At 44.2% G+C, this 144,179-nt stretch overlaps 4 protein-coding genes across 4 annotated transcripts; 3 read left to right on the plus strand and 1 right to left on the minus strand.

The window, feature by feature from the left end:
• The first annotated feature begins 6,802 nt into the window (after positions 1 to 6,802).
• Positions 6,803 to 7,714, plus strand: LOC142198619 (olfactory receptor 5AR1-like). Its single transcript, XM_075269649.1, has one exon. The coding sequence runs from the start codon at positions 6,803 to 6,805 to the stop codon at positions 7,712 to 7,714; it is 912 nt and encodes a 303-aa protein (XP_075125750.1).
• A 21,490-nt stretch (positions 7,715 to 29,204) lies between these two features.
• On the plus strand, positions 29,205 to 33,612 carry LOC142198620 (olfactory receptor 5AR1-like). Its single transcript, XM_075269650.1, has 5 exons — positions 29,205 to 30,137; positions 31,558 to 31,842; positions 32,173 to 32,296; positions 32,879 to 32,962; positions 33,518 to 33,612. Exons 1-5 carry the CDS (start codon positions 29,205 to 29,207, stop codon positions 33,610 to 33,612), a joined length of 1,521 nt encoding a protein of 506 aa, XP_075125751.1.
• A 4,552-nt stretch (positions 33,613 to 38,164) lies between these two features.
• LOC142198621 (olfactory receptor 5AR1-like) lies at positions 38,165 to 39,112 on the plus strand. Its single transcript, XM_075269651.1, has one exon. The coding sequence runs from the start codon at positions 38,165 to 38,167 to the stop codon at positions 39,110 to 39,112; it is 948 nt and encodes a 315-aa protein (XP_075125752.1).
• Positions 39,113 to 52,036: 12,924 nt separating this feature from the next.
• Positions 52,037 to 91,076, minus strand: LOC142198622 (guanylate-binding protein 3-like). The gene is made up of 17 exons (XM_075269652.1): positions 90,885 to 91,076; positions 90,608 to 90,732; positions 87,666 to 87,668; positions 87,376 to 87,485; positions 84,391 to 84,523; positions 82,380 to 82,454; positions 80,018 to 80,084; positions 79,872 to 79,917; positions 79,607 to 79,736; positions 76,116 to 76,368; positions 73,968 to 74,248; positions 68,668 to 68,880; positions 68,460 to 68,562; positions 66,120 to 66,313; positions 54,582 to 54,732; positions 53,428 to 53,544; positions 52,037 to 52,239 (listed from the first exon to the last, which is right to left on the minus strand). Exons 1-17 carry the CDS (start codon positions 91,057 to 91,059, stop codon positions 52,037 to 52,039), a joined length of 2,379 nt encoding a protein of 792 aa, XP_075125753.1. The 5' UTR covers positions 91,060 to 91,076.
• Positions 91,077 to 144,179: the final 53,103 nt, after the last annotated feature.

The following is a 144,179-nucleotide window of genomic DNA, read 5'->3' on the forward strand; positions in this document are numbered from 1 at the left end:
ATTCTCCAGCCCAGAACGTGGCATCTCTGGTATAGGACTATAGCTAGAATGGAGCCATCTTCTCAGTACTTGTAGTTGTGTAATATCTCCAGTGGATGTCATGTTTGATGACTTGGCATACGGACATAGAATAACAAATCTGCTTTCTTTGGAACACAGCGCCACCCTTATCCATAGGTTCTCTGTGGTACTGCACTTTAGCTCAACTGAAGTGTATGCAGCTGAGATGTAATACCACACAAAACCTGTGGCCATGTGTGATACTGACAAAGGTGTAAAGTTTTTGTTGTTTCAATATTAAAAAAAAAAAAAAAAATTGCAAAAATATTAAAGTTTGCATGTTTTTTTTTTTTTTTTTGCTGAGCTAATTGTTGTTTTTATTGATACCATTTAGGGAAATGTGAGACGTTTTAATCACTTTTTATTAAAATTTTTGGGAGGCAAAGAATCAAAAAAAAATGACACCTCCGGTATGAATGTGTCTCAGCGTATGGGATAAATACTGTTCCGTATATTCTAATAGTTGCGGCATTCTCAGATGTAGGGATAGGTCGGCTCGCCGAGTAGCTGCCGTCCATCAAGACTAATGAGATATTTAATCTGTTTTTCAGAATTAGAGCCAATGTAAAGCATCGGCTGGAGGAAGCGTCCCCTGTGCGGAAATGGAAGATCCCAGAGCAAGGACATAAAGCTGGTCCTGGAGAATCTATATCTTTGTATCTGAGGAGTTGGAGTATACCTTTATGTATGCAGGCACATATAATTGTGGCTAGTGTTTCATTTGCTATTTGCACATGCTAGTCTTGGACTCTATCTATTGATTCATTCATGAAGCTAGATACATCTTAAGTAAAATGCTCCACTTAGTGGATAATGTATCCTGACTAGAGATGAGTGAACACTGTTCGGAACAGCACGCTCCCATAGAAATGAATGGAAGCGGCCGGCACGTGGTGCTTCCATTTGTTTCTATGGGAGCGTGCTGTTCAGATAGGCTGATCCGAACAGTGTTCGCTCATCTCTAATCCTGACCAGTGGTGAACCTGTTGAATCCCTGGGGGGGGGGGTGTCATCTTTTGATCATCCGCCTCAGACAGCGGGGGGATGGGGGTGCTAGTGGTAACATTACATTGAATACAATGCAGTAATATGTTGTGCAATAATACTTACAGGATGATGTTTTCCCACATTTCCCGTCACTTCCCTTTGGACCACCATGTGGCTCCTCTTCCTTTGGGACATACATGCAGGGCTGGTTTTAGACAAAGTGGGGCCATGGGCAAAATTAAAAGTGGGGCCCCAAATGTTTAAATATTGTCCCTACTACATAATCCTATTGTTAAGCTGATATACTGCGCTGCCTATCACTGCTGTTTACTAGAGTGTTCCTAAGGTCTTTATAGAGGACCTGTCACCTCCTGGGGCACATGCAGTGTAATACACCGCTAGAAAGCCGACAGTGCCCTGAATTCAGCGCACTATCTGCTTTCCCATTCTGTGCCCCCGGTGATGAGTTATCGGTGCCGGTACTGTAGCTCTTCACCGTCAGAATGGCGTTTCTCACAGTCAGTCAGGAACGTCCTTCCTCGCAGTAGCATCTATAGCGCTGTACTGTGAGAGGGGGTGATGCTTACCGCCCAGCCGTGACGCTGAGCACACAATACATCAAACAGAAGAGACACACCCCAAAATATATCACCCCACTTATCCCGTGTTAAAAAAATGTACACTTTGTGGCCTTAGTCCTATGTACCCACATACAGTAGGGCCCAAGAGATAGGGATTGCAAAACACAAATTTTTCTTGCAGATGTTTTAGGCCCATTGCACATTCGAACAAGATTTGAGTTGCCAAAGAAATTGAAAACGGCAATTGCCCTTCTTCACATCAGCGCCTATAGTGCTGTACTATGAGAGCGGGGAGGAACGCCCCCCCGTTACATGTCTATGGATGAGTACTATCAGGGGGGAGGAGGTGTTCCTCACTGCTCTCACAGTACAGCGCTATAGGCTCTGCTGTGAAGAAGGGCGTTCCTGACTGACTGTGTTTCGTCAATACCGTCGGAATCCTTGGGAGGGGAGGGAAAACGTAAGTCAGTTTGAACCTCCAAGGTATTGACAGGCTATCCAGTGCCAAGGGGTGATGCACTGTCGTAAGGCTGACTGTGTAGATTCTGACTACCTTCTTCCGTGGAAGCGGAACCAACGTCCGAGGATTCCCGTGAACTGCAATAAGCTCTTGCCAGCTGGATGAGCGCGTTCTCTCCAGGTAATTCCAGGTGCCTTGTACCTGGGTCTCCCCCAGATGAGCTCCCCATCCTGTGAGGGAGGCATCTGTTGTCAACAGGGTCCAGGTGAACCTGGCCGAGGACATCCCATCACGCAGACGGGCTTACCGGGCAAGAGATTGCCGGGTGCTGATGGTTATCTGGATAGGCTTGGGTAGTCCCAAAGGACCGTGATTCCAGACTCTCTGGATCTCGCTGTCTGGTAGGCGCATATGCCACAGAGCCCCAGGGATGTTTCCTGTAGAGCAGGGGTGCCCAATACGTCGATCATGATCTACTGGTAGATCGCAAAGGACGTATGGGTCGATCGCGGGATGCAGGGATCCCCGGTGTCTGCTTGCTCACAGTGCAGGCTGAATCATCTCCTGACACTGGCAGGCGGGGCTGCCGCAGCCCCAGCCTGCCAGTGTCCAGAGATAACTCACAGCCTGCGCTGTGAACAGACACCGGGGATCCCTGGGCGGCCACAGAACGCCGTCTCCTGCTCTCACGATCCGTTTGACCCCACCCACATGTCCGGTCCCGCCCACAGAAACGACCGGCCCCACCCATAGGTCCGCCTCTGCCCCACCCACAGGCCCGCCCCGGCCCCACCCTAGTAGATCTTTTATCTTGGTCAGCTAACAAAGTGGCTCACACTGAAAAAGTGTGAGCACCCCTGCTGTAGAGGGAGATGTTACGCCTAGGACTCTCCTGTCCGTTCTGAACGTGACCCTCCTGTGAGGTAAGAGAGTCTATGGTGAATCCCCGGAACTGGATTCGTGTTGATGGAATCACAATTGACCTTGGTAGGTCTATCAACCAGGTCTGCCGGCTTGAACTGGCTACTACGGTGTGAACCTGCATGGAAGGGACATCCTTGATGTGGGCTCTGAGAAGCCCGATGTCCAGTTAGGGGACTTTGAAGCCTTTTTGAAGGCGCAGGGTGACAACCAGAGCCACTGCCTACTTGAAGGCATGAGGGGCTGAAGCTTTGCCGTGTGGGAGAGTGGAGATCTGAGGATATCGTAGTGCTCTGTCTAGATGTCCCATCTCTGTTAGAGGGAGCCTGTGCGCAGAAAAGGTAGGATCCTGAGGATATTCGTCTCTTCGGTCCGGGGAACTGAACTGAGGTTCGGGCCGTCATGAGAGTATCCCCGATCTGAAAAACTTCCAGCGGAACCGAACTCTGCGGATGAACTGGTTCAGGACTCAGAGATCGAGGAACATGCGTCCTCTGCCCGCTGTGTTGGGTACCAAGAACACTGGAGAGGAGACCTCCTGGTCGGGTACCTTTAGATGAAGTTGTTTGGGGCCCTGAAAAGGGCGAGATGTTAATCCAAGGTACCGGAGGAGGGATGGAGTATGTTCTGTAGCCGTCCTGGGTAGCTTGAGAGACTCAAGGAAGATGAATATCCTGGTGCCGGGCATCTAGATGGAGAGCAGGCCCATCTACTTCTAGAGGACTTGGGACATGGGAGGGCTAGTCAGAGGCCCCTCTTCTGCTCACGGGAACCACCACGTCCCCTACCCCTGAACTTGGGGGGCAGAATGCCTTTGTCCTCTAGAGCCTCTAGCGGAGGAACCTCGGCCACGAAAGGACGTCCTCCTCCTTTCAGGCGGTTGAGGGAGATTTCTCATCTTCGTATCCGCCAGATTCTCTATAATTATATCCAATTCATTGCCGAAGAGCCTTCCCGGCTCGACGGCAGCGCACAAAGTCCGAACTTGGAGGTGTTGTCCACCCTCCACGGCTTTAGCCACAAAGGACGCCTGGCCACGGTGGTGAGGGCCATAGATTTGGAGGCTAGTCTTGCCTGCATCCTAGAAGCTTCAGTTAGGTGGACCACCATTAAATTGATGTCGGACATGGCCGACAGAAGGTCGTCCCGGTGGACCCCTGTGTCTATGTCCCTAGCAAGGGATGCTAACTTGGCCCGCAGGCCTTAGACCACCTCATTGGTCGATATGGCCACAGAGGCCTGAGCGGAGGCCGTGGAATATGCCCACCTTAAGGACCCCTCCACTCGGCGGTCCAATGGGTCGCGCAAACTCGAACCATCCTCAGGCGGAAGCACAGTGCGGCGGGACAATTTTGCCACCGCGATATCGACCTTAGGCGCTGGACCCCAGACGCCCTGTAGGGATTCCGTCACAGGGAAGAGAGCTCTGAATCTGGATGATGGCGTAAAAGCTCTCTCTGGGCGCCTCCATTCTCCCGCCATTATGTGGACCAAGTCTGAGCTGGCCCTAAAGGATTTTACCTTCCGGCTAGGACCTTCGCCAGCTTCCCGGTCTCTGGGCCGGACGGCCCTAAGGAGTCTCCCCATCTTGTCCAGGGGAAAGATCTCCTTCTCCGATTCCTGAATGTCCTCCTCTGAGGACTCCACCTCCCCAATATGCAATCGTTCCAGGAAAGGGAGGGAGGGCTCGTTCACCTCTAGCCGGGGTCTTTTAGCAAGATGGGAGATGGTATTATCCATCTTCCTCATGGAATGGGAGACGAAGTCCCTCACCCATGAGACTACTTCTGATGGGGGTAGCCTCGGAGGGGGAGCCCTGCATCCCTGACAGAACCTGTATTCGCAGGCGTCTGGGAGGGGGATCCTGCACTTAGCGCAAGCTAAATACTTCCTCTTAGAAGAAGTCTTCCTTCAAGGGAGGGTAGATGAGGATGAGGAAGACATTCTGTAAGAGGAAAAAGAGAGAGAGAGAGAAAGAAAAAAACAATACAGCATGAGGAACCTTACTCTCCTAAAGCTGCAAGTCCCAACCCCTCCCCCTCCAACAAACCTTAATGAAAGGAATCCAAACTTTGTATGCACTTGAATCCACTTCTGAGGCAGGAGCTCTCAGATGTAATGCCTGTAACCGGAGCGACAAGCAAAGTTGAGTGGTGGAGGAGGGTTTATGTAGGGACTCATGGGGAAAGGGGGCGGAAACCATGCCCCCCGCAGCCAATTATGGAACACATAGTCAGGTTTTTTTTTTTTTTGTTTTGTTTTTCTCCTCTTTTTTCTTTCTTTTTTTTTTCTTTTTTTGATAATACCTTTTCCCCCTCCACTTCCATAGGAGGGGGATATAGGTACATTTGCTCACCTGAGCTCTTTCCTTCCAATCGGCGCTGCCGCGGACCTCCCAACGGGTCGTGCGGTCTGCGCATGCGTGGCTTACCCGAAAGTGGTCCCCGGCTCCGGCTGAAACTGAGAACCGCGAACAGGTTCCCCCGCTTGCTGGGGAAAGGAAGGTTCCCCTGCTACAGGAGCTTGCGTCCGGCCAGGAGGCTGTCGGCTCTGCATGCCGGGGAGGAAGCGTTACCCCGATCTACAGCTGCACCTGCAGGGAGAGAACGAAAAAGAAACCGGGGACTCCACGCTCACTTAAGGTAACTAGAGGGGAGAGGGGCCCCTATGAGAGGCCGGAACACCTCTCCCCTACCACCTGTCCTGTCCCACAGGACAGAAAAAAACACAAGGGAGGAGTTGGTCTTCCGGCCTCTTATAGAGGTCAAAGCTGTTAGGTAATTAAAAATTCCACCTGTCCTAACAGCTCATAGGGGCAGGAATACCCCAGTTGTGCTGCTGTTGGGCGTAGGGGGAATGGAGATTGTGAACCTGGCCCTCTCCTCCAACCTCATTGTCTAATCTCACAAATGTTCTTCAAAAATGAAAGGTAAAAAAAATTCCCAAATCTTGTAGAAAGCCTTGCCTGAAGAATGGAAGACATTTTAGCTGGAAAGGACGGTTGGGTGGGGAGGATCGACAACTCCATTTTAATACCAATGGATTTAGAATGGAACATCCTTTATGTATAATGTGGAGGTGTCCATATATTTTTGGCCATATATTTTTTCTTAAAAAATAAAAAAAAATAATCTTAGAAAGAAAAATAATAATTGATCCCTGACTGTAATTATCCATAGAAGTCACCTACATCTCATAAACACAATAATTAATCTCCAGAGTAGTGATGTCTCTATAAATAAGGATGTGTTATAGATCTGCAGGCTACGTTAAGAAGGCATCATCACTGTGATGAGAAATTCATTTTATTTTGCTGACGAAGGAAATATAAATTCAATTCGATACAAAAATCTGAAAGTCTTTTTGATCGTCTAAACCAGGGGTCCTCTAACTTTTTAAACAGTGGGCCGGAGGCAGAGCAGGTCGCACAGACATCGGGAGCGGTGCCCTCCAATAGGTAAAGTGAAGTGCGCTCCATGGCCTGGCCCGAGCTCCCCAGGAGCTTCATTATAAATGCACGCCTGCCGGCGTTGTCGGCGGGGCCAGACAGAAGTGCTTGGCGGGCCGCATGTGGCCCTCGGGCCGCAGTTTGAGGACCCCTGGTCTAAACCTTGCTCGAACTAGATACACATGGAAAATTCTTCTCTATCAAACATAGTCTTACATGGAGCGTCACAACCATAACCCATTGTATTTAGTCGATAGCCTGGGACACAAATTTGTTAGAATTTTTGTAAACCTTTGGATGGAAGACCAATATAATAATCCGCTATAGATGTCTTAAGGAGACAGCATGGATGGAAGGAACCGGACCGTCGCCACTGAATTCATTCTAGTAGGGTTTACCAAGGACCTTAGGATAAATGCCATCCTTTTCCTTATCTTCTCAGCCATCTACTTGACAACAGTTATTGGAAATATTCTCATAATTTGCATCGTCCTGGTCCGGGCACGACTCCATACACCAATGTATTATTTTCTGTGCAATCTAGCCTTTCCCGATTTTTGTTATTCGTCCACGACCTTGCCCAGGTTGCTGTGGGACTTGTTTTCTATCGACAGAAGAATTTCCCTAAAAGCTTGTCTTACCCAAGTCTATGTCAGCCTGTTCTTAGGAGAGACGGAGTGTTTTCTTTTGGCGGTCATGGCTTTTGATCGCTATGCAGCCATCTGTCGCCCCCTCCACTACCACGCTCTCATGCACTGGGGTATGTGCCATCGCTTGACAGCTTTTAGCTGGGGAGGAAGCTTCATGTTGTCGGTGGTTCCAACACTCTTGAATTCTGCAGTGTTATGTAACCCCAATGTGGTCAATCACTTTATGTGTGAGATCATCGCCATGTTAAAGCTGGCATGTAAAGACATGCATGACAGTGAACTCATGATCTTTTTGTTCAGTTTTCTCTCCCTTCTCCTTCCATTTTTGTTTATTATGGTGTCGTATGCTTGTATTATAGTCTCCATATTAAAAATACACTCCACACAAAGATCTAAGGCCTTCTCCACGTGCACCTCCCATATCACTGTGGTGGTCTTATTCTACGGGACGGCCATGTATATGTACTTTGGTCCCTCGTCACAGTACTCATCCAATCAAGCCAAATATATCTCAATTTTTTATGTCGCTGTCATTCCAATGTTAAATCCTATCATTTACAGCCTTAAGAACAAAGAGATTGTCACTGTTGTTTTATCTAAGAAATAGTAAGAAAACCATGATACATGAAGAATAAGACAAAGGTGAGAAAAGCAGTGTTTTATCTACCTCTACACTAGGGTGGAGACGATCTTGAGATTTCAGGATCGTTTTTAAAATCTGATTTTCGATCATTTTCCAGCCGATCCTGATTGTGAAATTTGCTTGATCGCCGATCGGGATCTGATATTTCACGATTTCACGATCTTTCACGATTCCGATCGCCTCCGATCGATTCTGTTTGGGATCTGATCTTTCTTGATCCCGATCGCTCAACCCTACTCTACATTCTTCTCCACATTGGATTGGATTTTTTCTTCTTTTTTTAATAAAAAAAAGAAATGTCCTCCAAATTTAGTGGTCATCTTTGTTTTAAAGGGATGCTACTCAGTCTGACACCATATTTTTTCAATGTATGTACAGTAGATTTACGATATCCTAATCATTTGGACCGGGTCTGAATAACAGCTGAAAAACTTCCACGAACAATTCAACCAGTTCCATCCCACCATCAACCTGACTTTCAATCACTCCTTCTCAGAAATAAACTTCCTAGACTCCGTCATCAAGATACAGGACAACAAAATTGAGACATCGCTGTATCGGAAGCCGATTGACCGCCCTACCTACCTAAGATGGGATAGCTTTCATCCTAAACACATAAAGAACTCCATTGTCTACAGCCAGGCCATCAGATATCATCGCATATGTTCAAACCCTGTAGATAGAGACAAACACCTTGGAGGCCTCAAAAACACATTCTTGAAGCAGGGTTACCATCCAAGAACAATTGATAACCAAATCACCAGAGCCACCAGAATACCAAAATCAGAGTTATTAAAATACAATACCAAACAAGAAAATAATTGGGTGCCCCTGGTCATCACACGCAAATTACATCCACTACTACAAAAAGACAACCGTCTAACATTCATATTTCCAAATCCCCATCTCCTGTGCTATAGACAGCCACCAAACCTCAGGAATATGATTATTAGCAGCTCACTGTCACCTCCAACTAACACAGGAACATTCCCATGCGGACAGAAAAGGTGCAAAACCTGCCCCCACATACTGACCACTGACAGGATAGAGATACCAAACACTAGCAGAGAATATAAAATCCCAGGTGTGTTCACCTGTAACACACCTAATGTAGTGTATTTAATAATGTGCACCAAATGTCCCACTGAAAATCTGTATGTTGGAGAGACCGGACAGCAGCTTAGAATGCGCATGCATTCACATCGCCATACAATTAGAGAACAAAGAATGGACCTTCCCGTATCAAAACATTTCTGCAATGAGTATCATAATATCACCGATCACATGAAAATTTGGGTTTTAAGGGGTAAATTTAAATCAAGGAAAGAGCGACGGATTTATGAGTATAAACTTATGACCCTGCTTCAAACACTGGAGAAAGGGTTAAATCTGTCACATGGGTTTATGGCAACTTACAGAAATCACTGACCTGAGACCCTGAGAACTGATAAAGACCTGGAATGCTAACATTGTTTCTACCAATAACTAATAACCCTCTCCCCCCATCCTCCTAGAATTCTATCCCTATGTTTCCTTTTGTATATAAATATGCATCCTTCAGAAATGGTTTTTAAATTTACTTGAGAAAGGAGCCGAGAGTTTCCTAAACGTTGTAATCTCTCATCATTATTAGTTAGCCATTAAAAAGGTATCACCTACTGAAGACTATCAAGTTTTTTTTTTTTTTTTTTAATATTTCCTACACACTGGCTAACACGGTACGAGAACAAACATTTTCCTTACAGTAGATTTACATGAATTAGTATATCTCTAACACACAACACGTCACAGGCAAGCCTTTGAAAGCTCAACTGTTAGAGCGACGGACTGTAGGCAAGAATTAGCAATTCTTAGGTCACCAGTTCAGTTCCAACTCGAAGGACCTTTTTGCTATCCCATCACATTGGACCTTTCAATCTGCCTGCAAAAACTTTCTTCACCGGACTCTTCTTTTGCCTCCTGAAGGAAAGATTTTTTTTGAGAGGTCCCCTGTTGGAGCTGATTTTCAGGCAATATCTGCCTCAAAATGTCTGTCAACCCGCCCGTTAGCAGTTTGACAGTGGTCAGTGGAGAATTAGCACTTCTCTTCGCCCCCCAGCTCATGGCAGCAGCAGAGAGGTGCAGTAGAAACATGCTGGGCCCAAGACCCAGAGGTCAATGGATCAAAACCTTCCTCTGCTAAGTGCTGGTGTTTCCCTTTCTTTAAAGGGGTTGTCCCATCACAAGGATCCTATCTATACTGCTTGTTAATGTGGATGTAAGACTTTTCCTAAATACACTGCTTCAGCAAAACTGCTTTGTTTGTCCACTATCTTACTTTATTCAATTCATTGTTGACACAGTCCTTGACTTATCTGGTCAAAAGTCAAGTGATGTAGCTGCCTGCTGCCAGGGGGTAGGGAGGAGGAGGAGGGGCTAAGTGCATGGGAGCGAGCCTGTGTCTGTAGCTATTCCTGTGTAGGGGGGTAGTTTACACTTTGGGGGGAAGGGGCCGCCAATACAGACCACTGAAATAGAAAGGCGGATGCCGGGGAGGGTTAGACGCCAGCACAGGTGCCGGGGCCTGCGACATCGCTACACTCCTGCCCTGCATGAAGCCAGCAGTGGCAGGAGCGATGCTGCTATTCCAGAGGGGGGATGGGGGGGGGCGGAGGAGCGGAATAACAGCATCGCTCCTGCCGCTGCTGGCTTCATGCAGGGCAGGAGCGTAGCGATGTCGCAGGCCCCGGCACCTGTGCTGGCGTCTAACCCTCCCTGGCATCCGCCTTTCTATTACAGCGGATGCCGGGTATATATTGGCATTGTGAAGGCTGGGGAACTGACTGGTCTCACCATCTATTCGCTGTACGTCCGATGCCTAGCTGCATCGGGAGCGCGCACGCAGGGCCAGCGGCATAGAAGCAACGTCATCTTGCCCCTGGCTTTGCATATGTAACCCCGCCCACCAATGACGCAACAAAGCAGGAAGAAAGAAGATTTTACAGCAGCGAAGACTGGTGAGTATGTGACGTGGGAATACCCCTTTAATCAGTTCAGCAGTTCTCTTCTATTGAAATCCTTCTAGAGGTGTGAGTCGACATTGTAACCCTACCTGTCTCGTCTGTGATGTAAATGAGGTGACTGCTGCAAAGTAAATCCCCCTACAGAATGGGCAATGTCAGTCTGTTCTTAGGTTTAGTGGCTGCCTTAAAAAAGTGATGAAAGTAATGGTGGAAATAGAGTGGGCTTACAGTATGTTTAGAAGTAGGAGACGTAGTTTAGCACCTGACTCCTTCTAAATTTGAGTTTCTACTGGCAGCTCTGGTTCTGTACTGACACCTCCAACTTGCTGCTCTTCCTCATCTAGCAGCTCCAGCACTGTATTGACTCCTCCATCTCACTGGTCTTCTTCTTCCAGCAGCTCCACCACTGTACTGACACCTCTAACCTGCTGCCGCTCCTCTCCAACCAACTCCATGCTGTACTGACTCCTCCAACCCACTGGTCTTCCTCTTCCAGAATCTCCAGCACTTTACTGACACCTCCAACCTGCTACTGTTCCTGTCCTAACAGCTCCAGTGCTATTCTGATGCCTTCCACCTGTCGTACTCCTATGGCTCTGGGATGTGCTGGTTCTGATTTACAGTGATTGGGGACCTGTCAATTTAACTTGACTGCTGGAGAAAGGCATCCAACTTCTCTGGTTTATCTCCCTTTTTGTAGCTTTGCCCATTCTGCTGCTGTCCTAGTTGACCACACTCCTGAATGCACTGATAGGACTGTCATTGCCACTCAACTGTAACTGACTGAACTGACTTTGTTATGGTGACCCTTATATCTATCACTTAACGGTGTCTGTGAGTGATGAGGCCATAAACCTTTATATCCCCACAAAACTGATGCTCAGGAGTCTTGAGTTGAACTACAATATTGTGAAGATGAACTATACCCCACCCTAAAATCTTTCTCTGCAGTTAATCTGTAGAGATGGGAGAACCTCCCAGGACTCGTTTAGTTTTGGTTGCAGTGATTCAGGACCAATATTGCCTTCAGAATGAACAAGTTTGGTAAAAACTGGACTTAAATTGGCTTTAAACATAGAGTATAACACTGTCAGGGCTCCTAGGAACCTATCTATAAAACATAGTGTAGAATACACTTAGGGCTCCTAGGAACCTATCTATAAAACATAGTGTAGAATACTCTTAGGGCTCCTAGGAATCTATCTATAAAACATAGTGTAGAATACTCTTAGGGCTCCTAGGAACCTATCTATAAAACATAGTGTAGAATACTCTTAGGACTCCTAGGAACCTATCTATAAATCATAGTGTAGAATACTCTTAGGGCTCCTAGGAACCTATCTATAAAACATAGTGTAGAACACTGTCAGGGCTCCTAGGAACCTATCTATAAAACATAGTGTATAATACTGTCAGGACTCCTAGGAACCTATCTATAAAACATAGTGTAGAATACTCTTAGGGCTCCTAGGAACCTATCTATAAAACATAGTGTAGAATACTCTTAGAGACATAATTCACTGGAAAACACATGACAACTAGTATTGGGCAAACCTCTTGAGATATGTCTTGCAAATATACATAAGGTTTGCTAAGCAGTTTGAAATCGGAGCGGTTATCATTAGAGATGAGCAAATACTATTCGGAACAGCCGTTCCGAATTTCTATGGGAACGTGCTATTCGAAACGGCTGTTTCGAATAGTGTTTGCTCATCTCTAGTTATCGTCATACCCTAGGATCTGTCTTGAGGCCAGAGTATAATAAAGGGGGTTCAGGGAAGATGGATAAACATAAGTCATGCTCACCTCTTCTGGACTCCATTGTGGCATTTGGTGCAGGCCTCTCTGGGCGTCTTCATAAGACTGGCACGCCCCACGTGAGTGACCCCTTACACGAGTATCACTGTTATATTTAGGCACCTCCCCTGGGCCTCTGCTAGAGTCTGAAGATAGTGGGTGACAAAACACAGAAATTTCAGGTTCATCCCAACCCAATATTTTAGGAAAATTCATTACAAACCTATTTGATCATCTCTAGAGACAATGCTAGCAATGTTGCGGGGCTAGCTCTTCTGAATAAGAGAGCAGCCCTAGCGAAAGACACATCTACATCCTTCATGAAAGCCAAGGGTGGGAAGTAAAGGTGGTGAATTTGATGAAACTTCTTCTTGGTGACCAGTCCCATTGGTGACACTTTCAATCCGAGTTTAAGGTCTCATTGTTTTTCTCGCCAAGTTGTAATCTTACTCTGGAGGAGGCACTGGATGGCGACCACAGGCAAAAAAGGGATCCTGAGCAGGACATATGTCCATGAAAAAGGGCCATGTGTGCAGAGAATAATGGCCATGGCACGACTGTTTTTGAAACAGCCATCACATGGCCATTATAGAACCCATGATTTTCAATAGGTCTATTCACATGGAACTGTCCATATCCGTTTCTTGGACAAAGTTTCTACATGTCAGATTTTCTGACGGCCGTGAAAAATTGGATGTCAATAAAAGTCCATTTGGATGTACAAATTGAAAAAAGTATGTTGTCAAAAACAGCCAGGAAACTTTTCACAGTCTTACGAATAAGACCTTGTTTTCTAATTTTTCCTTGCCTCTTAATGTTTACAGTCATATCTCTCTATTCCCAATGCATTGGCTATTAACAGTAATAATCCTAGACATCCTCAGGGGTCGCTCTCCAGGGATATTATAGACAATCTCTTGGAATTATTTGTCATCTTTCGCCAATAACAGACACATTATATATAGACGTATTGTGTTGTCTGTAGGCTGTCATACGGCCGGCCAGTATGACATCTTTGCTGGAGACCCTCCCTCTATTATTACGCTTTCTGTTTGTGATCTCGGCGAAGGCGAATAGGACTATGCAAATATACGATGTATAAAATACAATAGAATTTCAAAAATATGTTGAATTTTCACATTTTTGTTCCTGAAATCTATATTTTTTTAAAATACATAGCTGTCATCTTTCACTTCAGAAAGGAATGAAGGAATGAAGTTTCAGTATTGGTACGGCCACGGTACATTTGCCTTCTCTCACGACATCCCTGTTGGCTTTTTAACCCCCTCCCGCCGCCGCCGCCATTTTTAATTTTTGTTTTTTACTCCCTATCTTTTTTATTTTTCCATTCATAGAGCCTTATGAGGACTTCATTTTTGCAGGACCAATTGAACTTTATAAAGGTACTGTGTAATAAAATGGGGGATGTACTGGGAAGCTAAAATACATTCGTGATGGGGTGGAATTAGAGAAAAAACTGCAATTTATTATGGAATTCACTGTGTAGCCAGCATGGGGTTTATCAGGGCTGCCATATAAGAAAGGATGCTCCAAACCCCCAAACTGAACTCAACTCCCGACTCCCAAATGGTGGGGGAAAGCTCCTTATGTAGGCAGATTTTCCCACCCCAACATAACAGAAACCTTTAAGCTGCAGAGTGAATAGGCTACACTTATTACTGTATATTTCTCAGAAATTTTTGAGATGTGATTGATATTTTAATTTGAGCAGGGTGTGCTCAATGGTTTACTGGAGGATGGTATTGCTTTGTAGAGGTTTTTAATTTTTGTATAATATTCCATTAAATTTATTATTATTATTTTTTATTTATTTTTATTTATTTTTTTTGTGGGGGGGGGGCACATTTTTTATGTGTGTTGTGAGAAGGTGACAGGCAGAGTACTGGAGTCCAGATATATCAGCCCCAGGTTTCTGACATATGTGGTCCAGGGTGGATCTGGAGTAGGCCTCAGCCCATGTGTAGAGCCCGGGCTCATTACTGACTCACGACAGGCTGCAGAGCCTGCAGTTCATGGCAGTTCCATGAGGTGAAGGAGGTGTGTGGTTCTGTCCTGTAACCCTGAGTCCATTGAGACAATATTGAGCCTGTTTTGTTAGTGTAGCTGGTAGTAAGCCCCATGTATAGTTAGGTTATCCGTTCTTTTAGCTAGTGACTCAGACGAGCAGGGTTTTTTTTTTTTCTCGCTGGATTTTGTTTTGCTCATTTTGTGCCTCAAGTTAAGATTTATTTATTTTCCTTTTTTTTTCTAAATAAACTGGTTTGCTCCAGTTTGTGTCCCTGTCTTGACTGTTTGGGTCCGCGCCACTGCTTGTAGCGAGCTAACTTCCCCACCATGTCCTTTTTCTTGTTTTCAGTAGCATACACAATCACACCCTACAATCACAAGTCATCAGTACAGTACGAGCAAAGCAATGCAAAGAAAAGAATGCATTATAATGGTAACATGCCTATCTAGAATGGAGATTTTTAGTTCTATCCATAGTGAGGTTGTCCAGACAAAAATTAAATTTTTGAAATAGACCGGGGTTGGGGATGAAAAAAAACATATCATAGTCACTTGTCCCTGGTGCTCCAGTGTCCTCCCAGCAAGGTCCAGTCCTGCTCTTCAGCTGTCTTCTTGAAATGAAATACCTCGCTGGCTGAGACCTCTCATGTTCCCTTCGCTGGAGCCACTGATTGAGTGATATCCAGTGTCCTTGGATTGGCCTCATCAGTCATGTGCAGCCGGGACTTCTCCTGAAAGACAACAAATGACAGGCAGGACCTGGGAGGCAGTGAGGACATGTGAGTATGATTTTTTCAGCCTATTTCAAAAATAAAAAATTTGTCTGGACAATCCCTTTAAGTTCCATCTATGGAATAGGATGGTTCCACCACTTTACGTCCATGTGGCATTATTGAAACCCTGCTACCATTAAAGTAAATATTACCTGTGCTATAATATCGCAGTTCGGCCAATATACAAAGTAAGGAGTCATCTGCTTCTGGCTAAGGGCATTCTGTAGTATTGGGCAGTCCACCCCACCAATCCGTAATGATCACTGCGTTTATGTCCCGTAGGAGCCCGACCTTAAGTACAGAAATAGTAGAAACAAGGAGTATAGACATTTTTTTTTGTAATTTTTATCTCCAAAAAACAGTTACTTTTCCACCCAAGATCCATAGAGAAAACATCTAGAATTACGGTGATTTGGGTACACCGCTGGTTTTGGTCAGTACTAGTTATTTCCCTGAAAATACAATATTATTCCTGTAAATACTAAAAACTTCCTTATCCTGAATTTCTTGCAGGATACTTAAAGATGAATTCACGGAACCGGACACTGGCCACTGAATTCATTCTATTGGGATTTTCCAAGGACCTTAAGACCAACATTGTGTTATTTGTGATATTTTTGCTCGTATATTTAGTATCTATTTTTGCCAATTGTCTCATTTTGTGTCTGATCCTTCTCAATACCAATTTACATATTCCAATGTACTTTTTCCTTTCCATTTTATCTTTTATGGACATGTGTGTTACATCATCAGTTATACCAAGATTACTTGTAGACCTGGTGTCCGGTCAGAGAGTCATCTCCCTGGCCGCCTGCACAGCCCAATTGTACATTATTCTTCTGATGGGAGGAACTAAGTGTCTTCTCCTTGGCCTGATGTCTTATGATCGATATGTTGCCATCTGTCGTCCCCTCCACTATCCGGTCCTAATGAGGTGGAGCAATTGTTATCGAATGACGGCTCTTGTGTGGGTCTCCAGCTTTGTCATATTCATTCTTCCATCCTTTGGAAATTCTATCACATTGTGCAATCCAAACCAGATAAACCACTTCATGTGTGAGGTTATAGCGGTCACGAAATTGGCTTGTGAGGACGCCCATTATAATGAGGTTTTAACACCCATCACTTGTTTTATTGCACTTTTTCTCCCCTTTTTGTTCATTATAATATCATATATCCGGATTCTATACTCAGTGTTGAAAATTAAGTCTGCAGGACAGGCTAAAGCCTTCTCCACCTGCACGTCCCATGTCACGGTGGTGGTTCTGTTTTTTGGTACAGCGGTAGTCATGTATTTTGGGCCATCGTCCGAGTACTCAAAAAACTATGGGAAATATTTCTCTCTATTTTCTAATGTCATTTGCCCAACATTGAACCCACTTATCTACTCTCTTAATAATAAAGATGTTAAAGCCGCCCAAAGAAAATTTTTCTTGAAGCTTGGACATACATTTTCGGTAGGTAAATAGGCATATTATAGTATATAGCCAAAATTAACTGATTAATTGAGTTACATTCATAAACTTAAGCACACAGCCATGTGATCTTTATAGAAAAAAAGTTGCTGTAAGAATACTTTCAAAAATAAGTGTTAAAGGGATTGTCCAGGATAAACTGATCTTTCTACATTAAGCAATCTACTCTGCATACCGCCCAGAACAAGTGTGGTCCCATGCCCAGAAGGTCCTGCTCTAAAGACAAGTATGATGGGGTGGGGTGGTGAGTTAGTTAGGACTGGTAGTGGGAAGGTTAGCTAGGGAAATAGGGAAGGGGTGTGAGTGAGAAAGGGAGGGGGAGGAAGTGAGAGAGGGAGTCAGCTCTGAGTGAAGTGCAATGCATCATGGAGGTCATAGGAACAGAAGCTTAACTGTGTCTGTGGGTGATGAGGCCATAAACTTTTATATCCCCACAAAACTAAAGCTCAGTAGTTTTGGGTTGAACTACAATAGTGTGAAGATGAACTATACCCCATCCTAAAATCTTTCTCTCCATTTCATCTGTAGAGGTGGAAGAATTTATCAGGACTCATTTAGTTTTGGTTGGGGTGTTTCGGGACCAAGATTAGCTTTGGAATGAACTTTTGGTAGAAACTGTACTTTAAATTGGCTTAAAACATAGTGTATGACACTGTCAGGGCTCCGAGGAACCTATCTATAGAACATAGTGTAGAACACTCTTAGGGCCCCTTCACACGGAGTAAACGCGCCACGCATTGTGGCGCGTTTACGGCGCGTGTACGCCGCATTTTTTTACGGTGCGTGAAGGGGCCCTTAGGGTTCCTAGGAACCAGTCACTATAATGAAACCCTTAAAAATGCATTTGATGAGGTGGCTCCCTCCTCCACTCATAAAGTCCCATATAGGAGGCAGCAACCCTGGCACATGCCACAGACACGATTTCTTCAGCGGTGCTCTAGGTGTGCCGAACGTCTCTGGAGAAAATCACGCTCACCTGCAGATTTCTTCCACTTCAAATTTATGCTTAAAACATATAGTTCTTCCCTTTACCTCGCCAAACAAGACTATTTCACTGCCCTCATCTCTTCTCTCTCTAGCAACCCTAAAAGGCTTTTTGAAACTTTTCCCTCCTTACCCAAGGTGCAGACGCCATTCACAGACCTTAATGCCGATGACCTGGCCACGTATTTCCATGATAAAATTGATAAGATCCATCAGGAAATTACTGCCCAAGCCCCAGGTGGCATTGATCCCACCACCTACCATAGTAATGATCCCCTCACCAACTGCACTTCAGACTGTCCATTCTCATCTTTTGAACCTGTTACAGAAGAGGAAGTCTCACAGCTACTTTCTTCATCTCGCCCTACAACCTGCAGTAGTGACCCCTTCCCCTCACACCTTCTCCAATCTCTGTCGCCTGCTGTCACGACTTACCTTACTAAAATATTTAACCTCTCTCTCTCTTCTGGAATCTTCCCATCCTCCTTCAAGCATGCTGTTATAACCCCGCTACTGAAAAAACCCTCCCTGGACCCGTCCTGTGCTGCTAACTATCGACCCGTCTCTAACCTCCCCTTCATCTTTAAACTTTTGGAACGCCTGGTCTATTCTCGTTTAATCCGCTATCTCTCTGCTAACTCTCTGCTTGACCCCTTACAATCTGGTTTCCGTGCTCTGCACTCTACTGAAACGGCTCTCACAAAAGTCTCTAATGATCTACTAAAGGCTAAATCCAATGGTGACTTCTCTCTTCTTATTCTTCTGGACCTCTCTGCAGCTTTTGACACTGTTGACCATCAACTTCTCCTCACTATGCTCTGCTCAGTCGGCCTCAATGACACTGCGCTCTCCTGGTTCTCCTCTTATCTCTCAGACCGCACTTTCAGCGTATCATTTGCGGGCTCTGTTTCCTCCCCTCTTTCCCTTGCTGTTGGGGTTCCTCAGGGCTCGGTTCTAGGCCCCCTACTCTTTTCTCTCTACACAGCCCCCATTGGACAAACCATCCCCAGATTTGGCTTCAGGTACCATCTTTATGCTGATGACACCCAATTATACACATCTTCCCGTGACATCACCCCTGCACTCATACAGAACACCAGTGACTGTCTCTCTGCTGTCTCTAATATCATGTCCTCACTCTATCTAAAACTAAATCTCTCCAAGACTGAACTACTAGAGATGAGCAAACACTAAAATGTTCGGGGTTCGAAATCCGATTCGAACAGCTGCACACTGTTTGACTGTTCGAACCCCATTATAGTCTATGGGGGGAAATGCTCATTTCAGGGGTACACAACATTCGATCAAATTCTACTTACCAAGTCCACGAGTGAGGGTCGGGCTGGATTCTTCTCCCTGCGCAGCATCCCCGCGTCCTCTTCTGGCCTTGAATTCACTCTGCTAGGCATCGGGCCTGGGCAGAGCCGACTGTGCATGCCCGCACTACAAGCGGGCATGCGCAGTCGGCTCTGTCCAGGCCCAATGTCTGGCAGAGTAAATTCAGAGCTGGAAGAGGATGCGGGGACGCTGTGCAGGGAGAAGACTTCTAAAGGTAAGAGAAGAACCAGTGTTGATTGGCAATGTATAGCATTCTGCCAATCAACGCTGGTTCTGCATTGAATCTTAACTTCGAAGAGCTAGTACTACTCGCTCATCTCTATGAACTACTACTTTTTCACCATCTAATAGATCTGTCCCTGATATATCCATTGCAGTCTCAGGCCTTACTGTAACTCCTAGGCAGCAGGCCCGCTGCTTCAGGGTCATGTTTGACGCAGACCTTTCCTTCACCCCTCATGTTGAATCGCTCGCACGTTCATGTCACCTCCATCTCAAAAATATCTCCAGAATACGCCCTTTCCTCACCAGAGATACACTAAAGACACTTATTGTCTCTCTGATTCATTCTCGCCTTGACTACTGTAACTCCTTACTAATCGGTCTTCCCCTCACTAAACTCTCCCCTCTACAATCTATTCTGAATGCAGCGGCCAGGCTCATCTATCAGGCTAGACGCTACAGCGAGGCCTCTGGTCTGTGCCAGTCACTACATTGGCTGCCTATTCAATATAGAATACAATATAAAGTTCTCCCCCTCATCCACAAGGCTCTCCATAATGCCGCACCTCCCTACATTTCCTCCCTCATCTCTGTCTACCGCCCAACCCGTGCTCTCCGCTCACTCAATGACCTAACACTTACATTCTCTATTATCAGAACCTCCCACACTTGTATACAAGACTTCTCCCGAGCTGCACCACTTCTCTGGAATGCTCTACCCCGGACAATCAGATTAACTCCCAATTTCTACAGCTTCAAGCGCAAACTAAAGACACATCTTATCAGACCGGCCTATCACAATGTCTAACGTAAACCCTTCCGTACTATAATTAGAATCCCCAAAATTTAACCCTCCTCTGTCCACGCTCCCACATTACCCCACATGATATGATGTCATCTCAGGATAACTTTATAGGTCCAAGCTTCATCCACATGTTACAGGACAACACTAGTGATGGCTCATAAAGTTTTATGTTTGTGTAATGACAGTCACCTCTATTACAAAAGTGTCTGACCCCTGTATAAGCAATGCCGCCCCTGCTACCTCTTGTGTCACCCCCTCTACCTTATAGATTGTAAGCTCTTGCGAGCAGGGCCCTCAGTCCCATTGTGTAAAATGACTTTCTTTGTAATGTATCTTTCTGTCTGTATTTGAACCCTATGAATTGTACAGCGCTGCGGAATATGTTGGCGCTATAGAAATAAAATGTATTATTATTTATTATCATATCTATAAAACATAGTGTAGAATACTGTCAGGACTCCTAGGAACCTATTTATAAAACATAGTGTAGAACACTCCACTAGCGGACGGATTGACGTGGACTGGGAGCAGGCAAAGGCCACTTGGGTATACGTGTGACTGACATTTACAGTGCTCTCCCTAGGGTTCGGGGGATATTGTCACTCCTTAGGGAGAGACCACCATATAGGTGTGTGGAGACTTGTTAAGCCTTTAGCACTCCACTTTGCAAGGAACTATGGGAAGAATATGCAAATCCGCCTTCCATGATGTAATTAGGAAGACAGTTGCTGCCTCATTGTTGCAAACCAATAGAGGGCGCTCACTGGAATGTGCAAGCCTGTCTGAGTGCTAAAGGCTTAACAAGTCTCCACACACCTATATGGTGGTCTCTCCCTAAGGAGTGACAATATCCCCCGAACCCTGTCTAAGCCTCTCACCTCTACCAGGTTATAGTCCTCTCTGCATCGGGCTGATGAGATCCAACCAGATTGAAACAGCTGTCCTCGATTGAGAGACTATAACCTGGTAATAATCCCAGTGTCATTGCTAAACAAAGGCCTCTTGGAAGGTCGGGCATGAGGCTAAAGGGAGCAGCCATTATTGGGTTATTTCACTGGAATCCTGTCTTAAGACAGGCTTGCACATTCCAGTGAGCGCCCTCTATTGGTTTGCAACAATGAGGCAGCAACTGTCTTCCTAATTACATCATGGAAGGCGGATTTGCATATTCTTCCCATAGTGCTCTCCCTAAACACTATGACAAGCTGGCCATACAATCTATACAGATAATATTCTATTTTTTCTTCCCTTTTGTGAAGCAGGGAAAAATTCCCCATTTTGTCTTTATAACAAGGGAATAAGAGCAGAGTTATCCAGTACTCATGTGGTATTCCAGAGGATGCAGGTGTTATAGTAGGACCTAATGGGGGTAGTAGTCCCTCTGATAGCTGAGCTATTGGAATGGTCACAGTAGTGGTAGTGTTGGTCCTGACTGTGGGGCACCTCTCATAGGACACACAGCAAGTCAATTGTCAAAAGTGGAATAGCAAAAGGCACAGACATTTGTTAACCAAAAGTTTCTTTACTGAGGACTCTGATAAAGTGCAGCAATACCTCACAGTGATACAGTCTCATGTACAATATGGCGGGTGCATGTGAGGAGGACTACCATATAGTGCAGCAATACCTCACAGTGATACAGTCTCATGTACGATACAGTGGGTGCATGTGAGGAGGACTACCATATAGTGCCGCCATACCTCACAGTGATACAGTCTCATGTACAATACAGCGGGTGCATGTGAGGAGGATTCCCATATAGTGCAGCAATACCTCACAGTGATACAGTCTCATGTACAATACAGCGGGTGCATGTGATGCAGGATTCCCTTGTACACTGACAGGTAATGGCTGATGCTGACACACGACTTCTCAGATTTTGTAGTCTACAAGTTTGAGGAGACACAATCCAGATTATAGCTACAAAAAAGGGATCTTCAGTGCTTCGCTGATGCTGGGTGACTAATTTGGGGGTCTATGTAATTACTCAAAGTTACTGGGCCGCGGTATCCAATAGCCAGATGCGGACCTAAGAGACACATGGCCTGGAAACCACGGAGCACTGGACTTGACCGGAGGCCTTCTTTAGGTCCAGGAATGTAGACAGGCTCCTCTCTAGCTGCTCCTTTCTGTCAGGTTCTCTCCTTCTTGGAGGCAGTAGCAGTATGGCTGTTATCCCCTCTGTATGGACTGGTGAAGGATCCTAGGAGACTCTGTATCTTACATGGCCTGTGAGATTCACCATGTGACTTCTAGGTTTGACGGGAATACACTGTAAATCCTGCTTGATGTTGGCCTACAAGGCCTCGCTGTTACCTTACACACCAGACTCTCCAGAACATGGCTGCACTGGTTTCCTGTCCCCTGGAAGGCCGGGCTAAAATCCTACACCTACAGATTGCTAGAAGCTTCTCTGCAGAAGCTCATGCTGTGTATGGAGTGATTGGGATCCTGTATCACATGCACCTACATAAAGTGAACCATAGGTGGCAGCAGAATAGTACATCGCAATGAACATAATGTATGCACATAGGAAACACAGATTATACAATATACAGTTAGGGCCAGAAATATTTGGACAGTGACACAATTTTCGCGAGTTGGGCTCTGCATGCCACCACATTGGATTTGAAATGAAACCTCTACAACAGAATTCAAGTGCAGATTGTAACGTTTAATTTGAAGGGTTGAACAAAAATATCTGATAGAAAATGTAGGAATTGTACACATTTCTTTACAAACACTCCACATTTTAGGAGCTCAAAAGTAATTGGACAAATAAACAGAACCCAAACAAAATATTTTTATTTTCAATATTTTGTTGCGAATCCTTTGGAGGCAATCACTGCCTTAAGTCTGGAACCCATGGACATCACCAAACACTGGGTTTCCTCCTTCTTAATGCTTTGCCAGGCCTTTACAGCCGCAGCCTTCAGGTCTTTCTTGTTTGTGGGTCTTTCCGCCTTTAAGTCTGGATTTGAGCAAGTGAAATGCATGCTCAATTGGGTTAAGATCTGGTGATTGACTTGGCCATTGCAGAATGTTCCACTTTTTTGCACTCATGAACTCCTGGGTAGCTTTGGCTGTATGCTTGGGGTCATTGTCCATCTGTACTATGAAGCGCCGTTCGATCAACTTGGCAGCATTTGGCTGAATCTGGGCTGAAAGTATATCCCGGTACACTTCAGAATTCATCCGGCTACTCTTGTCTGCTGTTATGTCATCAATAAACACAAGTGACCCAGTGCCATTGAAAGCCATGCATGCCCATGCCATCACGTTGCCTCCACCATGTGTTACAGAGGATGTGGTGTGCCTTGGATCATGTGCCGTTCCCTTTCTTCTCCAAACTTTTTTCTTCCCATCATTCTGGTACAGGTTGATCTTTGTCTCATCTGTCCATAGAATACTTTTCCAGAACTGAGCTGGCTTCTTGAGGTGTTTTTCAGCAAATGGAACTCTGGCCTGTCTATTTTTGGAATTGATGAATGGTTTGCATCTAGATGTGAACCCTTTGTATTTACTTTCATGGAGTCTTCTCTTTACTGTTGACTTAGAGACAGATACACCTACTTCACTAAGAGTGTTCTGGACTTCAGTTGATGTTGTGAACGGGTTCTTCTTGACCAAAGAAAGTATGCGGCGATCATCCACCACTGTTGTTATCCGTGGACGCCCAGGCCTTTTTGAGTTCCCAAGCTCACCAGTCAATTCCTTTTTTCTTAGAATGTACCCGACTGTTGATTTTGCTACTCCAAGCATGTCTGCTATCTCTCTGATGGATTTTTTCTTTTTTTTCAGCCTCAGGATGTTCTGCTTCACCTCAATTGAGAGTTCCTTTGACCGCATGTTGTCTGGTCACAGCAACAGCTTCCAAATGCAAAACCACACACCTGGAATCAACCCCAGACCTTTTAACTACTTCATTGATTACAGGTTTACGAGGGAGACGCCTTCAGAGTTAATTGCAGCCCTTAGAGTCCATTGTCCAATTACTTTTGGTCCCTTGAAAAAGAGGAGGCTATGCATTACAGAGCTATGATTCCTAAACCCTTTCTCCAATTTGGATGTGAAAACTCTCATATTGCAGCTGGGAGTGTGCACTTTCAGCCCATATAATATATATAATTGTATTTCTGAACATGTTTTAATAACAAAAATAACAAAAAACAGCTAAATAGCTAAAATAACAAAACTTGTGTCACTGTCCAAATATTTCTGGCCCTAACTGTATATTATAGTGATACCCAGTATTGGTGCATTGTGAGAAACATTCTTCCATACGACAACTTCTCCTATCATGGCAGGCAGGAGTCTACTGGGGCACCACACTCATCCCTCCGCTTGATTCTAATAATACACTTTTAGCTATGTAAGTAGTGTGGCGCACAGTCTGCCATGCTTTCTAGCAGATGCATTGGAACCAAGGGCCTGCCATGGTTGGTGTTCTTGTTGAGCGTGGTCGTTTAAGGTGGAGTTCTATCGAGTTGCAACGTCACAGATAAGGCAGTGCAAAGGCAGAACATTTTGTCGCTACAAATCAAGCAGGGTGTTTTTTACAATGCAAGACCTACTAAAATGCACAGAGATTTTTCTAGCCATGAGGAGAACCTCTTTTCAATCACTTTACGGGTTATTAAAGCGGCGACCCATCAGATTAAGGAAATGAGCCATACAGGGAAAATCTGCTGGCAATGCTGCTAAATTGGAGTTGGCGAGGAGTAGAGGTGGACGAACCTCTCAACTTCTGTTTTGGGTTCGATGTCTAAGGTCCTCAGTTTGTTTAAGGATGAACAAGTTCGGCATGAATTACACTTTAAATGATCTTAAACCACAGTGTAGAACCCTCTTAGGACTCTCTCCAATTTCTAGCTCTCTAAGGCAGTGGTTCTCAACCTTTCTAATTCCGTGACCCCACAATACAGTTCCTCATGTTGTGGTAACCCCATTCAGTTTGGAACATGCGTCCATAACGACGTGCGTTCCAGATGAATAGCGCTGCTGCAGACAGTAGTGCGGCTTCTCAGTGGCTAAAGCCATCAGAAATATGTATTTTCTGGTGGCTTTAGGCATACCTTGCAACTTTTGAAGATTAGAAAGAGGGAGAAAATATGCGTCGCGCGCAGCGCGTCATGGCAAATTTAGCTCTGCCCACTTTTATGTTGACTCCGCCCATTCTCATTCATTTTTCATGTGCTCCCACACAGTATAATCCTCCTACAGTCACCCGTACATTATATGTCCCCCCACCATCTCTCCCACAGTTTCATATAACCCCTTCTTCTGCCCACAGTTTCATGTCCCCCCATCTCTTCCCCCAGTTTCATGTCCCCATCTGCTCCCCAGTTTCATGTTCCCCCATCTCTGCCCCCAGATTCATGTCCCCCCTCCATCTCTGCCTCCAGCGTCAAGCTGTACCCCCCTTCATCTGCCCACAGTTTCATGTCCCCCCATCTCTTCCCCCAGTTTCATATCCCCATCTGCTCCCCAGTTTCATGTCCCCCCATCTCTGCCCAGAGCTTCATGTCCCTCCATCTCTGCCCCTAGTGTCATGCCGTCCCCCCCTTCATCTGCCCACAGTTTCAAGTCCCTCCATCTCTGCCCCCAGTGTCATGCCGTCCCCCCCTTCATCTGCACAGAGCTTCATGTCCCTCGATCTCTGCCCCCAGTGTCATACCGTCCCCCCCTTAATCTGCCCACAGTTTCATGTCCCTCCATCTCTGCCCCCAGTGTCATGCCGTCCCCCCCTTCATCTGCCCACAGTTTCAAGTCCCTCCATCTCTGCCCCCAGTGTCATGCCGTCCCCTCCTTAATCTGCCCACAGTTTCATGTCCCTCCATCTCTGCCCCCAGTGGCATGCCGTCCCCCCTTCATCTGCCCCTTCATTAAGTTCCACCTTAATGTGTAAAAAAAAAAAAAAAACACTTACACTCACCTTCCAACGCTCCCTCGCTGCCCGCTCAGTCTCGCTCACTCATATAGTTGTAGCCGCGATGTGACGTCATTACATCGCGGCTACACATACAGAAGCCGCAGCGCAGCGTTAAAGCAGGAGCTGGCTGTGTCAGCTCCTGCTTTAATCGCCTGTGTTTTCAACTCGTCGGCATCCTCCAGGCGCCGATGAGTTGAAACCGGAACATACCTCCCACCGACCGGGACGGTTGGGAGGTATGTGGCGACCCCTGTGTTTTGGTCGTTCGACACCCACCGAGGTCGTGACCCACAGGTTGAGAACTGCTGCTCTAAGGCAAACACAGCTCTCTTGGGCCTGTCACTTTTCTTGTGACATCTGACGTTCTTCTGTGATGTCATCAGCCCGAGTGGGTCATAGCTGAAGTCTGTGATTCGGTCACTAGTGATCACATGGGCACGTCAAGCTTAATCATGGGCCTCGGTGCTGAACCCGGGCCAATGACATCACAGAAGAGCGCAGGAAAATTTGATGAAACTTTTACTTCTTGGTTACCAGGCCCATTGGTGACACTTTCAATCCGAGTTTAAGGACTTATTGTTTTTGCTCGCCAAGTTGTAATTTTCTGTTGGAGGATGGCACTGGATGGTGACCACAGACAAAAAGGGTATTCATATCCATGAAAAAGGGCCATGTCTGCAGAGAATAATGGCCATGGCATGACCGTTTTTGGGCCATTATAGAACCCATGATTTTCAATGGATCTATTCACATGGCATTGTCTAAATCCAGTTGGAAAAAGATAGCACATGTCATATCTTGACGGCCATGAAAAATGGGCTGTCAAAAAAGTGGCCATTTGGATGTACAAATGGAAACCAATGTGTTGTCAAAAACAGGCAGGACATTTTTCATGGTCTTACGAATATCACCTTGTTTTCAATGTTTCTCCCTTCTTCTTAATGTTTACAGTCATATTCCTCTATTCCCAATGCGTTGGCTACTAATAGTAATAATCCTAGACATCCTCAGGGGTTGCTCTCCAGGGACATTATAGACAATCTCTTGGAATTATTTGTCATCTTTCGCCAATAACAGACACATTATATATAGACGTATTGCGTTGTCTGTAGGCTGAGGTCCACCATTCCCATTCAGCTCGGCCGCCCAGTGTGACATCTTTGCTGGAGACCCTCCCTTTATCTTTACTCTTCCTGTTTGTGATCTCGGTGATGCCAGATAGGACTATGCAAATATACGATGTATGAAATGAAATATCATTTCAAAGATTTATTAAATTTTCTAATTTTTGTTTGTGAAATCTGTATTTTATTAAATACATTTCTGACATCTCTCACAGCAGAAATTAGTTCTATAACGTAATTTTTTCAATAGAATTTCAAAAATATGTAGAATTTTCAAATTTTCACATTTTTTTTAAAATACTTATCTGTCATCTTTCACTTCAGAAAGGAATGAAGGAATGAAGTTTCAGTATTGGTACGGCCACGGACAAACATTTGCCTTCTCCCACTTCATCCCGCTTGGCTTTTTATCCCCTTCTCGTCTCCACCATATTTCATTTTTGTTTTTTTCCTCCCCATCTTTTTAATTTTTCCATTCATACAGCCTTATGAGGACTTCATTTTTGCAGCACAAATTGAACTTTATAAAGGTCTTACGATCTTACGATGGCAGCACCCATGCACCACTTGTGATCAGATTCAATTACATTTCACCGAGACATTGGAAGGGTCAATGTTTGTGATCCGAGAGGACTCCGATTGTGAGCAGTGCCACATAGTCTCAACTCTTCCACTTGCAGGACTCCCAGGTATTCTGGACACTTTTTTTGAAGTAGTTGCTGGTACAGAAGAACTTTGTAACTGGTTTCACCACCATTTTCACCACATCATTGCAGGTACTGCCTTTCACTGTCAGTATTAGAGTCACAAGCCCACCGAAACACGGCAGCATTTTACTGCACTTTGATCTACTGATTTTGGTCTAACTTCAGGACGGCCGCATAAGCCAGGAAGCTCTGAGCCCCCAAACTGCACTCAATTCCCAACTCCCAAATGGTGGGGGAAAGCTCTTTATACAGTGAGGAAGAAAAGTATTTAGTCGGCCACCAATTGTGTAAGTTCTCCCATTCTTGTGATCATTTTGACCCCACGGGGTGAGGTCTTACATGGAGCCCCAAATCAAGGTAGACTATCAGTGGTCTTGTATGTCTTCCATCTTCTAATTATGGCTTTCACAGTTGATTTCTTCACACCATGCTGCTGCCTATTGTAGATTCAGTCTTTCCAGCCTTGTGCAGGACTACAATTTTGTTTCTGGTGTCCTTCGATAACTCTTTGGTCTTTACCATAGTGGGCAGTTGAGGTTGTGATTGTGGACAGGTGTCTTTTATAAACAGGAGCCATTACTGCAGGTAAGGAGTGGAGGATGGAGCAGCCTCTTAAAGAAGAAGTTACAGGTCTGTGAGAGCCATACATCTCGCTTGTTTGTAGGTGACCAAATGCTTATCTTCCACCATAATTTGCAAATAAATTCTTTCCATATCAGACAATGTGATTTTCTGGATTTGTTTTCTCATTTTGTCTCTCATAGCTGAGGTCACCTATGATGTCAATTACAGGCCGGCCTCATCTTTGTAAGTGGGAGAATTTGCAAAATTTGTGGCTGACTAAATACTTTTTTCCCCATTGTATACAGATTTAGATTTTAAATTACATTTTTAGGTTAAACATATTTTTAAGAAATTTTGGTGGTGATGTTCTTAATTTTCCAAATTGCCATGTATAATAAAAACATCCTAAAAAACTTGCAATTCCAACATTTTCCACTAAGGGTAACCACGTGGGACCCCGGTCTTAAGTATAGCAATAGAAGAACCAAGGAGTACAATTTTTTTTTCTTGGTAATTTTGATCCACAATCCACAAAGTTACTTTTTCCATCATGATTTATAAAGAAGGGAAAACATCTAGAATTACGGTGATTTGGGTACACCGCTGGTTTCGGTCATTACTAGTTATTTCCCAGAAAATACAATATTATTCCTGTAAATACTAAAAACTTCCTTATCCTGAATTTCTTACATGATACTTAAAGATGAATTCAAGGAACCGGACACTGGCCACTGAATTCATTCTATTGGGATTTTCCAAGGACCTTAAGACCAACATTGTGTTATTTGTGGTATTTTTGCTCGTATATTTAGTATCTATTTTTGCCAATTGTCTCATTTTGTGTCTGATCCTTCTCAATACCAATTTACATATTCCAATGTACTTTTTCCTTTGCATTTTATCTTTTATGGACTTGTGTGTTTCATCATCAATTTTACCAAGATTACTCGTAGATCTGGTGTCGGGTCAGAGAGTCATCTCCCTGGCCGCCTGCACAGTCCAATTCTACATTATTCTTCTGATGGGAGGAACTGAGTGTCTTCTCCTTGCCCTGATGTCTTATGATCGATATGTTGCCATCTGTCGTCCCCTCCACTATCCGGTCCTGATGAGGTGGAGCAATTGTTATCGAATGACGGCTCTTGTGTGGGTCTCCAGCTTTGTCATATTCATTCTTCCATCCTTTGGAACTTCTGTCACATTTTGCAATCCAAACCAGATAAACCACTTCATGTGTGAGGTTATAGCGGTCATGAAATTGGCTTGTGAGGACGCCCATTATAATGAGGTTTTGACACCCATCGCTTGTTTTATTGCACTTTTTCTCCCCTTTTTGTTCATTATAATATCATATATCCGGATTCTATACTCAGTGTTGAAAATTAAGTCCGCGGGACGGGCTAAAGCCTTCTCCACCTGCACGTCCCATGTTACGGTGGTGGTTCTGTTTTTTGGTACAGCGGTAGTCATGTATTTTGGGCCATCATCCGAGTACTCAGAAAACTATGGGAAATATTTATCCCTGTTTTATAATGTCATTTGCCCAACATTGAACCCAATTATCTACTCTCTTAATAATAAAGATGTTAAAGCCGCCCAGAGAAAATTTTTCTTGAAGCTTGCACATAAATTTTCGGTAGGTAAATAGGTATATTACTGTTGTGAGAAGGTGACAGGCAAAGTACTGGAGTCCATATATATCAGTATTAGCAGGATATATTAAAAAAAACTAAATAATAATCCTGTGGAGCCCCCTGGGCTCTGAACTGCAGAGCGCACTGGTGGGAACAAGGCCCAACAGTTAGCCTCACTGCCGGGCTACACCACAACTAGGTGCTTCACTGTTAGCTACACAAGGATGCTACCACTGCAGAACAAAGCAGCCAGTAAAATGAATACTAAAGTCTTAATGGTTACTTCACCACTAGATAACACAACTAACAATGACCGTGTGCTCCCAGTAGCTTCCTGGGCCCCAACCACTACACACACCTGCTGTAGTAGCACCACAGGTCTCAGACTAGCTAAGGCAAGAGTTCCCTGGGCAATTACTAGGGACAATTCTAACTAAAGACCTACCTAGCTTAGGCAGCTTACTGCCAAAATAATGTTCGCCTTGACGTGCACGATTCAGGTTTTTGGTTTGAGGCTAGAGCACCCGGCGTCCAAACCAGCCTCCTTAAATAGAGGGAAGGCGAGACTGATCAACCAGCCTAGGTGCTTCAAGCCAGATCCCGATAGGCCGACACCAGTGTCAGTCAGCAGACTGACCACACCTATCGGCTGCAAGAGGATTAACCCCATGAATGCTGGACTGAACAGAACCAGCGGAACAGGCTGCAACCCTAACACCATGGCCTAACAGGTCCTAACAATCAGTCCCAGGTTTCTGACTTATGTGTGGTCCAAGGCGGATCTGGAGTAGGCCTCAGCTCAGGTGTAGATCCTCAGCTCATTACTGGGCCAGAAAAGACTGCAGCTCTTGCACTGCAGAGCGGTTCCATGAGGTGTGTGGTTCTGTCCTGTAACCCTGAGTCCGGTGAGACTATATTGCTCCTGTTTTGTTCATGTGGCTGGAAGTAAGTCACATATATAGTTAGGTGAACCTACTGTTTTAGTTAGCGCTGAGATGAGGGCGGGTTCACATCAGCGCCCCAGCCTCCATTATGCAGGTTTCCATTTCCTGCCGGAAACTGGGCAGGAGACAGAAATCGGACAGAAATGTTTGTATTTTGTTTTAGCCTGAAGTTAAGGCTGTATTCTGTTTTGCTCATTTTTTGCCTGAGGTGAAGGTTTATTTATTTTCCTGTTTTTTTCTAAATAAACCAGTTTGCTGCAAATTTTGTGTCCTTGTCTTGACTGTTTGGGCCCGCACCACTGCTTCTACTGAGCTAACTTCTCCACATATAGTGCTTTGGCTGCAGGCAAACCCAAGTTAAACAGTCTTAAAGAGACATAGACTTTTTTTTCCCTCTCCTATGTCCAGGGTGAAAACTGCAGGGGAGATTAAAAAGGAGACCGCCAGCATGGAGGACTTTGTAAAACAGTTTGGGCAGGACATCCTACAACAGCAGACTCAAGCACAGCAGCAAAACGCCCTGATGGAAGCTGAGAGGCGACAGCAACAAGCACAAGCCCAGCAGCAGGAGATAAACTTGAGGCTTATGAAGACGCTGACACAGCTCTGCAAGGCTCTGGTGGACCAGAAGATGGCAGGAGAGCGTGCTGGTGCAAGAGAGACCCGGAGGATACAGACCACTACCCAAGCTGCTGTGCAGAGTTCCCTGCAAAAGATGACATCCACAGACGATGCAGAGGCATATCTTTGGGTTTTTGAGCGAGTATCCGAGTGAGAGAAATTGCCAAAGGATGAGTGGGCTGATGTTGTGGCACCCTTTCTCACCGGGGAACCTCAGAAGGCCTACTATGACCTTGTGAACAGGAGGCTAAGGACTACTCCAATCTAAGGGGTGAGATCCTTGCATGTCTTGGTATGAACATACATGTACATGCTGGGAGAGTGCACCACTGGACTTTCCCTGAGAGTCTCCCACGTTGACCCCAGATGCATATGGTGTATCTGGTGAAGAAATGGCTTCAGTCTGAGGAGGTCACTCCGGCACAGATGGTTTATAGAGTGGTTCTGGAAAAATACAGTGCTTCTACCTAAGGTTCAGCACTGGGTTGGACAAGAGGGACCTACAACGGCTGATGAGCTGGTGGGTTTAGTGGAATGGTACCGAGTTACTGAGGAGCTCCTGGAGATGTCTCCCAGACCTGTTACCCCCAAGATGGGTAAGACTGTACTGACTACTGTAGGGGTAAGGAAGGTTGTGGTGGGAGAATGCTCAGAGGGGAAATAAGCAGCTGGGAATGTGAACTTTAAACCCAGGTCTCAGAATGGAGACCCACATACCATCTCAGATGCTGGTGGTGCCATGAATTGGGTCACATTTCTGCCTACTGTCCCCTGACGACTGAGCTCATGGACTGCAGAATTTCTAGGTGGGTGTTCCTGTTTGCTCAACCCAGCAGAAACTGCATCTGAACTGCAAATGTGTACTGTAGCAGGGTGTGCTGTACTCGCTCTCCTGGAGCGAGTATCCTAATAGTATCCTATTGCAGAGGTCTCCATAACAACTACCTCTGGCCCCGCCTCTCACAAAGTGGGTGTGGTTAAGTCCTTGTTCCATAGTGGGATTATAGGGAGGGATTTTCCTCTGTTCTGGGACATGTGGAAAAAGCAGAAGCCACGATGTCCTAAAGATGTTAATAATATCTTGCCTAAGGTTAACCCTGAACCCTTCTATACTGACATGGAAACACCAGCTTGGGTGACCCAAGATGGTAATGATTTTCCCCTGTCTGTGTTTTCAGGTAATGCTGAAGGTCAGGAGGGAGTTCCTGAGATCCTGGAGCTTGAGGTGTCCTGGGACAATTTTGGGACTGCTCAAATGAGAGGTCCTAATCTGTCTCTTTGCTAGAGAAAACGTAAAAGTGGTAAACGGTGAAACCCAGTATCCAGGAGCTCATAAGGAGTTTCCCTATATGTCCATGAACCAAGACTTACTGAATAGGGTGAAGTAAATACGGGGAGAAATTGTTGATCAATTGGTGGTGCCCCGGCCCTATCAGAGGGTAGTGTTAGATCTGGCACATAAGCCTGTGTTAGGAGGTCACCTGGGGTATGAAAATATCAAAGAGCATATTATACAGCATTTCTATTGGCCAGGAATTGATAAACATATCCAAGATTATTGTAAATACTCCCAGATTGTCAACTAACCGCTACTGTGTCACACTTCAGAAGTGCTTTAGTACCCCTACCCATTTTAGAGGTCCCCTTTGAAAGAGTGGCCATAGACTTGGTAGGTTCTGTTGTGAAGTCAGCTAGGGGGCATCAGTATATACTAGTGGTGCTAGATTATGCTACACGATACCCCGAGGCCGGAAACTTGAGAAATACTTCAAGTAACTTATTTGCCAAGGAGCTCTTTTATATGCTCTCTCGGACAGGTCTACCCAAAGAGATCCTGATTGACCAAGGGACTCCTTTTATGTCCAAAATAATGAAAGAAGTGTGTAAGCTCCTGAAAATTAAACACCTGTGAACCTCTGTATATCCCCCCCAGATGGACGGCCTAGTGGAGAGGTTCAATAAAACCCTTAAGAGCATATATAGGGGAGCTGACGTCACCAGGTGGGAGTGGTAACATCTGGAGGTCATTGGTACCTCTCCACGGGGAGTGGAGAAGGGAGGGCCACCAACTGTGGAGGTGGGGAAGGGAGCCAAGGAACCGCCTATGTTGGAGGGCTCCCTGGGACTACACGGGCAGTGGTAGGAAGGTTGGAGCACCAGCCTTTGGGGCACAGAAAGCAGTAGAGGTCCCACCTTCACAAGATCACTCCCTGATCAGTGTCAAAACGCATAGCCTATCACTGTCTTTTGAATCAATAAGGTTATGTTTCCTCTGGCAATCTGTCATTATTTTCCTTTAGCGCTCTACCATTCTCCCGTTTTTCTCTTATCTCATTGGTATCTTTCACTTAAATGGATGCACCAGAATGCATTACTCCAGCCATCTCCAATCCTCCCATTCAAGTGAGTGGAAGCGCCATCTATCAAGGGACACACCTGCATTCAGCCAGACTGGGGTAATGGGAAAACATCCTCCATTCACAGGATCATTGGGGTCTCAGGGGTCAGGGAGCCATCAGTCAGCTATGTATCTTCTATCCTCTGGATAAATGGTTTTTGGGTCATAAACCCGTTAACTTGTGATACATATATATGGACATGTCTGACCAGGTATGTGAGGACACATCAGTCTATAGCCATAAACAATAATGTATCGACTCTCCTGAATAAAGCAAGGCATGAAACAGTCATATCAATAATGGTGGGTGGATAATTCGACCCGGTGGGACAACATCCAGCGTGACAACAACTCCTCCTAAATCCCACAGGTCTTGTTATTATAGGTTGTGTAGCCATAATTAATCTCAAGAGCTCACCTAGACATATATATATAATTACGATAGTTCTGTCGGGTTACGTATGTCACCGAAGACTGCAGTTTACAATAAGTCGGGAGGATTTATCTAGACACAATGACCTGCGACCAGTCATCCTACAGAAGAGTTGTCACCATCGCAAGTTATTGGAGCCTTCTTTAAGTAATTCAACCTTAGATTTACAGCTTTGCAGATCTGCCGTGATCCTGATCTCCGGAGTTTCTTTACTCCTCTTCTATTCAACCTGACCCATTCTTAAGAACTTTAAATAACATCACTATAAGCATAACAGTGTTCGACAGAAGATCTAAAAGTTTGGTGAAGAGTCCCCATGTGAAGTTACAGTATACCAGATGGTTCTCATGCCTATAATATCTAATTATTCTGAAATAAGAAGCAATTTTACCAATAGTCTACAGTAGAGATGGCAAACTATGAAGAGTAGCTTGGATTTGGGTTCAGGCAAGTCAACCATTTGGTTCTTTTCAGTCCAAACTTGTTTGGATTGGAACAGAAGTGAAATTACTATACTCTGGGGTGGAAACCCAAGGTAAGAGTAAAACAATACTGGTCCTCCTTGTGGTGACTGGTGCTCTCAATCTTAGTGATGTCATGGGTCCAGGGACAAGTTCTGTGATGGGGCATCAGCCAGTGGCGCAACTACCGCCATAGCAGCAGAGGCAGCTGCAACAGGGCCAGGAAACAATGGGGGCCCGGTGACAGCTGCTACCGCTGCAACCATTATACTCGGGAGTCTTTTCGGACCCCCGAGTATAATGATTGGCGGACCGGGAGAGGTAAGAAACATAAAAATCACTGTAACTTACCTCTCCACGATCCTGCCAGGCATCCTTCCTTGTTGTCTGACATCTTTGACGTCACATGAACCCGGCCTGCGTCCCGGGTCATTTGACGTCCGACATCATTGCAGAAGGACCGCAGCGGAGGCCGACAGCGTAGGAGCCGGGGGACAGGTAAGAAACAGTAGTTTTTTATGTTTTTATTCCCCCGGGTTTCTGATTATTATACTGTGGGGTCTGAAAAGACCCCAGAGTATGATTGTTTATGGGTGTCCACAAAGGGACATAATACTGTGTGCAGGGGCCACTATGGGGCATAATACTGTGTGCAGGGGTCACTATGGGGCATAATACTGTGTGCAGGGGCCACTATGGGGGATAATACTGTGTGCAGGGGACACTATGGGGCATAATACTGTGTGCAGGGGCCACTATGGGGCATAATACTGTGTGCAGGGGCCACTATGGGGCATAATACTGTGTGCAGGGGCCACTATGGGACATAATACTGTGTGCAGGGGCCACTATGGGGGATAATACTGTGTGCAGGGCCCACTATTAGGGATAATACTGTGTGCAGGGGCCACTATGGGGGATAATACTGTGTGCAGGGACCACTATGGGGATAATACTGTGTGCAGGGGCCACTATAGGAAATAATACTGTGTGCAGGGGCCACTATGATTCTTCAGAGGCATCGGAAAGTTGAGGATTGCAGAAGGTAATAGGAGAGTATTATTACCTAGGAGCGTTACTTCTAATGGGGAATAGGGACTGTCAGGTTCTATAGAGGGTCCGTACTCACAGCCTTTGGAGGACCTAGTAGAAAATGCTAAATGACAAGCCTCATTTGACTGACGCTGTGTCCCTGAACAATTTTCCATTTTTTTCATCCATTCTCCGATTCCAATGATTGGATGAAGTCTATATAACACTTCATTCCTGTATTCATTAAAAATTGACAACTGTTTGGCATCAGGACCAATCCAATCCAATTGTTGAGTTGCAATACCAACCATCGATAGAAGAGTGTTGTCTACTTATTGTATGTGGTCAGTGAAATGGTCACTATGAAAATCTGCTGAGCTATGATGTTCTCCATGCTTGGTACCAGGTGTAGTTTATAGGTTAGCCTTCTATGAGAGAAGAAGTAGGACTTATGGGGCACTATCAGGGGTCAGCTGGAGGAGACCTGATACAACCTGCTTGTTATTACACATTCTGTCCTTATTGTCTCCTTTCCACAGATTGGTAATTTTAGCCATCAGAAAGAAAGAAGATAAGTTTTACAATATTCACAACTCTCAAAATAAGTAGAGGAACCAACGATGGCAAACATTTGCCCTCTCCTAGTTCATCCAAAAAGAACGCCTAAGTACTCTTTTTTTTTTTATAGATTTCTATTTTCTTAAGATTGTTTCAGCCACAACTATGACTTTATTTAGGGAGGACATCAATTTACTAACCATCTAGGCCAGTTGTCTGGTAAAAGTGGGTGTAGTTGTGGTGTATCTTTGATGCATGGCCTTTCATGCCAAAGATGTGCCAAATTGTTGGTTCTGTGCCACGGTCCATCTTGGTCTCCCCCCTGCTCTGCTCGCTTTTCTAAAAAGTGGCCATTTTTTTTTGCTTCTATTGCCCATGTGTCATGCACTATGTTTGCACCAGATAACTGGCAGGACTTTACTGTGTATTCCCCCCATTATGTACTGTATTATACCTAGTGTTGAACTAAGATTTCCTTTGGTCCACCCGATAAAATAATTCTTGGAGCCCACCCTGCAACAAACCCTAGGAAGTAGACTATAATACTAGTTTTCTGTTGGGCCATTATCGTGTTGGAGTTTGGGCCTTCATCCTCTGGGTCTCAACTGGGAAAGTTCAACACCAGTGGCATGACTAGGAATGGCGGGGCCCCGTAGCCAACTTTTGACATGGCTCCCCCCCCCCCGACCGACACCGACGCCAAAGACCTCGACCGACCCCCTCCTACGCATTCCTGCATGCTCTATTATGTCTCTTAGTGGCCCCTGCACACAGTATTATGCCCCATAGTGGCCCCTGCACACAGTATTATGTCCCTATAGTGGCCCCTGCACACAGTATTATGCCCCATAGTGGCCCCTGCACACAGTATTATGCCCCATAGTGTCCCCTGCACACAGTATTATGTCCCATAGTGGCCCCTGCACACAGTATTATGTCCCTATAGTGGCCCCTGCACACAGTATTATGCCCCATAGTGGCCCCTGCTCACAGTATTATGTCTCATAGTGGCCCCTGCACAAAGTATTATGTCCCACTGTGGACACCCATAAACAATTATTATACTCTGGGGTCTGGGCTCCCCTGCAGTCCTCCACTGATGGCCTTCTTCGATTATGTCGGATGTCACAAGACCCGGGACACAGGCCGGGTTCATGTGATGTCAGAGAGGTCAGACAACTAGGCTGAAGCCTGCCTGGAGCCTGGAGAGGTAAGTAACACAGTTTTTTTTATGTTTCTTACGTCTCCCGGGCCTTCGATCATTATACTCGGGGGTCTACAAAGATAGTCTTATAATAATAGTGTTTGTGGGACCCGTGGTGTCACTTACCGATCCCGGCCCAGCCAGGATCGGTAAGTAAATAGGGTCCGTTACCGTCTGGAATAACTCCAGCCAGTAACGGCCTATTAAGAAAAAAGAAAAAAACGCGACTGTCACCGGGCCCCCTAATGTCCCGGGCCCTGTGGCAGCTGCCTCTGCTGCTTCCGCGGTAGTTACACCACTGTTCAACACCAATTTTACTTATGGATAGAAAAAAATCTTTAACTTTCTTACCCCGAATGTCTTACAGGATTCTACAAGATGGATACAAGTAACCAGACTCTGGCCACTGAGTTCATTCTACTGGGATTTTCCAAGGATCTGATGACAAACCTTGTGTTATTTGTGGTGTTTCTTCTCATTTACTTAGTGTGTCTTAATGCCAATGGTCTAATTTTGTATCTGGTTCTTACTAACACCAAGTTACAGACCCCAATGTACTTCTTTCTCTGCATTTTATCCTTTATGGACTTAAGTATCACATCATCGATTATGCCAAAATTACTGGTAGACCTCGTATCTCCTTCGAGACTAATCTCACTCGCTGCTTGCAGAGCCCAGTTATATATTATTCTTCTGATGGGAGGAGCCGAGTGTCTTCTCCTTGCCCTGATGTCTTATGACCGATATGTTGCCATCTGTCGTCCCCTCCACTACCAGGTTCTGATGAGATGGAGCAATTGCTATCGAATGACGGCTCTTGTGTGGGTCTTCTGCTTCATGATATTCATTATTCCACTCATTCAAAGGCCTCTCAGGTTGTGCTATCCTAACCAGATAAACCACTTCATGTGTGAGGTTCTCGCCGTCACCCAGTTGCATTGTGCAGATGTTAATTCCAGTGAAGTTTTGATTGTCATTATTTGCTTTATTGCCCTTTTTATCCCCTTTTTGTTCATTATTGCATCTTATATTTGTATCTTAACCACGGCAGTGAAAATGAGATCTACAAAAAGAGCCAAAGCCTTCTCCACCTGCACGTCCCATGTTACAGTGGTGGTCTTATTTTACGGGACCTCAGCTGTCATGTACTTTGGGCCATCGTCTAGGTACTCTACAAACTATGGGAAATATTTCTCAGTTTTGACTAACATTATATGTCCAACATTGAACCCTCTTATCTACTGTCTCCATAATAAAGATGTTAAAGAAGCTCAGAAAAAACTTGTCTCCAAATTTGCCCCTCAATGTTCTACCAAGAGCAGGTGATTGGATTCTAGAAATATTTTTTATTTATTATTAGAGATGAGCGAGTAGTATTCGATCAAGTAGGTATTCGATCGAATACTATGGTATTTGAAATACTCGTACTCGATCGAATACTACTCGCTATTCGAATGGAAAAATTTGATGAAGAACCAGCATTGATTGGCCGAATGCTATACAGTCGGCCAATCAACGCTGGTTCTTCTCCTACCTTTAGAAGTCTTCTCCGTGCAGTGTACTCGCGGCATCTTCCAGCTCTGAATTCACTCTGCCAGGCATCGGGCCTGGGCAGAGCCGACTGCGCATGCCTGCACTACAAGAAAATGGCCGCTTTGACTGTAAGCAGTCATTTTCTTGTAGTGCGGGCATGCGCAGTCGGCTCTGCCCAGGCCCGATGCCTGGCAGAGTGAATTCAGAGCCGGAAGATGCTGCGGGGACGCTGCACGGAGAAGACATCTCGGAGAATCCAGCCCGACCCTCACTCGTGGACTTGGTGAGTATAATTTGATCGAATGTTGCCTACCCCTGAAATGAGCATTTTTCCCCCATAGACTATAATAGGGTTCGATATTCGATTCGAGTAGTCGAATATTGTGGGGCTACTGGAAACGAATATCGAATATCGAACATTTTTCTGTTCACTCATCTCATTTTTATTACTGACGGTCACCTCGGGTTGGACATTGGGCACTGGGTTAAGAAAGGCGGCAGCGACCTTGAGCTAGACCTTGTCACCATGAAACCAGATTGGTAGGGTTGAGCCGATCTTGAGATTTCAGGATCGATTTTAAAATCTGATTTCCAACCATTTTCCGGCCAATCCTGATCGTGAAATTTGCTCGATCGCCAATCGGAATTTGATCTTTTCCGATCCCGATCGCTCAACCCTAGCCAATCCTTCTCTATGGGAAAATTCACTTTTAGGGTTGAGCCGATCTTGAGATTTCAAAATCCGATTTCTGATCATTTTCCAGCCGATCGCGATCGTGACATTTGCTCAATCGCTGATCGTGATTCGATCTTTTCCAAGCCCGATCGCTCACCCTGCAGATTGTTCATCATGCAGAGGATGAGTTATCACAGTCTCAAGGAGACCGACCAGAGAAGGGTAGGTGAGTAGAAGAGTTGATGGAAGAGTAGTAAAATGGTCTACTGAATGTTATTCGAATATAGTTTATAATGGGATACCAAACACCCTCAAATAGGTGTGATGGGCAGGTGTCTTCACACTACTAGTTGTCTTGTTTTTGTTTTTTGCCAAAATTGTGAATAATGCCATTGCAGCTGCATTTATTTAGCCAGTTTTTGGTTATTTCCTGGATGAGATAGTGCTCTTTGGTATGGGTGTCCTTTGATAAGACCCTCTATGTTCCCTGTACTGATTTTGAATAGGATTGACTGTATTGTGGTCGCTCTTTTGTGGTCATTATTCTTTGGTATGAGCCCCGTTTTGTGAACCGTTTTGGGGATATTCCCAGGGATGTTTGTGCACTATAGGTTTTCTGTCCACCTAGTCTGTTGGTCGCACCGCCTATACTTTATCCCCATCGAGATTTTGTACATGTTTAGATGATCTTGCACTCGTATATGTTCTCCCCCAGCTACATAGGTTCGTATGTTCATTGGGATGCAGTACTCATAGTGGTTTTCCATCCTAGATCCTCTACAAGTTCTCTTTGGTTTCAAGACTTGGTCCTCTTCTATTTTATACCTTTTATTGTAAAGGTTCGTTGTACCTGATTTGATTTGTTATCTGTACCCCCCTATGCTATGTATCATGGGTTGAGATTTTTATCCGATGGTTGGGGCTTGAGGATCCCATTAGGATCATGCATCACTGACTATGGTACTTCGCCATTGGTTGCGACTAGAGATGAGCGAGTAGTTAAATACTCGATATTCGATATTCGTTTCAGGTAGCCCTCAATATTCTACTACTCGAATTGAATATCAAACCCTATTATAGTCTATGGGGGAAAAATACTCGTTTCAGGGGTAGGCAACATTTGATCAAATTGAACTTACCAAGTCCACGAGTGAGGGTCGGGCTGGATTCTCCGAGCAGTCTTCTCCACGCAGCGCATCCGCGGCGTCTTCCGGCTCTGAATTGACTCTGCCGGGCATCAGGCCTGGGCAGAGCCGACTATGCATGCCCGCTCTACAAGAAAATGGCCGCTTACAGTCAAAGCGGCCATTTTCTTGTAGCGCGGGCATGCGCAGTTGGCTCTGCCAAGGCCCGATGCCTGGCAGAGTGAATTCAGAGCCGGAAGACGCCACGGGGAAGCTGCACGGAGAAGACTTCTAAAGGTAGGAGAAGAACCAGCGTTGATTGGCCGACTGTATAGCATTCGGCCAATCAAAGCTGGATCTGCATCAAATTTTTCCATTCGAATAGCGAGTGGTGCTCGATCGAGTACGAATATTTCGAATACCGTAGTATTTGATCGAATACCTACTCGCTCATCTCTAGTTGCGACCATTATGTGATCGGTATGTGATCGGTAATGGGTAAGATTCTACAGAAGGCTGACTACTCTTGATATTGATTCTTATGTGGCTACTCCGACCACCCAAAGGTGGCAGTTTTTAGTGAGGTGTAACCCTTTAGTGACATATCATTAAAGGGTTGTCTCATTCCTATAGGAGAGAAGGAAAGATCCTCTTTATAAAGGCGGTGGAGCTCAGTAAGTGTATATCCATCCATGTAACGGCGGACACAATTCTCCGTAACCCTAAACAATGACTGAAGATTCTGTAATTTCTCCTGAATAAAACAAGGCACGAAACCACCACATCAATGATGTTAAGTGTTAATGTGACCCCATGGGAAACCATTCAGTCTGACAACAACGGCTTGTAAATCCCTCGGGTCTTGTTGTTGTAGCTTGTATATTTGATATTGTATAGCTATAATTGATCCCATGAGTTTATGGACACATGTATATAATTATGAGTGATCTGTCAGGTTAGATTAAGGAGGGAGGATTTACCGAGACGCAATGACCTGCGACCTGTCATCATAGACGGGGGTTTATTTATGTAATTCTATATTAGATTTACAGCTTTGCAGATGATCTCCGGAGCTTCTGTTCTCCTCTTCTAATCAATCCGACCCATTTTTAACAACTTTAGCAAAGCCATTTCGTCTTAATTTGTTCCCGTGCTAATATCCAATTAACATCCTGATCTCTTCAGCTCCGAGGCGCTCTCTTCTCATGACACCTCATGTCCTTTGTTCTACATTTCCATATGCATCACAATCCATGCCAATGTCCATATTCGAAGCCTCGGCCATATTATGGGCACCTGATGGTAAAGTGTTTGACAGAAGATCCAATATTTTGGGAAGAACTGCAGCAGATCAATTCTGTGCTCATGTTTATAATGGCCCAATGCATCTAACATAACATTTTCCGAATAGTTTACGGGGGGTTCTTAACCCGATCTCCACCTCGCTCCTTACTTTGCTCATTATACAGACTTGACACGATAATGGTGAACTTTGACCGAAACGTTGACCTGCAAATCTGTTGATACTTCTGTATATAATGTAGACCTTTGGTGGATGATCACTTACTATATAATGAAACCAATAAATGAAATTACTTTGCAACAACATAACCAGTTATATGTGCCGTGGTTGTACCCTCCATATACAGTATACTGAGTTGGAGAACCCTATCCTGTAAGGCACCACCAAAGTCGAGTGCAGCGCCATTGACTCCTTACTATATCTTCTAGGCAAAGCTGTATGTCTTCTTGGCTACAAACGTATAGTCTTATTCTCCATCACTCAAGGTAATAGGAATGTTTTATTACCTAGGCGCGTTATTTCTAAGAGAAAATAGCTGTGGTCAGTGATACAGACCAGCAGGGACTCCATGAGGTTCTATACATGGTCCTTGCTCGCGGCTTATAGAGAATATGGCATCCCTCAGTAACGTGGCCACTCTACCTATAGGGGCGTCTGCATCCAACTTGATCAGTTTAGTTCTAGTAGTGTTATACATTGACCCCAACATGCCACACTCCGGATTGGAGCTTCTGCATCATCTCTGAACCATGCTGCTGAACTTCTTGTTGAACTACCTCATTGAGTGTCATTTCTATAGGGTTGTTCTCCTTCTGAGTATTGCCACAGATGGACACCATAACACAGAGTGCTTATAGACTTGTGGATAGTTCAGTGCCCTAAATTCCCTATAAGGTGCATCTCGCACCAGTTGGCAGATAGATGAACACTCATATGCGAAACACAAGTCTCTACATTTATATATACATTCTAAATCAGTCTCGATTCTCGCCCTAGGTCACGCCATGGCCGTCTTCATCTCCACACTGCTCCAACCACTTTACTAAAAAGTAGCAGGCAGGTCAGAAAACGGAGAAACTGCAACATTTTTTACACATTTTTTGGTGCAATGTATCAAAACGGCCCCAAGGTTGCACCAGGAAACTAGTAAACATTTTAAGTATATTCTCCATTATGTACTGTATTATATCTAAGGTTTCCTTAAAATAATCCTGGGGGCTGATCCTACAACCAATCCATAGACCATAGTAGTCTTCATAGCCTTCTGCTGGACCATTATCATATTAGAGCCTGGGCCTACTGGAGGATCCTTTGGGACTTTAGTGGGCAAGTTCAACATCAATCTTACCTATGGATACCAAAAAATCTTTAACTTTCTTACCCCGAATGTCTTACAGGCTACAAGATGGATACAAGTAACCAGACTTTGGCCACTGAATTCATTCTACTGGGATTTTCCAAGGATCTGATGACAAACCTTGTGTTATTTGTGGTGTTTCTTCTCATTTACCTAGTGTGTCTTCATGCCAATGGTCTACTTTTGTATCTGGTTCTTACTAACACCAAGTTACAGACCCCAATGTACTTTTTTCTCTGCATTTTATCTCTTATAGACTTGAGTATTACATCCTCCATTATGCCCAAGTTGCTGGTAGACCTCGTATCTGGTCCGAGGTTAATCTCTCTAGCAGCCTGTAGAGCTCAGTTGCACATTATTCTTCTGATGGGAGGAACTGAGTGTCTTCTCCTTGCCTTGATGTCTTATGATCGATATGTTGCCATCTGTCGTCCCCTCCACTATCGGCTCCTGATGAAGTGGAGCAATTGCTATCGAATGGCCGCTCTTGTGTGGACCTTGAGCTTCATAATATACGTTCTTCCATTCGTTGGACGTTCCCTCCAATTGTGCTATCCAAACCAGATAAATCATTTCATGTGTGAGGTTCTCGCTGTCACCGAATTGTCTTGTGAAGATATTTCTTCCAATGAAGTTGCGGCAGGCATTATTTGTTTCCTTGTACTTTTCGTCCCTTTTTTGTTCATTATCACATCTTATATTTGTATCTTAACCTCGGCACTAAAAATGAGATCTGCAAAAAAAGTCAAAGCCTTCTCCACCTGCACGTCCCATGCTGCGGTGATTGTCTTGTATTGCCATGTACTTCAGACCCTTGTCTAGGTACTCGGCAAATTATGGGAAATATATCTCGTTTTTGACTTACATTATATGCCCAACGCTGAACCCTCTTATTTATTGTGTCCATAATAAAGATGTTAAAGAAGCTCAGAAAAAAATTTTCACCAAATTTGCACCTCAATTTTCTACCAAAAACAGGTGATTGTAGGAGATATCTTCATCAGGTTGGGTTTTCTGCAACTTTACTTTGACACAATTTTTTTCTATCACGTCGGAATACTCTTAAGAAAGGCTATTCGTCTCCTACCTTTCGTTGTCTTCTCCGCGCCACCGTTCGCCTACAATCCCGATTCTTTTCATTATGCAAATTAACTCTCTTGCAGCACTGGGGGCGGCCCCAGCGCTCAAACAGCACTGGGGGTGTCCCCAATGCTGCAAGAGAACTCTCTCCAGTGCCACCTCCATCTTCATCAGCGGTGTCATCTTCAGCCTCTTCTTCCGGCGGTGGCTTGTAACTTCTAGGCTTTGGGCCTTGGGCAGAGCAGACTGTGCATGCCCACAGGTCACGAGAAAATAGACGCTTACACAGTATTGTAAGTGGCCATTTTCTCATGGCTGGCAGGCATTTGCAGTCGGCTTGCCCTAGGCCCAAGGCCTCAAAGTTACAAGCCACCGCCACCGCCGGAAGAAGAGGCTGAACATGACGCTGCTGACGAAGTTGGAGGCGGCGCTGGAGAGAGTTTTCTAGCAGCATTGGGGATGCCCCCAGTGCTGTTTGAGCGCTGGGGCCCGCCCCCAGTGCTGCAAGAGATCTAATTTGCATAACAAAAAGAATCGGGATTGTAGGTGAACAGCAGCGCGGAGAAGACGACAAAAGGTAGTAGACAAATAGCCTTTCTTAAGGCTATTCCGACCTGGTACCTAGAGAAAATTGTGTCTGGGTGATAGGATCCCTTTAAAGGGAGTCTACGGACACCAAAATCACTTTTAAACCCCTGATCTGGTGTTGGGGTGGTTATATACATTACTGAACATAGCTTTCTTGGGTCAAAGTTGCTGAGAACATCAAATTTGATTCCATATGCAGGCCAGACCTACACTTCCACTTGACCATCATCTTCTTTTGTGTTGGCTGGAATCGTATCCATGGGACATGTCATGGTGAGATTATAACAGGGTTGTGATCAATAACAGGGATAGCAATTACATTGTTGCAGTTCCCCTTGGATTTAACCCTTTGGCCATTTGAATTTAGCACCAAATTGGGTGCTTTGGCATTAAAATGGGTCAAACACTAGAACGCGGATGCAGCTATTGAAATCCATGATGGCCTCTGGTGGTTCAGTGCTTGGACAAAGGGCCGATTCATAACAAAGTCATGGTTGCAATTAACCTTGTGGCTTCATTATGAATTTTTTTTCATCTTTTTGCCACTGCTCCGCCAATGTGCTTATGATTCTTGTATTGTGACATCACAGTGACCTCTATTAGTGCCCGCTGCCCCACTATTCTATTCTATTCAGACGATCCCCGCTAAAGCTAATATAAGTATGACCTCTTTTTGATGCTTTTCTATTTCTAAATAAACGGTGTAAATTCCAATTTTTTATCTCAGTCTTTCACCTGCTCTCTGATAATTGCAGCAATTTTTGCCTATCATTAAAAATCCAATTTTATTACCTAATAAAAGTAGCAATTACAAAAATTCTCCAGGGTCACTGCACAAGGACTAGCTTTTAAAGAGGAGGTTTTACCAACTTCAATTCTTGTATCTTTCAATAGACGCCGCTCCATTGATGAAATCGGTGTTGTTAGTTCCAGCGCTCAATATGCTAAATCGGTTCTCTGTTATCAGGTGTTGGGTTGCAGCAGACAGATTGGCACCTCCCACCTGATAGAAAGCACCTAATTAGCATATTCGGTGCTGAAACTAATTGCAGTGATTGCTCAGGAATGGTGGGGACTAGAGAAAAAGTGAAGGGGCACCTATGAAAAGAGTTGGAGTTGATGGAGGGGATGAATGGTCACGTTGAGAGTAATGCAATACCAGATGCACGGGGAGCATTGCAATGCATTAGTGATCAGACTCGCTGAGGTTCAAGACTCCGAGGGGGTCTAATAATTATAGTAAAAAAGTAAACAAAAAAAATTCAAAAGAATTCCAAATTTGAACCACTCCCTTTCCTTAGAAGACATATAAAAGTAAAAAAAAAAAGACTGTGTAACACATATACTGTGTCTGAGAACTCCCAGTCTACAAACTTAGCGGGTCAAAAAGATGAAAAGCACCGAACTGCTGTTTTTTCGCTGTTTTGCCTTTGATAAAAAGTAGAATAAAAAGTGATCAAAGCAACAGATAATTCCCAAACACAAAATATCTAAAAAGTACATCTGGCCCCACAAAAAATGACCCCCTATGTATCCATATACGCAAAAATATAGACAAGTGACGGGTGTCAGAACATGGCGACGCTCAGAGACATTTTTTTTATGTTGCAAAGTTTTGTACCAAAATTGCACCGAAACATGGAATACAGGCGACTGGTGATTTTGGCTGCACAGTAAACCATGTAAAACCGAAGCCCATAAGAAAGTTGCACAAATGCAATTTTTCTCTAATTCCACCCCATTCTGATTTTTTTTCCCCAATTTCCCAACACATTGTACAGAATAATAAATGGCACCAAAGAAAAAAATATCCTGCAAACGTTAAACCCTCGTGTGGCTCTGTGAACGGAACTATGAAAAAAGTTATGGGTTTGTAAGAAGGGTCAAAATTAGGGTTGAGATGATCTTGACTTTTCAGGATCGATTTTGAAATCCGATTTCTGATCATTTTTCATTCGAACCCGATCTCGATCTCAATTCCGATCCCAATGCAAGTCAATGGGATTTTTTTTATTAATCAGAGATCGGATTTTAAAAGCAATCCTATTCACTATACAGCATGGAATCTAACAATTGAACGCTTTAATTGTTAGAATCCACGCTGTGTAGTGAATCACTAAGTAGCCAGAGGATTTTTTTTTAATCCTCTGGCTACTTAGTCCCCCCTGGTGTCCACTTACCTGCAGAGATGGCTGGTCCGGTGCCTGGTGTTCTTCTTCGCCTCGCTGCCCCCCGCCTCCCAGGTTAGGAGAGTGTGGGCGGGTACTGGGAGGGGAGACGTCACGTCTCCCCACCCTGTACCCGTCCACACTCTCCTAAGCCACAAGCCCCACCTTCCTAGCTCTTTAAACACTAACCTGGGAGGCGGCGGCAGTGAGGCGAAGAAGAACACCAGGCACTGCAGACCAGCCATCTCTGCAGGTAAGTAGCTACTAGAGATTTTAGTTTAGTCTCCCATTAGAATAAATGGAGGCAGCCGGCGTGCAGGGGGTTAAGGCTGTGTGCCGGCTGCTTCCATTCATTCCTATGGAACCGCAGCGGAGCCTTCACACTGAGTATACACTCTGCTCAGAATGAGCGGAGCGTATACTCAGTGTGAAGGCTAAGCACAGCATTGCTAAACTTATTTCATTAGTACTTACCTAGTAATATGTTGCTGCTCCGATCATGTGACTAAGCAGTCATGACTGCCGCCATTTGGAGTTGTCAGTGATCACATGATGTTAGCTAGATCAAGCGGGATACATTTGGTTAGTAGCGCTGTTACTACATTAATCATCTTTTGGCAATACAAAGGTTCGTTACACTAACATTGATACTGTTTTATAACTATATGACTTTTATAACATCTTTAAAATAATTTATCAATTTTTTTGATTGGTTTATATATAGATTCATATGGCCTCTATATACGTTATGCGGTATATCAATATATTCACTTTTTTGTGTTTTTTTGATATACCAAGTATGGGTTCTTTTAATATGGATCTAACAGTAGCATTGATATCTATATATAACATCTTTTTGCCGAATACTGTCAGTGTACCCCACTTTTTATGTACATCAGTTAGTGGTTACGGTATCTTTTTTTGTTTCTTTTTTTTTTTTTTTTGGTTCCTTTTTTAGTATTTTCACCATTATGCATTAGTTGTTTTTGTCACAGCGTAAATTTGTTGTGTTATTTATAGGTGATGTTTTTTCTTTATTTAGTTACAGAACACCAGAGTATACTAATGACGCGATATTTTTTATCGCCGATTATAACACTCCTATTATATTTTTTGGGTTGGTCATTTTTTGACTCGATCCAGGTTCATTTCACCCATATGATTATTGTTGTATGGATCCAAGATCTTAATGGTGCTATACATTGGATCTTGTTCACACTTAGCGATTTTTGAATATTTATTAGCTTTTTAGTTTTGTGTAGAATTTATATGTATTCTCGTTCATAACCCTAAACTAATTATTAATATAGTTGATGTGATCATGTGGTAAAACATGTTTATGTTTACGTATTTATATTTATGATCTTGTTGTTCAATAGGCATACATTATGGGGTTAAAAAATTTTTGTAAGGAGGCGGGACCTTGCCTGTTGTTTTTAAGCACCTGTGTTAGTGCATTGAGCTGAGCCGAGACGAAGGAACATATAGTTCCGAAACGCGTCGCCGTGTGTACAGCAGGCCAGACTCCAAGTTGCGATGTAACTTTTTTAACTGATGAACGAAAATAAAAGTTAAATTTTAAGCTACGGATATCCGTCTTCTATCAAAGTCCTTTTGGCAGTAGCTGGCAAGTTTTATCTTGGATGTATTGTGGGAAATAGTACTGATCTCGATCCCACCTAAAAAGATTGTGTTCGGAATTCCTATCCCGATCGTGAAATTTTCTCGATCGCCAATCGGAATCCGATCTTTTCCAAACACGATCGCTCAATCCTAGTCAAAATTGAAAAATGCAGGAAGGGGTTAATTTACAACTCTCAGTCATCCCAAACAATGTTTGAAAAATTGACAATTTCTCCCAAATTAAACATCAAGCCATGACATAAATGTATAAATGAAATGGATAATCTGAGCCATCGGGAATAACTGAGTCTGACAACAATCCCTCAGAAATCCCTCCGGCCTTGTTATTATAGATTCTAGATTTAATATTGTATGGCTTTAATTGATCCCAAGGGTTTACATAGACATATATATAATTACGAGTGTTCTATCTGGTTACATGTGTCACCGAGGAGCGCAGCTTAGAGGAGGGGGAGGATTTGCCTAGACACAATGACCTGCGACCCGTCACCGTATAGAACGAGGGTTGTCAGCATCTGCGGTTATTGGAATTTTCTTTGTGTAATTCTACCGTAGAGTTCCAGCTTTGCACATGTGACGTGATCCTTATCTCCAGAGCTCCTGCCCTCCGGTCCTCTTGTACTCCTGTCCTCCTCTTCTATTCAATCTGATCCCTTCTTAAGAACTTTAGAAGGAAAATACTAAAAAACATAAAACTCTTTTTTGGCCATAACTTTATCATTGACATCTTGACCCCTCAATGTTCTCCTGACACCTCCTTCGCTCCACATCTGACAAAAAAACTTGTCATATGCCAATGGACAAGGCATTACTAGCTAGAAGAAGGTAAAGTAGAAGATGGCACCTACACTGGCCAGTAATACAAACCAGTACGGACTTTAGATACATTCTGTAGGGGGTCAAACTTTAAAAGTGCTGTGGCCAGATAGATATTAAGTGTCAGATGACTGAGGATATGACCACCGAACCCACCAGTGATCAGGAGAATGGGGGACAGAACGTCAGGACTACAGACGCATAGCCCATAGACCCATAATGAAAGGAGTGCTGGTCAGGGGATAAGTGTCCTTAAAAGGGTTTTCCAGGACTAAGACACCGTGGATAAAGGTAGGGAATGGTTGTTATATGAATGAACAAACATAACTTTGTGTTTAGATAATTTGTATCATTCCTCATATTTTCTGGTTCATGCAATACTTTCTGGTTGTCGGAGTGTCAGTGTTTTTCCAGGCATCCAGCATCTGCCCAATGCAACTCTTAGCAGCTTTTAATCCACACCCAGTACCTGTCAAGTTAGGGTTTTTTGACAAATGTTAGTCTTGCTCTGATGTTGACTTTGACAAGGCTCCAGGATGACATTTTAGGTTTCTTAAAGTCTTCTTTTGGGATATTGCGTTCTGCACTTAAGGTGCCATTGCAAATTCAACAAGTGTTGACCAAAGAAGCATCAAGCCTATCGCTATTTCTCCTGACCACCCTATACACATGGGCTGAACGTGCTTCACCACTAGGGAATATCACATGGGTACAAAGAATCTGACATGTTGAGATAGGTCAAACCTATCTGAGCTGAAAATAACCAAATTTAGTTTAATGGGTATGGCATTATTTTGGGTAACGTTGGTGGGACAGCCTGGCCTCATGAAATATTCTCTGGGCAGTGGAAAGAATGATGTCCAAACCCTTGGCAACCTTTTTCAATCTCATTTAGGCTCAAAGTCATATCGAACCCTCTACATGAAGACCTCAGAGAGGTCCAGTATTAACCACCTATTGAAGAGTAGTGTCTATTTACTTGATATAGTGAGTGAAGCGGTCATTGGTATGTATACATGGGTGTGAGTTATGGAAATCTCCAAGTCAATCTCCTTAGCTCCCATTTTCTTCATGGTTAGTACAAGATATAGTGCTTATTTCAGATGGGTGTCATACTTTTAAGTGAGAAGGTTTCTTTTTTAAGATGAGCTCAACCATCACCATGGCTTTTTGTAGGGTCTTAAAATGTGCCATGTGGACTTCAGGAACACTCTGTCTTAGCTAGTTATGACCTTTCAATGAACGCAGTTTGTATTGTATTATATCCAGTTTTTGACCTAACTTCCCTTTGGTCCACCAGATAAAATGATCCTCTTGACCTACCCTACAAACCCATGGAAGTAGACCATAGTACTCTTCAAATTTGAGCTTGTTGAGCTTGAAAAAGTGCTACCAACACGAAACGGCTGTCGCTCTCCTCTCCCAGGCGTGCCTCCTCCCGTATTGTATTTTACATGGATGTTTGAAATAAAGATTTGAAATATTTTTATACTCTTCCAATGGTGAGTGCCCAGTTTTTTCTATTTTCTGTACTCTTCAAATTTGGGTGCCTTCTACTGCACCATTATTGTGCTAGAGCCTCACCCCTCCATGGTTCTGGTGAACCAGTCTAACACTTTGGATACAATGTTTAACCTGAATGTCTTATAGGATTCTACAAGATGGATACACATAACCGGACACTGGCTTCGGAATTCATTCTCCTGGGATTTTCCAAGGATCTGCTGACAAACCTTACGTTATTTGTGGTTTTTCTGCTCATTTATTTAGTGTCTATTAATGCCAATGGTCTAATTGTGTGTCTGGTTCTTATTAACACCAATTTACAGATTCCAATGTACTTTTTTCTTTGCATTTTATCTATTATGGACTTGAGCATCACATCGTCAATTATGCCCAAAATGTTGGTAGACCTCGTATATGGTCCAAGGATAATCTCTCTAGCTGCCTGTAGGGTCCAGTTATACATTATGATTCTGATGGGAGGAACTGAGTGTCTTCTCCTTGCCCTGATGTCTTATGATCGATATGTTGCCATCTGTCGTCCGCTTCACTATCAGGTTCTGATGAGGTGGAGCAATTGTTATCGAATGACCGCTTTTATGTGGATCTTGAGTTTTACCATTTTCGTTCTTCCATCGATTGGAAGTCCTCTCACATTGTGCTATCCAAACCAGATAAACCACTTTATGTGTGAGGCTATAGCTGTCACCCAGTTGTCTTGCGGAGCTACTTATTCCAGTGAAGTTGTGACGGTCATCGTTTGCTTTCTCGCCCTTTTAATTCCTTTTTTGGTTATTTTAGTATCATATATTTGTATCTTAACCACGGCATTGAAAATGAGATCTGCAAAAAGAGCCAAAGCCTTCTCCACCTGCATGTCCCATGTTACAGTGGTGGTCTTATTTTATGGAACTTCAGTGGTCATGTACTTTGGAGCATCGTCTCAGTACTCAACAAGTTATGGGAAATATTTCTCGCTTTTGACTAATATTATATGCCCAACACTGAACCCTCTTATCTACTGTCTCCATAATAGAGATGTTAAAGAGGCTCAGAAAAAACTGTTCTCCAAATTTGCATGTTAGTTTTCCTTCAAGAGCAAGATAAGTCTGTAAGTTAGTAAGTATGTAAACATCATGAAGAGTTGCGTGGGTCCCTGTGTTGGGCATACAAGATAACTAGAGATGAGCGAGTAGTATTCGATCGAGTAGGTATTCGATCAAATACTATGATATTCGAAATACTCGTACTCGATCGAGTACCACTCGCTATTCAAATGTAAAAGTTTGATGCAGAACCAGCATTGATTGGGCGAATGCTATACAGTCGGCCAATCAACGCTGGTTCTTCTTCTACCTTTAGAAGTCTTCTCTGTGCAGTGTCCCCGCGGCGTCTTCCGGCTCTTCATTCACTCTGCCAGGCATCGGGCCTTGGCAGAGCCGACTGCGCATGTCCGCTTGTAATGCGGGCATGCGCAGTCGGCTCTGCCCAGGCCCGATGCCTGGCAGAGTGAATTCAGAGCCGGAAGACGCCGCGGGGACGCTGCAAGGAGAAGACTTCTCAGAGGATCCAGCCAGACCCTCACTCGTGGACTTGGTAAGTATAATTTGATCGAACGTTGCCTACCCCTGAAACGAGCATTTTCCCCCCATAGACTATAATAGGGTTCGATATTTGATTCGAGTAATCGAATATTGAGGGGCTACTCGAGACGAATATCGAACCTCAAACATTTTACTGTTCGCTCATCTCTAAAGATAACCCCTTTAAAGTAGTTGTTTAGCAAAATTAGTTTTTTCAAAAATACAAGGCAGAATGGGTTAAAACACATCAAAGAAGCGTTACTCACCTTCACCATTCTTGGAGTGCCCGATTCCTCCACTGATCTTTACTTCCTGGTTCCTCATAACATTTGATTGGCTCTCAGGGATCGTATAGGGGATATCAATGTCATAACCCTTTGACCCTAGAGAAAATATAATAATTCTTGGGTGGCAATCACACAAATTTTTAGTTTGGCATAACCCAACATTTTTGGAAAATTCGTGGCTTGATACAAATTGGTTGTTCCATCTTTAGTCAATGGTTTTTGAAGTTGTATTTCATGTGTATCCAATGGGACTAGGAAGTAGAGAGTCACAGAACCAGGAGGCATTGGAATGGCTACAACCTGGGGGAGGTGAGTAACACTTATTTTACTCATTACTCATTTTATCCATTTTCTAATGGATTCTATATTCTCTATATCTGCAAATGAAATGGTTTTATTGGCCACATGGGTAATATACTGAACATGTTTAAAACAGATTTAACTTTTAAAGTTGTAAATTCAAATTAATTGTTCAAAAAATCATGAAATATGGATCTCAAAAACAGTATAAAAAATATTGGGGGTTAAAGGTATGGTAGGCTAAATGTAAACACATGGCAAAGGTAGAAAAAAGCATTAGGTTGAGGGTGAGGTAGTGGAGGGTCGTATATACGGCAAGTCCATAGAATGGGAGTCTCAGTACAATAGGAGCAATGGGCTTTATATCCAAAAACTTCCCTGAAATTGCTGGTGGGTCTCCAAAAGTTTCTCTATTTCAAAGCACAGACAGAATATCGAGAGCAAAGTGAGACTTGCAATACTGCAAGCAGATGTATACATTAGGTAAGAGACTTGGTGCAGAGACCAGGGTAGTATGCATTGGCTTCATGGTGGAGGATACCACATGTCTTGTGGCCATTTGTGTTTGGCAAAATAGATGTTTTTAGTAGAAAATTTGACTGTTTGATTTGGGAGCCGATGTGAAAAGGTGCAAAGTTAGAAAAGGAAGCGGCGGTGGGTTATAACCTGGAACTGGACTCTTTACTTCTACCCAAATAATTGCTGATCCAGTTGTGTTGTCAAGGCCATTGCATCCCTTTCCACCCCATGTTATGGTTGTTTCTACTCTGCCCTCCTCCTTGGGCATAGGCCTAAGAGACTTTGCTACTGGAGCACATGTGGGTCCCAATTACCTCCAGGTGAGGCTGGCAGAGGATAAACTATCATTAGGTCCCATGCCAGGGAACAGGCCTTCTTTCCCGCGGGTTCTTGATGCATTCTCTCAACATTTTCTGGCAACAACTCTTGCTCCAACTCCCTACTAAGCAGGATTACAAAGAAATACTGTAGGTGGTAAGCATAAGACTAGTTCTCAGCCAGCTCTTTGAAAGAGTAGACTCTTGAAACCACACACACTTTCCTACTTTCAAGAAGTGGTGACCTCTCATGTGATAGCCCTTCAGAATATCTCCTGCCATCTAGAAGATCTGGCTAACAGAGGCCGATGCCATGACATCAGGGTGTGGGGCTTACCTGAAGAAATTTCCAATATGATACCGGGTAAACCTCCTGAACACTGCATTAAACTGAATTGAGCCTCCACATGGCCCCTCATCCAAAGGGACTGACATCGTCTCCCAGAGACGTGACCTGTTGTGTACAAGACTTTGAATTTAAAGAAGGTGTTATGTCTCAGGCGCGCTCACCCAGATATATTCTAACGTTTTCTGGATCATGCTCCAAAAGAGGTGGAACATGAGACCCCTATTATCTGTCCTGCAGGAGCATCAATTACCATATTGTTGGGGCTTTAAGTTTGTCCTTATAGCCCCTAAAAATGGACAATCTTCCACTTTGAGAACATTTGCAGAGCTACCTGTTTTCTGTGCAACCCACAACTTCCTATGGAAGATTAGGAAGTGAATGTTGCCCAGAAGAAACAAAGAAGCTCGTCTTCCCTCTACTGAGTCTTCATCCTCCACCAGACCTTTGAGCTACAGTTCTGTGACTTTCCTCGCTGACCAGGCCAGGATCTCATTTGTCTCTCCTCTCTGAATACTGAATGCTGTAAAAACGAAATCTGTAAGAAAGTCGTACAAATGCAGTTTTTCCTGAAATCCACTCCATTGGGATTTTTTTCCAGCTTCCCAGTACATTGTACAGCATAAGTAATGGTGGCATCATGAAGAAAAATTTGTTCGGCAAACATTAAGTCCTTATATGACTCTGTGAAGGGAAAAAGAAAAGTTTTGGTGTTTGGAAGGGGGAAGGGGGGGGAGTCAAAAATGAGAAACAAAAATTTTAAAATTCCTCTAGCAGGAAGGGGTTAATGAATAGGGTTGAGCCAATCTTGAGATCGTTCAGGATCGTTTTTAAAATCCGATTTTCAATAATTTTCTAGCCAATCCCGATCGTGAAATTTGCTTGTTCGCCAATCGGCATCCGATCTTTCCTGATCCCGATCGCTCAACCCTAGTCAATGCTTTTCTATGGGAAAAGTCACTTTTAGGGTTGAGCCGATCTTGAGATTTCAGGATCGTTTTTAAAATCCGATTTTCAATCATTTTCCAGCCAATCCCGATCATGAAATTTGCTCGATTGCCGATCGGGATCCGATCTTTACCAATCCCAATCGCTCAACCCTATTAATGAGGCAAAAACAGACAAAAAAAAAATGGGGAGAAGCACTCAATGTAAGCAAATAAGGTAAAAAAAAGTAACAAAATGTATTAGTAATACAAAATGGGACACATACAAGGTAGATAAAATTTCTTCAACCTTTGAGATAAAACTTCTGAATTCCCTCCCCAAATTCGCTGTCTACTCTTGGAACGCTTGGAAGAACTTTCACACTTGGAACCGAGTTCCTGTAATAAGTTTCAATCCACTAGGGCACCTTAGTATTCCTTCACATGAGATACAACGTGGAACCACTTGTACACTGACCCCACCTCATAAGAAAACCTGTCCTCCATGGATAGACCCTTCACACCCCAACACTCTATTTACCCTGGAAATGGGGATTTACCATGTGACTGAAACCTGTTTCGTCCATTTCCTGTTTCATTGGTCACTGTCTTCATTATTACACTTCACTTATATCACAAATGTCTTACAATTTATATCACTTTATCCACTATCTGTGACTATGTATTTGTTTAAATGAAAACCAATGAAACGAAAAAATAAAATCTTAAGACCCTCTGTCCGTCAGAAAGCTGAAATATCATCATAATACCAGTGGCCATAGTCCTAGTATTATTTCTAAGAGAAAGTCTAAACTAAACAAACTATAGACTAAGACAGACAAGGGAATCCGCACCCTGCGTGTAATTCCCTCCCGTCTTATTGTAGTACATGAAATTGTATCCGTATAATTGACCCCGAGAGCTTATCACACTTATATAACTTCATGTCTTTTCCCCTCCTTGTTCTATTCGTTTTTTCACGTTGCCGACAATTGCAGATTTCACGAGATTTCCTTACAAGGTCCCGTCTACTATTTCCCGTACAAGCCATTCATGTAGCCATCGTCCTCCCACCTCTCTCCGTGCCCTGTAATTCTATATCACATGTTCTAGAAGGATCAGAAGAATCTGTTCTATTCATCCAGCTCGGCTTACAAGGATGACGTTTACGTCCCAACTGCATTTCGAGAAATTTGATGGAACTTGAACAAAAACTTAAAACCAAAACGATCAAGGATTAAAAACATTCAAATTAATTTTATTTTTTTTTGGTGTTATGTTCCTGTATATTGCTGGAATTCTAATGTCTTCTGCTCCCTTTTACATATGGTATCTTTTCTTCTTCTTCTCCTTTTCTTTGGCTCTTGGGACACCGGGACCTGACCATACACAAGTGTCCATAATGTTCTAGTGACTATCTCACTCACATACATTGTAGTGTACTGCACAGGGTTCATTCATGGAATAAGCAACCAAAAAAGATACAAAAAGGAAATTTGTGCCCCCTTTATTGCTAAGTTGACCCTTCAGAACAGGAATGATATTTTGGAACTGACCCATATAGATAGACTCGAGGGACTTTGGTCTTATATTTTAACCCTCTATCTAACTATATAACATGTCCCACAATCGGGTCCACTTGGGTTTGCAGTAGCATTTTATGTACCGTAACCCTGTGACACTGGAATGTTCTAGACCAGTCACTGATGTGTATAGTAGACGCTTCCATAGACTATTTGCGCATTATTGGTAGGGTTGAGCCGATCATTTTTAAAATCCGATTTTTCGATCATTTCCCAGCCGATCTCGTTCGCGATCGTGAAATTTTCTCGATCGCCGATCGGTATCCGATCTTTCCCGATCGCTCAACCCTAATGTTAGCTTTTCCCACAATGATAGGCCAGTAGCCAAGCCTTGTGGGAACTAACGCGAGACCTCGATCCCACCTACAAAGATCGGGATCGGAATTGTGAAATGTGCTCGAACGCCGGTCGGCATCCAATCTTTTCTGATCCCGATCGCTCAACCCTAATTATTAGTGATAACTATTTGTGTTAGTGATGAGGACATGAGATCAATTCCTTCTGTGACGATATCCGGTAAGTTTCCTATAAACACTCTCAGATTACTTTGTTATCTTCTATAGTAACAAAGAGTTTGGTAAAGTCGGCCAAATGTATAGACTAACAATCTAATAATCTCACAGACTGTATTGGGGGTGTACCGAGGGAAGTAAGTCACTGACTCACCTATGGAAGTGCTTTCCTGTATCTCTCAGGATAACAAAGCATTGGATATATTGTGATACAATGTGCCGATCCTTCTTTCCATCTTTTGGGGAGTTGACACAACCAAATAAAAACCAGTTGGTCAGAAAATTCCACCGAAATTAGTAGACCCGGACAACCTTGTTCTGATCATCTTTGCCTCATTGCCAACCAACCCAACCTAGCAGAGAAATCATTGCAGTTGCAGGATGTTTACTACTAAGAAACAGTTTTTGTTACATTAATTCACCATTGTAACCTCCATATCAATTTGTAGATAAAAAAAAAAGTTTTTTTTTTTTTTTTTTTTTTCTTTTTTACCATGAAATGTAAATTCAATCCCATTTTCTCATTTTAGCATTGGGATCCTTAAATGTAGGTTACAAGATTTTGGCTAAAGTATCCCCCCGTGTCACCTGAGGTTTAGCACCTTTGTTAGATGTCTAATATTAGTGCTGTGGGAGTAATAATAGGGTGTCCAAGTAGGGTATATTGAAGCCACTTTTCTGCTGCATGGAACCAGATCACCTCAGCTCAACTTTTACCACTTTTGTTGGCTTTCCACCTCAAAGTACCTGGTAAGGGGTCATCTTCTTAGCACCTGCTTCAGACTTGGTTCCAAGGAAACCAAAGTATTACTAGAAGGTCACATGTCCAAAAACTGCTGAACTGATTGGTCATCACTGGCTTGATAGAGGTTTCTAGTTAACCAAAACATCACACTTTTTAGATGGAATTAAAAGATCACTTTGCCGATACCGCTGAAGAGTTGCCCAATTTTTATGCTATTACTAGAGGGTTTCGGAGCCAGATCTTGGACACAGCCCCCTTCTTTGTCAAAGAAATTGAACCAAACTGGTTCAAGTCAAGATGAACTGAATCGAGACTATTGGATACTATTAAGTCGAAAAGTATCTTTAGAAGTTGTTGGGTGGTAGGCAGCATCTACAGTCACTATATGGTGGAGACTGTTCGCTGGCATGGTGCACAACATGGCACCCTAAACAACGTCTGATATATATTAGAAACCTGCAAACTTCCCAATCTTCTCATGAGACCACCAATATACTACAAAGCAGGGGACGATCCCACAGAATAGCTTGTAGTCTACAAATGTAGAATTGAAAGCTTTTACAATTGTTTTCCTCCTCTCTAGGGTTGAGCGATCGGAAAAGATTGGATTCCGATTGGCGATCGAGCAAATTTCATGATCGCGATCGGAATTCTGATCCCAATCTTTTTAGGGGGGTTGGAGGTCTGATATTCGTTCCGACAATCATTGTGGGAAAAGCTAACACGATGCCTGAAACTCAGACACCAGGTTAGCTATTGGCAATAATGTGATTGGTTGTCGGCAGCATCACAGTCCATCAAATACTCGGGGAAGCTGGCAGCTCGCGCTAGGCAAAAAGTGACTTTTCCCATAGAGAAGCATTGACCTGACTCTTACATTTTTCTCAGGCTGGCAAGGTCTGAGCACTTGGAAGCTACATGTGCAAACACATCTCGCCATTTAAGCATGCCCTTGCTCTTTTTATGCATTCTAAGAACTTGTATGTGTTTTTTGGATCTTAAAAAAAAAAAAAAAAAAATTCCATTGACTTGCATTAGGATCGGAATTGGTATTGGGATCAGATGGAAAGTGATCGGAAATCGGATTTTAAAATCGATCCTGAAAACTCAAGATCAGCTCAACCCTTCTCCTCTCTGCAGTGTCCCCGTTATTATGAGGCGTCCATAAAGAACACTATAGCATGAGCGCAAAGAACCGGACGATCGCCACTGAATTGATTCTTCTAGGATTCACATCCGATCTGCACATTAATATAGTCCTATTTGTCCTGTTTTTGGCCATTTATATGGTGACCTTTAGTGGGAATTGTCTCATCATTTACCTGATAGCCATCACCCCTCAGTTACATAGACCAATGTACTTTTTTCTCTGTGTTTTAGCATTTCTGGACTTGTGCACATTAACCTCAGTGGTGCCCAGACTTCTGGCCAACTTTCTCTCCACTCGGAGGTCCATCTCATATACGGCTTGTGTTCTTCAAATGAACATTGTAATTTTTATAGCAGGAACTGAATGTTTCCTTCTTGCCCTCATGGCCTATGACTGCTGTGTTGTCATCTGCCGCCCGCTCCACTATCCGGTGCTCATGAGATGGAGAACTTGTTATGGTCTAACAGCCTTGGTGTGGATACTAAGCTTTATGGTCATCATTATTCCAAATCTCATAACTTTATTAGACTTGTGTTATCCGAACCAGATCAACCATTTCATGTGTGAATCTGTTGCTGTTGCCCAATTGGGTTGTGGTGATATTTTCCTCAACGGGCTTGTCTTGTCTCTGATTTGTTTTACAGCCATTTTTCTCCCTTTTGTATTTATTATTGCTTCTTATACCTGCATTATATTCTCTGTACTAAAAATTCCCTCTACGGGAAGGTCTAAGGCCTTCTCCACATGCAGCTCTCATATTACTGTGGTGGCCTTAGCTTATGGAAGTGGAATCATCATGTACTCTAATCCAACGTCTCAGTTCTCCATGAAGTATGGGAAATATTTCTCATTGTTTTCTCTTATCATCTGTCCAGCCCTGAATCCTCTTATTTATACCTTAAGTAACAAGGAAGTTAAAGCTACAATGAGAAAAGTGCTTTGAGAACTTACTTTTAGCACAACTGGGTGATGATGGAGGTTTCTCCTTGGTTGCTCCTTCTGGTGTGTCTCCTGAGTGTTGGTGTTTCGGGGTGACCTTGATGGAGGGGGGAAATGAGGCACAGCAGACACAGTGGTAGTTGAATAGGCAATGCTTGTGGCACAATTTATTTAATCAGATCTTCCAGCCACAAGTTACCTAGGGACACAGTTTCTCAGAAAGTAGTATCCACACTTTGGCCATTCTACAAACATGGAAGTTCTATCTGCTTCTCCATCTCTTCAATAGTCCTCTATCCATTTTAAATAGTATTGACGTTTACAACACACGGGTTACAACTGTGGAACTTCCTGGGTTTGAGTCTCAAGATGGAAAGCTTGACGTTCCAGATCCCAGGGGCAATTGCCCAGTTACCAGACCCTACACCCATGGTTAATATTGTGTATGAGGTCTACGTTGGGGAGAGGGATTGGACTGGGCAATTGCCCCTGGGATCTGGAACGTCAAGCTTTCCATCTTGAGACTCAAACCCAGGAGGTTCTACAGTTGTACCCGTGTGTTGTACACATTAATACTGTCGAGACCCATGACCGAGCAGGGAGCAGAAAAATCCTTGCTCCGCCATAGATTGACCATAACATACAGGACTTTTCGACACATTTGCCAGTCCAACAGGGAGAGACCTTGGCGGCTCCATTCATCAGGTGAACTCGGTAAAGTGAGTAGAGTAAAAGATTTATTGTTTTCTAGAAAGGGGAAGGGAAAATGGTAAGGGGTCTATTATATGGGGGCAAACTATTATTAATGGGGGGGGTAACATTTATAGTGGTGGAACTATTAAATATGGGGGGGATATAGTATGTGTGAACACTTGTTTAAAATTGGAAACTCATATATAAGGCAGCTCTTATAGCTATTTCTCTTTCATAATGGCCCCATTATAAAAAAAAATAGTTTCTTCCTTATAATAGCCCCCATTAAAGGGGAGAACTATTATAAATGAGGGGGTCTATTATAAGAGGGAGACCATTATATATAAGAGGGCTATTATTTATAAGGAAATAACTATTATATATAAACAGGTAATTATTATATATAGGGGGCTTTTATAAGTAATGATTGTGATATATTATGGGGGCTATTATTAAGGGGAACCATGATATATAAGGGGGGTATTATGTATAAGGGAGTTTGAAATGTAAGCGGATATTATTATTAAGACAGCAGGCTCTACCTGCTCAGGAGGCTGAGGGCCTTCGGAGTCCAGGGGACACTTCTTAGGGCCTTTTTCAACTCTGTGGTTCCTTCAGCCATCTTTTTCGGTGTGGCCTGCTGGGGGCGCTGTACATCAACCAGGGACAGAAATAGACTTGACAGGCTGATCAGAAGGGCCAGCTCTGTCCGGGGGAGCCCCATGGACCCAGTACAGGTGGTGGGTGACAGAAGGATACTGTCTGTGGTGACCTCCATGCTGGAGAATAAATCCCACCCCATGTATGAGACCTTGGCGGCACTTGACAGTACTGTCATTGACCGACTGCTTCACCCTAAGTGTGAGAAGGAGCTATCGCAAATCCTTCCTTCCAACCGTGGTCAGGCTACACAATCACCTAATCATATTGGTGGACCCCTCATAAATCCTAATATTGCAGGTTAAGTAAAGACTAGAGATGAGCGAACAGTAAAATATTCGATATTCGTTTCGAATAACCTCTCAATATTTGACTATTCAAACGAATATCGAACCCTATTATAGTCTATGGAAAAAATGCTTCATTTCAGGGGATCCCACCATTCGACTCAGGAGTGTCACCTAGTCCACTATCACACCTCAGCAAATGATGCCAACACCTCTGCAATGCAACTGGGACAGCAGGGGAAGCATGTCTGGGGCATCTAAGATGCGCAAGTCACTGTATTACGTCGGGATCCCTGTCAGCTTGCGATATGCGCGAGCTGACTTTTTCCCATAGGAATGCATTGACCAGTGTTGATTGGCCGAATGCTATAGCATGTCATACATAGACTGTATGACATTCGGCCAATCAATGCTGGCCAATGCATTCCTATGATAAAAAGTCAGCTTGCGCATATCACAAGCTGACAGGGATCCCGACCAGATAGAGCTCCAAAGAGCTGGGTGAGTGACATTCCCCCCTAAATAAAGGTAATCCCTAGCTAACCCTGCCTGTACATCTGTCCCTGTCTCACAGTCACATAGTTCACAGTCCCAAATTAATCGAATGTTAAATCCACCACTCGTCTAAATTGGAGGTCACCTGATTTAGCCAGCCAATTCCTTTTTACGATTTTTTTTTTTTTATGCCTCCGTTGTAGTTCCTGTCCTACCTCCCCTGCACAGTTATTGGTGCAAAAAAAGCACCAGGGAAAGTGGAAGGGGATACAAATTTTTACTTTGTTTGCCTCGTGGTATTCGATTGGAGTCGAACACCTCGAAAGGCCTGATATTCGATCGAATATGTATTCAATCGAATGGTGTTCACTCATCTCTAGTAAAGACTAGAGATGAGCGAACACTAGAATGTCTGAGGTTCGAAATCCGATTCGAACAGCCGCACACTGTTCGACTGTTCGAACGGGTTTCGAACCCCATTATAGTCTATGGGGGGAAATGCTCATTTCAGGGGTAGGCAACATTCGATCAAACTGTACTTACCAAGTCCATGAGTGAGGGTCGGGCTGGATTCTTCTCCCTGCGCAGCGTCCCCGCGTCCTCTTCCGGCCTTGAATTCACTCTGCTAGGCATCGGGCCTAGGCAGAGCCAACTGCGCATTCGTGGGCATGCACAGTCGGCTCTGCCCAGGCCCGATGCTTAAGCAGAGTGAATTCAGAGCCGGAAGAGGACGCGGGGACGTGGGGAAGGGAGAAGACTTCTAAAGGTAAGAGAAGAACCAGCGTTGATTGGCAGAATGTATAGCATTCTGCCAATCAATGCTGGTTCTGCATCGAATCTTAACTTCGAATTAGCTAGTAATGTTCGATCGAGTACGAGTATTTTGAATACCGCAGTATTCGATCGAACACCTACTCGATCGAGTACTACTCGCTCATCTCTAGTAAAGACTACTCTACTGGGGAGACTATGAAATGTATAGTGATTGCAGGGCGTGGGGAAAGGGTTCATGAAGTTTCTACCCACTAAGAGGGGCTACGGCTGATATTAAAGCTTAGGGCAAGAAATAACCGCTGCACATCGGATGAAGGAACAGCCGCCCTCCTTTGTTTTTTGGGTTTTCTCTCATGTCACGTGACGATTGGTGGAGAAGTTTTTGGTGACGGCTTTGGTGTCGTTCTCAATGTCTCAGCAGAAGGTGGGGGTCAGCGTTTGATGGAAACAAAGAATATGGTCCACAGAACCGCTGGCTACAAGCGGTGGTGTCCGGAGGAGATCGGGAGAGAAGTTTTGTTATGCTCTATGGGTTATACAGATACGGATATTATAGTGTTAATTTAAAGGTCTCAATAAAGCAAAATTATTAGGTTTCTGGGTTCTTATTTGCTTTATTTAGGAAAACTGTTGTTATTTTACAACTTTTCCACTATTTTTTCAGTGATCTGAGGGTGTTAAGCCCTGTGACCTTGCAGCACTGAGGTCCTAGATTTGAATTTGACCGAGGACAATATCTAGAAGGAGTCTGCCTGTTTCTTCTGTGTTTTTGTGATTACATTCTGTATACAGCGCTGCAGGATATAGATGCATTATATACATGAGTAAAAAGATATTGGGCTGATGGGATTTGTATGCCAGTGCTGCCTTGCAGTGAACCCCAAAGCCATCCCCATTTTATGGGCATGTGATGTGCATGTAAATCACTGACGGCATGCACACCCATTGATTTTAATGGAAAACTCTGCAGACTTTCTGTTTAAAGCGATGCGTTGCCGCTGCAATTTTTCCTGCAGAGCTTTATAGCTGCGGGCTGTCCCATGGGGTCTTAGCCTTAAAGGGATCCTATCATTAGAATCCCTTTTTTTCTAACTAACACGTAGGAATAGCCTTAAGAAAGGCTATTCTTCTCCTACCTTTAGATGTCTTCTCTGCACTGCCATTCGGTAGATATTCTGTTTTCCGTCATTTTGCAAATGAGTTCTCTCATAGCACTGGGGGCAGACCTCAGCCCTCAAACAGCACTGGGGGCATCCCCAATGCTGCGAGAAAACTCTCCAGCGCCACCTCCATCTTCTATAGGAACCGGCTCTACGCGTAGTTTTCCGGCCTGGCTTGCAATCTTCTACGCATGCATGGCAATCCACTTTGCCAGCAGTCGACTGCACCTGCGCGCAGCCATTTTTTTGTGCCCACTTACTACAAGAGCTCGCATAAGCGGACACAAAAAAAATGGCCGTGCGCAGGTACAGTCGTGGGCAGAGCTGATTGCGCATGTGTAAAAGATTGAAAGCCAGGCCGGAAGACGATGTGTAGAGGCTGTTCCTGAAGAAGATGGAGGCGGCGCTGGAGAGTTCTCTCGCAGCATTGGGGACGCCCCCAGTGCTGCGAGAGATCTCACTTTGCATAAAGACGCAAAATGGAATATGTACTGAATGGCGGTGCGGAGAAGACATCTAAAGGTAGGAAAAGAATAACCTTTCTTAAGGCTATTCCTACGTGTTAGTTAGTTCGAAAAAAAGGATTCTAATGATAAGATCCCATTAAAGGCTATGGGTCCAGAAAAATCAAAGACAGCAGACAGATGCCATCAGTGTGCTGTCCATGTGTCAGACTCAGACATAGGAAGTACAAGAAATGAAAAAAAATGTTGATGTTTTTCACAGTCATGCAAAAAGGTTCAACCACAAGAGCATACAACCCTACACTATATGGGATTGTGTGCTGTCTGTGACAATCATTAGGCATTAGGCTAAGGCCCCATGTTGCAGAAACATAGGTTTTTATGTTGAAGATTTTTCTGCGTTTTTTTGAGCCAAAGCCAGGAGTGGATTGAGCACTAGAGAGAAGTGTAAGAAGCTTCCTAAATATTTCCCACTCCTTTTGTAGCCAATTTTGGATTTGTCTCAAAAACCTGAAGCAAAATCTGCAACAAAAAAACCCTGTGTTTCCGCAACATGGGGCCTCAGCCTTAAAGACCATAGAGAAATTCAATATTATCCTTATTTAAATACCCCTCTCCCCCGTGTAAATGGCTTCCCACCCTTTCCCCATAAGATCTTTTCCTGGTGGGCTTCCAATCCTGGTCATAGGAGTTTACAAATCCCCTCTTTGTGTGTCGTGTACCAAGTGGGCTTTAGACTTATTACTGAAATATCAGGAGACAGAGCGATTAACCACTTACATTGTGAATTTTACAACTTACTTCTATCCTATCCGAGATGATGTTCAGAATTATTTCCTCCTGCTTGGTCCTCTTGTCTTTCTCCTTTTCTACAGCTTCCTTCACATTCTCCTCCTTTATCATTTTTTGATGCTCCTTCTTTTTATCATTCTCTGATTCTTGACTTTCTCTTAATCTCCTCTTTTTCTCCATTTTTTCTCTTCTCGCTTTCTCTTCTGACACATGAAATATAAACATTATAGAACATGAAAGTTATAGACTTATCAGAAGCTTTGAACATCCATCCTGTTATCACATACTGTCCATATATGAGGTACGTGATCTGTTCCTGCAGAGCAATGACATCTCCTCATGTACTATGTATGAGTATGGTTATTGTCACATCTACATCTTGTAGCAGAGAAATAGGGAGGTCCATGGAACAGAGATAAGGTGCATGCAGCAGAGGTCCAGAGATCATACAGTATGGACATGATGTGATGTGAGATACACTACCATTCAAAAGTTTGGGGGTCACCCAGACAATTTTGTGTCTTCCATGAAAACTCACATTTTTATTTATCTAATGAGTTGCAAAATGAATATAAAATATTGTCAAGACATTGACAAGGTTAAAAATAATTATTTTTATTTGAAATAATAATTTTCTTCTTCACACTTTGCTCCATTTGCAGCAATTCCAGCCTTGCAGACCATTGGCATTCTAGCTGTTAATTTTCTGAGGTCATCTGGAGAAATCTCCCCCCATGCTTCCAGAACACCCTCCCACAAGTTGGATTGGCTTGATGGACACTTTTTGTGTACCACACGGTCAAGCTTCTCCCACAATAGCTCAATGGGGTTGAAATCTGGTGACTGCGCCGGCCACTCCATTACAGATAGAATACCAGCTGCTGACTTCTTCCCTAAATAGTTCTTGCATAATTTGGAGGTGGCTTTGGGTCAATGTCCTGTTGTAGGATGAACTTGGCTCCAATCAAGCGCTGTCCACAGGGTATGGCATGGCATTGCAGAATGGAGTGATAGCCTTCCTTATTCGAAATCCATTTTACCTTGTACAAATCTCCCACCCTACCAGATCATCACATTCCCTCCACCATGCTGGACAGATGGCGTCAGGCTCTTCCAGTATCTTTTCAGTTGTTCTGCGTCTCACAAATGTTCTTCTGTGTGATCCAAACACCTCAAATTTTGATTCATCTGTCCATGAAAGTTCTCTTTTTCTGGCCATTTTGAGAGTGAAATCAAACCAACAAATGTAATGCTCCAGATTCTCAACTAGCTCAAAGGAAGGTCAGTTTTATGGCTTCTCTAACCAGCAGAACTGTTCTCAGCTGTGCTAACAGACTTGTACAAGGGTTTTCTAACCATCCATTAGCCTACTTACACAGTGAGCAAGCACAATGTACCATGAGAACACTGCAGTGATGACTGCTGGAAATGGCCTCTATACACCTATGTAGATATTGCATTAAAAACCAGATGTTTGCAACTAGTCATTTACCACATTAACAATGTATAGAGGTATAGAGGGGATTTCTGATCCATTAATGTTATCTTCATTGAAAAAAACTGCTTTTCTTTAAAAAATAAGAACATTTCTAAGTGACTCGAAACATTTGAATGGTAGTGTATACTGTATGCAGAATAGGTCCGGAGAAGTCCTTGAAGGTCACACTCAATACTATTGGATTTCTGGGCTGTGTCCTGAGTTTTGAGATGCTTCCAGTGTGTCCATATAATTTATAGTCTCAGAATTCCTATTAAAAGTAGGAACTTATACAAATCATTAACTATATCTTGTCACAACAGCATAGAATACAATGGAGGAGAAAACAAGAGAAATCATTTATTCGATTATTTTAGAGCTCTATGGATAAGTTCACACGGAGTTTTTTGGTCAGGGTTTTGAGGCCGTAATCGCCTCAAAACCCTGACCAAAAAGATATCTCCCATTGAAATCAATAGGAGCCGCTAAGAAGTGAGGTGCTCATTTTTCAGGCTGAGTCACCTCATGATTCGGCCTGAAGACACTCCCTCCTCCCGACTAGGCCCATTCATTGGGCCTAATCCGGAGTGGAGTGCATGGCTGGATGCCGGTGCAGTGCACCGGCTTTCAGTTGTGGTGACCCTGCTTTTGGATCGGAACCTGAGGTGGAGGCTGCATCAGGTTCCGATCCAAAAAAACTGTGTGAACTTACCCTAGCATGGTTAACAGTAAAAAGCTCCACAGATGTCTGTTACATATAGTTTTTAAGTCACCTGAGTAGACACTCCACCCAAAATACCTATCTGCAACTAGTTCGGGAAAAAACAATTTTTTCAAGTTGGCCAATCATTCATCAAACCCATCACACTTACCTTCCATTTTCCTCTGCTGGTAACTCAGAGCATTATCTTTCCTCATGATTACCTCAATGATCGGTTCTTTGGATTCCTTAAACTCCTGAAGAACCTCCTCAGCCTAAAATGATTCAAACAAAGTTAGAAGAGAAAGGAAAACGAGTCAACATCTTGGTCTCTGTGAATATGCCTCAATGGCAATGTCTATTGACCCCTACACACCCACCTTTGTGCCCTTTCTCGAATAATTCTTGTATTTCTCTTCTATGCCTTTAATATCCTCTTTAAGCTTCTGGTACCCACCCGATGTTTCATACACCCTTTGGTCTAAACAGTTCTCCATGTCCATACCAAGTGTTTTGATCAACTTCTTACAATTTTCACGTGACTCCTTTTCATTCTTCTCAAAAAATTCTTGTTCCTTTTGCTCGGTGATTTCCTATAGACCAATTAATGTATCTCAGTGAGACAAGTTAAAAAAGTCTAAGATCATTTTCTCAAGAAAAATCAATTTTAACTGCCAAATTATTTAGTTATTATTAGTAATAGATAAAATTTTTCCCATTTGGTATTTCCACCGCATATAATATCCAACCAACCAGCTACAAACTAGAATATATTAATGACTTGTTCCTTAGAAAATTTCTCAACATCCTCGCCCTTATTGAAACTTGGATCCAGCAGTCAGTTACGGCCTCCCCTGCTGCTCTGTCTTATGGTGGCCTACAATTCTCACGTACCTCTAGGCCTGATAACAGGCAGGGTGGTGGGGTAGGCTTACTTCTATCACCACAGTGCATATTTCAGGCCATCCCACCAGTACCCTCACTCGAATTCCCCTCATTTGAACTCCATGCTATCAGACTTTTCCGCCCACTCTCCTTACATGTAGCCGTGATCTACCGTCCACCTGGATCACCCTACCAATTTTTGGACCACTATCTTAATTCGTAATGTAAACCCTTTTGAACCATAATTAGAATCCCTAAAATGAACCCTCCTCTGTCCCCGCTCCTACATTCTCCCACATGATATGATGCCATCTCAGGCTGACTTTATAGGTCGAAGCTCCATCCACATGTTACAGGACACCACTAGTGACGACTCAGAAAGTTTTATGGTTGTGTAATGACAGTCACCTCTATTACAAAAGTGTCTGACCATTGTATAAGCAATGCTACCACCGATGCCATGCCTGCTACCTCATAGATTGTAAGCTCTTGTGAGCAGGGCCCTCAGCCCCATTGTGTGAAGTGACTATTACTTCGTAATGTATGTTTTTGTCTGTACTTGAACCCTACAAATTGTACAGCGCTTCGGAATATGTTGGCGCTATATAAATAAAACGTATTATTATTACTATTTATTACTGGTGTCTGCTAGGTCACTATGTCTTGCATAATGAAGAAATGGGCCTCGGATAAAATTTTGATCTTTTGTCAATCATTGAATTGAAATGATAACAATTATCCAAAATCACAAACCAGATCATACTTCCGACTACTAATCCTACCTGTGTTTCATACAGTGTTTTTCCACTAATGCAGATGCATCACATAGTATTTGATCGAATATTACGGTATTCAAAATATTTCTACTCTATCGAATACCATGCGGTAAACACAGTAAAAATTTGTATCCCCTCCCACCTTCCCTGGTGCTTTTTTTTACACCAATAACTGTGCAGGGGAGGTGGGACAGGAAGCAGGAAAACGTAGGCATCGAAAAAAATGGGAAAAAGTCATTGGCTGGCGAAATCAGGTGACCTCCACTTGATAAGAATAGTGGGTGTCAGATTTGGTTCAGATGTGACTGTGAATTAGACAGGGACAGACGTGTGAGACTTTGCACGCCGTATACGCTCCCATTGATTTCAATGGGAGTTAGGATCATATATGCCACGTTATTTTGCGGTCGCAAAAAGCACCAGGGAAGGTGGGAGGGGATACAAATTTTTACTGTGTTTACCGCGTGGTATTCGTGTCAAGCACTCCAACATGAAGTTCCATGTTTCTGCTCCAGCTCACCAGTTCATCCTCCTCCTCCACCATCACCATTGAAAAAAAGTCATTTTAAGAGCAAAAAACATAATATTATGCTCTTGAACGGCTCAATCCATCCCAGACAAGCATAATATTATGCTCTTACAATCCTCAGTTCATCCCAAGAGCCTAAAACTCTGCTACTACAAGGCTCAATTTACCTCAAGGGCCTAAAACTCTGCTGATACAAGGCTCTATTGAATTGAGCCTTGTAGTTTCAGAGTTTTAGGCCCTTGAGGTGAGTTGAGCCTTGTACCAGCAGAGTTTTAACAAAAAAGCCAAACAACGAGCTCTCATGTGCTTCAAAGGTATCTGAAAGCACGTGGATTGCAACAGGTATATACTGTATATTGTATCACCTAGCGCACTAATGCAATTAAAACTTAACATTTATTAAATATACATTAAAAATTGTGCTGACAGACATAATTACAATTGTTTTAAAAGATAACCCTACTAGAGGAAATATCAGTACAACAATGATATGTGCTCATGAGCTATTGCTATTGCTATTGCTATTGCTATTGAGCTCCCTAGCACTAAAAGGTTGGAGAAATATCCGCAAAGGCAACCTGTACTCTTATATCCAATGTAAAGCACAGTGACCATAAACACTTACAGTCTGCCTGATATAGTAATGAAACAGTCTTACCATGAGATGTAGGTAGGGGACACACAATTGCCACTGGGCGTACCACAGGAGGATAGTCAATCCCTGTTCTTTACCTGCTGATAGGCCCTAGCCCCAATAGACTCCCGCCCTAACAAGGGCAGTCCCAAGCTGACTCTCCAGGTAAGACCCTAGTTGTCCCTACGTGTTTCCCGGTACAGTATCATCAATATCGCTCATCAGGGGACCTTATTCTGAACTGACTACTATCAGCAGACTACTTCCTTCCATCCCAAAAATAAATGCCCACAGTGGTAGGACAAACTCGAGATGAAGAAGTTCTATCTCCTAGCGCTGGCTACAGGTAGTGACACTGGCAGCACTCCTTACCTCCTCTTGAGGTTATTTAAACAGATTTTCCGGCGCTCCACCCCTCACCTGCATTGCCAGAAGACCAGTGAACGGCATCCTGTTGAATTTTGGCACCATGTTGTGCATTCTGATGACGTCAAACAGTCCGGACGCGTCATCAGTATATCCCTATATTAACAGGATCCCACGCGATTACGCAGCAGATCTCGCACATGCGCAGACGTCCACAACACCCAGGTATAGCACGGAGTCCTACAGTGGACTCCGTGCATGCGCAGTAGCGCTTAGATGCCCGAAAGGCATATGGATGAGGAATCAGAGAGTGTCAATTGAGAGGTATTAAAAACAAAAACCTCCCCTTCGTTTAGTACCCAATGTCAGGCATACTATTCACTCCCATCTCTCCTTGTACACATATCCCACACTAAAATATATAACTTCCCCCATGGCCATTACAAAAGGTAAGTATATGCAGAATATTCCCTCATCACAGACTCCAAGTTCATGGAACCATTTATTAATGCTGGATTATATCAATTTTTTGTTAGTATGGATACCTAATAATATGGCATAGATCAGACATAGTCAGACAACAAAGACAAGTAAAAGAAAAAGATGATATGCCTATACACCGACTAATCGGACCGACCTGAATATTAACCAAAAACCCAGGGACAAGTTCTTATATTTAAACTCAAATGAAACAACAAAAGTTCAATTGCTCATTCAAGCCCCGAGGAGTCTCTGTTTTAAGTCTAAAGATCCATTTGGCTTCACATTGCAATGCCAAATGACGAAATTCCGATCCCTCAACTTACCTGCACAGATCCGCTGCTGCTCCCCATTCTTCTCGTTCCTCTTCTCTTTCATTGACATGCCATAAGAGCGCCCTGCGCGCTCCCGCCTCCCTAGACTAGTGTTAAAGATGCTGGGAGAAGGCGGGGCTTGTGGCTTAGGAGAGTTTGAGCGGGCACACTCTCCTAAGCAACAACAAGCCCCGCCTACTCCCATCATCTCTAACACTAGGCTGGGAGGTGGGGGCATGCAGGGCGCTCTTATGGCATGTCAATGAGAGAGGACCGGACTGAGAAGAACGGGGAGTGGCAGCGGCAGCGGATCTGTGCAGGTAAGCGGACACCAGGGGGGCTAAGTAGCCGGGGGATTATTTTTTTTAATCACAACACAGTGTGGAGTTCAAAAATTGAAACAATTTTTGAACTCCATGCTGTATAGTGAATAGGATCATTTTTAAAATCCAATCTTTGATAATTAAAAAAAATCCCATTGACTTGCATTAGGATTGGAATTGGGATCGGGATCGGGTTCAGATGGAAAATGATCGGAAATCGGATTTTAAAAACGAACCTGAAATTTCAAGATCAGCTCAACCCTACTTACAGTAAAAACCTGAAATTCTGCTGTTAGAAGGCTCAACTCACCTCAAGGGCATAAAATTCTGCTGGTACAAGGCTCAACTCACTTTAATAGCCTAATACTCTGCTACTACAATCCTCAATTCACCTTAAGAGCCTAATACTCTGCTACTTCAAGGCTCAATTCACCTTAAGGGCCTCAATCTCTGATGCTACAACGCTCAACTTACCTTAAGAGCCTAAAACTCTACTACTACAAGGCTCAACTCACCCTAAGGGCCTGAAAATTAATTTCTGTATGGCTCAGCTTAATGGCCTCTAACTTAATTTGGAAGGGCTCACTTCAAGGGCCACAAAAGTAATTTTTGGAGGTCTCACACACACACACACACACACACACACACACACACACACACACACACACACACACACACACACACACACACACAGTTAAGGGTGGGGACTTTTGGATTTCCCATTGCCTATGCCATCTGTGGTTGTCATGGGCAATGAGATTTAAAGGGGTGCATGCTAATGTTTCTTTAGCTTAAAATTTGTGTTTCTGTCCATACTAATGTAGAGGAAAGAAGGTTTCCAAGTATTTTTCCACTCTCCATAGAGGTGGTATTGAGTGTGGAAAGTGTGTAGTTGTTAGGCAGTGATGTTGGGGTAATAGAGGGTCTTTGGTGTGTTAGATGCCCCCAGACATGCTTGCCCTGCTGTCCCAGTGTCATTCCAGAGGTGTTGGCATCATTTCCTGAGGTGTCATAGTGGACTTGGTGACTCCAGTTAGTTGAATTTTGGTTTCCCCTGAAACTGGCATTTTTTTCTATCATGGGATTTGATAGTCAATCGAATAGTCGAATATTGAGGTTCTACTCGATTCTCGAATATTAAATATTTCACTACTCACTCATCTCTAGTCACATCAATGCAGTCTATGGGATTGTAAAAAAAATCTAAGACATTTGTGTACCATCTCTTTTCATCGACCCAAAGTTGATCTGTTTTTTGATTCATGTGACAACTACAGACAATTCTCAACCTGTAAACAAGGAGGGTGAAGTAATGTCCTTGACTATCAGACAGCAACAAATGTAGACATGTGAGTGCATGAGATGTGACTTACCAGGAATTGCTTATGGAATTTGAATTCTTTATCTTTGATGGACCTTTTCAAGAATATATTTCGCGCCTCCTTTTCACACTCTCCACTTATCTTTAAAATCTGGTCAGCAGTCTCAATGGGGAACTTTATCTTTTCCTTCATCCTATTCTCATAGTGTTGTGCTGCCTCCTCCACAGCTCTTCTGTTTTCTGCTTCAGATATTTTGGCCATTACATCCTCCATGCAAACAGCTTTGGAAGAGTTTATAGCTTCAATGTATTTGGTGGCCAGATTGGCTAAAACTAAGAACAGTGAACGGGTTTTATTATTATTATTATTATTATTATTATTATTATTATTATTATTATTATTATTTATTTCTATAGCACCATTAATTCCATGGTGCTTTACATTATTATATTAATCCCATGGTGCTTTACATTTGGGGGTTACATACAATACACAAAATATATAGGTAGATATAATACTAACAATGACTGACTGGCACAGTGGGGTAGAGGGCCCTGCCCGCGAGGGCTTACAGTCTATGAGGGAAGGGGGTAGAGACAGAAGGAGAGGGGGAGTCTGTACAGATGGCGGTGCGGTGATAGTGTTATTGGAGGTTGTAGGTCTTCCTGAATAGGGGAGTCTTCAGGGCCTTCTTGAAGCCTGTGATTGTGGGGGTCAGTCTTATGTGTCTTGGTAAGGAGCTCCAGAGTATGGGGGATGCACGGGAGAAATCTTGGAGACGGTTGTGTGAGGAGCGGATGAGGGCAGAGCGGAGTAGGAGGTCATTGGAGGATCTGAGGTTACGTGTGGGCAGGTAGCGGGAGATGAGGTCAGAGATATATGGAGGGGACAGGGTGTGGATGGCTTTGTGTGTTAGCGTTAGTAGCTTGAACTCGATTCGCTGGGCTATAGGTAGCCAGTGGAGGGACTGGCAGAGGGGAGAAGCCAATGAAGAACGAGGGGTGAGGTGAATTAAGCGAACAGCGCAGTTTAGGGTGGACTGGAGGGGGGCGAGGGGACAGGGGTAAGTGTTGTTCCGTTGACTTTGATAGATGGGTCAGGGAGAGGGGCTGTACGGGGTGGGGCAAAGATGATGAACTCTGTTTTCTCCCTGGCCAGCAGGGAGGTAATGTCTGGTCCAGAGATGTATATTTGGGTGTCATCGGCATAGCAATGGTACTGGAAACCATGAGATTCTAAGAGTTGGCCCGGCCGAGGGTGAATGCCGAGATGGAGAACAGGAGGGGTCCTAGGACGGAGCCCTGGGGGACACCTACAGAGAGAGGGCGAGGTGAGGAGGTGGTGTGCGAGTGGGAGACGCTGAATGTGCGGTCGGTGAGGTATGAGGAGATCCAGGAAAGGGCCACGTCTGAGATACCAAGGGAAAATATGTAACAGGAGGGAAGGGTTGACTGTGTCAAAGGCAGAGGAGAGGTCGAGGAGGAGGAGGACAGAGTAATGGCGCTTGGCTTTGGCGGTTAGCAGGTCATTAGTGACTTTTGTTAGGGCAGTTTCAGTGGAGTGCCAGGGTCTGAAGCCTGACTGTAGTCTGTCAAAAAGCAGGTTGGACAAGAGATAGGAGGAGAGTTCGGAGTGGACATGCTGCTCAAGAAGTTTTGAGGTGTACGGGAGCAGTGAGATGGGGAGATAGTTGGCTGGAGAGGACAGGTCGAGGGATGGTTTCTTAAGTATAGTGACTGTGGCGTGTTTGAAGGCTGAGGGGAAGGATCCATTGGTTAGGGATAGATTGAAGAGATGGGTTAGGGCTGGAGTAATGACTTCACTGGATCAGGTCAAATGCGCAGGAGGTGAGGTGGGATTTGGAGATTAGGGAGGAGAGTTTTTCGTTGGTGATGGTGGAGAAACAGGTCAAGGATGAGGAGCAGTGAGTAGTTGGGTTGAGGGGTTGTCGGGGGGAGTAGGGTGAGACTGTCTCTGATGGTGTCGAAATTAGTTTTAAAGTAAGAGGCAAAGTCGTCAGCTGAGATAAGTGATGTCGGAGGGGGGGCGGGAGGACAGAGAAGGGAGTTGAAGATGGTGAATAGCTGTTTGGGATTGCGAGAGAGTGCGGATATGAGTGTGGTGTCCATGACCTAAATCTAGACAACTCCAGATTATTTTTACTACTTAGATTACAGATATTGCTTTGTAAATACTCACTTTTCCCAGTAACCTCGTGGACATCATCCACATACTTGACTTCCGATTTATTATAAATGTAGTCACAGAATTTCTTTGTCTGGGCCATGAATGTCTGGCTCAGTTGATCGTCTGAAACTTTGTCCATATTTTGGAGAACCTCTTTATCTCCAGAAGGAAGGTCAAACATGAAGCACTTGCGATTCATGAAATACATGCGGATGCGGTCTTTGTATTTGTTCTGCCTCTTAACCTTAGCCAAGCTTCCTTGAATATTTTTACAATTTCAAGATAAAAAAAGACAAAGAATTAATTCATCACCATCAGTTCTTCTACTGTTCTCTGCCTTCCTAATAGCAACCTATAAGATTAAATTGAGCATGCCCACATTTTGGTTGGGGATTGTCTACAGAGCCAGGGTCGGATTGGGGTGTCTAGGGCCCACCAGTGGAATTGTTTCTAGGGGACCACCGCCAGGACCCCTTCAGATCAGCTGTATGGAGCCTATTCCGGCTCCCATTCTGTACACAACAGAGGGCCAGAAGCAGAAAGCTTCATCTGCTGTATAGTAGCCCGGTGTCTTCACTGCAGCTCAGCTCCCACTGACTTCAATAAGTGCCAATATGCAGTGAAGGTGCACGGCTGATATACAGTGTATTATGTTCAGGACGGGCGTCAGAAATGACTCCATATAGCTGATCAGTCTGAGGGCTGGCTATCGGCTCCCTATAGATCAGGTATTTATGGCCTGTCTTGAGAATAAACCGTAAAAATTTATCCCTCGACAACCCCTTTAATATACCCCACTAATTTCCCACACTTTAAAGAGGTTGTCCAGTATAATTTTTTTTTCAGCTTTTTTTGTTGTTGCAGATTTTGCTGCGTGTTTTTTGAGCCTAAGCAGAAGATAGAAGTATGAGAGCTTTCTATATATTCCCCATTACTTTTGTAGCCATTCTTGGCTTTGGCTCAAAAAAAACAACTAAACAAAATCTGCAATAAAAAAAAGCTGTGTTTCCACAACGTGGGGTCTTAGCCTTAAAGGGGTTGTCCACGCTAAACTTTTAAAGTTTAAAGCTGCTAGGGACAGTGAAAAAAAAAAATACATACTCACCTGCAGTTCGTCTGCTCTCCCGGGTCTCTTCCAGCATTGTGCTGAAGATGCTGACTGACCTCAGCAGTCACGTGACTGCTGAGGCCAATTAGAGGCCTTATCAAGAGTACCAATGATGTCACAGATAGTGACACTCAGGCCCTTCGCTGATTGGCCTTAGCGATCACGTGATCACGGAGGCCAATCGGCGGCTTCAGCACAACACCAGAAGATGCCGCCAGAGCAAAAGAATCGGGAGGACACCGGAACAATGGGAAAAGGTGAGTATACATTGAAAAAATAAATAAATCATTGCCCCCAGCTTATTAAAACTTTAAAAACTTTCCATTTTTGCCTGGACAACCCCTTTATTGTCTCCTAGCATATTGGCCTCCATCAGTGACCCCCTCCCCCCACAATATAATGGCTTCATCAATGGGGGGGAGCAGTGTATGGGGGGAATAGTGAAAGGGCCACTGTATGGGAAGTGGGGGGGGGGGAGGGGGCAGGTGATTTTGCCACTGCATGGGGAGGAATAGTGAAGGGGGCCACTGGATGGGCCATACAGTAGCCTCTTCACTGGTCCCCCACTATAGTAGTATTGGATGATTACTTACTTGTTTGCTCCCAGTCTCGCTCCTTCTTGCTTGGGGCACACTGATATGACATCATATGTGCCCGGAGCATAAAGAGGCAGGAGGCGACGGAGCAGACATGTACGTTTTGGGGCTTAGCTTGTAGGCCACAGGCTCAATGGGGCCTGTGGCCTACAAGCCTATGAGTCGGTGGCGCCCCTTTTTCTTGGTTTTGTGATCCGGTTATTAAAACAGAAACTCAAATCCGAGGAGAACCTGGCCACATCACCTACCTTCTACCCGCTCCTGTGCGCTTCACATTACGGGAGCAGTGGAGAGGTAAGTTCGTAGGGGCCTTACCGCACCTCCACTGTCTATTAAAAAGAGCAGTGGAGGTCCAGTAGGGCCCACTAAAGGTACGGTACCCACCGGGGGATTCACCAGTACCCCTGTGGGCCAGTGAGACCCTGTACAGAGCTACATGCTCATTTTATCAAATGTGAAAAATTTCATTCTTTTCAGGCATGAAGCAAAGGTTGCTTTTGACTTAACATTGACATATCTAAACATTGTACACCCTGTTTGTGGATGATAAGTTAAAAGGGGTTGTCCCAGACCAGAAATTTGAATGTAACAAGAAGGGTAGAATATAAAAAATGGTTATGCACTGATTCTAACCTGAATCCTGCCTTTGTTTCTGACCTGGGTTGGCTATCACCTTCACTGATCTGTTTGTAAAGTGATGGCATAATGACTGGATTTCTGCAGTCAATCACCACTCAAAATAAATGGTTTATGGTTATGAGTAACCCTGGGTTTGCTGTCACACATATTATTCTTTCTTCCCATCCAAGTATTCATAACCATATCCATCTTATCTGCAAAAGTGAAGATTGTCTAGTAGATAAAGCCAACCTGAACTGAACATTTCTACCTGCTGATTTATGCTGACCAGACCCAAGTATCATTTCAAAATTCCAAGTGAAAAGTGGAATAGAAAAATAATCTACACTTACCAGGGATGTCCTTCAGAAGATTCCTTTATTCGAAAACCAGATCAGACCAGTGATGGGGAATAATACTGTGTACAGGGGCCACTAAGGGGCATAATACTGTGTGTAGGGGCCAATGGGCCACTATCGGGCATAATACTGTGTGTAGGGGCCACTATGGGGTATAATACTGTGTGCAGGAGCCACTATGGGGCATAATACTGTGTGCAGGAGCCACTATGGGGCATAATACTGTGTGCAGGGGCCACTATGGGGCATAATACTGTGTGCAGGGGCCACTATGGGGTATAATACTGAGTGCAGGGGCCACTATGGGGCATAATACTGTGTGTAGGGACCACTATGGGACATAATACTGTGTGTAGGGGCCACTATCGGGCATCATACTGTGTGTAGGGGCCACTATGGGGCATAATACTGTGTGCAGGGGCCACTATCGGGCATAATACTGTGTGTAGGGGCCACTATGGGGCATAATACTGTGTGCAGGGGCCACTATGGGGCATAATACTGTGTGCAGGGGCCACTATCGGGCATAATACTGTGTGCAGGGGCCACTATGGGGGATAATACTGTGTGCAGGGGCCACTATGGGGCATAATACTGTGTGCAGGGGCCACTATGGGGCATAATACTGTGTGCAGGGGCCACTATGGGACAAAGAACTGTGTGCATGGGCGACTATGGGGCATAATGGCCACTTTACAAAGTATTGTGCCCCATTGTGGACACTCATGAACAATTATTATACTCTGGGGTCTTTTCAGACCCCAACATTTAATAATTGGAGACCCAGGAGAGGATACAAATATAAAAAACAATTTTACTTACCTCTCCCTGGGGTTCACTGTAATCTTTGGTGATGTTGGTCATCTTCAGTGATGGTACAGATGTCACCTGACTCAGGCCAGCGTCGCGAGGAATAATGATGCTGGCCTGGGCCGCAAAGTAAGCCCAAAGCCTGTTGGAGTGTAGGAGAGGTAAGTAACAGCAGTTTTTATGTTCTTTTACCTCCCCTAGCTCTCCGATCATTATACTCGGGGAGTCTGACCCACGAGTATAATAATAGTTTTGTGGGGCCCGCGTCCTCACTTACCGATCCCGGTAGAAGAAGAAGCAATGCTGGTGGCCTTGAGCAGGAGCTGGGATCGGTAAGTAAATAGGGCCCATTACCTACCTCAGTTACTCCAGCAGGTAACGGACTATTTAAAAAAAAAAGGGGGGGGGGGGGCGGAGCCTAACCGTCACGCTGAATGGACTGCTGAGCCTGCAGCTCCGTTGGAGTTAGAGCTGAAACTCGGTCTTCCAGCTATAAAACCCAGGAAAAAATGGGCAAAAATGGTAGAAAGGTCTGGTGACCCTCCGGGTACCCCTCTGGGCAAGCAACCTCCAGCTGAAGTCCACAAATTCTTCAAACGAAAGGCCCAGCAATCTCCGATAATGGCGCGCAAGATGGCGCAGCCTGAACCCAGAGAGGCTGAAATGCTGGAAGACACTGATGCTGAGAGCACAGCCAGCGCGGAGAGGATGGACACCACTACTATCCCCATCACCAGAGCATTTCTAAAAAAGGCGCTCTCTCAATCAAGGCTGGTTCTGCATCGAATTTTTCCATTCGAATAGCGAGTAGTATTCGATCGAGTATGAGTATTTCGAATACCGTAGTATTCGATTGAATACCTACTTGATCGAATACTACTCGTTCATCTCTACTAATCATATCTGCTTTGTAGCATATAACAGTTGAACCCCCTCCCCCCGCCTGTATTTTAATTTCCGCCTTCTATTGCCCCTGAAGTTAATCCTACCTAATCTCTAAATATCCCTACAGCACTTTTGTTATCTTTCCTGACACCTATTAAACCCTGTCCTAAATTTCCTAGATTTCCCCTCTCTCTTACATACCTTTATTCTTCCTCATCACCTATATCCTTTTTTCTAACCCTTCCCGATTTGTCTTTATGTCTGTAATATACTTTACATCCCCCCCCCCCCTCAATTCTTCTCTTTCTTCACTTATTTCCCACCCTACCTCTTTCCCCTCTGCGCCTGCTGGGACCGGGTACCCTTATTGGTTGTGGATTAGTTTTTCAATCATACTCACGCCACCATGGCTGACTTAATATTCACCACATTCAATAAACAGGGTCTCAACTCCCCGAACAAGCGCTCGCAGATCTACACGATTCTCAAAAAACTGCGCTCACAACTTATTTTCCTACAGGAAACCCACTTCAAGAAAGACAAACTCCCCAAATTGTTCCCCAAAATGTACCCCTTAACTTTTCATTCGACCAATCCAACAAAATCATCAGCTGGAGTATCCATTTTACTCCATCAATCGGTCCCATTTGTACTCACACAAAAATATGAAGATTCGGAGGACCGCTTACTCATGGTGAAAGGCACTATAGCAACACATCCTTACACCCTAGTGAATATGTATCCCCCAAATAAACATCAAGTCCAATGGATACTAAGTGTGCTCCAAAAAATGGAGTTATTTGCAAGAGGCCAAGTGATATTGGCAGAAGATCTTAACCTCACGCTCAATCCCCTACTGGACTCTTCCTCAGGGACTTCTAGCACGACCCAAAAAGCACTGGGGAAACTCTCACAAACGTTTCACAATCTTAAGTTGGTGGATATCTGGAGAACACTCAACCCTTCGGTCAAAGACTACTCATTCTTCTCCAACCCCAGACAGTCATATCAGAGGCTGGACTATATCTTCGTATCTGTCACTCTTCTACCCTTCTCTACAAAAGCCCGCATAGACTATATTACAGTGTCAGATCACGTGCCTGTTTGGGGGTCTATCTCAATACAACAATTACCCAGAAAAGACTGGTGTTGGAGACTCAATGAGACACTCTTAGATAAACCAGAGATGACCTCTCATCTTAGCGAAAAATTTAAAGAATATTTCTCAAATAACTCAACCACAGACTTGTGCCCAAAAATAACGTGGGAAGCTCACAAAGCAGTCATTAGAGGGGAACTAATCTCCTTGGCCTCCAAACTCAAAAAAGATTCATAAGCTGTACTAGACAAGTTACTAGCTGACATAGCATCTATAGAATGGATTAGGAAAATTAGCAAGAAATACTGGGTAGTGATGAGCTCCAGAAACTAAGAGAACAGCTCAAAAACATACTTAATGCCCGTTCAGCTAAGCACTATCTACATTACCAACACAAACTCTATGCCCACGGAGATAAGGGAGGGAACCTCATGACCTCCATGCTCCACAAACGTAAATCCAAATGTTTCATTTCCCGCATTAAAGACAGACAAAGTAAACACTACACGTCCACACCGGACATAGCTTCTACCTTCCTCTCTTTTTATTCTGATCTCTACAATTTAAATAGATCGGATTCACCATCAACTGTAGACTCAAAAAGGACTCAAACCGACGCGTTTTTAAACTCTATCACCCTCCCAACGCTGACAGAAGACGATTCCTTGAGCCTTGAGGACACGGTGTCCCACCATGAAATGATCACTGCACTTCAATCATTTCCAGCTGGAAAAAAGCCCAGGACCAGATGGGCTTCCAGTGCATTACTACAAGACTTTTCAATCAGAATTAGTCCCTTACCTGACTAGATCCTGTAATGCCCTTCTTTCCGGTGCCCTCCTTCCTAGACAAAGTCAAGAAGCCCACATCACCTTCCTACCAAAAGACAGTAAAGATCCCACAGACTGCGGTAGTTACAGACCAATCTCCCTCTTAAATCTCGATCTTAAAATATGGGCAAAAGTTTTAGCCCTCAGAATACAACGTTTAATCCCAACCCTTCTAAACGCGGAACAATCGGGATTTGTCTTAGAAAGAGAAGGAAAAGAGAATTCCCACAGATTGCTACATGCAATCTCCTTTGCCAAAAAAACCGACACGAAACTAGCCTTACTTAGCCTTGACGCAGAAAAGGCATTTGATAGGGTCAGCTGTCGGTTTATGAAATCGGTCCTCCACAAACTCAATTTCCCACCCCATTTCATCTCTGCAGTCTTCACCCTTTACCAACCATGCTCGTTTCAAAATAAATGACACACTCACCTCGTTCCTTGACATTCATAATGGAACGAGACAGGGGTGCCCACTTTCCCCATCCCTTTTTATACTCACACTTGAACCCCTTCTACAGGCCATCAGATCACATCCAGATATATCTGGACTGAAAATTGGTCAATTCACTCTCTACTCAGAAGCCTTTGCAGATGATGTCCTTTTTCTGGTAACGAATCCCGAGACAGGTTTACCTAAAATACTAGAAGTTCTAACCCAATATGGTTTCATTTCAGGTTATAAAATAAATTTGGAGAGATCAGAAGTCTTAAATATCAACATCCAAAGACGTAGGATGAACGCCCTTCAACAAATGTTTCCTCTAAAATGGATGACCAAATCGGTTAAATATTTAGGCGTTAAACTAACAGCTGATCCCCATCTACTTTATCAGGAAAACTTTCTCTCTCTTTTAAAGCCAAATTGAAATCATATACATCTCTACCGTTCTCTTGGTTTGGTAGACGGAGTTTGCTTCAGACATATGCCTTGCCGACGATCCTCTACCGTAGACACATGCTTCCAATACGTTTACCACCTTCTTTCTTTAAATCTATGAGATTTATTTTTACGAGCTTTCTTTGGAAGTCTAAACGCCCCCGACTCCCACTGACACTTCTTATGAAGAAAAAATCCGCTGGCGGCATAGGGTTACCAGACGTCAAGGAATATTACAAAGCAGTCCAACTGAAACGTTGGATTGAACTGGCCACCACCAAAACAAACCCTACTATCTTTTCACTCTTGTTAAATACTTTTGGGCCCTCCTCATTAGCTGACTTATGGCTACACACTAAACCGGGCCACAAGTCCAAGAATATGGATCAACTGTTACTTGGAGCTGCTGAAACTTGGAGTTTACTCTCGGACTCCTTGGCTCTCGGACTCTCACCCCAATAGGTACTCTCCCTTTTTGGGCTAACAAACCTGGAAATATTCCGGAAACCCTTTGGCATAAACTCAGTTACTATGAAGTATTTGATATTTTGAATGATGAAGGGATACCGGACATAACTAAACTAATCTCTCTGACATCTTTAGAGCCCTTACACTTCCTACACAACATTCATCTCAGACTAACGGCCCAGATATGGTTTCAAAGCCACTCCATTAGGAACAATTTCACCCCCTTTGAAAGGACTGTTGCAGCTAATAATAAATTTCTTCACAAGACCTCCCATGTCCTCTCTAAGTAGGTTAACCCTCCCAAAATCTCTAAACCTGCATACCTTTCATCATGGGAAATAGACCTACAAATCTCGCTCTCCGAGGAACAAGTTTCTTCTCTTCTGTCGCATGCTCATGGCTTCTCCACATGTGTGCGCGTGCAAGAAAACCATTATAAATGACTCACTAGATGGTACCACACACCGCAATGGTTATATAGGTTGAAATCATCCAATTCAGACAAATGTTGGAGATGTCAACAACAAGTTGGTTCCCTCCTACACATTTGGTGGCAGTGTCCCAACGTACGACGGTTCTGGGAAAACGTCCAATCTTTAATTCGTAGATGCACAAACCCAACTTTCTCTCTCACCCCAGAGATGGTTTTCCTATCCCTCCCTTCATCGGAGTACAAACCCTCGAAAAAGAATCTAGTCTCCCACATGCTAGCAGCTGCAAACTCTCTATTACCATGTAAATGGCTGGGCCCGTCTCCTCCGACTAGACTAGAATGGATTGAAAAAATGAATCAAATAATGAGATTTGAAGAAATATCTAGCTGGAGAGATAGAAAACATGACAAATTTGTAAACTGTGGTCTCCATGGCAGAAGTTGAATCTGTGACTGCTTGTTAGGGAAACAAGCTTTATATACCTTATCCCCTCCCGGCCCCAGCGGGCCTAGACCCATTCTTGTACCCTCCCCCTTACCTATTCTTACGTTTATACTTATACCCTAGCATTTCTTATATGTTTCACGTTTCATTTTCACCCAGTGCCCACCTGCCCATACTCCATACATATAAATTCACCTTGGTCCTTTCTCACTCTACATGAAGCCTCACCCACAACCTACCACTTTAAATCATTACCCTTTACCCCCCCTCACCCTACCCTCCTTCTTTTTTAGGAAAATCCCAAACACTTACTACAGACTTGAGATGGATGAATGTTACTCATACTTAGACGAGTTGGACCCTAATATTCCAAACTGTTAACTTTTTGAAAAAAACGAACAAATGGAGACATGTTTTGGGCAAACTATATACCACATTTTATAGATATATAGTCCTAGGAGCCCTGACAGTGTCATACACTATGTATTATAGATATATAGTCCTAGGAGCCCTGACAGTGTCATACACTATGTATTATAGATATATATAGTCCTAGGAGTCCTGACAGTGTCATACACTATGTATTATAGATATATATATATATAGTCCTAGGAGCCCTGACAGTGTCATACACTATGTATTATAGATCTATAGTCCCAGGAGCCCTGACAGTGTCATACACTATGTATTATAGATATATACAGTCCTAGAAGCCCTGACAGTGTCATACACTATGTATTATAGATATATATATAGTCCCAGGAGTCCTGACAGTGTCATACACTATGTATTATAGATATATATATATAGTCCTAGGAGCCCTGACAGTGTCATACACTATGTATTATAGATCTATAGTCCCAGGAGCCCTGACAGTGTCATACACTATGTATTATAGATATATACAGTCCTAGAAGCCCTGACAGTGTCATACACTATGTATTATAGATATATATATAGTCCTAGGAGTCCTGACAGTGTCATACACTATGTAATATATATATATATATATATATATATATATATATATATATATATATATATATATATATATATAGTCCTAGGAGCCCTGACAGTGTCATACACTATGTATTATAGATATATATATAGTCCTAGGAGCCCTGGCAGTGCCGTACACTATGTATTATACATATATATAGTCCTAGGAGCCCTGACAGTGTCATACACTATGTATTATAGATATATAGTCCTAGGAGCCCTGACAGTGTCATACACTATGTATTATAGATATATATAGTCCTAGGAGTCCTGACAGTGTCATACACTATGTATTATAGATATATATATATAGTCCTAGGAGCCCTGACAGTGTCATACACTATGTATTATAGATCTATAGTCCCAGGAGCCCTGACAGTGTCATACACTATGTATTATAGATATATACAGTCCTAGAAGCCCTGACAGTGTCATACACTATGTATTATAGATATATATATAGTCCCAGGAGTCCTGACAGTGTCATACACTATGTATTATAGATATATATATATAGTCCTAGGAGCCCTGACAGTGTCATACACTATGTATTATAGATCTATAGTCCCAGGAGCCCTGACAGTGTCATACACTATGTATTATAGATATATACAGTCCTAGAAGCCCTGACAGTGTCATACACTATGTATTATAGATATATATCTAGTCCTAGGAGTCCTGACAGTGTCATACACTATGTATTATAGACATATAGTCCTAGGAGCCCTGACAGTGTCATACACTATGTATTATAGATATATATATAGTCCTAGGAGCCCTGACAGTGCCGTACACTATGTATTATAGATATATATAGTCCTAGGAGCCCTGACAGTGTCATACACTATGTATTATAGATATATAGTCCTAGGAGCCCTGACAGTGTCATACACTATGTATTATAGATATATATAGTCCTAGGAGCCCTGACAGTCTCATACACTATGTATTATAGATATATAGTCCTAGGAGCCCTGACAGTGTCATACACTATGTATTATAGACATATAGTCCTAGGAGCCCTGACAGTGTCATACACTATGTATTATAGATATATATAGTCCTAGGAGTCCTGACAGTGTCATACACTATGTATTATAGATCTATAGTCCCAGGAGCCCTGACAGTGTCATACACTATGTATTATAGATATATACAGTCCTAGGAGCCCTGACAGTGTCATACACTGTGTATTATAGATATATATATAGTCCTAGGAGTCCTGACAGTGTCATACACTATGTAATATAGATATATATATATATATATATATATATATATATATATATATATATATATATATATATAGTCCTAGGAGCCCTGACAGTGTCATACACTATGTATTATAGATATATATATATAGTCCTAGGAGCCCTGACAGTGCCGTACACTATGTATTATAGATATATATAGTCCTAGGAGCCCTGACAGTGTCATACACTATGTATTATAGATATATAGTCCTAGGAGCCCTGACAGTGTCATACACTATGTATTATAGATATATATTGTTATCTTCACTCATCTCTAGTTTTGACACAACCCTATTACTGGATATGCACAATGACTTCTAAGACTGGAATAGGTGAGTATTAACAGCATTGTACTTTATCATTTTTAGTAACCAGACAGGACTTTGTTCTTTCCAAATTAGCCAAGTAAGATTGTGAAAGATATGGTGGCATAAACTCACAAAAAAGTTAATTTACAGGAAGTAGAAAAGACTTCTTCTTTAAGGATACTGTAATTTCTCAAGGGCATTTTCATCAATACTAGCTTTGCTGTTGTAGATCAGGGTACTGCTCAGCAGGATGGCCAGGCAGAAAATCCACATGTCGTTCTTCTTGTCTCCCTGTATTACATCAGAATTATTACCAGTACACAACATTATAAAACTTCCCCAGTAGCTGCCCCATTAGAATTACTTTTTGAACCTTTCCTGGCAAGTCTTGGAGTGTCTTTCACTCCACATCTATGTATTGTATACCCTACTCATACAAGAAATAAAAAGCTGTTACCTAACATGTATGACCTTCTTCTGTGTGTCTGTGCAAAGTGTTTTTGGAAGGGAGACTGACTAAGAAAAGATGAAGGCTTTAACATTGTAGATGTATGTCAGTTGAATGTTCATTAGACAAACATCTACACCTTCCAACCAATCCATACACCTGTAACTTCAACTGGGTGTACGTGTTTTCTCACTAGGTAGTGGATGACTATAACCAGGGCTCTTTGTGCAATAGTCTACACACATACTTAAGTTTCCACGGCTGAATCTGTGCAGGTCCTAAACCCATTCCTCCCAAATGTCACAGATTTATCAGGACAGTCCCAGATTGTGGGTCATGCACTGCTTTTTTGGTCGGCAGGAGGTATTTTCGGATTCATCTCATCCGCATTCGGAGAGAACACAGATGAGTTGAATACAGTGTTGAAGCAGGAGTGGACAGCCCCCACCTGATCACTGTGCCCCCGTGTGCTCCAGCCCTAGAAGCTGTTGGAGCGATGTGATGACGTCACTCACATCATGCCTACAGCTCCCGGGACAAAAGACTGCAGACTACGCAGCAAGGGAGTGAGGAGAGGTAGGTATCAGTGTTTTTTATGTTAAATTTTTGCATCTCAAGACCAACATTAAACTTTGGGGCAGATGGGGGCGTGACAATATACTGGGAGGCATATGAAGAGGGCCATTAAACTGGGTGGGGAATATGAGGGAGACATTAAACTTTGAGGCAGATAGAGGAGGACTAGAGATGAGTAAGTAGTGCGCAGTCGGCTCTTCCTAGGCCCCGATGCCTGGCAGAGTGAATTCCAGCCGGAAGATGCCACGGGGCGCTGTGCCGGGAGAAGACTGCTCGGAGGATCCAGCCCGACCCTCACTCGTGGACTTGGTAAGTATAATTTTATCGAATGTTGCCTACCCCTGAAACGAGCATTTCCCCCCATAGACTATAATAGGGTTCGAAATCCGTTTGAACAGTCGAACAGTGTGCGGCTCGGACATTTCGAACCTCGGACATTTTAGTGTTCACTCATCTTTAAGGAGGACATTAAACTGAGGCAGATGGAGGGGACATTAAAAGAGGGGCAACAGGAGGGGGACATTAATCTTAAAGGTATCTGGAGGAGGACATTAAACTGGGGGCAACTAGAAGGGAAAATTAAACTGAGTGCAACTGAAGGAAGGAAGGCCCCCAGCCCGATCATTTGTTTAGGCCACTGTAAGCCATATACTAGGTATAAAGCCATAATTAGTCCTGCTCATTATAAAATGAATGGGAGCAGAGCTGCAGTTCCAGGCGCCATTGCTTCACTGTATGGATTGAAAGCTCTGTACACTATACACATTGGAAGCTCTATACACAGTATGGATTGAAAGCTCTGTACACTGTATGGATTGGAACCTCTGTACACTATACACATTGGAAGCTCTGTACACTATATGGATTGAAAGCTCTGTACACTATATGGATTGAAAGCTCTGTACACTATATGGATTGAAAGCTCTGTACACTATATGGATTGAAAGCTCTGTACACTATACACATTGGAAGCTCTGTACACTATATGGATTGAAAGCTCTGTACACTATATGGATTGAAAGCTCTGTACACTATATGGATAGAAAGCTCTGTACACTATATGGATTGAAAGCTCTGTACACTATATGGATTGAAAGCTCTGTACACTGTATGAATTGGAAGATATGCACACTGTACGGATTGGAAGCTCTGTACACTGTGTAAGCCGATGGCTGGTCAGGTAATGGAGGGGGTGGACATCTCACCCAGACTACTCAGGTGGGTGAGATGAGAAAACTCCAGGAATGTTTGTTTTCAGCAGACAACTTATGTCTGCTAAGCATTTTGGTAAATGCTCAGTACTGGGCTGGATTGTTAGGAATGGCAGGTAGGTTGGTAGTGGGACCTGTCATTCCACCCCCCTCCAGTCCACACTTTGGGGATGTTCCAGCAGCGACTCAGCTGCAGAGAGTCACCTCATCGAGGAGGATTAAGAAGTTGCTCCAGCAGCAACACTTTGGCAGAGCTTGGCTGGAGAGCTGACAGAGAGGTCATATTTTTGGAGCTGTGTCCTGAATGATTCTACTGGCTTTTGGATTTCCATTATTCTAGGTGAGGTCACCTATTCTATATTTAGTTAGAGCCAAGCCAGGCAGGGAGTTATTTTTGTATTGTTTCCTTTCGTTGCTGCACTATATTTGTGAGTGAAAATAAAACTCTAAGTATGTTTTGGACTAAAGAAACTGGACTTGTGTGTCTATGTCACCCCATCTAGCAACCCCAGACCCTGACAATTGTATGGATTGAAATCTGCATATAATATGCACAGATTTTTCTGCAGATTCAGAAGATGGGAGAGCAACCCTAGACATAGAAGATGTTGCTGGATTTATAGAGGAGCTGTCACATCTCCTGTCCTTTGGAGTAAATTAGTCTTTGTGTAGTCCTGAACTAATAGTGTTAGCAATCTACTTGTCAGGAAGATAGGTCTAAGTGTCATTGTGTAAGGACACAGCGCTCTGACAAAGGGAATGGTAATACCCAGGTGACAATGCTAGCAGGTGATGATTATAGACTAATTTAGGGAATAGCCCTGTGCCTATGGATCACTTAATCTGTCAATGACTCGTTTGACTAACAGTTGTCCCACTTGACTCAGCTCCATACATGTTTAGATCAGGTTATCTTCCATAAGAAGAAATAATCAGGCATGTTGAAAGCCAGCATGGTTGACCATTCTCTCTGTTGTTAAGGGGAGATTAAGGAGGAACCCATACACATTAGATGGTAGGCTAGTCCACCCAAAATCGATGTGTTCTGCAGATTTTAGATTCACGTGTATGGTGGCCACCTTAAACATACTAGACTATTATAAAAAAAAAAAAAAAAAACAGCATAGCAGAGCAATGTTATAATGTGGACAAGTATTGACCCACGGCTGCTGACTGACCATTATATCTCCAAGACCTTCTGTGTCCAGCAGAACCAGAGTGTGATCCTCCTTAGTAGGATGAGGAAGACATTGCATCCAGATGCCCTTGGTCTGAGCTTGTACAGTAGATCCCAAAGCGAAGCCTACATGAACAGCAGATACAGCTTCAGGCAGATGTAGTGTTGCTGAGTTTGTTGCAGTTTATTGTGATCATATATATGACTGCATTGGCTCTGCTATATCTGTATATTATATCTGTATTATTATCTAATCCCATTCCCCCATTCAGACTCACCTTTCTCAGCTCTGGTCAGCTTGTTCATGAGGTAGGACTTCCCTGTCTGACATGGACCTACAATGGCTACCACCACCAACGGCTGGCTGATCTTTGACAAAATGTCAATGGCTCTGGCATTAACCTGAAGTTTTCCACCTGCTGTGTTTTCGATCAGACAAACTGGAAGATCCATCTCCAAATGTATCAGGAATACAATGTGACTGATAAATAGAAATATTGGAAATAATGAACATACCATGCATGACTCAATGTATGATATGGCCCCAACATGTCACTCAGCACTGTACACAAACTCTACCACAATGTGCACTCATTGAAAATTAAAAAAAAAACACAGGATAGAAGTCAGATTTCTGTAAATCTGATAATTTAGTTCTGTCTTAATAGGCAGATTTGTAAATGATTAAAGGTGTGGTCTGGTTAGATACCAGATTCTGCCACAAGACAGAACAGACTAAGAGAGGGCGTCATTGGACTGAAAGAAACAAGATGGCCTTTTTGGCAAGTAGCCCACAATCTAGATTGTTCTGACCTTGCTGTTAGCAGTTGTTGGGGCACAGGGTCAGACTGGGGTGTCCAGGGCTCACCAGTGGAATTGTTTCTAGGGGTCCACTGCCAGAACCCTGCAGATGAGCAGTACCGAGACACGACGGCTATAAGTAATAACATGTCGGGAGCCATGCTACTCACCCACTATACCATGTGCACTACCTAAACCTACTGCTACACCTTGTACGGCTCCTAGAAATGTTACCATTACCTGTGTGCTGCTTTGTCCTCAAAAAGCTGATCTGCAGAGGTCCTGGCTGTTGTATCATCGCAGATGTAATATTGATGGCCTATCCTAAGGACATGCCACCAATATTAGAAACATGGATAAATCCTTTAAAGTGGTTGTCCAGGAATTGGAGCAACTCATGTGGTGGGAGGGAGGTGTAAAATAAAAAACAAATAATTAAAAAAGCATACTCATCTGTCCCCAGCGCTCCGTTGTCCACTGCCAGTATCCATTCAGTCTCGTGCTGGCGCCTCCTTGCTGGGAGTCCTGCACCTCATGTGATCGCTGAGACCAATTAGGTACAGGATAAGACAAAAATGAGGCCATGAGACCCAACAGACACAGGCGGGGACAGCGGGGGACGGGGGACAGGTGAGAAGGCTTTTATTTTAATGTATTTTTATTATTTTTACACCTCCCTGGCGGCCACTACAGTGATCACTCCAGTTTATAGACAACCTGTTTTAAGGGGTTGTCTGGGCCAAATATTTTATGGCCACTTCACTGGTCCCCCCATAATGTATGGGATACAGTGATGCGGCCATTATACTGTGTGGGAGCAGTGATGGGGTAACATCCTGTGCAGAAGGGGGATGTTAAACTGTGTGGGGCATATTAAAGGGATTGTCCAGGGTTAATCTTTTGTATGGCCTATACTCAGGGTAGGCCATAAATACCTGAAACCTCGCATTGCAGAAACACAAGGTCTTTGGCTGCTACAGAAAGAAAAATAAAAACAGCAAAGTGAATGAAATTTATGTGTGGATAGGATTGTATACACTATATACCTACACACTCAGGCCTGGTTCACATCTGCGTTCAGTAATCCAAACTACTGAACGCATTAGCAGACGGTGTGTAGTGAAAGCTATAGACTATAATGGGGTCCGTGTGCTTTCCGTGCGGTGTCTGCACAGAACATGTGGACAGAAAAGTACTTCATGATCTACTTTCCTGTCTGCATGACTTGTGTGGAGATCACAGGGAAAGCACACGGGCCCCATTATAGTCTATGTGTCCCTGTGATTTCACTGTTCATCACTTGATAATGCGTTTGGTATTTTGGATTAAAGATGTGAACCAGACCTTGTATATATACCATATACTCAAACATATAGATTAATATACATTCATATACCATATATAAGAGATATATATATATATATATATATATATATATATATATATATATGTATATATATAGTCACATATATACATACACATTATTATAGCATACTGTATATACTCACACATACCTAAATACAAGCATACAGTACTCACACAGTATACAACACACATACTTTACACAAATATACACATATATACATATTAAACATACATACAACAGACGTCTTCCTGGCTTCCCCACACGCTACGATGTGAGAGACTTCACTGTGAGGGGGAGGGAGGAAGTCCGGCAGCAGGGACGAGACATCATAGAAATGCAAGCAGCAGGTCAGTGAGAGGATTACAAGCAGCCATTAGCTGAAGCTGCACATGGTGTCCTCCGGTATGTACTTTCCTTATATATCGGGAGGACACTGTGTACAGCTTCAGCATCAGGTAATGGGGGCCTTTGTGTGTGGAGGCAAATGCATTGGCCAGGTGCCCAGTTGGGGGCCCCTGGCCATCCCGATCGGGCCCCAAACAATTCATCTGCATTGGTAAAATGAGAACTTTCAGTCAGGGCTCGGGGCCCACCGGTTCCCTGGTGGGTCAGTCCGACCCTGTTGGGGCAGCAGTTACACGAGAGTGCTCACATGGTAAAGAGCACGGCCCAGACAGACCACCGGTAGAGAGGAAGGTTTGATCCCCCCAAACTTTGAGCAGACGCTGCAGCTTCCATCCAATGCTTCATTACATCCCCCCATATCCATACCTCCCAAATGTCCTCCCAAATGTTCTGCAGGACATTACTGGATTTGGGGTCATGTCCCACAGTCCCGGTCGACGGAAGGTATGTCCCAGTTTCAACTCATCTGCATCCGGAGGACATCGCTGAGTTGAATGCATAGGTGAGTAAAGCAGGAGCTGTCACAGCTCAGCTCCTGCTTTACCACTGTGCTCCGGCTCCTGGATGTGTAGGCGCGACGTGATTACGTGATTGCAGTCTCTGAGTGAGACTGCAAGAGAGTGTCCAGGAGCAAGGAAAGGGTAAGTATCAGTGGTTTTTTGTGGTAAACATTGAGGGGGAACATAATGAAGGAGGCCCATGAAACTGGGGGCAGATGAAGAAGGGGGAAAAACGACATGAAACTGGGGCAGAGATGGGGGGGCATGAAACTAGGGGCAGAGATGGGGGGGACATGAAACTGGGGGCAGAGATGGGGGGACATGAAACTGGGGGCAGAGATGGGGGGACATGAAACTAGGGCAGAGATGGTGGGACATGAAACTGGGGGCAAAGATGGAGAGGACATGAATCTGGGGGCAGAGATGGGGGGACAGGAAACTGAGGGCAGAGATGGAGGGTCATGAATCTGGGGGCAGAGATGGAGGGGACATGAATCTGGGGGCAGAGATGGAGAGGACATGAAACTGGGGGCAGAGATGGGGGGGACATGAATCTGGGGGCAGAGATGGAGGGGACATGAATCTGGGGGCAGAGATGGAGAGGACATGAAACTGGGGGCAGAGATGGGGGGGACATGAATCTGGGGACAGAGATGGGGGGACATGAATCTGGGGGCAGAGATGGGGGGACATGAATCTGGGGACAGAGATGGGGGGGCATGAATCTGGGGGCAGAGATGGGGGGACATGAATCTGGGGACAGAGATGGGGGGACATGAAACTGGGGCAGAGATGGTGGGACATGAAACTGGGGTCAGAGATGGGGGCATGAAACTGGGGCAGAGATGGGGGGGCATGAAACTGGGGCAGAGATGGGGGAACATGAAACTGGGGGAGAGATGGAGGGGACATATAATTTATAGCTGACTGTAGGAGGATTATAATGTGTGGGGGCACATGAAAATGAATGAGAATGGGTGGAGGCAACATGAAAAGTGAGTAGAGCTAAATGTGTTGCGGCACAAGTTTTGTCCTTCGACAGTTGGGCGGTATGTGTATCTTTATTATATCCCTGTCTCTTTATTATACCCCCCTTTCTTCATCAGACACCCTTTCTTTTCATTACATCCTCCAGTCTCTTTATTACAACCCCTCTGTGATCTGTCCACTTCATTTCCTCTCACTGACAGCCACCATCAACTTCATCTGCAGTGATGATGTGAACAATACACAAGGACTTTACAGACTGAAAATGTATCATCTATGCTAATGATTCGGGGATCTATATCGTATATAGTATTTAATCCAGGATCTGTTTAGCATCTGATGACTGTCTGGTTAGATTATGGAGGTCTCGCCACACTGATGCCAATGGTACTGGACCAAGCGACCAAGAAAAAGGGGGGTGCAATGAAGAGACGGGGTATAATAAAGATACGGGGGGATGCAATGAAGCATTGGATGGCGGACAAGGAAACTGCAGCGTCTGCTCAAGGTATTTGGGGATCAAACCTTCCTCTCTACCGGTGGTCTGTCTGGGCCGTGCTCTTCACCATGTGTGCACTCTGATATAATTGCTGCCCCCACACCTCCTAACAGCAAGGTCAGAACAATCTAGATGGTGGGCTACTTGTCAAGAAGGCCATCTTGTTTCTTTCAGTCCAATGACACCGTCTCTCAGTCTGTTATCTGAGTAACAAGGGAAGTGGTACAGTGTCCATATATACAGATAGATACTGAGAATTACTATCAGTATACAGGACAAGAGAAGTTGTACTGTGCAGTGTCCATATATGAAGAATAAGAGAAGTTGTACTGTGCAGTGTCCGTATATGCAGAGTAAGCGCAGATATTGAAAATAACACCCAGTATGTGAAAAAGAGCAATATTTTGTGTTATAAATATAGGGTCTTTGCTTTCTCAGGTATCTATCTATCTATCTATCTATCTATCTATCTATCTATTTATCTCCTATCTATCTATCTATCTATCTATCTATTTATCTCCTATCTATCTATCTATCTATCTATCTATCTATCTATCTATCTATCATCTATCTATCTATCTATCTATCATCTATCTATCTATCTATCTATCTATCTATCTATCTATTTATCTCCTATCTATCTATCTATCTATTTATCTCCTATCTATCTATCTATCTATCTATCTATCTATCTATCTATCTATCTATCTCCTATCTATCTATCTATCTATCTATTTATCTCCTATCTATCTATCTATCTATCTATCTATCTATCTATCTATCTATCTATCTATCTATCTATCTGCAGGGTGTCCCAAAACAATGTATACACATTTTAGCCGCTGATAACTCAATTATTTATTCTTTCTTTACAGACTGAACCCATTAAACCAAGTCATGACATACAGACTTTCTTAAAAGTCAAGTCTGTATGCCATCACTTGGTTTAATGTGGTCAGTCTGTAAAGAAAGAATAAATAATTGAGTTATCAGCGGCTAAAATGTGTATACATTGTTTTGGGACACCCTGCAGATAGATAGATAGATAGATAGATAGATAGATAGATAGATAGATAGATAGATAGATAGATAGATAGATAGATAGATTTTTTTTTTTTATCTGGGGATCATCCCGTAAATTGCACGGCAGAAACCCCTCTCCAGGCAAAAGGGTTTGCAATAGAAAAAACAATCCGGTCTGTCAGCAACTTGTATGGATGGGAAAATATCCTTTTACTGGAAAAAGCAGTACACCACGCTTTCCAAGTGTGGACCGATACGTGGTGTACTGCTTTTTCCAATAAAAGGACATTTTCCATTCATACAAGTTGCTGGCAGACTGGATTGTTTAATATATATATATATATATATATATATATATATATATATATATATATATATATATATATATATATATAGTATGTTACATTGGGTAATAACCATACATACCTTTTCAATCTTATGGACCTGAGCTCTTTGTTTTTCAAATGTCCTCTCGCTCTTTGTGTTTGCTAGCAGGGTCTGGTGCAATAGGTTATAAAGGAAGCTGGTAAGAACACACCCAGTAACCACCTTAACCAATAATGAACACAATGATGATTTCCAATCTCTGGTGCCACTTAGGGGGCGTTCACATTACCGTCATTGTCCGACAGGTAGTGTTTGTGGCTTGTGTCCTTTCAAAATCTTGCACGGACATTAGCAGCAGACACTAGCTGTGTCCGTGACATTTTTCATTTATTTAAATGGCGATCGGGTGCGTTCTTTTGCACTCCGTGCCTGTCCTTAAGTGCCCGTTCCTAAAGATGTCTGACTTTTCAAGCGGACAGAAAAAACCTACATGTCAGGTTTTGCTGTTCGCTTGAAAAGTCGGACATCTTTAGGAACAGACACTTAAGGACAGGCACGGAGTGCAAAAGAACGCACCCGATCGCCATTTAAATATATGAAAAATGTCACGGAGAAGACATGAGTCTGGGGGCAGAGATGGGGGGACAGGAAACTGAGGGCAGAGATGGAGGGTCATGAATCTGGGGGCAGAGATGGAGGGGACATGAATCTGGGGGCAGAGATGGAGAGGACATGAATCTGGGGGCAGAGATGGGGGGACATGAATCTGGGGACAGAGATGGGGGGACATGAATCTGGGGGCAGAGATGGAGGGGACATGAATCTGGGGGCAGAGATGGGGGGACATGAATCTGGGGGCAGAGATGGAGAGGACATGAATCTGGGGGCAGAGATGGAGGGGACATGAATCTGGGGGCAGAGATGGAGAGGACATGAATCTGGGGGCAGAGATGGAGAGGACATGAATCTGGGGGCAGAGATGGGGGGACATGAATCTGGGGACAGAGATGGGGGGACATGAATCTGGGGGCAGAGATGGAGGGGACATGAATCTGGGGGCAGAGATGGGGGGACATGAATCCGGGGACAGAGATGGGGGGACATGAATCCGGGGACAGAGATGGGGGGACATGAATCTGGGGGCAGAGATGGGGGGACATGAATCTGGGGACAGAGATGGGGGGACATGAATCTGGGGGCAGAGATGTGGGGACATGAATCTGGGGGCAGAGATGGGGGGACATGAATCCGGGGACAGAGATGGGGGGACATGAATCTGGGGGCAGAGATGGAGGGGACATGAATCTGGGGGCAGAGATGGAGGGGACATGAATCTGGGGGCAGAGATGGAGAGGACATGAATCTGGGGGCAGAGATGGGGGGGACATGAATCTGGGGACAGAGATGGGGGGACATGAATCTGGGGGCAGAGATGGGGGGACATGAATCTGGGGGCAGAGATGGGGGACAAGAAACTGAGTGCAGAGATGGGGGACATGAATCTGGGGGCAGAGATAGAGGGGACATGAATCTGGGGGAAGAGATGTGGGGACATGAATCTGGGGGCAGAGATGTGGGGACATGAATCTGGGGGCAGAGATGGAGGGGACATGAATCTGGGGGCAGAGATGGAGGGGACATGAATCTGGGGGCAGAGATGGAGGGACATGAATCTGGGGGCAGAGATGGAGGGGACAAGAAACTGGGGGCAGAGATGGGGGACATGAATCTGGGGGAAGAGATGGGGGACATGAATCTGGGGGCAGATATGGGGGGGACATGAATCTGGGGGCAGAGATGGAGGGGACATGAATCTGGGGGCAGAGATGGAGGGGACATGAATCTGGGGGCAGAGATGGGGGGACAAGAAACTGGGGGCAGAGATGGGGGACATGAATCTGGAGGCAGAGATGGGGGACATGAATCTGGGGGAAGAGATGGGGGACATGAATCTGGGCACAGAGATGGGGGGACATGAATCTGGGGGAAGAGATGGGGGACATGAATCTGGGGGCAGAGATGTGGAGACATGAATCTGGGGGCAGAGATGGAGTGGACATGAAACTGGGGGCAGAGATGTGGAGACATGAATCTGGGGGCAGAGATGGGGGGACAAGAAACTGGGGGCAGAGATGGGGACATGAATCTGGGGGCAGAGATGGGGACATGAATCTGGGGGCAGAGATAGGGGGGCATGAATCTGGGGGCAGAGATGGGGGACATGAATCTGGGGACAGAGATGGAGAGGACATGAATCTGGGGCAGAGATGGAGGGGACATGAATCTGGGGGTAGAGATGGAGAGGACATGAATCTGGGGGCAGAGATGGAGGGGGGCATGAAACTGGGGGCAGATGAAGGGTGTATATGAAACTGGGGGAGAGATGGGGGGGCATATAATTTATGGGTGACTGTAGGAGGATTATACTGTACTGTGTGCGGGCACATGAAAAATTAATGAGAATGGGCGGAGTCAACACAAAAGTGGGTGGGCCAAAATTTGCTGCGACATGCTATGCGCGCCGCACATTTTGTCCCTCTTTCGGTTCTTCAAAAGTTGGGAGGTATGCAGTTGTGATGCAGTTACAATTGCATCAAAATTAATAAATGAATGAAGTTCTACTGTGCTAAAAAATCACATAAAAACTGTAACTTGGTAAGAAAATTTTGGCAGTGGTCCCCAAGTCTGAAAGCACTGGGAAGCACTGGTCTATTGGCGGAGTCTGTCGGATGTTGCTATTACATGATATGTGAGTCACTGCTGGGATCTGATACATAGGACATAGAATGCCTAGGTTTAAATTTATGTTGTGAATTGTTCAAAAAATGTTACATTTAGTTCTAACAATAATGAATAGTCACCCTTTGTTTTAACAAGAAGCTGGGACTTTGTATAATTGTGAATTGTCATAGAATAAGGACTGGTTACTACTATGGCTGTAATTATATTCTGGGCCATAACTCCAGAGTCTTAATGCCAATGGATCTTAGTAGTCATACTATAGAATTCAAGCTTTAGTGCTGTTTTTTTGTTTGTTTCTTATGTAGATTGCGAGCCCCATATACTGTACACATTTCTCCCTATCAGTATGTCTTTGGAGTATGGGAGGAAATCCACACAAACACGAGGAGAACATACAAACTCCTTGCAGATGATTGTCCTTGGTAGGATTCACACTTGGGACTCTAGCGCTGCCACCGTGTTGCTCCCATTTTAGAGCTGCTATTTGGCTTTAGGCAGTAACATTATCAGTCTCTGCATTGCCAGATTATTTTATCTGGTTGGCAGTTTACCAGAAGGCAGGTCTGTATTATACAAAAACAATTCTCAGAAATCACGTGATTTACTGTCACTGAATTAAAGTCAATCTGCCATGCTTGGAAACCTGGTGTGCAGTTACATATCTATTTACAAACAACATCGTTATTCGGTTTTAACAAGTTTATAAAAAGGCAAAACAAATATAAGTAAAGGGCAATGAGTACCCCAGGACATTACATAGGTGGTGAATAGGGTTGAGCCGATCTTGAGTTTTCAGGATCAATTTTCAAAATCCGATTTCCGATCCTAATGCAAGAAAATGGAATTTTTTTTTTTGTAGATCCTTTTCAAAAGCTATGAAAAGTTAACAAAAAAGACATACAAGTTCTTAGAAGGCATAGAAAGAGCAAGAGGACACGTAAATGGCGAGATGTGTTTGCACATGCAGTTTCCAAGTGCTCAGACCTTGCCAGCCTGAGAAAAATGCAAGAGTAAGGTCAATGCTTCTCTATGGGAAAAGTCACTTTTTGCATAGCACGAGCTGCCAGCCTCCCCGAGCAGTATTTGATGGGCTGTGATGATGATGCCGACAACCAATCCCATTATTGCCCATAGCTAACATAGTGTCTGAGTTTCAGTCATCAAGTTAGCTTTTCCCACAATGATTGGCCAGTAGCCAAGCATTGTGGGAACGAATGTCAGACCTCGATCCCGTCTAAAAAGATCGCGATCGAAATTCCCATTGTGAAATTTGCTTGATCGACGATTGGAATACAATCTTCTCCAAACCCGATCGCTGAACCCTAGTGATGAACGAGGACATATGTAACAACATGACTTGATAGGGGACTAGAAACAGTGTTGTCCCAAAGTATTGGCCCCCCTGCAATTCTGTCAGATAATACTCGTTGTCTTCCACAAAATGAAAAAACACAAAAGAGAATGAAAAAAACAAGTCAAATCATTGATCATTTTACACAAAACTCCAAAACTGGTCCGGACAGAAGTATTGGCGCCCTCAGCCTAATACTTGGTAGCACAACCTTTAGACACAATAACTGCGCACAACCGCTTCCGCTAACCAGCAATGAGTTTCTTACAAGGCTCTGCTGGAATTTTAGACCATTCTTCTTTGGCAAACTGCTCCAGGTCCCCCCTGAGATGTGAAGGGGGCCTTCTCCAAACTGCCACCAAGAGATCTCTCCCCCTCCCCCACAGGTGTTCTATGGGATTCAGTGCTGGACTCATTGCTGCCACTTTACAAGTCTCCAGGGCTTTCTCTCACCACCATTTTCTAGTGCTGACCTGAAGTGTGTTTTGGGTCCTTGTCCTGCTGGAAGACCCCTGACCTCTGAGGGAGACCCAGCTTTCTCACACTGGGCCCTACATGATGCTGCACAATGTGTTGGTCGTCTTCAGACTTCATAATGCCATGCACACGGTCAAGCAGTCCAGTGCCAGAGGCAGCAAAGCAACCCCAAAACATCAGGGACCTCCGCCATGTCTGACTGTAGGGGGCGTCTTCTTCTCTTTGAAGGCCTCTCTTTTTCCTGTAATCTCTATGTTGAGGCCTTTTCCTACTTTTGTCTCATCTGACCAGAGAACATTCTTCCAGAACATTTTTGGCTTTCTCAGTTAGTTTTGGCAAACTCCAGCCTGGCTTTTTTATGTCTCTGGGTAAGAAGTGGGGTCTTCCTGGGTCTCCTACCATACAGTCCCTTCTCATTCAGACGCTGACACTGGATAGTACGGGGTGACACTGTTGTACCCTCGGACTGCAGGGCAGCTTGGACTTGTTTGGATGTTAGTCGAGGTTCTTTATCCGCCATCCGCACAATCTTGCGGTGAAATCTCTCGTCAATGTTTCTTTTGCGTCCACATCTAGGGAGGTTAGCCACAGTGCCATGGGCTTTACACTTCTTGATGACACTGCGCACGGTAGACACAGGAACATTCAGGGCTTTGGAGATGGACTTGTAGCCTTGAGATTGCTCATGCTTCCTCACAATTTTGCTTCTAAAGTCCTCAGACAGTTCTTTGGTCTTTTTTCTTTTCTCCATGCTCAATGTGGTCACACAAGGACACAAGACAGAGGTGGAGTCAACTTTAATCCATTTCAACTGGCTGCAAGTGTGATTTAGTTATTGCCACCACCTGTTAGATGCCTCGGGTAAGTAACAGGTGCTGTTAATTACACAAATTAGAGAAGCATCACATGATTTTTCAAACAGTGCCAATACTTTTGTCCACCCCTTTTTTATGTTTGGTGTGGAATTATATCCAATTTGGCTTTTTGACAATTCTTTTTGTGGTTTTCCATTGAAGACAAATTAAATGAAGAAAATACCAAAGAATTTGTGATTGCAATCATTTTCTGGAAAATTATATACTCGAGTATATACTGGTTGGATAAGATAAGATAATCCTTTAATAGTCCCACATTGGGGAAATTTATAAATTTATTGGGATAATACACAGTAATATATTACAGATGTAGACACACATAAGCTGAGAAGAGAACATATACTAGGAGTCCATAGCAACTAAAAAAAACGGAAGAGAAAGAGGAAGACCTCATGGTCATTGTCATAATCATTAGTTCTCTGTGCGGAGTCATCTACGCTTGGTTTGATGTAGATTATACAGCCTGGTCGCGGTCGGAAAGAAGGACCTGCCCTTTCTGTGCAGCGCCTCCAGGTGATCAGCCCAGTCCAGTTTATTATTGAGGAGCACGCCCAGATACTTATAGGTCCTGACTATCTCAATACATGTTCCTTGGATCTCCACCGGGGTCGGAGCACCTCTCCGTTTATTAAAGTCCACCACCATCTCCTTGGGCTTCCCAGCATTAATCCTGAGCTGGTTCCACTGGCACCATTCAACAAAATCCCGGTTTAAGTCTCTGTATTCCCTATCATCGCCATCAGTGATAAGGCCGACTATAGCAGAGTCATCGGAGGACTTCTGTAAGTAACAGCTGGATGAGTTGTGCCTAAAGTCAGCAGTGTACAGTGTGAAGAGAAATGGGGCAAGAACTGTACCTTGTGGTGCCCCCGTACTACAGATCACAGTGTCAGACACACAGTCCTGGGCTCTCACATACTGAGGGCGGTTTGTCAGGTAGTCTAGGATCCAGTTGGACAGGTGATGGTCCACTCCACCAAGGTTCAGCTTCTACCTCAGTAGCCCTGGCTGAATAGTGTTGAACGCATTAGAGAAATCAAACAACATTATTCTCACAGTGTTCCCGGGTTTCTCTAGGTGTATATTTGTGTATATACTTGCGTATAAGCCAAAGTTTTCAGCACAGTTTTTGTGGTGAAAAAGCCCCCCTCGGCTTATACTCGAGCCAGCAAAATAAATAAATAAATAAATAAATATTTATTTGTTTGTGTGTGTGTGTAGCGGGGGGGGGGGGGGGGGAGGGGGGGGGGGCTCTATGATCAGCCGCAGAATTGATGTATAGAATTCTCATAAAATGGTGGGGAAAAAAATGACTGTGAAACAAAAACACATTAGGTATCCCTGTGTCTGACAGTGCCCGGTCTACTGAATATAGGGGATCTGCAGTGCTCCTGTGCCGTCGGGAAGGGGTTAATAGGAGTACTGCAGATACCCTATATACAGCCAGACTGAATTCCAAGTGGGGGAAAAAAAAAACTCAGTCCTTAAGCTCAGGGAAGGGGCAGACAGACAACCAAAACACCCCCTCCCCTTCCCCAGCACCCAGCAACTACTGCACCCAAAAACTCCGACCATTTTAATTTTTGAAATTTTCCAGTAGCTGCTGCATTCCCCCCCGATTATACTCGAGTCCCTATTTTTTGTGGTAAAATTAGGGGCCTCGGTTTATACTTGGGTCGGCTTATACTCGAGTATATATGGTATTATCTTGTAAGAGGGTGAAACAGCCCCTGTGTAGTGAATGTGCAATGTGTAATTGAGTTGGTGTTTTCATAATCTGACATTTTGTTGTTTGACCACAAGAGGTCGCTGTTGCGAGATAACAAGTAAAAGGAAAAAGGCTGCATGCCCCTGGAAAATTGATGTGGAGACCCTGATCGTTGGAGGAAGGTTCTAGGAGCCATTTTGAGTCAGAGTGTGCTGGACTCTAGAGGAGAAGAGAGAGCTGTGGAGACATCACTGTGCAGAGAGGGTCCTTGGAGGGAGAAGCCACAGCAAGAATAGCTGAGGATTTGAGACTTTCAGAGTCTGTCCAGACACCATCCTAAGGAGAAGATTACTGTCAGAGACTTGGCTGAGAAGTGAGACTGTCAGTGAGACCGCATGCTGTCCGAGGAGCTCCTCTTCACCCTGATGCTAACAGAGACTAAAAGGTACCCAACAGAAGTAAGCGTGCACACACCACACTGCAAGTTTTGCACCATATTGCTGGGACTGAGTAAAAAGCCTGTAGTTAGTTAGTTAGGTATAATCATCACCCCAGGCTGCAATACTGGTGAACTATCTACCTGTCTGGTAAAAGGACTAAGTCACAGAGGATTTCTACAGAGTTATATCTCCCAGGGAGGGACTTGTAAGGAAGTCTGGGAGCAACATTTAGTTTAACTTTACACTGTTTGGCTTGCAAGCTAACTAACCATTATACTTGCTTAGTTGTACTTGGTTTGGGGGGAATTTAGTAGTATTGTGATAAGATTGTAAACCCTGGTGTTACACCGCCGGATGCTTGTGTCACACACACTGAATTGTTCCTGTGTAATAGGGTAATAACAGGTAACAGGCAGCTGCATAGGCGCAGCCTGCAGGTAGGTAAAAGCTTGGAGTATATTGAAGGCCACACTAGTGGGCACCGTGCTGTATAACACCAGGGTCCCAGCCTCTAGGCTGTGTAAATGTAATACCTGGGAGTGTTCTTTTGGACAAAAGAGGTTATCTAAACTAAGTAAAGTCCTATCTTGGTTAAATTGAATTGGACTCACTTCCTTTGTTCGTGACTTCGCTGTATCCTGGGGAGCCCACCTCGGTACACGGCTTACAACTTGGCGTAGTCGGCAGGATACAGCGACCCTCATGGACGGGAATGTGGCGGGAGAGAATCCCCTGGCACCAGCTGTGGTGGTCCAGGGTGCCCCTGCACAGCAAGCCCCAGCGCTGGTAATGCCGGCCCAAGTGGGGTACTTATCGGCCGGGGCACTAATGCAGCATCTGCCAAAGTTTGACGGTAATAATATGACGTTGCAGGACTGGACTGAAAGGGTACGAAGTATAGTTAGACTGAGCAACCTGATACCGGAACTGCGTGCAGAGATAGCATTAGGGGCCCTAGAAGGTGACGCTAGACGGACAGTGATGGTACGGCCCGATTCGGAAAGAGACACTTTAGAAAAAATATTTGCTCTGCTAGAGGGAGCTCAGGGAGGGCGTGCCAAGGTAGCACAGTTGCGGAGCAACTTCTTCAATCGGTCACAGAGGGAGGGTGAGACTTTAACGCAATACTCTAACGACTTACAAGAGATGCTGAATGAAGTGCAGCGACGGGACTCAGAGGCTATGGGAGCCTTCAAAGAAGTGGACTGGCTGCTACGAGATCAATTCATCCTAGGGTTATCCAATAAGTTGTTACAGGATAAACTGCAAGAGATGATCCGGGCAGATGCCAACCTGACATTCTATAATGTTTACCTGGCTGCTGTAGAGAGGGAAGAAGCGCCCGTGGCTGTGAATGTGAAGGCTGTGAGTAGCACCCAAGTGACAGGGACCCGAGGAGGTCCTGAAGACCCAGGGTCCTTAAAGGATGTAGTCCAGGCTCTACGGGCAGAAATGAGAGAACTCCGACTGGAGGTGTCCCAGATGCGAGCAGGTCAATCCATGGTTCCAGAAATGACCGCATCGTCCTACTCTCCCCCGCTGAGAGTACACCGTGGCCGAGGACTCACCAACCGAGGCTCATCAGCTGGGCAGGTATCAAGGGGACCCCTCTGCTGGAGTTGCAGACAGTATGGCCATATCGCCAGAGAGTGTAAGGGGGAGGTGGAACCCGAGCCGGCTTTAAACTCCCGACCGCCGCAGTAACGGGGCGTCCTGTGGCGGTTCACCAACAATCAAGCCCCGTACGTGATGAATGCGACCTATATGCTAGCAGCCCCGTTATGGAAGCTGAGCTGGAGGGCCAGAAGGTACGCTGCTTAGTTGATACTGGATCGGAGTGCACCCTGATGCCCCTGGAGTTCTTCGAGAGACACTTCGGACATATGATGGAGCCAGAGGATGGAAGTGTCATCCGGTTGATAGCTGCCAACAATGGTGCGATGGACGTACAAGGGATCGTCTGGATGCGGGTCCGGCTGTTTGGGCAAGACATTGGCAAAAAGGGGATCGTGCTGATAGACCATCCGTCCAGGAGAGGACTCGATGTGACGCTGGGCATGAACGTGCTGAGAGACCTAGATCATCACCTTTATGCAAAGGAAGGACCTAAATACTGGCAGCGGGCCACCACACACCGGCCGACTCAGAAGGTCCTACAGCAGATGGTGAGGAGCTGTAGTTTGCAGAAGAGCACCATGGCAGGGCGCTCCATTGGATACGTGAAAGTGCCGCTGAGTGCCCCAATGAAGATTCCACCGCGACAGGAAAATATTGTGATGCTTCCGGTGGGGGCTGGACGACCATTAAATGGACTAGAGGTCTTGATAGAGCCTGCCCAGCAGGGAGAAACGCAGACCCGCCCTCTAGTAGCCCGAGCACTTGCCACTGTGAAGGATGGGTGTGTGCCTATACGCTGTCTCAACGTTCTGGACAGTGAGTTGTTCGTGCCTGGGAATACCCTGCTGGCTGAAGTTCACGTGCCCGGGGGTGACATCCTTCGCCGGAAGAGCTTCACGTTGCAGCCTGATGGGAGGTCGTCTTGGACCTATGCTGTGAAGGTCCAGCAAAGGCAGCCTCCAACGGCAGAGTGGAATGGCCAAGTGATCATGTCTCTGATGGGAGTAGATCGCCGGTCTCTGACCCCGGGACAACAGAAGCTTCTGGAGGACACTCTGTGGGAATTCCAGGAGGCGTTTTCAAGACACGATGAAGACTTCGGGTGTGCTACCGCCATTGAACACGAAATCCCCACTGGCGACGCTGCGCCTATTCGGGAGCGGTATAGGCAGATTCCCCCCAAGATGTATCAGGAGGTGAAAGAAATGGTGGCTAGCATGCTGGAGAATCAAGTGATCCAGGAGAGTAAGAGCCCATGGGCTGCTCCGGTGGTCTTGGTGCGGAAGAAAGACGGAAGTCTCCGTTTCTGCGTAGATTACCGGAAACTAAATGCTAAGACCGTCCGTGATGCATACCCCCTTCCACGGATTGAAGAGTCACTATCCTCCCTCGGTCATGCCAAGTATTTCTCAACGCTTGACTTGGCCAGTGGATATTGGCAAGTGCCAGTGGCCGAGAAGGACAAGGCCAAGACAGCGTTTATCTTACCCATGGGACTCTATGAGTTTAACAGAATGCCTTTCGGTCTGTCCAATGCCCCAGGGACATTTCAGCGGTTGATGGAGCTCTGTTTGGGTGACCTAAACTTTGAGTCGGTATTGATATATTTGGATGACGTTGTAGTGTTTGGGTCCTCATTTGAAGATCATCTCGAAAAGCTGCGGCAGGTCCTAGGGCGATTGCGTGATCATGGGCTAAAAATCAAGCCCAAGAAGTGTCAACTATTCCAGCAGCGAATAGAGTACTTGGGACATGTAGTCACTCCGGAAGGGGTACAACCTGCGCCCAGCAAGGTGGAGGCCGTCCAGAAGTGGCCCCAACCAAGAACCCTGCGTGAAGTACAAGCCTTTCTAGGGTTGGCCAGTTATTACAGGAGATTCATACCCAAGTTCTCTCATCGGGCTGGCCCCCTAAATGAACTACTGAGAGGCACAGCTGGTGGACCCAAGAATCGCCCCATTGAGTGGGGGCCACGACAGCAAGAAGCCTTTGAGGGGTTAAAGAAAGCTCTGACCAGTACCCCGATCCTGGCCTATGCACAGTTTGATAAGCCATTCCTGTTGTACACCGATGGAAGTCTACATGGTCTGGGAGCTGTGCTATCTCAAGTTCAAGATGGACGTGAGAGGGTGATTGCCTATGGCAGCCGGTCCTTAAGGGAGTCAGAGCGTAACCCCGACAACTACAGCTCCTTTAAGTTGGAGCTTTTGGCACTTGTATGGGCCATGACTGAAAGATTCACAGAGTATCTGACGGGTGCAGAAGTGATTGTGATGACGGACAATAACCCTTTAGCACACTTAGAGAACGCTAAGTTAGGTGCCCTTGAGCAGAGGTGGATGTCCCGCCTTTCCAAGTATCAATACCGTATCCAGTTCCGATCAGGGAGAGAGAATGGCAACGCTGATGCCCTCTCCCGAGTCCCTGTGGGGTTGCCAACCAAGAGTGGAGAGGAAGGGCTAGAAGACAGTGAAATCCCACACCTCGGCAGAATACCGCCATTCCAGAACATAACCCATTCAAGTGGGGTGGCTTCAGGGATGCCGATGGTGCTGGGGAAGACATTGGAAGATTGGGAAAGGGTTCAAAATAGCTGTCCGGACCTATGTAAAGTGAAAGAGTGGATCCGGACTAAGATCTGGCCACGGCCGAATGAGCGGGCTAGCTTAACCCAAGAGGGTCAGAAGTTACTGAGACAGTGGGATAAGCTGGTTGTCATCCAAGGACTCCTATGTCGGACCATATACATACAGTCAGAGCTGCAGCACCGGCAACAGATTGTCATCCCGATGTCATTGGGACCAGTAGCCGCTCAGGAAGCCCATGAGAGTGGGGCCCATTTTGGGAGTGCCAAAACGTACCAATGGCTCCAACGATTTGTGTATTGTCCAGATTTGGGAAAGATGGTGACCAAGGCATGTCTTCAATGTCGGTCCTGCGGGCTGAGTAAAAGTCCCGAACAACGTGCCCCTGTACAAACTATTCAAACATCTGCCCCCCTGCAAATTCTAATGATTGATTATGTACAGATTGGGTACTCTACCTCAGGACATTCTTACTGTTTGGTTATGACGGACCATTTTACAAAGTATGCAGTAGCTGTACCCACCAGAGATCAGACGGCTGAATCCGCTGCCGAAGCGGTCTGCAAACACTTTATACAAGTGTTTGGGTGTCCACAGAAAATCCATTCAGATCAGGGGGCGTGCTTTCAGGGGGCTTTGATGAGTGAATTGTATCAACTCTATGGGATCGAACGTTCTCGCACGACCCCATATCATCCACAGGGGAACGGGGCATGCGAGCGGTTCAACCGCACCTTGATACAGATGTTGCGGACGCTAGAAGATAGTCAAAAAGCTCGGTGGCCAGAGTATCTACCTGAACTGATGTGGGCCTATAACAATAGAGTACACAACACCACTGGTTACTCTCCACACATGTTGATGTTTGGGAGGGCAGGTCAAGAGATTGAGGATCTCCACATGCCAGATCCAATGCAGCCTCCTCCAAGGAGCACTACTGCATGGGCGCAAGAACACCGTCGCCGACTGAGAGCAGTACATAAGGTTGTGGGCGAACGCATGAGACAAATAGTACACCCCAACCCAGGGCCGGTGCAGAGGGATGAATACGCCCCAGGTGATCGTCAGGGCCAAGAGGCCAACGGGAAAATTGGATGGGCGGTGGGAGGCGGTACCATATGTTGTGAAGCGAAAGGTAGACCCTGATATTCCAGTGTATGAGGTACAGCCAGTAGGGACTGGAGGACCCTCAAGGAACCTTCACCGTAACATGTTAAGACGCTGCAATTTTGAACACTCGGTGGCCGACGAGGTGGTACAGGCTCCTAGCATTGCTACCAGGGAAACCCCCTTAGACGATGAGTGGTGGGTTGTCCCTGCCCCAGCCGATCCAGGGAACCAAGTCGAGTCTAGTTTGCCGCCCAGGGAGGGAGTTGTACAACCTGCAGAACAGCCATCATTGGGTGTGCCGGGTGCCCCTGATTCTGTGACTCTGCGTAGGACAGCCAGGTCCAATGCTGGGGTACCCCCACAGCGCTATGCACAAGATGAGTTTATATGGGAAAGGTTGCCAGGGACGTCAACCTCTAGTGGGGTGGCATGTAAGAGGGTGAAACAGCCCCTGTGTAGTGAATGTGCAATGTGTAATTGAGTTGGTGTTTTCATAATCTGACATTTTGTTGTTTGACCACAAGAGGTCGCTGTTGCGAGATAACAAGTAAAAGGAAAAAGGCTGTATGCCCCTGGAAGATTGATGTGGAGACCCTGATCGTTGGAGGAAGGTTCTAGGAGCCATTTTGAGTCAGAGTGTGCTGGACTCTAGAGGAGAAGAGAGAGCTGTGGAGACATCACTGTGCAGAGAGGGTCCTTGGAGGGAGAAGCCACAGCAAGAATAGCTGAGGATTTGAGACTTTCAGAGTCTGTCCAGACACCATCCTAAGGAGAAGATTACTGTCAGAGACTTGGCTGAGAAGTGAGACTGCCAGTGAGACCGCATGCTGTCCGAGGAGCTCCTCTTCACCCTGATGCTAACAGAGACTAAAAGGTACCCAACAGAAGTAAGCGTGCACACACCACACTGCAAGTTTTGCACCATATTGCTGGGACTGAGTAAAAAGCCTGTAGTTAGTTAGTTAGGTATAATCATCACCCCAGGCTGCAATACTGGTGAACTATCTACCTGTCTGGTAAAAGGACTAAGTCACAGAGGATTTCTACAGAGTTATATCTCCCAGAGAGGGACTTGTAAGGAAGTCTGGGAGCAACATTTGGTTTAACTTTACACTGTTTGGCTTGCAAGCTAACTAACCATTATACTTGCTTAGTTGTACTTGGTTTGGGGGGAATTTAGTAGTATTGTGATAAGATTGTAAACCCTGGTGTTACACCGCCGGATGCCTGTGTCACACACACTGAATTGTTCCTGTGTAATAGGGTAATAACAGGTAACAGGCAGCTGCATAGGCGCAGCCTGCAGGTAGGTAAAAGCTTGGAGTATATTGAAGGCCACACTAGTGGGCACCGTGCTGTATAACACCAGGGTCCCAGCCTCTAGGCTGTGTAAATGTAATACCTGGGAGTGTTCTTTTGGACAAAAGAGGTTATCTAAACTAAGTAAAGTCCTATCTTGGTTAAATTGAATTGGACTCACTTCCTTTGTTCGTGACTTCGCTGTATCCTGGGGAGCCCACCTCGGTACACGGCTTACAATCTGATAGAATTGCAGGGGTGCCAATACTTTTGGCCAACACTGTACATGGTAATATCATATATTGTAACAGTTACATCCACATTTGATCGCTTAAGTAATAAAGTCTGTACCACCAATAGAAATGGAAGATGTAAAATAAATAAACAAATAAATAAATCACATAAAAAAATGGCAGTACTTCGCTTTTTTTCTCAATTCCACCTCATTCTGATTTTTTTTTTCCTGTACATTGTACAACATAGTAAATGGTACCCATTTCAAGTACAACTTGTCACACAAAAATCAAGCCCTCTTATGACTGAATAAACAGAAAAATGATAACGTTATGTCTTTTGGAATGTAAAGAGTAAAAAATGAAAACACTAAAATGAAATATGTCTGCATCTTCTAAGGGTTAATAAATCTGCCCAATGTGTGAAGAGGCTTAAGCAAAAACTCTATGGCAATATGTGAATACAGACATACTATTCACATCAGTAACAAGTAATCACGTTCCCCTTCACAAGGACAACAGGTTTTTCAACTTTTAGCAGTAACCATTTTATTGTTTAGCGCCTAGCATTTCGGTAAGACGATTAAACTTGAGAGCCACAAACTATTCTAAATAATTAGATATGTTTATCCCACAAACTGTATAGAAAAACCTGCCGAGATAAAACCTCAATTACAGGATGTGATTAAAGACGAGCATTTCTATAATGCAAAACCACAAAAGCAACATCCTGGCGCTAAATATTATGATATAAAATACTTCTGAGCACACAGCTTTTCTTAGAATGCCCTGGACTCTATATCTGCATTATGATTATTTGCTATATTCAGATCTCATGGTGCGTAACGATACAATAATGAACGTCCCTTATGCAATTTCTAGAAATAGATGCACCTCTGAAGTTTTGTTCCGTGTCAGGTTCAGTTGCTTTTGTCTGAATAGATACATTCCAAATAGGAGGAGAGATTGTGAAATATAAATATATAAATAATTTAGAAAATTGCAACAACTTAAAGATTTCCTCTAACCATCTCAGTGGCAGCAGCCTTGGTCCCCTTTGGCTTGTTTTGGACCTGGAAGTGCAATAATTATATAGTGGGGCCTCATCAGATCCCAGAGTATAATAAGTGGAGTCAGTGGCGTAACTAGAAATGGTGGGGCCCCGTGGCGAACTTTTGACATGCCCCCCCCCCCCCCCTCCCCGACACTGACACCAAAGGCCTCGGCCGAACCCTCCTCCGCATTCTTGCGTGCTCTATTATGTCCCATAGTGGCCCCTACACACAGTATTATGCCCCATAGTGGCCCCTGCACACAGTATTATGCCCCATAGTGGCCCCTGCACACAGTATTATGCCCCATAGTGGCCCCTGCACACAGTATTATCCCCCATAGTGGTCCCTGCACACAGTATAATGTCCCATAGTGACCCCTGCACACAGTATTATGCCCCATAGTGGCCCCTGCACACAGTATTATGCCCCATAGTGGCCCCTGCACACAGTATTATGCCCCATAGTGGCCCCTGCACACAGTATTATCCCCCATAGTGGTCCCTGCACACAGTATTATGCCCCATAGTGGCCCCTGCACACAGTATTATGCCCCATAGTGGCCCCTGCACACAGTATTATGCCCCATAGTGGCCCTGCACACAGTATTATGCCCCATAGTGGCCCCTGCACACAGTATTATCCCCCATAGTGGCCCCTGCACACAGTATAATGTCCCATAGTGACCCCTGCACACAGTATTATCCCCCCATAGTGGCCCCTACACACAGTATTATGCCCCATAGTGGCCCCTGCACACAGTATTATCCCCCATAGTGGCCCCTACACACAGTATTATACCCCATAGTGGCCCCTGCACACAGTATTATCCCCCCATAGTGGCCCCTACACACAGTATTATACCCCATAGTGGCCCCTGCACACAGTATTATGCCCCATAGTGGCCCCTGCACACAGTATTATGTCCCATAGTGGCCCCTGCACATAGTATTATGTCCCATAGTGGCCCCTGCACACAGTATTATACCCCATAGTGGCCCCTGCACACAGTATTATCCCCCATAGTGGTCCCTGCACACAGTATTATACCCCATAGTGTCCCCTGCACACAGTATTATGCCCCATAGTGGCCCCTGCACACAGTATTGTGTCCCATAGTGGCCCCTGCACACAGTATTATCCCCCATAGTGGCCCCTGCACACAGTATTATACCCCATAGTGTCCCCTGCACACAGTATTATGCCCCATAGTGGCCCCTGCACACAGTATTGTGTCCCATAGTGGCCCCTGCACACAGTATTATGCCCCATAGTGGCCCCTGCACACAGTATTATGTCCCATAGTGGCCCCTGCACACAGTATTATGTCCCATAGTGGCCCCTGCACACAGTATTATGCCCCATAGTGGCCCCTGCACACAGTATTATGTCCCATAGTGGCCCCTGCACACAGTATTATGCCCCATAGTGGCCCCTGCACACAGTATTATGCCCCATAGTGGCCCCTGCACACAGTATTATGTCCCATAGTGGCCCCTGCACACAGTATTATGCCCCATAGTGGCCCCTGCACACAGTATTATGTCCCATAGTGGCCCTTGCACACAGTATTATGTCCCACTATGGATACCCATAAACAATTATTATACTCTGGGGTCTTTTCAGATAAGGATGGGAGGTAAGCTTGTGAGGAATGATATGAAGGAGGTGTAGTCGGGTGTTAGGACTGTGCGGCAACTGCGGCCGAGGGGTCGGGTCACTGCCCGTCCCTCTGCGGTGGCGTATTGCCGCCTGTCACTTCCCCCTTGTGCCGGCAGTTAGGTTTAGCAAGGGTTAAACCCTCTTGCAGCCGGAGGGTGTGGTCAGGCTGTGACTGACAGTCGTATTGACCAATCACCTCCGTCTTGGGCAGCTGGCTTGGCCGAAAGTGGACCGCCCTTTCCCTTTATAAAGAGGGAGGTTCCTCAGCCCACTGCCCTAATGTCAATTCACAAATGCACTGTGTGTGCTCGGGATAGCTAGCTAGCTAGAAATTCTGTTAGGCAGAAATTGTAGTTCAGGTAGAACTCTATTTCCTAAAAAAGGAAAAAAAAAACTTTAGTTAGTAGCTGCTAGGTGTGCCTCAGGAAGCCACTGTGTGCACACTAGCTAATTGTGGGCAGTCTAGCACAGGAGTGCTGTCTAGACTGAGTCCTGGTGCGGCTGCTCGGACCTACACAGGCCGCTGTGATTTAACAGAACGAACTAGGGTGTGTAGAGGGCTGTCTAACTGTCAGACGCTGTTCACACCAGGGCGCTTCTGTGGTCCAGAGCCCAGCGGGCTCCTTTGGGTTTCATTTGTTTTTTGTTTTTTTAATAAACCCAGCAAACCATAACATCGGGTCTAAAACTGATTACTGGTTTTACTGTTAAGATGGCTAAATTTGGGGGAATATAAAACAGGCTTGTCAGTGTTGGATTGAGTTCTGATTCAGCTCAGGACTAAAGAGTGAATACTTTGGGTTGCAGGTTTTTTTTCAGGCAAAAGAAAAGCAAAAAAGCTGTGAGCCCCCAATCACTAAAAAATGGCTTGGCTGTTAAACTCCTCCACAGACGGTAAAACCTCTGAGTCATGGGCCATTAATAATACAACCTGTGAAGGTGAAATTGAACAGAAGTTCTGAGGGTGTTGGGAGATTATACCGTTCATACAGTATATCATCATATATGATGTTTTTGCACATTTAGCTAAATAAAGACACACCTTCTCATTCAAAGTGTTTTCTGTATTTTCATGACTATGACAATTGTAGATTCACACTGAAGGCATCAAAACTATGAATTATCACGTGTGGAATTATAGACTTATCAAAACAGTGTGAAACAACTGAAAATCTGTCTTATATTCTCGGTTCTTCAAAGTAGCCACCTTTTGCTTTGATTCCTGCGTTGCACACTCTTGGCATTCTCTTGATGAGCTCCATGAGGTAGTCACCTAAAATGGTCTTCCAACAGTCTTGAAGGAGTTCCCAGAGATGCTTAGCACTTGTTGGCCCTTTTGCCTTCACTCTGCGGTCCAGCTCACCCCAAACCATCTTGATTGGGTTCAGGTCTGGTGACTGTGGAGGCCAGGTCATCACTCTCCTTCTTGGTCACATGGCCCTTACAAGCCTAGAGCTGTTTGGAGTCATTGTCCTGTTGAAAAATAAATGATGGTCCAACTAAACGCAAACCGTATGGAATAGCATGCCGCTGCAAGATGCTGTGGTAGCCATGCTGGTTCAGTATGCCTTCAATTTTGAATAAATCCCCAACAGTGTCCCCAGCAAAGCCCCCCACACCATCACACCTCCTCCTCCATGCTTCACGGTGGGAACCAGGCATGTAGAGTCCATCCGTTCACCTTTTCTGTGTCGCACAAAGACACGGTGGTTGGAACCAAAGATCTCAAATTTGGACTCATCAGACCTTGGCACAGATTTCCACTGGTCTAATGTCTATTCCTTGTGGTCTCTTCTGCTTGTTGCCTGTCCTTAGCAGTGGTTTTCTGGCAGCTATTTTACCATGAAGGACGGCTGCACAAAGTCTCCTCTTACCAGTTGTTGTAGAGATGTGTCTGCTGCTAGAACTCTGTGTGGCATTGACCTGGTCTCTTATCTGACCTGCTGTTAACCTGCGATTTTTGAGACTGGTGACTTAGATGAACTTATCCTCCGCAGCAGAGGTGACTCTTGGTCTTCCTTTCCTGGGGTGGTCCTCATTCTCCGCAGCAGAGGTGACTCTTGGTCTTCCTTGGTCCTCATGTCAGACAGTTTCTTTGTAGCACTTGATGGTTTTTGCAACTGCACTTGGGTATACTTTCAAAGTTTTCCCAATTTTTCGGACTGACTGACCTTCATTTCTTAAAGTAATGATGGCCACTCAGTTTTCTTTACTTAGCTGCTTTTTTCTTCCCTTAATACAAATTGTAACAGTGTATTCAGTAGGACTATCAGCTGTGTATCCACCTGACTTCTGCACATCACAACTGATGGTCCCCACCCCATTTATAAGGCAAGAAATCCCACTTATTAAACCTGACAGGGCACACCTGTGAAGTGAAAACCATTCCTGGTGACTACCTCATGAAGCTCATCAAGAGAATGCCAAGAGTGTGCAAAGCAGGAATCAAAGCAAAAGGTGGCTACTGTGAAGAACCAAGAATAGAAGACAGATTTTCAGTTGTTTCACACTTTTTTGTTAAAGCGATTCTACCACTAAACTAACATTTTTTCTAATTGCCACGTCGGAATAGTCTTAAGAAAGGCTATTCGTCTCTTACCTTTAGATGTGGCCTCCGCGTTCCTTAGAAATACCGTTTTTAACCGGTATGCAAATGAGTTCTACGCAGCAATGAGGGCGGGCCCCAGCACTCAAACGGCGATGGGAGCATCCCCATTGTTGCCTGAGAGCTCTTTCCAGTCTGTCCTTTGCGAAGTGGAGTGCTAAAGGCTTAATGAGTCTCCACACACCTATATGGTGGTCTCTCCCCAAGGAGTGACAATATCCCCTGAACCCTGTTTAAGCCTCTCACCTCTACTAGGTTATAGTCCTCTCTACATCGAGCTGAAGAGATGCAAGTACATTGAAACAGCTGTCCTCGATTGAGAGACTATACCTGGTAATAATCCCAGCGTCATTGCAAAACAAAGGCCTCTTGGAAGGTCGAGCATGACGCAAAAGGGAGAAACCTTTATTGGGTTATTTCACTGGAATTCTGTCTTCCCAACTACATCAGGGAAGACAGGCTTGCACATTCCAGTGAGCGCCCTCTATTGGTTTGCAATACTGAGGCAGGCATCTGACTTCCTAATTACATCATGGAAGACAGATTTGCATATTTTTCCCATATTTGTATTGATGCCAATCATGAACCATAGCCTCTCTGTTGCTATGTAATGTATAGTGACTGCAGGGGGTGGGGAAAGAGTTCATGGCATTTCTACCCACTAAGAGGGGCTACAGCTGATATTAAAGCTTAGGGCAAGAAATAACCGCTGCACATCGGATGAAGGAACAGCCGCCCTCCTTTGTTTTTTGGGTTTTTGCTCATGTTACGTGACGATTGGTGGAGAAGTTTTGGTGACGGCTTTGGTGTCGTTCTCAATGTCTCAGCAGAAGATGGGGGTCAGTGTTTGAAGGAAACAAAGAATATGGTCCACAGAACCGCTGGCTACGAGCGGTGGTGTCCGGAGGAGATCCGAAGAGAAGTTTTGTTATGCTCTATGGGTTATACAGATACGGACGTTATAGTGTTAATTTAAAGGTCTCAATAAAGCAAAATTATTAGGTTTATGGATTTTTATTTGCTTTATTTAGGAAAACTGTTGTTATTTTACAACTGTTCCACTATTTTTGCAGTGATGTGAGGGTGTTAAGCCCTGTGACCTTGCAGCACTGAGGTCCTAGAGTTGAATTTGACCGAGGACAATATCTAGAAGGAGTCTGCCTGTTTCTTCTGTGTTGTTGTGATTACATTCTGTATACAGCGCTGCAGGATATAGATGCATTATATACATGAGTGAAAAAATATTGTATGTGGGCTGATGGGGTTTGTATGTCAGTGCTGCTTTTCAGTGAACCCCCAAGCCATCCCCATTTTATGGGCATGTGATGTGCATGTGGATCACTGACGGCATGCACACCCATTGATTTTAATGGGCACATGCAGGAAAACTCTGCGGATTTTCTGTTTAAAATGATGCGGGAAGAACCACGATGTGTTGCCGCTGCAATTTTTCCTGCAGAGCTTTATAGCTGCGGGTTGTCCCATGGGGTCTTAGCCTTAAAGGGATCCTATCATTAGAATCCCTTTTTTTCTAACTAACACGTAGGAATAGCCTTAAGAAAGGCTATTCTTCTCCTACCTTTAGATGTCTTCTCTGCACTGCCATTCGGTAGATATTCTGTTTTCCGTCTTTTTGCAAATGAGTTCTCTCATAGCACTGGGGGTGGACCTCAGCACTCAAACAGCACTGGGGGCGTCCCCAATGCTGCGAGAAAACTCTCCAGCGCCACCTCCATCTCCTATAGAAACCGGCTCTACGTGTCGTTTTCCAGCCTTGCTTTCAATCTTCTACGCATGCGCAATCCACTTTGCCAGCAGTCAAAGCCGACTGCACCTGCGCGCAGCCATTTTTTTTGTGCCCATTTACTACAAGAGCTCGCATAAGCGGACACAAAAAATATGGCTGGCGCAGGTACAGTCGAGGGCAGAGCTGATTGCTCCTTCTTGCTTGGTTCACACATCGGTATCCCATCTGTCCGTTTGAATTCAGTTTGAGACTAAAAAACGGACTGATACGCATACCTAAGCTTTATTCACTAAGTATAGAGCTGGCAGATGTGGTGAAAAGGTGGACTGTGTCCTGGAGAGGTTGAGGTCCCTGGAAGAGTCCTTTGCAAAACAGACCAACAGACAGCAATTTGCATCTGAGTCCAGACCCTCTGACACTATTTGAGTGTCCAGTATTTTGCCAGATAAGCCCCAGCATGTAACACGTCCCATACTGCAAACCACAAACTTTGTTTTTCAAGATGGCAATAAACAGATGCAGGGAAAACAGCCACAAAAATCTCCAGCCATGACTGAGTAGGAGCCTTGCTCTCATAAAACAGTACAGGAACCACAAGTACCAGAAGACACAGGAGAACAGCGGGAGGACAGTGCTAATTTATCTGTGTGTCAGGATGATCGATAGATCTTGATCACCGGGGCTCAATCTGGTGAACGCCATAATGTAGCTGAAGGGTCTGGGGCTGAAGGTGACACACAACCTCTGTGGGGTGTAGAACCATCTGAAGATGACATAGAGGTGGATTGGGGGTAGGAGATTGTACATGGCGACAAAGTGTGGGATTTCCCTCCTTTACCAAAAAAAGACAGAAGATGAGCCAAGTATTTCTAGCACAGACGCTCACCAAAAAATCTCAGGAGAGTGTGCTAGGCAGGAACTCCCAGAAATGCCTAGAGCCGTGACTCTCCGTTCTTCACAACTGGCACTCACAACACGGGCCAGGTCTTTAAGAGGAGGAATGTGGCGAGGTTTAAAATTAGGATCGCTAAAAAAGTTCTCCCAGACAAGAGGTTTCTGGTGAGGGAGTTCCTGTGTCACCAGGTGGGGTTTACACCGGCGGACATCCTCGCCATTATAAACCTACCAGACGGACAGGGCTACGATGTCAACTTTAAGCTCATGTTCAGTCTGGATAGGTTCTAGGTAAACTTTCTCAGGTTTAGCGATGCAGATGGTTGGAATAAATTTGGTTTTGTTTCCACACAAGATACTGCTGTTGGTATCTTCTGGAACAAATCTGACATGTCATGTCCGGATTCTACCAGGGGTAAATCAATATTCAAGAACATCCAGAGTTAGGCCGGGTTCACACGGAGTTACAAGCCGCGAGATTTGGCACGTAGACGCCGCGTGACCCTTTGCGTGCCGTACACGCTCCCATTGAGTTCAATGGGAGCGGGGATCGTATGCGCCGCGCTAATTTGCGGCCGTGCATTTATTCACGGCCGCAAACTAGCGCGGCGCATACGCTCCCCGCTCCCATTGAACTCAATGGGAGCGTGTACGGCACGCAAAGGGTCACGCGGCGTCTACGTGCCAAATCTGGCGGCACGTAACTCCGTGTGAACCCGGCCTAAAGGTGAACACTGCAAATAGAATGTAATGAAGCAGACACGGACACGACTTGACTGTATATTGTCTTTATTGTTTTCTTATGTTTACATAGAAAAAAACTTAACGAGGTCTTATTCCTTCTTGACCTTACATGGTTTTGTACGAAATTTCTTGTAACTAATCTGTTTGAATTATTTCTACTTATCTTGTATTGTTTATAAGAGATGTAAAATACAAAAAATTTCAATAAAATGAGATTTAAAAGAAAAGAACACTGCAAATAGTGTTCAACAATGTTAACTGTGTAGAAAAAAAAATCAGGCTATACACTATATAAGATAATAGAGCCATAAATATGACCAGCATATCCAATCTTTGTAGATGTCTACAAAATTTGTTTAGAAAACCACCTGATGCCTCCATCCATGAGAGTGTCCTCCCTGATCCTGCTGTCCAAAGGTAAAAAGCCTAGTGACATCGAGAACTGGAGCAGAGCAGCTATGGATGCTGGGAGTTGTAGTTTTACAGTAGCTGGAATGCCGATGGTTGCCTACTAGAGATGAGCGAGTAGTACTCGATCGAGTAGGTATTCAATCAAATACTATGGTATTCAAAATACTCGTACTCGATCGAGTACCACTTGCTGTTCGAATGTAAAAGTTTAATGTAGAACCAGCATTGATTGGCCGAATGCTATACAGTCGGCCAATCAACGCTGGTTCTTCTCCTACCTTTAGAAGTCTTCTCCGTGCAGCTTCCCCGCGGCGTCTTCCGGCTCTTCATTCACTCTGACAGGCATCGGGCCTGGGCAGAGCCGACTGTGCATGCCCGCTTGTAGTGCTGGCATGTGCAGTCAACTCTGCCCAGGCCCGATGCCCAGCAGAGTGAATGAAGAGCCGGAAGACGCCGCGGGGACGCTGCACGGAGAAGACTTCTCGGAGGATCCAGCCCGATCCTCACTCGTGGACTTGGTAAGTATAATTTGGTATAATCTGTATAATCTGGTTCTTATCCTACCTTTAGAAGTCTTCCCCGTGCAGCTTCCCTGCGCGTCTTCCGGCTCTTCATTCACTCTGCCGGGCATCGGGCTTGGGCAGAGCCGACTGCGCATGTCCACTTGTACTGCGGGCATGCGCAGTCGGCTCTGCCCAGGCCCGATGCCTGGCAGAGTGAATGAAGAGCCGGAAGATGCCGCGAGGACGCTGCAAGGAGAAGACTTCTTGGAGGATCCAGCCCGACCCTCACTCGTGAACTTGGTAAGTATAATTTGATCGAACGTTGCCTACCCCTGAAACGAGCATTTTCCCCCCATAGACTATAATAGGGTTTGATATTCAATTCGAGTAGTCAAATATTGAGGGGCTACTCGAAATGAATATCGAACCTCGAACATTTTACTGTTCACTCATCTCTATTGCCTACCCCTGCCCTAGGTCATAAACCGTGATCAGTTCAGTCTTGGGTGGTCTTGTCCAACGTAAAGGATATCTCTAACTTGTTGAGAAGTTTTTACTTAGTCCAACAAGAGGGCAACAATAAAGTTTTTAGAAAACTTGGTAGTTCAGCAGAAGTGTCACCAGAAACATTTCGGAGGTTGCACTATTTTATAGGGTTCTTGACAGTCCAATAAGGGTGACTTAGCCTCTCTATAGCCTTCCCCATTGAACACCATTTGTTATGTTCCATTTAGAGCTGATGGTCTTTTTCAGAGTAGATAAAGTCCTCTAGGGCAGGTACTTCATCCCAGCTGGGGGGTCCATGCGAACAATCTCAACCAGTATTGATCCATCCTGGAGGTCAAATAGCAAAAGCAGACATCAGAATCCTTCCCTACTCCCAAGTAGGTTTCCAATCGATCTATGTACCAAAAAGAAACTGATAATGACCGTGGCATCCAAGGGGTTGCACATTACTAATGCCCCCATCTGCACCCCTGCGGCGAAATTGGGAGATACCGTTATACATTTTTAGTGGGTCTGACCTGTGACCCCAGGCTGCCTGGAGCCCTCCAGTACCTGGTTGATCCTGGCTGGACGTGTCTACATAGGCCTTTATAGCCTGCAATACAAGTCTATGTTCGTGTATTGCAGTCAATAATACTGAACAAGCGATTCACACATTGCTGGTTCAGGTCTCCTAGTGGAACATATTAAAGGGATACTACCATTAAAACCTTTTTTTGTGGATAAGACGTCGGAATAGTCTTTAGAAAGGCTATTCATCTCTTAACTTTAGACGGGGTCTGCGCTGCACCATTCCTTAGAAATACCGTTTTTTACCGGTATGCAAATGAGTTATCTCACAGCGATGGGGCGGGCCCCAGCTTTCAAACGGCGAAGAGGGCGTCCCCACCGCCGCCAGAGAATTGTCTCCAGTGCCGCCTCCTTCTTCATCCGCAGCGTCATCTTCAATGTCTTCTTCCAGCGCAGGCTTGTAACTTCTAGGCGTCGGACCTTGAGCAGAGCAGTCTGCGCAGGCACACAGGCCACGAGAAAATGGCTGCAAACAATACTGTGTAAGCGGCCATTTACCCGTGGCCTGTACACCTGCGCAGTCTGCTCTGCTCAAGGCCCGAGGCAGTGGTGGATCCAGGCTTTGCAGGGCCCTGGGCAATTGACTTTGCGGGGCCCTACTTACCAAGAGGTCTGGGGGGTATACCCCCCCCCCCCCCGAGGTTTTTTTTAAAACATTAGCCCAAAAAATGCGTTTTTGAGGCGTTTTTTTTTAACTAGTTAGCTGTGCTTGACCAACTTATAAAACTGACCTCATTTGTGTACTATTAGCTGCATTGGGAGCACGCGCACAAGGCCAGAGGCATAGAAGCAACGTCATCGTGCTGCTGGCTTTGCATATGAAAACCCGCCCACCAAGCATCGCGCTTGTAACCCATACCTCCCAACTTTTGGAGATTAGAAAGAAGGAGAAAATGTGCAGCAAATTTGGCCTTGCCCACTTTTATGTTGACTCCCCCTTCATCTGCCCCAGTGTCATGCTGTTCTACCCCTTCATCTGCCCCAGTGTCATACCGTTCTCCCCCCCTTCATTTGCCCCAGTGTCATGCTGTTCTCCCCCCTTTATTTGCCCCAGTGTCATGCTGTTCTCTCTACCTTCATCTGCCCCAGTGTCATGCAGTTCTCCCCCTCCTTCATCTGCCCCAGTGTCATGCCGTTCTCCCCCTTCCATCTGCCACCAGTTTCATGGGCCCCCTACATTATGTTCCATCTTAAAGTTTAGCACAAAAAAACACACTCACCTTCCCTCACTCCCCCGCCGCTCTCTCCACTCTCTCACTCATGCACATATTGTAGGCGCGATGTGACGTGTCATCCATGCTCTTTAAAGACTATGCACAGTGGCTCCAGCTTAGCAACATTGTCTCTTGGAGGTAGTCCAAAGTCAACCTTCTGCCTCAACAGAACCTAGGCCACTATGATCCTTTATCTTGGCACTATAACATTGAATTCAAACCCATGTTCACTGATCACATGACCATGCTACATGTAGATCAGGAAATTGTTGGAGTAAAACTCTTTCTGTTCAAAATTATTCAACACTTTCCAAGGTATACTTAAATTTCCTGAAGTGTTACAACAATACTGACTTTGGATTTGGAATCCGCACACTCTATATAGTATAGAACAAGTGGTGTTTGCCCCATAGCAGATGAAAAGGATTTTTTTTGTTGCATGGTGTAATAATAATAATAATAATAATAATAATAATAATAATAATAATAATAATAATAATAATAATTATAATAATAATAATAATAATATCATTTTCGTGAGCATTTTACTATATTATTTTTGACCAAATATTGAACTCCATAAAAATAAAATATCAACGAAGACAAACAGGGGAATATTCACCTCACATGTAATTCCCTCTTGTCTTATCCTAGTATCTGAAATTGTGTCATTATAATTGACCTCCTGGGCTTATCACACTTATATAATCTCCTGTTTTTACTCCTTGATCTGTTCGGCTCTTCATGCTGCGGAAGATTGCAGATAACTGGAGTTCCCCTCAGAAGGAGCCTCCACCAGTCCTTCTACAGCCCAAGCCATGTAACCACCACCCAGCTCTCCGCACCTCCATGTGCCGGGTCCTCTGATATCACATATTCTAGAAGGATCTGCAGGAGATCTTACAAGAACACCATAATGTTAATCTTTAGAACATTTCAGAGAAAGCCGCTCTACCTCTCTACTGACAAGGATGATTTATATCCAAACTCATTCTGGAAAACTTTAATGCAAACCGAGCAAATGGAAAACGTAAAATCAAATTTATCAAGAACTTTTTTCATTCCTCTATTCCTGTAGTAAATCTTACTGTTATCCGGCCTTCACCTCTTCAGCTCCATTTCCCATAAAACATTACAGCTCACTCTATATGTAACACAAGTAGGGTTGATCGATCGGGTTTGGAAAAGATCAGATTCCGACCAGCGATCGAGTAAATTTCACAATCGTGTTCGGAATTCCGATCCTGATCTTTTCCAGCAGGATCGAGGTCGGAGGTTATCTCAAGATCGGCTCAACCCTAAAAGTGACTTTTACCATAAAGAAGCATAGACTACGGTTGAGCGATCAGGATCAGAAAAGATCGAGCAAATTTCACAATCGCGATCAAGATCGGCTGGAAAATGATCGGAAATCGGATTTTAAAATTGATCTTGAAATCTCAAGATCGGCTCAACCCTAAACACAAGCTAATCCACAGTGTGATCTTTTCCAGTAATCCCATAAACATGAATTTTTCTAGACTGGTGATCGATGTTGAGCGTAGACGCATCCTAAGATTTTTTGTATATTATGGATATTAGTGTTCTTCTAGTCATAAGGACATGAGGGGTCATAGAAGATGAAGTTGTCCTACCATAAACATCTTCTATCTCAGGTAAGTTCACATAAAACCCTCTTAGATCAATTTGTAACCTTGAATAATAAAGAATGTCTTAAATCTGACCCTACACCCCCAATAGATCTACAGACGGGCTTTACAGTTAGCATCTTAACTTGAACATCTATGAACTCCGGAAAATTTTCTGCACAAATTTTAACTGAAACTTCAACAAATTTCCACATAACTCATATAAAAGGGTAAATAGAACCAAATCAAACAAATGATTGCCAATACGACCTTGAATGCAGGAATTTTCCATGGTCTAAAATCCAGCCATGATTTCCATATTGTAGCCGAATTATCTTCTTGTGCATGTAGAGTCTCTCCTGGATAATCTGGCCACAGGGAGGAAATCATGGCTGGGTTTCTGACAAATACCAGACCACAGAAGGTTCCTACATTCATGGTCGTATCCATGAGCAACTACTCAAGACAATCGACTGTCGACATTAAACTTATTAAATAAAATCTTTAAACAGCACCGAGCTTCTCAGATGGTTTGAGGCTCATTCATCCAAAAACATTGTCCCAATAGTCTTCTGACTTTGATGGTCCATCAAACTGTAGATGGGCAGCAAAGTTCTTCATGGAGAGCCCTGATTCCTCTTGAAATCTTGACATCTTGTTTCTCATGTTCCTCGTACCACATCCTATTTTCACCGAGAGAGAGCACGCATCCTGGTTGCAATTTGGGAATTTACTTTCCTAACACTGCAGCCTTAAATTTGCACATAATCTGATAGTGGATTGGTGGAGTCCAAACACTTTCGAGATTTTTTTTCTTTTTTTCTTCTTCTGGGTGTTGGGGATGAGCACCTGTATGATAGTGACTCCACAACTCCCTCTGAGCTTTGAGAAAACCACATTACAAATGGTTGTGCATTAGTTTTATTTCTATGCCAACTCCTTAAACAATATCGAACTACATAACATCACAATGTCAGTCAGCTGCTGCTAAAGCCTGGGGGAAACATGAACTCACGAGAAAGGGATTTAATCTTAAAGGTCCAGACCTCTATTTTTGGAAAAGTTGTCTCACTCCTTATGTTGGTTTTTATCCTCTGATTGAACTTGATGGCCTTTTTTTTTGCTTTTTCCCCCTCTTCTCCGCAGTGTCCCCATTATAATAAGCCAGCCCTAAAGACAACTATAGCATGAATACAAAGAACCGGACAATCGCCACTGAATTCATTCTTCTTGGATTTACAACCGATCTGCACATAAATCTTTTTCTATTTGTCCTGTTTTTGGCCATCTATATGGTAACCCTTACTGGGAATTGTCTCATCATGTCACTTACAGTGATCGTCCCTCAGTTACATAGACCAATGTACTTCTTTCTCCGTATTTTAGCTTTTCTGGACTTGTGTACATCCACCTCTGTGGTGCCCAGACTTCTGGCCGATGTCCTCTCCACTCGGAGGTCCATATCATATACGGCTTGTGCTCTTCAATTCTACAGTGTAATTCTTATAGCGGGAACTGAATGTCTTCTCCTTGCCCTCATGGCCTATGACCGCTATGTTGCCATCTGTCATCCACTCCACTATCCGATGCTCATGAGCTGGAGAACTTGTTATTGTCTAACCGTCTCGGTGTGTCTAGTAAGCATTACGATCATTATTATTCCAGCTCTCTCCAGGCCATTTGACCTATGTTACCCAAACCAGATCAACCATTTCATGTGTGAAGGTGTCACTATCATGCAGTTGGCTTGTGATGATATTTTCTTAAATCGTGTTCTGACATCTGTGACTTGTTTTTCAGTTATTTTTCTCCCTTTTGTATTTATTATTGCATCTTATACCTGCATTATATTCTCTGTACTGAAGATTCCCTCTACGGGAAGGTCTAAGGCCTTCTCCACATGCAGCTCTCATATTACTGTGGTCATTGTAAATTATGGAAGTGGAATTCTCATGTACTTCAGTCCGTCATCTCAGTTCTCCACCAGGTATGGGAAATACTTGTCATTGTTTTCCATTATTTTCTGTCCGGCCATAAACCCCCTTAATTATACCCTAAATAACAAAGATGTTAAATATACAATGAGAAAAGTGTTTCTAAATGTTACTATTACTAAGTGGAGGAAGAAAAAGAAGTAATTTTCTTTTCAAACTGGATTAATTTCCAAATTTTTGAAATTGTTTGGATTCAAGAAAATTTGACAATTTTTACAACCAGCTAAAATAAGGACTGCCAGGAGAAAGAAATGGCAAAAGGGGTCAAATGACCTCAAACACCATGTAAGGGGACCCACAAGGCATTGCAAGAATCCCATATGACATGGGACAGCCAATCCTAAGGAACTAAAGGTCAATGATGACTAATAGGGAATATAAGGATAAGTTCACATGTAGTTTTTTGGTCAGAGTTTTGAAGCCATAATCACCTCAAAACCCTGACCAAAAAGACGGCTCCCATTGAAATCAATTGGAGCCGCTCTGGAGCTTTTTCCGGGAGCCGTTTCCGGGAGCTCCCGGAAAAAAGAAGTGAGATGTTCATTCTTCAGGCCGAGTTGCCTCCTGAAGAGACTCTCTCCTCCGGACTAAGCCCATTCATTGGGCCTAATCCGGAGCAGAGTGTGCGGCTGGATGCCGGTGCAGTGCACTGGCATTCAATCGCGGCGACTCAGCTTTTGGATTGGAACCTCAGGCGGAGGCCGCCTCAGGTTCCGGTCCAAAAAACCCCATCTCAACTAACCCTAAAATCTTGGGCATGTGTGGGCCCTGCTCAAACCCGGAGAGGCAGAGTTTATTGTGTAAGCACGAGCGGCCATTTCGTGTTGGTCTGCTACATGAGTGTACTGCACTCGTATGCTCAGTTCTCTAGAGAAGTACACCAGACCTCCACAAAATTGCCACTCGGGCATGTCCCATTGGTTCAGAGTGGATGCCCGATAGCATACCAGAAGAAACCAAATTTCGAAGATACGGGGAGAATCAAAGAAGTAAAGGTAGGAGTAGAAGAGCCTTACATCCCAGCTCATTCTTGAGAACTTTTATGGAAATTGAGAAAAAGTGTAAAATGACTTTTATCAAGAATTTTTTACATTAATACACTGCTCAAAAAAATATTCTCATTGAATACTTTGTTCTGTGCAAAGGTGAATGTGATGACAACAAAATCACACAAAAATCATCAATGGAAATCAAATTTATTAACCAATGGAGGCCTGGATTTGGAGTCACCCCCAAAATGAAAGTGGAAAAACCCACTCCAGGCCAATCCAACTTTGATGTAATGTCCTGAAAACATGTCAGTATGAGGCTGAGTAGTGTGTGGCCTCCATGTGCCTGTATGACCTCCCTACAACACCTGGGCATGCTCCTGATTAGGTTGTGGATGGTCTCCTGAGGGATCTCCTCCCAGACTTGGACTAAAGCATCTGCCAACTCCTGGACAGTCTGTGGTACAACATGGCGTTGGTGGATGGGGCGAGACATGATGTCCCAGATGTGCTCAATAGGATTCAGGTCTGGGGAACAGGCAGGCTAGTCAATAGCTTCAATGCCTTCATCTTGTAGGAACTGCTGACAGACTCCAGCCACATGAGGTCTGGCATTGCCAAACATTAGGAGGAAACCAGGGCCAACTTCACCAGCATATGGTCTCACAAGGGGTCTGAGGATCTCATCTAGGTGCCTAATGGCATTCAGGCTACCTCTGGCGAACACATGGAGGCCCTCCAAAGAAATGACACCCCACACCATTACTGACCCACTGCCAAATCGGTCTTGCTAAAGGATGCTGCAGGTAGCATATTGTTCTCCATGGAGTCTCCAGACTCTGTCATATCTGTCATGTGCTCAGTGCGAACCCACTTTCATCTGTGAAGAGCACAGGGCGCCAGTGGTGAAGTTGCTAATCCTGGTGCTCTGTAACAAATGCCAAGTGTCTTGCACGGTGTTGGGCTGTGAGCACAACCCTCATCTGTGGACGTCGGGCCCTCACACCATCCTCATGGAGTCGGTTTATAACCGTTTGTGCAGACACATACACATTTTTGGCCTGCTGGCGGTAATTTTGCAGGGCTCTGGCAGTGCTTCTCCTGTTCCTCTGTGCACAAAGTCGGAGGTAGCAGTCCCGCTGCTTAGTTGTTGCCCTCCTACGGCCCCTCCCTGGTGTACTGGCTTGTCTCCTGGTAGTGACTCCAGCCTCTGGACACTACGCTGACAGATACAGCAAACCTTCTTGCCACAGCTGGCATTGACGTGCCATCCTGGATGAGCTGCACTACCTGAGCCACTTGTGTGGGTTGTAGAGTCCGTCTCATGCTACCACGAGTGTGAAAGCACAACCTACATTCAAAAGTGACCAAAACATCAGTCAAAAAGCATTGGTACTGAGATATGGTCTGTGGTCCCCACCTGCAGAACCCTCCTTTATTGAGTGTGTCTCCATAATGGCCAATAATTTCCATCTGTTATCTATTCCATTTGCACCACAGCAGGTTAAATTGATGGTCAGTCAGCATTGCTTGGAGTTACATTGTGTTGCTTAAGTGCTCCCTTTACTTTTTTGAGCAGTGTATATTCTTATGCTAAAATATTGGTGTCATCCTGCCGTCACCTCTTCAGGTCCATTCCCTATCTAGCAACTGCCTTAGCACTTACGGTATTGGGACCCGACCAAACACATCCGTATCCATAATGTTCTAGTGAGGATCAATCTCTTATACAGTACATTATGCTATACTGCATTCACTTGTGAAATAATGAAACAATAAAGACACCATAAAGAAAGTATGTGCCCCCCCTTATTGTTGAATTGAAATTGATTTGAAATGAACCATATGGTTGAACTTGATGGACAAGTCTTTAGTTACTTTATGATGTGACATATGTCCGTGAAGCTTGTCCATTTGGATTCACACTGACATCTTGTAAGACAGAGATTTTCTTGACTAAGAACAAATGTGTTAAAGCAGGCAACACCTTTAATAGACACACAACAGAGCTTAAAGAGGACCTTTCACCACTTTTGGGCACATGCAGTGTTATATACTGCCGGGAAGCTGACAGTGCGCTGAAATCGCGCTGTGCTGTGGAGCGGGGAGGAACGTCCCCTCCCTCTGCTCACACAGCTCGTCCATAGACGAGTATTATCAGGGAGGGAGGGGGCGTTCCTCCCGGCTCCACAGCACAGCGCGATTGGCGCCGTGAGGCAGAAGGACGTTCCTGGCTAATGGTCAGAAACGCCCTTCTGACCATAGAGCACTACGGTACCGGCACCGTAAGCTCTGTACACCGGGCACAGATCGGGAAAGCCGACAGTGCGCTGAACTCAGCGCACTGTCAGATTTCCGGCAGTATATAACACTGCATGTGCCCAAAAGTGGTGAAAGGTCCTCTTTAAACGTTTGTGAATTTTTTCAAATTTCCTCTATTTCTACAGAAATTTTCCCAGAAATTACATCAGATTTTCACACATGTCCTAAGAGAAGGTAGAAAAAAAAAATCAAATGAAATAAATGAGTCAAAATTATTAGACCTATTCATTTATTTATAATGAAGAGGCTCCGGGAAAAAACTCCTGAGCGGCTCCCATTATGGAGTCTCTTCAGAGCCTGGAGTACAATAAGCATAAACCTAGCAGTAAACATAACAAAGAGATATACTCACCTCTCCTGGGCTCCATGGTGGTGTCCAGTGTGTGTTCTCATCTTCTTCAGGTATCTCTGGCCTCTTGTTTCCCTTTTATGACCCAGTGTCTAATCAGACCCCAGCTGTAATAATTTGCATATCTGCTGGAGACACATCAGCATGTTATACAGTAACTCTATTTTTGGTTACCATATTATTATATCATTATATATTGACAACATACAATGAAATACGTTATACACCGTACATGGAAATCCTTCTCATCCTATTGTAGTATCTGAAATTGTATCATTATAATTGATCCAGTCCTTGATCTGTTTATTTCTTCACATTGCTGATAACTCGAGCTACCTTCGAAGGAGCCTCCACCAGTCCAGCTACAGTCCAAGCCATGAAACCATGATATGATTCTGTGTATATATAAATAATATTTGTTAAACAACAGAACCTCTAGTCTGCAGAACACTGCAGCGAGGTCCCCAGTCCCAGTGGGCGGCTGTATGTCTGAACTTAATGTGGACAGGATGCAACAAATAATGGCCGAGGTGCGGCGCAGTACTCAATGTGAACAGAGTGCAAAAAACACTGGCAGTGGTGCGGTGCAGTACTCAATATGAACAGGGTGCAACTAAACCCTGCCAGTTAAGCACACTGGCCAGGTTCACTAGTACTGCCGAAACAACAAGGCTGCCAAGGGTTAACTCACCCCAGGTCAGCAAACAAACATGCTCCTGCAACAGCTAGGAGTTACCAAGGAAGTTTGCATGCTCCTCCTGGTGAAGAGTGGACAGTTCAGGGTTTACAGGTCCTAACTAACAGCACCCAGATAGAAGCAGAAAAACCCCACACAGAGGCCTGGTCTTGTAACCTACCTGCATACTGGAGCCTATCCCTGAAACTACTGTCATTAACAAACTTCCATGGACCTTAGTCAATCTTTAGTCGAACATTAGTCAAAGTGTGAGCCCCTGGTGGGTGTCGGCTCACACTATTTAAAGTGAAGACCCCGCCCAATAGGGGCAGTGGTCATGACCTCATCGCTCATGCTCAGTAGTGGAGAAATGACAGCTCGTGAGTGGCTCCAAAAGTCTGAGCATGCTAAGCTGGACTTAGACTGACCCACAGGTGGCCCTGTGCGCCGGGAGAGCAACCTGCGGGACCCAATCCTAACAAACCATCACCCACCTCTCCGCACCTCTATGGTCTATGTCATTCTATATAAAATATTCTAGAAAGATCTGAGACTCTTAAAAACAGGCAGCCTCTGCCTTAGGTTCCGATCTGAAACACCCCATGTGAACTCACCCTTATAGTAATTCTGTAAGATGAAAATGTTCTAGACTGGTCACTGAAGTTGAGCGTTAAAATGTCGTAAAACAATTTATGTATTATTGGTGATACCTGTTTGTGTTGTAAGGATCAGTGCACATGGAGTTTTTTGGCGCTTATTTTGACGCTGAATCCGCCTCAAAATCAGCCTCCAATAAAAGCCTCCCAATAGATAGGCTTTTTTTGGAGGCTGATTTTGAGGCGGAGTCTATGCCCAAATCAGCGCCCAGAAACCCTCTGTGCACTGACCCTTATAGTCCTAAGGACTTAATTGGTCAAATAGGATGAATTTCCCTCCCATAAATCTCTTCTGTGACTACTCCAGTACGATGGATTACTTTTAGGGTTGAGCGATCGTGTTCAGAAAAGATCGGATTCCGATCGTTGATCCAGAAAATTTCACGATCGCGATCAGAATTCTGAACACAATCTTTTTATGTGGGATCAAGATCGGTGATCTTTTCCCACAATGCTTTGCTTAGCCTTCACACTGAGTGTACGCTGTAAAGGGCTCCGGTGCCCTCCTTCTTCTTGCCTCACTGCCCCGCCTCCCACTTTAGTGTTTAAAGCGTTAGGTAGGCGGGGCTTGTGGCTTAGGAGAGTGTGGGCGGGTACAAGGCGGGGAGACATGACGTCTCCCCTCCCAGTACCCGCCCACACTCTCCTAACCCGCCCACACTCTCCTAACCTGGCAGGGAGGGGGCAGCGAAGGGAGAAGAGCAGCGTGGAGCGGCAGCAAGGCAAAGAACAATGAAGGCACCGGGCACCGGACCAGCCATCTCTGGAGGTAAGTGGACACCAGGGGGGACTAAGTAGCCAGAGGATTAAAAAAAATCCTCTGGCTACTTTAGTGATTCACTACACAGCGTGGATTCTAACAATTGTTAGATTCCATGCTGTATAGTGAATAGGATTGTTTTTAAAAACCGATCTCCGATTAATTTCCTACTTCCTGGCGCCCTTAGTGGCTGCCTCGATACAGGGCTCCAAGCTGGGAGCAATCTCTATCTTTCCTTTCTCACTCTTTTCCTCTGTATCTTCAAGAATTGTGTAACTAAGCAATCTAGCACTATGAATTAGCAACTATAAATCGAATGGAAGACCATGTGGAGTATTTTGTTTCTATTGTAAAGCATGGACAATGACAAGACCTGGTTCAGCTGGTTTCCACATGTGCCTGTTACCATCCCCCCAGCTAGGACAGCATGGCTCACCATGCGGCAAGGAGGAGAAACCTACATGGAAATGCGGACTTCTTCCTTCAAGGAGATGTTTTTTTTGGAGTCTATTGCTGGTGTGTGAAGATGCTACAGCTGACTGGTATTTCTTTCTATTACTGTGGACACGTGGGACTCTGTTACAGCCTGGGAACCATCACCCACCTACCCCCAGGAGTTATGGAAGCTTGGCAAGAGAGCAGCACCCTGTCTACCTGGATGGCTTCTGACTTCTTTGGGAAAGTAGAACACAGTGGTAAGGAGGAAGGAGGAGGAGGAGGGCTTGTGATGAAGGACATTTGGGGCATTTTTTTGTGGTTAATGGACAATAGTGCTGATACAAGATACCAAACTATCAGCTGTGAGCAGGAGATCTCACCACCTATCAAAGTAACTGCCACATGTTATCATGATAGCTGCGTATGTCCCCCACCTCTGCAAACATGTTTTCTGCTTGTTATATCCACATGCTGTGACCCCTCCTCATGTCCTCCAACCACGGTCGGGCTGTATTATTATTAACAACACTCCACACAGAGAACTAAATGATCCTGCAGTGTGTCTGTGTTTCTTTCCTTTTTAGTTGCTCTGATTCCTAGGATTTCTCTATCTGCCATGAGCTTGTATGTGTTTCTTTCTTGTTATATACTACTGTACCATCTATGAAACGGTATCACTGAAATTTCCCCATTGTGGGACTATTAAAGGATTATCTTATCTTATCTTATCTTATAAAAAAATCCCATTGACCTGCATTGGGATCGGAATTGGGATCGAGATCGGGTTCGAATGAAAAATGATCGGAAATCGGATTTTAAAATCAATCCTGAAAAGTCAAGATCGGCTCAACCCTAATTACTTTGTTTCATTGTATAGTAAAAATGTGTTAAAACAGGCAACGCACCTTCAACGGATACACAGTGGAGCTTGAACATTTGTAAATTCCTTCAAATTTCCAATATTAAAGTGTAAACATCACAATACCTAAGTATTTTGGCACAAAGGATATTTCTGAGGGCCTCGGAAGAAGAGTTGTTGATGCTCATCAGGCTGGACAATGTTATTGTAATAATAATAAAAGCTATACGTCCCAATCTCTTATACATGCAAGTGTGTATGTGTTGTGAATGTGGAGAGGACAGTCATTTATTGTGGCTTACTGTATATTCAATAAGAAAGAACAAAGGATCAAGGTGATATTGAACATGTTCTTTTCCCCAACAGATTTTGGATCAATATAAGCTAGTTGACTGAAATTGACTGGTTAGGCTAATATTACTCTTATGTGTACCGTATATGTTTGTGCCATTCTCAGTCAAGGCAATAGTATCCCACAACTCCTATGACCCTAGTAGAAAAATCTGCAGAGTTAAAGAACACATACAGTATTGAATGGTTTTTTTTCTGCACTAATGCAATAATCGTGACCAAACAGATGTGGCAGGAGAGGTTACTGGGTTAGGTTTTATGCTGCATCCTCGAGCTGCATGGAAGAAGCCTTTAGTGTGTAAAACAATACATTCTAAGTAGGGTTGAGTGATCAGGATCGGAAAAGATTGGGATGAGAATTTCGATCCCAATTGCTCAACCCACTTACCTGCACAGAGCCGCTGCCTCTCCCCGGAGATCCATGTTCTCTGTTCTCTTTGACATGCTGTCAGACTGCCATACGCACCCCCGCCCCTCTAGGCTAGTGTTACTAATGCTGGGAATAGGCGGGACTTGTAGTAGCTTAGGAGAGTGTGGGTGGGTACAAGGACGGGAGTGATGAGTGATGCACTCATGTCTCAACTCCCTGTACCCGCCCACACTCTCCTAAGCCACAACAAGCCCTGCCTTCTCCCAGCATCAATAACACTAGGCTAGGGAGGCAGGGACATCCGGAGCTCCGGGGAGTGGCGTACACACTGGGAGGGGAGGCGGCAGTAGTTCTATACAGGGCAGTGGGGGGGGGGGGGGGACTAAGTAGCCGGCAGATTTTTTTAATCACTACACAGCGTGGAGTCCAAAAATTAAAGTCTTCAATTTTTGGACTCCACGCTGTGTAGGGAACAGGATTGTTTTTAAAATCTGATTTTTCGATCATTAAAAAATCCCATTGACTTGCATTAGGAACGGTATTGGGATCGGGTTCAGATTTGGATGGAAAATGATCGGGAATCGGATTTTAAAAGCAATCCTGAAATCTCAAGATTGGCTCAACCCTAATTACAAGTTTTTTGCACTTGAGAAAGGGTCAACTGAGCCAAAACGTGTTGTGTTGTCTTATCAATGAACAGTCTAAGCAAATACCTTTGATTGTTTCTTTGGTTCTGACCAGTGAGCGCGGTTCACTTCCCAAGCCTTTGTGGCTCTCCATTGAGCTGCAAATAAATAGGTTTATTGTTAAAAAGCACAAAAATAATAAAAACGGTAAGGACAACACGTTTCAGAGGCAAGACACAGACTCCTTTATCAAGGATGTTACAAGTGTAAGGGCCATTAGATGTATAAAGAAATAAGGAAACAAGTAAAATGACAAGAAACATTGTAATAGGGGAGGAAATTGTGAATGAACCATGACAACAACAAAAGAGGAACAAAAGTAAAAGGACAACACAATTAACCCTATAAGTGCTTAGGCATCAATGTCTTAAGAAAATATACCAGTAATAAGGAAATGAATGATTATATTTATATAATACTCTAATAATTCATATATGACATTATAATTAGAGATGAGCAAGTAGTATTCGATCGAGTAGGTATTCTACTACGGCATTCGAAATACTCATACTCGATCGAGTACCACTCGCTATTCGAATGGAAAAATTCGATGTAGAACCAGCGCTGATTGGCCGAATGCTATACAGTCGGCCAATCAACGCTGGTTCTTCTCCTACCTTTAGAAGTCTTCTCTGTGCTGCGTCCCTGTGGCGTCTTCTGGCTCTGAATTCACTCTGCCAGGCATCGGGCCTGGGCAGAGCCTGCTGCGCTTGCCCGTGCTACAAGAAAATGGCCACTTTGACTGTAGTGCGGGCATGCACAGTAGTGCAGAGACGCTGCATGGAGAAGACTTCTCGGAGAATCCAGCCCGACCCTCACTTGTGGACTTGGTAAGTTCAATTTGATCGAATGTTACCTACCTCTGAAACGAGCATTTTTCCCCCATAGAGTATAATAGGATTTTATATTAGATTCGAGTAGTCGAATATTGAGGGGCTACTCGAAACGAATATTGAATATTGACTATTTAACTACTCACTCATCTCTAATTACTATATTATTATTATTATTATTATTATTATTATTATTATTATTATTATTAGTAGTAGTAGTAGTAGTAGTAGTAGTAGTAGTAGTAGTAGTATTTTTATTATTATTTTTTGTTATTATTATTATTATATTTATTATTAGTAGTAGTAGTAGTAGTATTTTTATTATTATTTTTATTATTATTATTATTATTATTATTATTATTATTATTATTATTATTATATTATAAGTTATTATTATTATTATTATTATTATTATTATTATTATTATTATAAGTTATTATTATTATTATTATTATTATTATTATTATTATTATTATTATTATTATTATTATTATTATTATTATTATATGTTTATTTTTAAAGAAATATTAAACCCAATAACAAAAAAGTATAAACAAAACCAAACAAGGGAATCCGCACCTTCCATGTAAATCCCTCTGGTCTTATTATAGTATGTGAAATTGTTTTATTATAATTGACCCCAAGAGCTGATCACACTTATATAACCTTGTATTTTTTTAATCTCCTAATCGGTTTGGCTCTTCATGTTGTGGAAAATGACACAATATTTGACTTACTCTTAGAAAGCCCCGTTCACCAGTCCTTCTCCAGCCCAAGCCATGAAGCCTTCCAGCAGTTCTTCACACCTCCATGTGTCGTGTAATTCTATATCACATATTCTAGAAGGATCTGAAGTAGGTCTTGTAAACTTACCGTAATTGTAATTCTTAGAGAAATCAACTTAGAAAACACTTAGAGAAAGCCGCTCTACATCTCTACTTACAAGGATCATTTACATCCCAACACCTTCTTGAGAACTTCAATGGAAATTGAGCAAAAAAGTAAAATCAAATGTATCAAGAACTTTCTCTCATTCTTCTATTCCTGTAGTAAGATATTACTGTTATCCGGCCGTCACCTCTTCAGCTCCATCTTCCATATAACATTACTTCTCCTCCTGTGCACTTAGGATGTAGGACACGACCACACAGTGTCCATCATGTTCTAATGGTGATGTCCTTCCATAGATATCTTCTGTGACTCTCCGGTAAGTTGTCATGATACACACTTCCGACAATTTCTCTAGATGTTTTCGTGGATTTTTAGTGAATTTCCTTCATTTTCTTCCCTATTTTTCTAACCAACCATCTCCACTGCACTCCACTGAGTGATAAATCCTGGTATCCATGGCTATACAGTGTTCTGCATTTCCCCAATAGTAGTGGAAACGATGTAGCACGTCCAGGACTCAGCCTATATTAGAGGAAATGGACAGATGGCTAAAGGAGGTTGTGAAGAGAAGACGTCACTTCCATCCATGGCTGTAGAAAGACCAAAGTGTGGACGTTGCTTGCGAAATAAACTGTTCCATAATGCCATACTATTGTTATTGGACTTGTGACTGGAATAAGTAATTAACCCCTTCACAGAGCCAAATGAGGGCTCATGTTTTGCAAGAGAATTTTTTTTTTTCATAATGGTACCATTTATTGTACAGTACAGTATATTAGGATCTGGAAAAAAAATTCACAATGGGGTGGAATTGAAGAAAAAATGCATTTGGGCGACTTTCTTATATGTTTCATTTACAGCTTGCACTGTGCAGTCCAAATGACAAATCACTAGAGATGAGCGAACAGCGTTCAATCGGATAGCTATTCAATCGAATATCAGGCTGTTCGAGATATTTGATTCCAATTGAATAACACGCGGCAAATGCAGTAAAAATTCGTATAACCCTCCCAACTTCCCTGGCACTTTTTTTTTGCACCAATAACTGTGCAGGGGAGGTGGGACAGGAACTACGACAACGGAGGCAGTGAAAAAAATTGGAAAAAGCCATTGGCTGCCGAAACCAGGTGACTTCGGATTCATTCTCCAGGTAGCAGAAGGGGGCGAGGACGTGGATAACCAGCTGGGTATCCACTCCACAGTCCAGGTACTGGAGAGAGGCTGCTAGCACCCAATTCACTCATCCTCTTCCTCCTCCAACCCCAGCCCCTAATGTAATACTTAAAAAACCTCATTAATTTTTTATGGATACCCCCCAAGGGCCTGCAATTCAATTTTTTAGGGCTACCCCCCTAGGGCCTGCAAATCAATGTTTTAGGGGTCACCCAAAGGGCCTAACACTCTGCTGGTGCAAGGCTCTATTCACACCAGGGTCCAAAAAAATAAAACACTGCTGCTGCATGGCTCTACTCACTGGGAACCTACCATCTCTCACCTACCCCCAGGAGTTATGGAAGATTGACAAGAGAGCAGCAGCCTGTCTACCTGGATGGCTTCAGACTTCTTTGGGCAGTAGAACACAGTGGTAAGAAGAAAGGAGGAGGAGGAGGGCTTGTGATGAAGGACATTTGGGGCATTTTTTGTGGTTAAGGAACAATAGCACTGATACAAGATACCGAACTATCAGCTGTGAACATAAGATCTCACTACCTACCAAAGGAACTGCCACATGTTATCATGATAGCTGCATATGTCCCCCACCTCTGAAAAAAACCCATTTCTGCCTGTTATATCTATATGCTGTGACCCCTCCTCGTGTCCTCCAACCACAGTATTAGTAACATCACTTCACACAGAGAACTAAATGATCCTGCAGTGTGTCTGTGTTTCTTTCTTTTTAGTTGCTATGATTCCTAGGATTTCTCTATCTGCCATGAGCTTGTATGTGTTTCTCTCTTGTTATATACTACTGTACCATCTATGAAACTGTATCACTGAAATGTCCCCATTGTGGGACTATTAAAGGATTATTTCTTAAAAACTAAAACACTGCTGGTACAAGGCTCAACTCACCCAAAGGGCCTAACATTCTGCTCAACTCAATTAAAGGTGCAACATTTAGATGGCTTCTTTCCAAACCGAGGGTGATTCCTTTCGGTAAGATGTGATGGCCGTTTCCAGCCCTGATTATCCTGGTTGATCGTGTTCAGTAATGAGGCAAGCTCAGCATGAGGATCTTGTACGTTAGGTTGTCCATGCCCACTAATATGCATGAAGACTCGATCACAATAAATGTCCTTATTTTCCTCCAATTCAATCTCTGAATGAACTGCTCTGAGAGACGGCCTAGGCACTGCTGCAATGGCAATCACTGGCTTTTACTGTTCTGGTTCCAAAGAATCTTGTGTCTTACTGGAAGAAGAGACAATCTTAGTCTGACTGCTGGTTGCTTGTGCTGCAGCATATGGAGTTGGGTCTGTCAGCCTTGTGATGAGCTCCACACACAGACACACACACACACACACACAAACACACACACACACACACACACACATACACAATAAGAGTTACGGGTAGGTACTGTTGGATTTCCCATTGCCTATTCCATCTGTGGTTTTCATGGGCAACGTGATTTAAAGGGGTGCTTGTTAAGGTTTCATTAGCGTAAAATTTGGGTTTGTGTCCATCCAATTGGGGAGGAAAGAAGGTTTCCAGGTATTTTCCAACTTTGATAGAGGTTTTTTAGAGTTTGGAAAGTGTGTAGTTGTTAGGCTGTGATAGTGGGGTAATAGAGGGTCTTTGGTGTGTTAGATGCCCCCAGACATGCTTCCCCTGCTGTCCCAGTGTCATTCCAGAGGTGTGGGCATCATTTCCTGGGGTGTCATAGTGGACTTGGTCACTCTTCTGAGTTGAATGGTGGGATCCCCTGAAACGAAGCATTTTCTCCCATAGACTATAATGGATTTCGATATTCAATTGAATAGTCGAATATTGAGCGGCTATTAGGAACGAATATCGAATATTTTACTGTTCACTCATTTCTACAAATCACCTATACTGTAACTTTTGGTACAAATCTTTTGGCTTGAGAAAGGTCTCGTAGTCTTTGGACCGCAATGGAATAAATCTTCACCCATTTGATTCCCATTTTGGGAGTGCTTTCCATTTTTTGCATTACTTTACTTGGAACATATGCTAAATCCTTAGGATTTGCTCCCACCAGCTGAACCAGGTTATATTTGGTGCTTTATATTTCCATGCACACGGGGGTGGGGGGCAGGTGTCATTTTTAGTTATCCCATTTTGGGGATATGTTTTCTAAAGTTTATAGACCAAGAGTTTTTGGACACAGGAGTACCTAATGTGTATGTATTCTAGGGTGAGGGGGTGATTTGAACTCTTAGTTTTTTGGGGGGTTTTTTAAACTCTTTTTAATTTTATTTTTACTATTTTATTAGCCCCTCTAGGACTGTACTGCAGTCTGTAGGAGTGGTGCTATGTTACTATGTAGCTATATGCATCCACTGTACAATTATGGCAGATGTCTGGAAGGGGAGAAGAAACCTTCCCGTCCACATCACCTACATAAATGCCCCTGTGTCTCTATTGTCTCTTTCACATCCAACACTTTGGGCACCAGCCAGGAGACCTGTAGCAAGGTGGAACCCCCTACCCTTACCCAATCTTACTTCTGTGCCACCCCAGGTCTGTAAGAGTACTTGGCTCCAAGACCACAATGACACAAGGACGGAGTCATCCACATTACCAGTCTCTGCAAACTCCTACATTTTCATATAGGACCAACAATCTCCTCTGTCAAGTGAGGATCAAAAAGAACAATTTGGAATCTACAAACGTAGAATTGAAAGTTTTAACATTGTTTCCCTCTTCCCTGCAGAGTCATCATTATAATAAGGTGTCCATAAAGAACACTATAGCATGAGCGCAAAGAACTGGACCATCGCCACGGAATTCATTCTTCTAGGATTTACAACCAACCTATGCGTAAATATAGTCCTATTTGTCCTGTTTTTGGCCATCTATATTGTAAACTTTACTGGGAATTGTCTTATTATGTTGCTAGTAGTGTTTACTCCTCAGTTACATAGACCAATGTACTTCTTTCTCAGTGTTTTAGCTTTTCTGGACTTGTGTATCACAACCTCTGTGGTGCCCAGACTTCTGGCCGACGTCCTCTCCACTCGGAGGTCCATATCATATATGGCTTGTGCTCTTCAATTCTACACTGTACTTCTTATGGCAGGAACTGAATGTTTCCTTCTTGCCCTCATGTCCTATGACTGCTATGTTGCCATCTGCCGCCCGCTCCACTATCCGATGCTCATGAGCTGGAGAACTTGTTACTGTCTAACAGCCTCGGTGTGTCTAGTAAGCTTTATGGTCCTTATTGTTCCAGCTCTCTCCATGCCTTTGGACCTTTGCTACCCAAACCAGATCAACCATTTCATGTGTGAAGCTCTCACTGTCTTGCAGTTGGCTTGTGATGATATTCTCTTGAATGAAGTTCTGATGTTTATTACTTGTTTTACAGCTATTTTTCTCCCTTTTGTGGTTATTATTGCTTCTTATATCTGCATTATATCCTCTGTACTGAAGATTCCCTCTACGGGAAGGTCTAAGGCCTTCTCCACATGCACTTCCCATATTACTGTGGTGGTCTTAGCTTACGGAAGTGGAATTATCATGTACTTTAGTCCATCATCTCAGTCCTCCATGAAATATGGAAAATACTTGTCATTGTTTTCTGTTATTATTTGTCCAACCCTAAACCCGCTTATTTATACCCTAAATAACAAGGAAGTTAGAGCTACAATGAGAAAAGTGTTTTTAGCATTTACTTTTACCATGACTAGTTGACGATTGGGTGCTCCCTGGGATGTCTCCTGATCTGACTTTGATCACTGGCATTGTAGTGGAGATGTTTCTTCTGTAAACTATGGGGTCCGATGGTGTGGGATTGCCTGTTTTGGCCTAACTACCACTAACTCTTCAGAGCTGCAGGTACTCCTGCTACTAACTAACAGTAACTGGTCAAACTTGGTACAGCTGGGTCTTGTTTTTTTGACTACAGATAACCCCTCGTACGTTCTAGATAACACAGTGGAAAACCCAATCCCATTTATTCAGCAGCATAGGAATGACTCCTACCTTTAGATGTCTTCTCCGCGCTGCCGTTCGGTAGAAATCCCAGTATGAAAATGAGTTCTCTCGCAGCACTGGGGGCAGTCTCCAGTGCTCAAACAGCACTGGGGGCATGCCCAGTGCTGCAAGAGACATCTCCAGCGCCACCTCCATCTTCATCTGGAACAGCCTCTCCCTGCGTCTTCTTCCAGCGCTGGGTTCAAACTTCTATGCATGTGTAGTCAGCTCTACCATCGGGCCCCGGGCAGAGCTGACTGCCCAGCTCTACCCAAGGCCTGATCGTAGAGATGACTGCACATGTGTAGAAGTTTGAACTCAGCGCCGGAAGAAGAATGTCACACAAACATAGTTTTTCTCCCATTTCACTCCGAATTCTGATTTTTTTCCCAGCTTTCCAGTGCCAATTTTATGGAATATAAATAGTATCAGTACAAAGAAAAAATTGTTCCATAAACAGTAAGGTTTTGTTCACACAAAGACTTTTGCAGTCATATCCTGGGGTTTACATTGTGCCGGTGAGGAGGTCCATGATACATCTATTTACTCCTTTTTATGTGATGGTGGCTTTGGCCCCAAATCTCCTTACAAGCAATGGTACAGGACAGTATTGAAAGCCTCACACCTGGTGATGGTAGAGTTTTCCTTGGGACATTCCCTGCTGTGGGTCTCCTGAGTGTTAGTGTTTTGGGGTGTCCTCGATGTTGGGTGCAAATTAGACATAGGGGACACAGGGTTAATTCGACAGGTGATGCTGGAAGAAGAGTTTACTTAGATTTATAATCCACGAGTTCCCACTCTTTTGACATTAGAAAAAACTTGATGGAACTGGTGTCTGCTCTTCTCCCCTCCTCTAGCCCTTTGTGCTTTTCCACCATGGTGAATATAAGGAACCTGGAACATGATTCTTTGTTTGCCCGGTATTGGAGAATGGAGGGCTGATTTTGGTGAAGAATAAGGAGGTTTCCTCACTGATATTGCAGTGGAGATGTCCAGGCACTAAAGCAAGTTTCTTCATTGGTGGAGGACCGATTGTCTTACATAATTACATAGTTACATAGTAGATGAGGTTGGATAAAGACATCAGTCAATCAAGTCCAACCTATAGCCCTACAATCCCCACAGTGTTGATCCAGGGGAAGGCAAAAAACCCCATGAGGCTCATGCCAATTGCCCTATTTCAGGGGAAAAAATTCCTTCCCGGCTCCAAATCTGGCAGTCAGTATAAAAACCCTGGATCAACGTGTCCTTAAAATCTAGAGTCCATAACCCATTCTATTTTTCTCTTCAAGAAAGGCATCCAGGCCCACTTTGAACTTGTTCAGTGAATCCGCCATCACCACTTCCTGGGGCAGAGAGTTCCAGAGCCTCGTTGTTCTTACTGTGAAGAATCCCCTTCTATGTTTCTGGTGAAACCTTCTCTCCTCCAGACGTAGAGGATGTCCTCTTGTCACTGTCACCGGTCTAGGAGTAAAAATATCCTTAGAAAGTTCTTTGTATTGTCCCTTCATGTATTTGTACATTGTTATTAGATCTCCCCGTAGACGTCTTTTCTCTAAGCTGAATAACCCCAGTTTGTTAACCTCTCGTTGTCCTCCAGTCCACCCATTCCCCTAATCATTTTGGTTGCCCGTCTTTGCACTTTTTCTAGTTCACTTATGTCTTCCTTGTATATCGGGGCCCAAAATGGCGCACAATATTCTAAGTGTGGCCGTACCAGTGATTTGTATAGGGGCATAACTATGTCCTTGTCATGAGAATCTAGACCTCTTTTGATGCATCCCGTAGTCTTAGTCTATCTACCACTAACTAACTATATTACACTGCTCTTAGCTCAGCTTCTGAAGAAGCCAGGTGTGTTATCTCTTTGTGTAAACTCTCAGCTAAACCTCAGTGGATTGTGTATGGACATTTGGATATTATCTGATCTGCTCCAGACAGTGCTGACACACTGACATGGGAAAACACCTTTAATCCAAATTGTCAGTTTGCCAATTTTAAACATGCCTGGAAAAAAAAAATCTAATTTGTCTCTAACAACGAGAGCTATGAAGGAGCCAGAAGTCACAGAGTTCCCCTCAAACGGAGCTGATGGGGATCAACAACGCCAACAACACACTCATTATTTAGCATGCCAGCGAGCTGCTGAGATCCCGGAACAATCACAGGCACGGTGCGAGAGGAACAACTTCAGTGCCAGGCCAGCTTGAGAGCTGCCGAAACGCTGGAGCATGCAGATGATTGACACCAACAACACGCTCATTATATGGCTTCCAAGCAAGCTGCTGAGATGCCAGAACAATCACGGGCACAGCGCGAGGAACGAGTTCAGTAGCAGGTCAGCTTGACAGCTGCTG

The sequence above is a fragment of the Leptodactylus fuscus genome, chromosome 3 (genome assembly GCF_031893055.1).
Source record: "Leptodactylus fuscus isolate aLepFus1 chromosome 3, aLepFus1.hap2, whole genome shotgun sequence".
Taxonomy (NCBI): Eukaryota; Metazoa; Chordata; class Amphibia; order Anura; family Leptodactylidae; genus Leptodactylus; species Leptodactylus fuscus.

What these genes read in the sequence shown, in the direction of transcription:
- LOC142198619 (XM_075269649.1), top strand. Translation starts at nt 6,803, where the DNA reads ATGGATGGAAGGAACCGGACCGTCGCCACTGAATTCATTCTAGTAGGG.
- LOC142198620 (XM_075269650.1), top strand. Translation starts at nt 29,205, where the DNA reads ATGAATTCAAGGAACCGGACACTGGCCACTGAATTCATTCTATTGGGA. An exon ending in AGCTTGCACATAAATTTTCG is followed by an intron (nt 30,138 to 31,557) that starts GTAGGTAAATAG and finishes CAGTTTGGGCAG; the next exon opens with GACATCCTACAACAGCAGAC. An exon ending in ACCTGTTACCCCCAAGATGG is followed by an intron (nt 32,297 to 32,878) that starts GTAAGACTGTAC and finishes CTGTGTTTTCAG; the next exon opens with GTAATGCTGAAGGTCAGGAG.
- LOC142198621 (XM_075269651.1), top strand. Translation starts at nt 38,165, where the DNA reads ATGGATACAAGTAACCAGACTCTGGCCACTGAGTTCATTCTACTGGGA.
- LOC142198622 (XM_075269652.1), bottom strand. Translation starts at nt 91,059, where the DNA reads ATGGATCTTCCAGTTTGTCTGATCGAAAACACAGCAGGTGGAAAACTT. An exon ending in GCTGACCAGAGCTGAGAAAG is followed by an intron (nt 90,733 to 90,884) that starts GTGAGTCTGAAT and finishes CTGTTCATGTAG; the next exon opens with GCTTCGCTTTGGGATCTACT. An exon ending in ATTCGAGAAAGGGCACAAAG is followed by an intron (nt 68,563 to 68,667) that starts GTGGGTGTGTAG and finishes GAATCATTTTAG; the next exon opens with GCTGAGGAGGTTCTTCAGGA.